Consider the following 144,179-nt stretch of genomic DNA (forward strand, 5'->3'; position numbering starts at 1 on the left):
CAACACTAGCACCACAGCCGCTTCACTTGATCTGTCACAGGAGTTATTGACACATCATTTGGAAGAAATGAGTGATGCGCAACCATCATTGACAGAGGATGTAGATAAAAGTGATCAGTCTCAGTCAGGCAGCATTACCGACATGGAGTTACGGTGTGATGATGATGATGATGTTGTACCCGCTGCTGCTTCCTTTCTTGATGTTTCAGATACAAGTGAAGCGGTTGATGATGATGTGTCGGTGGATGTCACGTGGGTGCCTGCTAGAAGAGAAGAAGAAGAGGGGGAAAGTTCAGATGGGGAGACAGAGAGGAGAAGGAGGAGGAGACGATTTGGAAGCATGGACAGGTCATCTCAAGGAGCTAGTGGCACAGTCAGACAGCATGCATCGTCACCAGGAGTCAGTCAGACAGCACGCCGACGCCCATCAACGCATGCTGTTGCCACCACCAGAATGCCGTCATCGCAGAGCTCAGCAGTGTGGCATTTTTTTTGTGTGTCTGCCTCTGACAACAGCGATGCCATTTGCAACCTGTGCCAAAAGAAACTGAGTCATGGGAAGTCCAACACCCACCTAGGTACAACTGCTTTGCGAAGGCACATGGTCTCCCATCACAAATGCCGATGGGAAGAACACATGAGTAGAAGCAGCACACAAAGTGAAAGCCGCCCTCCTCCTCCTGCTCCAGCATCTTTAGCCACGTCAACCAGTGCTGTCCTCCTTGCCCCCTCTCAACCATCCTCCACTCAGTCTCTCTTATGTAGCAGTTCCTGGTCATCTGCCCACAGTCAGGTGTCTGTCAAGGACATGTTTGAGCGTAAGAAGCTAATTTCTCAAAGTCACCCCCTTGCCCGGCGTCTGACAGCTGGCTTGTCTGAACTCTTAGCCCGCCAGCTTTTACCATACAAGCTGGTGGAGTCTGATGCTTTCAAAAAAATTGTATCTATTGGGACACCGCAGTGGAAGGTACCTGGCAGAAATTTCTTTTCACAAAAGGCAATCCCAAACCTGTACTCTGTTGTGAGAAAGGCATGTCTGGCACACAGCATTGGGGCAAGGGTCCATATGACCACGGATAGCTGGTCTGCAAAGCATGGTCAGGGCAGGTATATCACCTACACTGCGCATTGGGTAAACCTGCTGACTTCTGACAAGCATGGAATGCGTGGCTCTGCAGAAGAGTTGGTGACACCGCCACGACTTGCAGGCAGGCCTGCTGCTACCTCCTCTACTCCTCCTACTCCATCCTCTTCCCTAACCTCTTCCTCGGCTGAGTCCTCTTCAACTTCTGCATCTTGCTCCACATCTATGGCACCCCCCCCCAACTCCCCAGGTACTATGCTACATCTCGGGTACGACAGTGTCACGCCGTCTTGGGGTTGACTTGCCTGAAAGCGGAGAGTCACACCGCACCAGCACTCATGACCGCCCTGAACGCACAGGTGGATCAGTGGCTGACTCCGCACCAACTGGAGATTGGCAAGGTTGTTTCTGACAATGGAAGTAATTTGGTGGCAGCATTGAAATTGGGCAAGTTGGCACATGTGCCGTGCATGGCACATGTGTGTAATCTAATTGTACAATGATTTGTCCATAAGTACCCAGGCTTACAGGACGTCCTGAAGCAGGCCAGGAAAGTGTGTGGCCATTTCAGGCATTTCTACACGGCCATGGCGTACTTGTCCGATATCCAGCGTCGAAACAACCTGCCAGTGAGGCGCTTTATTTGCGACAGCCCGACATGGTGGAATTCAACACTCCTAATGTTTGACCGCCTGCTCCAACAAGAAAAAGCTGTTAATGAGTATTTGTATGACCGGGGTGCTAGGCCAGCCTCTGGGGAGCTGGGGATATTTTTTCCAAATTACTGGACGCTCATGCGCAATGCCTGTAGGCTCATGCGTCCTTTTGAGGAGGTGACAAACCTTGTCAGTCGCACCGAAGGCACCATCAGCGACATCATACCATTTGTTTTCTTCCTGGAGCGTGCCCTGCGAAAAGTGCTGGATCAGGCCGTAGATGAGCGTGAAGAGTAAGCGGAAGAGTTGTGGTGTTCATCACCCCCACAAACAGCCGAATCAGCATCGCTTGCTGGACCTGCGGCAACGCAGGAAGAGGATTGTGAGGAAGAGGAGTCAGAGGAGGAATGTGGCTTTGAGGAGGAGGAGGAGGAGGAGGAGGAGGAGGAAGACCGAGCACAACAGGCATCCCAGGGTGCTCATTGTTGTCACCTCTCTGGTACCCGTGGTGTTGTACGTGGCTGGGGGGAAGAAGATACCATCAGTGAGATCAGTGAGGAGGAGGAACAGGACATGATTAGCTCGGCATCCAACCTTGTTCAAATGGGTTCTTTCATGCTGTCGTGCCTGTTGAGGGACCCTTGTATAAAAAAGCTGAAGGAGAACGACCTGTACTGGGTGTCCACACTCATCGGCCCCCGGTATAAGCATTAAGTGCCTGAAATGTTACCTTATTCCCGCAAGTCGGAAAGGATGGAGCATTTTAAGAATAAATTAAAAACTATGCTTTACACAGCGTATAAGGGTGATGTCACAGCACCACGGGAATGTAACAGGGGAAGAGATGAAATTAATCCTCCTCCTCCCACGACCACGGCTGCAAGGACAGGACATTTTCCTGACGTCTTGTTGATGGAGGACATGCGTACCTTTTTAACTCCCATGCACCATCAGAGCCTTTCGGGATCCAGCCTTAGAGAAAGACTCAACCGACAGGTAGCAGACTACCTAGCTTTAACTGCGGATCTCAACACTCTCAGGAGCGATGGACCCCTTGACTACTGGGTGTGCAGGCTGGACTTGTGGCCTGAGCTATCCCAATTTGCAATGGAACTTCTGGCCTGCCCCGCTTCAAGTGTCCTGTCCGAAAGGACTTTCAGTGTAGCAGGAGGTTTTGTCACTGAGAAGAGAAGTCGCCTAGGTCAAAAAAGCCTTGACTATCTCACTTTTATAAAAATTAATGAGGGCTGGATCCCGAAGGGACTGACATTGGGCGATACATTTGAATAAAAAAGGCCTGATGATGAGATGAGCTGGCTTGGGCTACAACTGGTACACAGGCTGGCCTTTTTTTTTTTGTTATAAAGCCGGAGGACTTGCTTGACTTATCCGCCAACAACTAGTGTTCAAGCCACAAGCTTTTAGGGCACTTTATAAATGTTTTACAAACATCAATTTTTCTGGCCGCTGCTACAGCAGTTGCTACAACAATACCCAAATTTTTCAGTCATTTGTACATTCATAATTTTTCTGACCTCTGCTGCAGCTCTGTGGGTACAAAACTCAAATAAAAAAAATAAGGCAAATAACACTAGTGATTAAAATGTTACGAATTGTACAACTTAGCACACCACTCATATCTGGTGGACCATTAAATTAAACGCAAAATGCCACAAATTTGAAGGAGGAGGACCGACCAAGCATCTTTATCCGTCTCTTGGTTGCTCTAAATTATCTCGGTGTTCCATCTATGCCATACCTTTACTCTATTGTGCAAAAGGGTGGCATATGTGGTGTTTCATGCTGTTGTGCCTGTTGTGGGTCGTGGCCCATGGTATAAAAAGGCTGAAGGAGAACGACCTGTAATGGGTGCCCCATCAAATTTTTAGAAAAATGTTCCTGGTTCCTCTCAATTATCTCTGGGTTTCTAAAATGGATGCCATACCTGTACTCGCTTGTGCAAAAGGATGGCATATGTGGTGGTGTTTCCTGCAGTTGTTTCTGTTGAGGGTGCTGGACCCTCTTATAAAAAGGCCTAAGGAGAAAGAGGTGTACTGGGTGTCCACTCAATTTTTTTTTCTATTTCACATTTGACCAAAATTAACTCTGGGTTTGTAAAATCAATGCTGTACCTGTACTCTATTGTTCAAAAGGATGGCATACGTCCTCTTTCCTGCTGGTGTTTTTTTTTGAGGATCCTGGACCCTCTTATAAAAAGGCTGAAGGAGAAAGAAGTGTACTGGGTGTCCATCGAATCATTTGTTTGATTCAAATTCCCGGTTGCAACAAATTATCTCCGGGTTTCTAAAATCAATGGCTTTCCTGTAATCTAATTTTCAAAAGGATGCCATATGTCCTCTTTCCTGCTGCTGGTTTTGTTGAGGGTCCTGGAGCCTCTGCTAAAAAGGCCTAAGGATAAATAAGTGTACTGGGTGTCTAATCAATGTTTTTTTCTATTTCACGGTTGCAACTAATGATCTGTGGGTTTCTAAAATCAATGCCTTTCCTGTAATCTATTATTCAAAAGGATGACATATGTCCTCTTTCATGCTGTTGTTTCGGTTGAGGCTCCGGGACCCTCTTATTAAAAAGGCCTAAGGATAAATAAGTGTACTGGGTGTCTAATCAATGTTTTTTTCTATTTCCCGGTTGCAAATAATGATCTGTGGGTTTCTAAAATCAATGCCTTTCCTGTAATCTATTATTCAAAAGGATGACATATGTCCTCTTTCATGCTGTTGTTTCGGTTGAGGCTCCGGGACCCTCTTATTAAAAAGGCCTGAGGATAAATAAGTGTACTGGGTGTCTAATCAATGTTTTTTCTATTTCCCGGTTTCAACTAATGATCTCTGGGTTTGTAAAATCAATGCCTTTCCTGTAATCTATTATTCAAAAGGATGACATATGTCCTCTTTCATGCTGTTGTTTTGGTTTAGGCTCCGGGACCCTCTTATTAAAAAGGCCTAAGGATAAATAAGTGTACTGGGTGTCTAATCAATGTTTTTTTTCTATTTCCAGGTTGCAAATAATGATCTGTGGGTTTCTAAAACCAATGCCTTTCCTGTAATCTATTATTCAAAAGGATGACATATGTCCTCTTTCATGCTGTTGTTTCGGTTGAGGCTCCGGGACCCTCTTATTAAAAAGGCCTGAGGATAAATAAGTGTACTGGGTGTCTAATCAATGTTTTTTCTATTTCACGGTTGCAACTAATGATCTGTGGGTTTCTAAAATCAATGCCTTTCCTGTAATCTATTATTCAAAAGGATGACATATGTCCTCTTTCATGCTGTTGTTTCGGTTGAGGCTCCGGGACCCTCTTATTAAAAAGGCCTAAGGATAAATAAGTGTACTGGGTGTCTAATCAATGTTTTTTTCTATTTCCCGGTTGCAAATAATGATCTGTGGGTTTCTAAAATCAATGCCTTTCCTGTAATCTATTATTCAAAAGAATGACATATGTCCTCTTTCATGCTGTTGTTTCGGTTGAGGCTCCGGGACCCTCTTATTAAAAAGGCCTGAGGATAAATAAGTGTACTGGGTGTCTAATCAATGTTTTTTTCTATTTCCCGGTTGCAACTAATGATCTCTGGGTTTCTAAAATCAATGCCTTTCCTGTAATCTATTATTCAAAAGGATGACATATGTCCTCTTTCATGCTGTTGTTTCGTTTGAGGCTCCGGGACCCTCTTATTAAAAAGGCCTGAGGATAAATAAGTGTACTGGGTGTATAAAAAATGTTTTTTTCTATTTCCCGGTTGCAACTAATGATCTGTGGGTTTCTAAAATCAATGCCTTTCCTGTAATCTATTATTCAAAAGGATGACATATGTCCTCTTTCATGCTGTTGTTTTGGTTGAGGCTCCGGGACCCTCTTATTAAAAAGGCCTAAGGATAAATAAGTGTACTGGGTGTCTAATCAATGTTTTTTTCTATTTCCCGGTTGCAACTAATGATCTCTGGGTTTGTAAAATCAATGCCTTTCCTGTAATCTATTATTCAAAAGGATGACATATGTCCTCTTTCATGCTGTTGTTTTGGTTGTGGCTCCGGGACCCTCTTATTAAAAAGGCCTAAGGATAAATAAGTGTACTGGGTGTCTAATCAATGTTTTTTTCTATTTCCAGGTTGCATATAATGATCTGTGGGTTTCTAAAACCAATGCCTTTCCTGTAATCTATTATTCAAAAGGATGACATATGTCCTCTTTCATGCTGTTGTTTCGGTTGAGCCTCCGGGACCCTCTTATTAAAAAGGCTTGAGGATAAATAAGTGTACTGGGTGTCTAATCAATGTTTTTTCTATTTCACGGTTGCAACTAATGATCTGTGGGTTTCTAAAATCAATGCCTTTCCTGTAATCTATTATTCAAAAGGATGACATATGTCCTCTTTCATGCTGTTGTTTCGGTTGAGGCTCCGGGACCCTCTTATTAAAAAGGCCTAAGGATAAATAAGTGTACTGGGTGTCTAATCAATGTTTTTTTCTATTTCCTGGTTGCAAATAATGATCTGTGGGTTTCTAAAATCAATGCCTTTCCTGTAATCTATTATTCAAAAGGATGACATATGTCCTCTTTCATGCTGTTGTTTCAGTTGAGGCTCCGGGACCTTCTTATTAAAAATGCCTGAGGATAAATAAGTGTACTGGGTGTCTAATCAATGTTTTTTTCTATTTCACGGTTGCAACTAATGATCTCTGGGTTTCTAAAATCAATGCCTTTCCTGTAATCTATTATTCAAAAGGATGACATATGTCCTCTTTCATGCTGTTGTTTCGGTTGAGGCTCCGGGACCCTCTTATTAAAAAGGCCTGAGGATAAATAAGTGTACTGGGTGTCTAATCAATGTTTTTTTTTTTATTTCCCGGTTGCAACTAATGATCTGTGGGTTTCTAAAATCAATGCCTTTCCTGTAATCTATTATTCAAAAGGATGACATATGTCCTCTTTCATGCTGTTGTTTCGGTTGAGGCTCCGGGACCCTCTTATTAAAAAGGCCTAAGGATAAATAAGTGTACTGGGTGTCTAATCAATGTTTTTTTCTATTTCCCGGTTGCAACTAATGATCTGTGGGTTTCTAAAAGCAATGCCTTTCCTGTAATCTATTATTCAAAAGGATGACATATGTCCTCTTTCATGCTGTTGTTTCGGTTGAGGCTCCGGGACCCTCTTATTAAAAAGGCCTAAGGATAAATAAGTGTACTGGGTGTCTAATCAATGTTTTTTTCTATTTCCCGGTTGCAACTAATGATCTCTGGGTTTGTAAAATCAATGCCTTTCCTGTAATCTATTATTCAAAAGGATGACATATGTCCTCTTTCATGCTGTTGTTTTGGTTGAGGCTCCGGGACCCTCTTATTAAAAAGGCCTAAGGATAAATAAGTGTACTGGGTGTCTAATCAATGTTTTTTTCTATTTCCAGGTTGCATATAATGATCTGTGGGTTTCTAAAACCAATGCCTTTCCTGTAATCTATTATTCAAAAGGATGACATATGTCCTCTTTCATGCTGTTGTTTCGGTTGAGCCTCCGGGACCCTCTTATTAAAAAGGCTTGAGGATAAATAAGTGTACTGGGTGTCTAATCAATGTTTTTTCTATTTCACGGTTGCAACTAATGATCTGTGGGTTTCTAAAATCAATGCCTTTCCTGTAATCTATTATTCAAAAGGATGACATATGTCCTCTTTCATGCTGTTGTTTCGGTTGAGGCTCCGGGACCCTCTTATTAAAAAGGCCTAAGGATAAATAAGTGTACTGGGTGTCTAATCAATGTTTTTTTCTATTTCCTGGTTGCAAATAATGATCTGTGGGTTTCTAAAATCAATGCCTTTCCTGTAATCTATTATTCAAAAGGATGACATATGTCCTCTTTCATGCTGTTGTTTCAGTTGAGGCTCCGGGACCTTCTTATTAAAAATGCCTGAGGATAAATAAGTGTACTGGGTGTCTAATCAATGTTTTTTTCTATTTCACGGTTGCAACTAATGATCTCTGGGTTTCTAAAATCAATGCCTTTCCTGTAATCTATTATTCAAAAGGATGACATATGTCCTCTTTCATGCTGTTGTTTCGGTTGAGGCTCCGGGACCCTCTTATTAAAAAGGCCTGAGGATAAATAAGTGTACTGGGTGTCTAATCAATGTTTTTTTTTTATTTCCCGGTTGCAACTAATGATCTGTGGGTTTCTAAAATCAATGCCTTTCCTGTAATCTATTATTCAAAAGGATGACATATGTCCTCTTTCATGCTGTTGTTTCGGTTGAGGCTCCGGGACCCTCTTATTAAAAAGGCCTAAGGATAAATAAGTGTACTGGGTGTCTAATCAATGTTTTTTTCTATTTCCCGGTTGCAACTAATGATCTCTGGGTTTCTAAAATCAATGCCTTTCCTGTAATCGATTATTCAAAAGGATGACATATGTCCTCTTTCATGCTGTTTTTTCGGTTGAGGCTCCGGGACCCTCTTATTAAAAAGGCCTAAGGATAAAGAAGTGTACTGGGTGTCCAATAAATGTTTTTTTCTATTTCCCGGGTCATATAAATGATCTCTGGGATTCTAAAATCAATGCCTTAACTGTAATCAATTGTTCACAAGGATGCCATATGTCCTCTTTCATGCTGTTGTTTCTGTTGAGACTCTGGGAGCCTCTTATAAAAAGGCCTAAGGATAAAGAAGTGTGCTGGGTGTCCAATCAATGTTTTTTTTTATTTCACAGTTGCAAAAAAATTATCTATGGCTTTGTAAAATCTATGCCTTACCTGTCATCTATTGTTCAAAAGGATTCCATATGTCCTCTTTCCTGCTGTTGTTTTTGTTGGGGGTCCGGAACACTATTCTAAAAAGGTCGAAGGAGAACGACCTGTACTGTACTGGGTGTCCAATCATGTTTTTGTTTTCAATTTCACGGTTCATAATAAATATCGCTGTGTAACTAAAATCAATGCCATACATGTACTCTGTTGTTCAAAAGGATGGCATATGTGGTGTTTCATTCTGTTGTGGTTGTTGAGGGTCGTGGCTGTGGGACAGCGTATAAAATGGCTGAAGGAGAACAACCTGTACAGACTTGCTCCTCTTTTTAGGCAGGCCAGCTCTTTGCATACACACAGACTCTGTAACGCATGCCTCTTTTAGGGAGAGGTGCAGCCATAATGCAGGGTCAGAACCTCTGCCTGCAACTGTTATACTCGATTTTGCGAAAGGAAGTAACCTTACCATGGTTCCCTGCACGCACGTATTGTTGTTATATTTTGGTGAGGGTAATCATAATGGCCATGTAGACCACCACCACTGAGAGTCCTGGAAGTAACAGGGATGAGATGAAAGAGCTAAGAATAGTAGAACTTGAAACAACAGAGTTAGCCATGGGTGTTAGTGCAAGACCGCTTGGCTTTTTTTTGGCTTTGGGTGCGGCTATTCATGCAGGCCATATAGAGCTGCCACCATTCGGTGTTGTATCAGGTATTAAACTAATAAGAACAGTAATACCAAAATACAGCCAATGAAGGGCCTTATGAAGACTGAACCTAGGTTGGATTGTAGTATTTGGTAAGGCTAATCATGATGGCCATGTAGACCACCACCGAGAGTCCTGGAAGTAACAGGGATGATGAGATGAAAGTGCTAAGAATAGTACTACTTGAAACAACAGAGTTAGCCATGGGTGTTAATCCAAGACCGCTTGGATTTATTTTTGTATTGGGTGCGGCTAATCATGCAGGCCATATAGAGCTGCCACCATTCGGTGTTGTATCAGCTATAAAAATAATAAGAACTGTACTATCAAAATACAGCCAATGAAGGGCCTATGAAGAGTGAGCAAAGGTTGGATTGTAGTATTTTGTTCGGCTAATCATGATGGCCATGTAAACCACCCGTAACAGGGATGAAAGTGCTAAGAATAGTACAAATTGAAACAACCGAGTTAGCCATGGGTGTTAGTCTAAGACCACTCGGCTTTTTTGGGGGTTTGGGTGCAGCTAATCATGAAGGCCAGATAGACCTGCCACCATTTGGTGTTGTAACAGGTATTAAACTGCAAAGAACAGTACTACTTTACACAACCTACTTACCATGGGTCCCAGAGCATATGTTTGGTTATTATATTTTGTAAGGGTAATCATGCAGGCCATATAGACCTCCACCGATAGGGTCAGTATGAGTAACAGCTATTAAAATGCGAAGGACATTACTAATTAACACAACATAGTTACCATGGGTCGCAGACCAAGAGCAGATGTCTTATTATTATATTTTGTATGGGTAATCATCCAGGCCGTATAGACCTCACCAAATAGGGGGAGTTACAGAGATTAAAGTGCTAAGAATGGTAGTACTTAAAACACAACCTAGTTAAAATGGGTACCAGACCGCATGTCTTATTATTATATTTTTTCAGGGTAATCAGGCAGGCCATATAGAACACCCCCGATAGGGGGGGGAACAGGGATTAAAGTGCTAAGAAAAGTAGTAATTAACACAAGCTAGTTATCATGGGTCCAACACCGTGTGTCTTGATGTTATACTTTGTCAGGGTAATCATGCAAGCCATATAGACCTACCTTGATAGGGGGAGTAACAGGGATTACAGTTATAATAATAGTACTACTTAAACACAACCTAATTACCATGGGTTCAAGACCAGATGTTTTATTATTATACTTTGTCAGGCTAATCATGCAGGCCATATAGAGCTCCAACAAAAGGGGGGATAAGAGGGATTCAAGAGATAAGAAAAGTTTTACTTAACACAACAAAATTACCATGGGTCCCAGACCGCGTGTCTTGTTGTTATACTTTGTCAGGGTAATCATAACCGCCATATAGACCTCCACCAATAGGGGGAGTTACAGGGCTGAAAGTTATATCTAACAAATCTATCTATTTCTCTTCTATCGATTCTATCTAACTATCAATCTATGTATATCTATCTATCCTATCTATCAATCTATGTTCTGTCCGGGATGTTTTGAGACAGCCACTTTGGGAATGTTAGTTGATTTAGGCCCATTATGGCTTAAAAGCAGACTCTGCATAAACTATGTAATTTTCCATGGGAGTTTTGCCAGGGATCCCCCTCCAGCATGCCACAGTCCAGGTGTTAGTACCCTTGAAACAACTTTTCCATCACTATTGTGGCCAGAAAGAGTCCTTGTAGGTTTTAAAGTTCGCCTGCCTATTGAATTCAATGGCGGTTCGCGACATCACTATTTATTATTAAAAAAATGTGTAAAAAGCGTTTAAAGAGATAGGGTATATGTCAAGGTATTTGACTTTGAAGGATTCAAAGGGTTAGTATGTGAGCAAAAGCAAGAACAGGGTTTTGTACTGCGCCCATAAAAGTCTATGGGGTGAGGGGCCTCCCAATGTTACTGGGCCTAAGGTTTTCACTTAACAAAATTGTTTTACTTTCAAATTGTAATATGAGCACAATAATAGGAGCACTACTGATTTAACTTGAGTGGTGTTAGCGCTCAATAGAGCTTATATTTTTCAACTCCACTTGTAATCCAGCAGTATATCATTTTTGTGGTTTACTCACTGAAATATGACTTACAATACTGTTAAAATGTAAGCAGCAAAAAAAACTAAATAAAAATAGATCTGCTTAGCACAAGAGTATGAAGAATTCTTAGCAGCAAAGGGGTTGGAAGCATTATAGCAAACCTGCTTCCAGAGTATACTTACCTGATTTTTAACAAAGGATATAAAAAAAAATGAAGTAAATTTGATAGTAGAAATACATTGTATTTTCCCCCTCTCTATCTCAATGATAAGAGAAATGTTTGGGTTTCTGATGTTTTGGCTTGATACTAGATGAAGTTAGGCATTATTAGCAAGACTGCCAATCACAGTGTTAATGGATGTGTACAATATTTTCCGCTTGAACTATATTACTATATTAACTTGCATCCACAGTGATGCTCATAAATTCGAGCAGTACTTGTACCCAATTATGTTAATGTTAGCGTAAATTAACTGGTGAATATGGGTATATATTAGTTACCCTCCGTGAGCAGCTTCAACTTAACTTGTACGTTGGATATTTTAGCTAGTATAGCTAGTATTCTACTAACTAGCATCCACAATAATGTTTCTAAATTCCCAAAGTAAGGATATTAGTGTGAACTAACTATTAAATGCTAATATATATTTATTACCCTGTGTAAACAACTCATATATTAAGGTATCATCAGTCGCATATAGAGTTGTGCTCATAAGTTCACATACCCTGGCAGAATTTATGATTTCTTGGCTATTTTTCAGAGAATATGAATGATAACACAAAAACTTTTCTTTCACTCATGGTTAGTGTTTGGCTGAAGCCATTAGTTAGCAATCAACTGTGTTTACTCTTTTTAAATCATAATGACAACAGAAACTACCCAAATGACCCTGATCAAAATTTTACATACCCTGGTAATTTTGGCCTGATAACATGCACACACGTTGACACAAAGGGGTTTGAATGGCTATTAAAGGTAACCATCCTCACCTGTGATCTGTTTTCTTGTAATCTGTGTGTGTGTTTAAAGGTCAATGAGTTTCTGGACTCCTGACAGACCCTTGCATCTTTCATCCAGTGCTGCACTGACGATTCTGGATTCCGAGTCATGGGGAAAGAAAAAAGAATAATCAAAGGATCTCCGGGAAAAGGTAGTTGAACTGTATAAAACAGGAAAGGGATATAAAAAAAACAAACCACGGTCAGGTAGACCAACTAAAATTTCATCCACAACTGCCAGGAAAATTTTTAGGGATGCAAAGACAAACCCACAAATAATTTCAGGTGAAATACAGGACTCTCTGAAAACATGTGGTGTGGCTGTTTCAAGATGCACAATAAGGAGGCACTTGAAGAAAGATGGGCTGCATGGTCGAGTCACCAGAAGAAAGCCATTACTAAACAAATGCCACAAAGTATGCTGCTTGCAGTACGCCTAACAGCACAGAGACAAGCCTCAAACCTTCTGGCACAAAGTCATTTGGAGTGATGAGACCAAAATGTAGCTTTTTGGCCACAACCATAAACGCTACAATTGGAGAGGAGTCAACAAGGCCTATCAAGAAGGTACACCATTACTGGTGTGAAACACGGAGGGGGATTGCTGATGTTTTGGGGATGTGTGAGCTACAAAGGCACAGAAAAGTTGGTCAGAATTGATGGCAAGATGAATGCAGTATGTTATTAAAAAGAACGCCTCATTTTCCACTTCTTGATTAGAGTTTGAACACTGCTGATTTGCATTCTCAATTCCATGGATATCTTTTTATATCTCTTTCCTGTTTTATACAGTTCAACTACCTTTTTTCCCACAGATCCTTTGACAATTCTTTTTCTTTTCCCATGACTTAGAATCCAGAAATATCAGTGCAGCACTGGATGAAAGATGCAAGGGTCTGTCAGGAGTCCAGAAACTCATTGACCTTTTAGACACACACACTAATTACAAGCAAACAGATCACAGGTGAGGATGGTTACCTTTAATAGACATTCAAACCCCTTTGGGGCATATTTATCAAGGTCTGGCGGACCTGATCCGACACTGTGGATCAGGTCCGCCAGACCTTGCTGAATACGGCGAGCAATAAGCTCACCATATTCAGCATTGCACCAGCAGCTCACAAGAGCTACTGGTGCAACGGCGCCCCCTGCAGACTCGCGGCCAATGGGCCGCCAGGAGGGGGTGTCAATCAACCCGATCGTACTCGATCGGGTTGTATTGTGGCAATGTGTGTCCGCCTGCTCAGAGCAGGCAGACAGGTTATGGAGCAGCGGTCTTTGTGACCGCTGCTTCATAACTGCTGTTTCTGGTGAGCCTGCAGGCTCGCCAGAAACAGGGGCCATCAAGCTCCATATGGAGCTTGTTAAATAGAGCCCTTTGTGTCAACTTGTGTGCATGTTATCAGGCCAAAATCACCAGGGTATGTAAACTTTTTATCAGGGTCATTTGGGAAGTTTATGTTGTCATTATGATTTAAAAAGAGTAAACAAATTTGATTGATAATAAATGGCTTCAGCCAAACACTAACCATGAGTGAAAGAAAAGTTTTTTGTGTTATCATTCATATTCTCTGAAAAATGGCCAAGAAATCATAAATTCTGCCAGGGTATGTGAACTTATGAGCACAACTGTAAACTGAATTAGCATCCCATGTCTGTGACCGTCAAAATTGACAGATGTTACCTCCCTATATAGAAATTTCTATTAATTTGCTAAACAATGCAATAGCACTCGTATTTTCACAACATTGCTCTGATAATATTAAAATTACACAAATTTGGACCCCACAGAACCCCTCTGAAGCATTTTGCCTGAAAAAACTTTATGAAAAAGATTTTGAAAAATGTTGGTAAACCTGTGAGGTTGGGTCTCTATACAGGTATAGATTTATATAATATTGAATAGATACATTGTTCTATTTTGGATCATGATGGTTAACTTGGAAAGCACCACATAGGAAGTTAGTTTAACAAGTACTTTACTGTGACATATCTGTCTCGCAAAGTCTATAATTTTTAGCTATATTAGAAACTCTATCTGAACAACACTATATCCATATATTACAGGATACTGTGCCTTTATGAGATCATCATTATTATTAAACTGTTTGAATGATTATGTTTAACTTGCCATTATAAGACATGGATGTAATTTTCCCTATACCAACATTCTTCTCCAACTAACCTGGTAGCATCGGGCATAGATTGATACTGCAGTATTTCATTTACTTACTCATATTCCATCTGTTATATTATCAAGTTAGCTGGATGACAGCATACACTATGCATGCTCTAAGTAAGTAATCCTTACCCATGATTGGGGTAGTATATTACTTCATTCTAGCTATACTTATATGTATGGACACATTCCAGGGCTTATTTATTAATTATATGGGAACTGCATGGATCATATACTGCCAGTAGTTTCATAGGTAATATCTGATCTAGAGTTTTAATTATTAGCGACCCTATTTACTGACACAGTTATATTGCTGCTCCTTACTTTTCAGCCCTGAACTGATTACTGAAAGTCATTGAACCACAAAGGCCTATTATTTACTACAAACCAGGGTCCATTATCCTACCTCTTTTCTTTTGTTGTTTTTATTTTTATCTTATCATATTTGTATGTGTATATATCAATAAAAGTTATATTTTAACACTTTCGCTTTTTCTTCTGCCTATAAGTAGCTAGGGTAGAGAGTGTTGTTGGGCATTCTAGAGTGGGAATTTTTCTCTCTCTTTTTCCCACATTTGGTATAGTTAATTCTTGCTAAGCACCATTCCCCATATGCAACTAATTTTATACTTTATAGTATTATTCACACAGGGATAAAGGGGAGATTGCCCGCATGTAGTGACATTGCTTACTCTTTAGTGGTATATTACTAATTTTTGTGTATTAGACCTGGTATGCCATTGTGCAAACCTAGGGTATTTAATCCCATTACTTAAAAAAAAAAAAAAAAAAATGAAATAGAAATTTTCTTAGCTGTTTACATTTTTATTTTTTAAGTAGGTAATTACTTGCAGCACAATATCTTCTTAGAACATGAATGAATAATAATTGCAGGAAAACATATTAAATTTAAAACTGTTTTGAAGATTAAAGGGTGTTATCTCAATATAGTAGGTAATTTCATTTATCTTATGTAAGATAAATAAGTCAGTGTAATATTTCTCCTTTGAGATATATTTAACAAAAATAGCACTTTGGCCTTTAACTATGTAACATAAATCTTATTTAATGCATGCAGATGAAAAATAAGATGCGATCTAGCAGAAATAGAACAGTGCCTCAATTTGATTAGAACTACCAGGTAATTTGAGTGATGGAACGTTCAGCACAAGACCTTGAGGGCAGCAATTGGGCAAGGCTTTTAGAACTTCCTAGTTAATGCATAGACATGTCAATCATCAGACTCAAAAAGTTTATTTATATCTTATACAAAATTCCATATACGTATCTTGATCTGTTTTTGTCCCTCATGGAATGCAGCTGGACAATGATGGTCAGAATGGTCAATCAACTCTAATACAATGAGTTGTGTTAAGATGACTTATTATAGATTTGTATACAATGGTATCATCTCAATGTTACTGATGCTAAATAAGATTACAGAAATGGACATTGAAAATAATTCCATTCATAAAGTTAATGAATTAAAATGAAACAACATTGCAGTATACATAAATTACTTATTTGGCCTTCCTTTGCTGCAAAATACCTTGCATTTGCAGAATAAATTGTCTTTTATCTCACATTTCCTAAAGAGTTAAAATCTGTAACTCAAATATGTTTCATAATTGGGCAAATAGCTTGAACAAACTATATATTTTATCTCGTGGCCGGACTGTTATCCGACTGACGCTTGTCCGATGGACATTTGTCCGACGGACAATATTCCGAAAGACATTTATCCGGCTGCTGGGTGGGAATGAAGCTTAAAAATCACGGTTTTATAACATTTTTAATAGTGGACTGACAAAAGACAATTAAATCAACTTATATATAACATTTATAACATTTTTAATAGTGGACTGACAAAAGACAATTAAATCAATTTATATATCATCCCTTTAGCACGACCTATAATCCCTTTAGCACGACCTATAATTTCAAATGATATCACAACCATGCTAAACATTTCTCATATTACAAATTGAAAGTCATGTGTTACATTCGAGTGCAACATACAACAGAATTAAAAATGTTAGAGCTATTTGAGACCTAGGGGTCGCTGCATCGACACCACATCGTTTCTGGTCTGCCAGAAACGGAAGTTAAGAAGCAGCGGTCATAAGACCGATGCTCTTTAACTTCTCTGCCACCTTTTAGGGGGCAGCAGTGCACAAGCATTTCACGGGTGAAACGTGCGTATCTGTTTGCTTGGATTCTCGGAGGGGTTACAGCTGCCCACCTTCTACTAAGTTTTTGAACCCCAGGGTAATCATACCTGACTGTACCCGCAATCGAAGAGTGGAAGAGTGGAAAAGTTGTGGAGTACCACTAAGTGCCTTGAGAGCCTCGTAAAACATACCTGGAAGCTTGTGGATGTCAAAAAATAGGTACCACATTATTTACATTACAAACAGTTTGCTGATGATGCTGGTATAAGGGAGGTCTGCCCGACAAACTGCCTACAGCTAGAGGGATATACGGACCTGTAACAGCCCTAAGCAATTTCTTAGGAGAGCTGTCCCTGTGAATATACAGCCTATAGCTGAACTTTTATATTAAGCGGTGGTGAATACTCCTGTCCGGTTAAACCGGTCTCCTTTCTAAGAATCATGTTCAGTTGAATATCCTCACACAGTTTGCGGACACTTAGCCTATGGTGTTTGTTCGCCCTTACTTTACCTATGAACTTATAACAAATTGAAATATAATTTTGTAACCCACAGTTAGAGCCCTCTAAGGGTATGATTTATAAGATTTAAAACTCACTAATGATCCTTGAACTATTTGGGACTCTCAACTTTGATAGTTTGCCAAGTATTGTATTATTTTGTGTATATTAAATGTTTTCTTTTTTTTTTTATAGCATATCTGTTTTCACATTGCAATTCTTTTGCCCTAAGTGTAACAATGTTTCTTCTATACCCTTGTGCTGGTTAGAATCGCTATTTGGTCTTTTTCTTTATATTTAAACTTTTGGATTCTACATGCACAGGGAGGCGGGGATTATTAGGTTTTCTACACCACTGACTAATGGGCAATTTGACAATTTTTGTGTAGTGCTGGTACTATATACATACAGTATATATATATATATATATATATATATATATATATATAGTATATTTTTTGCCCTTCCCAGTCAAACACATACACCATATATATATATATATATATATATATATATATATATTAAAAAGAACATTTTCTTTTAAGAGAAGAACAAAGGTATTTCAAGTATTCTTAGCGCTCCTTCATCTTTAGCACAGTTGTCCATCGGTAAGTGCGCAAGCCAAAGCCAGAAAAGGTTTTGTAGAGCATCTATGTGGAATGGAAATTTGCCTGGATGTGCTGTCAGATCTCCAGATGTTAGCGCATCTGAGTCTTTCACTCCAGCGCTAACATTTTACCATAATATCAGCGCAAGAATAGGAAAGCTATTGATTTAACTTGAGCCCTTTGTTACAAAATACAATTTTTATAACAATAGCAATAAAAATTAAAATGAATGTGTATATTTAAAGAATATTAAGAATTATACTTTTGAATTTGTCATATTTTGTATATATAACCTATAAACACTGACTTATATTAAAGGACACTTTATATTCTGTTTCAGATTTAGGTAAAATTGTTTGTTACTTGTGTAAAAAAAAAAAAAAAAAAAAAAAAGAAGTTCCGTGGGAGAATATGAGAAAAATAAAAGCAAAGCTAAAGATATGTGATACAAAGAAACCAAAGCCAATAACTGTGATTCACATGTAACCAAGGAAACTCTGTGTGGGAGATAAAATGGTAAACATGTTCCTGGGAATTGTTACAAGAGATACACAAAAGCTTAATATATAGCCTACATCAAGGAAAAACATATCTAAGGAGCTCTCTATTTTTATGTACTATAAAAGTAAATTTGCTACAAATGTAAGCACATAACATGTTCAACATGTGTGAATACAGAGACCATATGTTCAGTATATATACTGTGTGTGTGTGTATATATATATATATATATATATATATATATATATATAAAATTATACTAACATTTATGCATTGTATAGTACTCTCCTTTTTCTATCTAAACATATTTCCTAAAAAAGAATCCATTATTTACGTATGTAGCTGTATATTTCTATGTTTTACTAATTGTTACCTTATTTTACAGTGTACTTCATAATGTTATTTATGATGTTTCTTATTATATTTGGACAAATTTAGAAAAAAATATATGTTGGCAATTCTAGAAGTTCTATGTATTACAGACACTTGAAATAATGTTAGTAGCTATTGCATTCATCATTGATTCTATTAAAGCGACAGTTTACTTAGCGCTGCGGAATCTGTTGGCGCTCTACAAATAACCAATAAGAATAATAATACTCAAAAATGTTCTCCCCTTTAATTTGTTCCCAATGATCCACTTTACCTGCTGAATAGTGATGTCGCGAACCTAAAATTTTCGCGAACCGCCATTGAATTCAATAGGCAGGCGAACTTTAAAACCTACAAGGACTCTTTCTGGCCACAATAGTGATGGAAAAGTTGTTTCAAGGGTACTAACACCTGGACTGTTGCATGCTGGAGGGGGATCCCTGGCAAAACTCCCATGGAGAATTACATAGTTGATGCAGAGTCTGCTTTTAAGCCATAATGGGTCTAAATCAACTAACATTCCCAAAGTGGCTGTCTCAAAACATCCCGGACAGAAGATAGATTGATAGTGATAGATAGGATAGATAGATATACATAGATTGATAGTTAGATAGAATCGATAGAAGAGAAATAGATAGATTTGTTAGATATATAATTACCCTAATAAATTCTAATAATCAAACATGCGTTTTTGGACCCAACTAGCTTGTGTCAATTAGTACTTTTCTTAGCACTTTAATCCCTGTTCCCCCCCCCCCCTATCGGGGGAGTTCTATATGGCCTGCCAGATTACCCTGAAAAATTATAATAATAAGACATGTGGTCTGCTACCTATTTTAACGAGGTTGTGTTTTAAGTTCTACCATTCTTAGCACTTTAATCTCTGTAACTCCCCCTATTTGGTGACGTCTATACGGCCTGGATGATTACCCATACAAAATATAATAATAAGACATCTGCTCTTGGTCTGCGACCCATGGTAACTATGTTGTGTTAATTAGTAATGTCCTTCGCATTTTAATAGCTGTTACTCATACTCACCCTATCGGTGGAGGTCTATATGGCCTGCATGATTACCCTTACAAAATATAACAACCAAACATATGCTCTGGGACCCATGGTAAGTAGGTTGTGTTAAGTAGTACTGTTCTTTGCATTTTCATACCTGTTACAACACCAAATGGTGGCAGGTCTATCTGGCCTTCATGATTAGCTGCACCCAAACCCAAAAAAAAGCTGAGTGGTCTTAGACTAACACCCATGGCTAACTCTGTTGTTTCAATTAGTACTATTCTTAGCACTTTCATCCCTGTTACGGGCGGTCTACATGGCCATCATGATTAGCCGAACAAAATACTACAATCCAACCTTTGCTCAGTCTTCATAGGCCCTTCATTGTCTGTATTTTGATAGTACAGTTCTTATTATTTTTATAGCTGATACAACACCGAATGTTGTCAGCTCTATATGGCCTGCATGATTAGCTGCACCCAATACAAAAATAAATCCAAGCGGTCTTGGATTAACACCCATGGCTAACTCTGTTGTTTCAAGTAGTACTATTCTTAGCACTTTCATCTCATCATCCCTGTTACTTCCAGGACTCTCGGTGGTGGTGGTCTACATGGCCATCATGATTAGCCTAACCAAATACTACAATCCAACCTTGGTTCAGTCTTCCTAAGGCCCTTCATTGGCTGTATTTTGGTAGTACTGTTCTTATTACTACATGGTGGTCTACATGGCCATCATGATTAGCCTAACCAAATACTACAATCCAACCTTGGCTCAGTCTTCCTAAGGCCCTTCATTGGCTGTATTTTGGTAGTACTGTTCTTATTAGTTTAATAGCTGATACGACACCGAATGTTGTCAGCTCTATATGGCCTGCATGAATAGCCGCACCCAAAGCCAAAAAAAAGCCAAGTGGTTTAGCACTAACACCCATGGCTAACTCTGTTGTTTCAAGTTCTAATATTCTTAGCTCTTTCATCTCATCATCCCTGTTACTTCCAGGACTCTCGGTGGTGGTGGTCTACATGGCCATCATGATTAGCCTAACCAAATACTACAATCCAACCTTGGCCCAGGCTTCCTAAGGCCCTTCATTGGCTGTATTTTGGTAGTACTGTTCTTATTAGTTTAATAGCTGATACGACACCGAATGTTTTCAGCTCTATATGGCCTGCATGAATAGCCGCACCCAAAGCCAAAAAAAAGCCAAGCGGTTTTGCACTAACACCCATGGCTAACTCTGTTGTTTCAAGTTCTACTATTCTTAGCTCTTTCATCTCATCATCCCTGTTACTTCCAGGACTCTCGGTGGTGGTGGTCTACATGGCCATCATGATTAGCCTAACCAAATACTACAATCCAACCTTGGCCCAGTCTTCCTAAGGCCCTTCATTGGCTGTATTTTGGTAGTACTGTTCTTATTAGTTTAATAGCTGATACGACACCGAATGTTGTCAGCTCTATATGGCCTGCATGAATAGCCGCACCCAAAGCCAAAAAAAATCCAAGCGGTTTTGCACTAACACCCATGGCTAACTCTGTTGTTTCAAGTTCTACTATTCTTAGCTCTTTCATCTCATCATCCCTGTTACTTCCAGGACTCTCGGTGGTGGTGGTCTACATGGCCATCATGATTAGCCTAACCAAATACTACAATCCAACCTTGGCCCAGTCTTCCTAAGGCCCTTCATTGGCTGTATTTTGGTAGTACTGTTCTTATTAGTTTAATAGCTGATACGACACTGAATGTTGTCAGCTCTATATGGCCTGCATGAATAGCCGCACCCAAAGCCAAAAAAAAGCCAAGCGGTTTTGCACTAACACCCATGGCTAACTCTGTTGTTTCAAGTTCTACTATTCTTAGCTCTTTCATCTCATCATCCCTGTTACTTCCAGGACTCTCGGTGGTGGTGGTCTACATGGCCATCATGATTAGCCTAACCAAATACTACAATCCAACCTTGGCCCAGTCTTCCTAAGGCCCTTCATTGGCTGTATTTTGCTAGTACTGTTCTTATTAGTTTAATAGCTGATACGACACCGAATGTTTTCAGCTCTATATGGCCTGCATGAATAGCCGCACCCAAAGCCAAAAAAAAGCCAAGCGGTTTTGCACTAACACCCATGGCTAACTCTGTTGTTTCAAGTTCTACTATTCTTAGCTCTTTCATCTCATCATCCCTGTTACTTCCAGGACTCTCGGTGGTGGTGGTCTACATGGCCATCATGATTAGCCTAACCAAATACTACAATCCAACCTTGGCCCAGTCTTCCTAAGGCCCTTCATTGGCTGTATTTTGGTAGTACTGTTCTTATTAGTTTAATAGCTGATACAACACCGAATGTTGTCAGCTATATATGGCCTGCATGAATAGCCGCACCCAAAGCCAAAAAAAAGCCAAGGGTTTTGCACTAACACCCATGGCTAACTCTGTTGTTTCAAGTTCTACTATTCTTAGCTCTTTCATCTCATCATCCCTGTTACTTCCAGGACTCTCGGTGGTGGTGGTCTACATGGCCATCATGATTAGCCTAACCAAATACTACAATCCAACCTTGGCTCAGTCTTCCTAAGGCCCTTCATTGGCTGTATTTTGGTAGTACTGTCATCCTTTTGAATAATAGATTACAGGAAAGGCATTGATTTTAGAATCCCAGAGATCATTTATATGACCCGTGAAATAAAAAAAAAAATTCATTAGATACCCGTTACACAATTATTTATCCTCAGGCCTTTTTAATACGAGGGTCCCGGAGCCTCAACCGAAACAACAGCATGAAAGAGGAGATATGTCATCCTTTTGAATAAAAGATTACAGTAAAGGCATTGATTTTAGAAACCCACAGATCATTATTTGCAACCGTGAAATTAGAAAAAAACATTGATTACACAGCCGTGACACTTATTTATGCTCAGGCCTTTTTAATACGAGGGTCCCGGAGCCTCAACCGAAACAACAGCATGAAAGAGGAGATATGTCATCCTTTTGAATAAAAGATTACAGTAAAGGCATTGATTTTAGAAACCCACAGATCATTATTTGCAACCGTGAAATTAGAAAAAAACATTGATTACACAGCCGTGACACTTATTTATGCTCAGGCCTTTTTAATACGAGGGTCCCGGAGCCTCAACCGAAACAACAGCATGAAAGAGGAGATATGTCATCCTTTTGAATAAAAGATTACAGTAAAGGCATTGATTTTAGAATCCCACAGATCATTATTTGCAACCGTGAAATTAGAAAAAAACATTGATTACACAGCCGTGACACTAATTTATGCTCAGGTCTTTTTAATACGAGGGTCCCGGAGCCTCAACCGAGACAACAGCATGAAAGAGGAGATATGTCATCCCTTTGAATAAAAGATTACAGTAAAGGCATTGATTTTAGAAACCCACAGATCATTATTTGCAACCGTGAAATTAGAAAAAAACATTGATTACACAGCCGTGACACTTATTTATGCTCAGGCCTTTTTAATACGAGGTTCCCGGAGCCTCAACCGAAACAACAGCATGAAAGAGGAGATATGTCATCCTTTTGAATAAAAGGTTACAGTAAAGGCATTGATTTTAGAAACCCACAGATCATTATTTGCAACCGTGTAATTAGAAAAAAACATTGATTACACAGCCGTGACACTTATTTATGCTCAGGCCTTTTTAATACGAGGGTCCCGGAGCCTCAACCGAAACAACAGCATGAAAGAGGAGATATGTCATCCTTTTGAATAAAAGATTACAGTAAAGGCATTGATTTTAGAAACCCACAGATCATTATTTGCAACCATGAAATTAGAAAAAAACATTGATTACACAGCCGTGACACTTATTTATGCTCAGGCCTTTTTAATACGAGGGTCCCGGAGCCTCAACCGAAACAACAGCATGAAAGAGGAGATATGTCATCCTTTTGAATAAAAGATTACAGTAAAGGCATTGATTTTAGAAACCCACAGATCATTATTTGCAACCGTGAAATTAGAAAAAAACATTGATTACACAGCCGTGACACTTATTTATGCTCAGGCCTTTTTAATACGAGGGTCCCGGAGCCTCAACCGAAACAACAGCATGAAAGAGGAGATATGTCATCCTTTTGAATAAAAGATTACAGTAAAGGCATTGATGTTAGAAACCCACAGATCATTATTTGCAAACTTGAAATTAGAAAAAAACATTCATTAGACACCGGTTACACTTATTTATCCTCAGGCCTTGTTAATACAAGGGTCCCGGAGCCGCAACTGAAACAACAGCATGAAAGAGGACATATGTCATCCTTTTGAATTATAGATTACAGGAAAGGCATTGTTTTTAGAATCCCACAGATCATTTATATGACCCGTGAAATAGAAAAAAACATTGATTAGACACCCAGTACACTTATTTATCCATAGGCCTTTTTAGCAGAGGCTCCAGGACCCTCAACAAAAACAAGAGCAGGGAGGTGGGCATAGGAGTACAATGGAGTGTGACAATAATAATGTGAAGGGGAAGATTGCAGAGTTGTGTCATTTTAATTTTGTTATTGTGGGAAATACTTGCAATGACCTTGCTCTGGTGAATCCATATTGCAAATGTGTTTTTTAAGGCACTGTTTGTCTATTTTTTGAATATCAGCATTTGGTAATTGAAGCTCAACTTAAGGCTGGTGAGAACCGACCTCTCTTCTGGCTGTTTGCAAATGTTGTTGCTCTGGACAAACATGTGAATAAGGGGCCATCAGCCATATTCTGCACGCAACCCCTTTGATGATTGACGATAAACATGTGTCACCTGCAATCAGAGCCCGTTACTTCTGTCTAAATCATCTTCCTGCTATGGACAGCCCACTGTTTCCCACAGCAAGTCCGAAGCTTGAACTACAAGATTGTCTTGAGTATGGTAGGAAACCAAAGTTTATTTTATTCTGTACTATCACCACAAAAAATGAACTTCTTGAAGCAACGAAAATGCCAGCAATTTCATGTGCTTATGGATGACAAGGACGTCCTGTCCTGTGGTGCACAGAGATGGAGACGATTTTTGCCCTCCCTGTACACTACCCAGATGTCTACAACATCACCGTAAACACAAGACAGCCACTGTTGTGAAGTTCCTGGAGTGTTCCGGTAGCCATCTCTTTGCGCCCCAAAAGGAATTCTTTATTGTTGTTTTTGTATACATCCAACAATAGCTTCGGAGACTGTGGTGATGCACATGTTTGTTACTGTTGTTCCAGCTGTGGCAATATCAATTGGCATTAAAAAGGTAAGATTTGGGTGGGCGGAGCCTATAGCTGTTGCGGTAGGACGTGTGTTTGAGGAGCTCCAGGTCTTACAATTTACTTAGGAGTAAATTTTCAACCTTCATTTAATTTTCTTTTTGGGATTCATACTCACACTTTCTGTGGCTATCCAAGATTAGCCTGGTAAAAGCACTAGTAGTCACCCCTTATATCAACGGGTACTGAGACCTGTTTTTTGCCTTTCCAATATTGCGCCGTACCCCAAACTAATTAGTTGCAACCGTGCAATCTCTAAAAAATTGGATTATACACCAAGTACACTTATTTATCCTTAGGCCTTTTTCGCAGAGGCTCCAGGACCCTCCACAAAACCAGCAGCATGAAAGAGGACATATGGCATCCTTTAGAAAATTATATTACAGGAAAGGCATTGATTTTAGAAACACAGAGATCATTAGTTGCAACCGTGAAATCGCAAAAAACTTCGATTATACACCAAGTACACTTATTTATCCTTAGGCCTTTTTAGCAGAGGCTACAGGACCCTCCACAAAACCAGCAGCATGAAAGAGGACATATGGCATCCTTTAGAAAATTAGATTTCAGGAAAGGCATTGATTTTAGAAACACAGAGATCATTAGTTGCAACCGTGAAATCTAAAAAAACATAGATTATACACCCAGTACACTTCTTTATCCTTAGGCCTTTTTAGAAGAGTGTCCCGGAGCCTCAACAGAAAGAACAGCATGAAAGAGGACATATGGCATCCTTTTGAAAAATAGATTACAGGAAAGGCATTGATTTTAGAAAGACAGAAAAAATTTGTTACAAACGGGAAATCTAAAAAAACATTGAATAGACACCCAGTACACTTCTTTATCCTTCGGCCTTTTTAGCAGAGGCTCCAGGACACTCAACAAAACCAGCAGTAGGAAAGAGGAGATATGGCATCCTTTGTGAAAAAAAGATTATAGGAAAGGCATTGATTTTAGAAACCCGTGGATAATTTGTTGCAACCGTGAATTTGAATAAAAAAAAATTGATTGGATGGACACCCAGTACAATTCTTTCTCCCTAGGCCTTTTTATAAGAGGGTCCAGGACCCTCAAACAAAACACCAGCAGGAAAGGGGACATATGGCATACTTTTGAACAATAGAGTAAGAGTACAGGAAAGGCATTGATTTTAGAAACCCATAGATAATTTTTTGCAAATGTAAATTTGAATCAAAAAAATTATTCGATGGACACCCAGTACACCTCTTTCTCCTTAGGCCTTTTTTAAGAGGGTCCTGGACCCTCAAAAAAAACACCAGCAGGAAAGAGGACATATGGCATACTTTTGAAAATTAGATTACAGGAAAGGCATTGATTTTAGAAACACAGAGATCAGTTATATGACCCGGGAAATAGAAAAAAAAACATTGATTGAACACCCAGTACACTTCTTTATCCTTAGTCCTTTTTATAAGAGTGTCCCGGAGCCTCAACAGAAAGAACAGCATGAAATAGGACATATGGCATCCTTTTGAAAAATAGATTACAGGAAAGGCATTGATTTTTGAAAGACAGAAAAAATTTGTTACAACCGGGAAATCTAAAAAAACATTGAATAGACACCCATTACACTTCTTTATCCTTAGGCCTTTTTAGCAGAGGCTCCAGGACACTCAACACAACCAGCAGTAGGAAAGAGGACATATGGCATCCTTTGTGAAAAAAAGATTATAGGAAAGGCATTGATTTTAGAAACCCGGGGATAATTTTTTGCAACCGTGAATTTTAACTAAAAAAAATGATTGGATGGACACCCAGTACAATTCTTTATCCATAAGGCCTTTTTATAAGAGGGTCCAGGACCCTCAAACAAAAAACCAGCAGGAAAGAGGACATATGGCATACTTTTGAACAATAGAGTACAGGAAAGGCATTGATTTTAGAAACCCATAGAAATTTTTTTTTAAATGGAAATTTGAATAAAAAAAAAGATTTGATGGACAGCCAGTACACTTCTTTCTCCTTAGGCATTTTTATAAGAGGGTACTGGACCCTCAAAAAAAACACCAGCAGGAAAGAGGACATATGGCATACTTTTGAACAATAGAGTACAGGAAGGCATTTATTTTAGAAACCCATAGATAATTTTTTGCAAATGGAAATTTGAATAAAAAAAATGATTCGATAGACACTCAGTACACCTCTTTCTCCTTAGGCCTTTTTATAAGAGGGTCCTGGACCCTCAAAAAAAACACCAGCAGGAAAGAGGACGTATGGCATCCTTTTGAACAATAGAGTACAGGTACAGCATTGATTTTACAAACCCAGAGATCATTTTGGTCAATTGTTAAATAGAAAAATAAAAATGAGTGGCCAACCATTACACCTCTTTCTCCTTAGGCCTTTTTATAAGAGGGTCCTGGACACTCAAAAAAAACACCAGCAGGAAAGAGGACGTATGGCATCCTTTTGAACAATAGAGTACAGGTACGGCATTGATTTTACAAAACCAGAGATAATTTTGGTCAAATGAGAAATAGAAAATAAAAATGAGTGGACACCCAGTACACCTCTTTCACCTTAGGCCTTTTTATAAGAGTGTCCAGGACCCTCAAACAAAATACCAGCAGGAAAGAGAACGTATGGCATACTTTGGAACAATAGAGTACTGGTACGGCATTGATTTGTGAAACCCACAGATAATTGTTTGTAAAAGTGAAATAGCCCCAAAAACCATGCTTGGACTCCCACTCCAGGTCGTTCTCCTTCAGCTTTTTTATAAGAGGGTGCAGCACCCTCAACAGAAACAACTGCAGGAAACCACATATGCCATCCTTTTGCACATCCAATGGCATCCATTTTAGAAACCCAAAGGTAATTGAGAGGAACCAGGAACATTTTTCTAAAAACTGGATGGGGCACCCATTACTACAGGTCATTCTCCTTCAGCCTTTTTATATCATGGGCACGACCCGCAACAGGCACAACAGCATGAAACACAACATATGCCACCCTTTTGCACAATAGAGTACAGGTATGGCATAGATGGAACACAGAGATAATTTAGAGCAACCAAGAGACAGATAAAGATGCTTGGTCGGTCCTACTCTTTCAAATTTGTTGCATTTGTTGCATTTTGCGTTCAATTGAATGGTCCACCGGATATGAGTGGTGTGTAAAGTTGTACAATTTGTAACAGTTTAATCACTAGTGTTATGTGCCTTATTTTTTTTATTTGAGTTTTGTACCCACAGAGATGCAGCAGAGGTCAGAAAAATTAGGAATGTACAAATGACTGAAAAATTGGGGTATTGTTGTAGCAACTGCTGTAGCAGCGGCCAGAAAAATCGATGTTTGTAAAACATTTATAAAGTGCCCTAAAAGCTTGTGGCTTGAACACTAGTTGTTGGCGGATAAGTCAAGCAAGTCCTCCGTCTTTATAACCAAAAAAAAAGGCCAGCCTGTGTACCAGTTGTAGCCCAAGCCAGCTCATATCATCATCAGTAGTTTTTTATTCAAATGTATCGCCCAATGTCAGTCCCTTCGGGATCCAGCCCTCATTCATTTTTATAAAAGTGAGATAGTCAAGGCTTTTTTGACCTAGGCGACTTCTCTTCTCAGTGACAAAACCTCCTGCTACACTAAAAGTCCTTTCGGACAGGACACTTGAAGCGGGGCAGGCCAGAAGTTCCATTGCAAATTGTGATAGCTCAGGCCACAAGTCCCGCCTGCACACCCAGTAGTCAAGGGGTCCATCGCTCCTGAGAGTGTCGAGATCCGCAGTTAAAGCTAGGTAGTCTGCTACCTGTCGGTTGAGTCTTTCTCTAAGGCTGGATCCCGAAAGGCTCTGATGGTGCATGGGAGTTAAAAAGGTACACATGTCCTCCATCAACAAGACGTCAGGAAAGCGCCCGGTCCTTGCCGCCGTGGTCGTGGGAGGAGGAGGATTAATTTCATCTCTTCCCCTGTTACATTCCCGTGGTGCTGTGACATCACCCTTATACGCTGTGTAAAGCATAGTTTTTAATTTATTATGAAAATGCTCCATCCTTTCCGACTTGCGGGAATTTGGTAACATTTCAGGCACTTTATGCTTATACCGGGGGTCGAGGAGCGTGGACACCCAGTACAGGTCGTTCTCCTTCAGCTTTTTTTATACGAGGGTCCCTCAACAGGCACGACAGCATGAAAGAACCCATTTGAACAAGGTTGGATGCTGAGCAAATCATGTCGCGTTCCTCCGCCTCACTGATCTCACTGATGGTATCTTCTTCCCCCAGCCACGTACAACACCACGGGTACCAGAGAGGTGACAACAACGAGCACCCTGGGATGACTGTTGTGCTCGGTCTTCCTCCTCCTCATCCTCCCCAAAGCCACATTCCTCCTCTGACTCCTCTTCCTCACAATCCTCTTCCTGCTTTGTCGCAGGTCCAGCAAGCAATGCAGATTTGGCTGTTTGCGGGGGTGATGGACACCACAACTCTCCCGCTTCCTCTTCACGCTCATCTACTGCCTGATCCAGCACTCTTCGCAGGGCACGCTCCAGGTAGAAAACAAATGGTATGATGTCGCTGATGGTGCCTTCGGTGCGACTGACAAGGTTTGTCACCTCCTTAAAAGGACGCATGAGCCTACAGGCATTGCGCATGAGCGTCCAGTAATTTGGCAAAAATATCCCCAGCTCCCCAGAGGCTTGCCTAGCACCCCGGTCATACAAATACTCATTAACAGCTTTTTCTTGTTGGAGCAGGCGGTCAAACATTAGGAGTGTTGAATTCCACCATGTCGGGCTGTCGCAAATCAAGCGCCTCACTGGCAGGTTGTTTCGACGCTGGATATCAGACAAGTGCGCCATGGCCGTGTAGGAACGCCTGAAATGGCCACACACCTTCCTGGCCTGCTTCAGGACGTCCTGTAAGCCTGGGTACTTATGGACAAATCGTTGTACAATCAGATTACACACATGTGCCATGCACGGCACATGTGTCAACTTGCCCAATTTCAATGCCGCCACCAAATTACTTCCATTGTCAGAAACAACCTTGCCAATCTCCAGTTGGTGCGGAGTCAGCCACTGATCCACCTGTGCATTCAGGGCGGTCAGGAGTGCTGGTGCGGTGTGACTCTCCGCTTTCAGGCAAGTCAACCCCAAGACGGCGTGACACTGCCGTACCCGGGATGTAGCATAGTACCTGGGGAGCTGGGGGGGTGCCATAGATGTGGAGCAAGACGCAGAAGTTGAAGAGGACTCAGCCGAGGAAGAGGTTATGGAAGAGGATGGAGTAGGAGGAGTAGAGGAGGTAGCAGCAGGCCTGCCTGCAAGTCGTGGCGGTGTCACCAACTCTTCTGCAGAGCCACGCATTCCATGCTTGTCAGAAGTCAGCAGGTTTACCCAATGCACAGTGTAGGTGATATACCTGCCCTGACCATGCTTTGCAGACCAGCTATCCGTGGTCATATGGACCCTTGCCCCAACGCTGTGTGCCAGACATGCCATAACTTCCTTTCTCACAACAGAGTACAGGTTTGGGATTGCCTTTTGTGAAAAGAAATTTCTTCCAGGTACCTTCCACTGCGGTGTCCCAATAGATACAAATTTTTTGAAGGCATCAGACTCCACCAGCTTGTATGGTAAAAGCTGGCGGGCTAAGAGTTCAGACAAGCCAGCTGTCAGACGCCGGGCAAGGGGGTGACTTTGAGAAATTGGCTTCTTACACTCAAACATGTCCTTGACAGACACCTGACTGTGGGCAGATGACCAGGAACTGCTACGTAAGAGAGACTGAGTGGAGGATGGTTGAGAGGGGGCAAGGAGGACAGCACTGGTTGACGTGGCTGAAGATGCTGGAGCAGGAGGAGGAGGGCGGCTTTCACTTTGTGTGCTGCTTCTACTCATGTGTTCTTCCCATCGGCCTTTGTGATAGGAGACCATGTGCCTTCGCAAAGCAGTTGTACCTAGGTGGCTGTTGGACTTCCCACGACTCAGTTTCTTTTGGCACTGGTTGCAAATGGCATCGCTGTTGTCAGAGGCAGACACACAAAAAAAATGCCACACTGCTGAGCTCTGCGATGACGGCATTCTGGTGATGGCAACAGCATGCGTTGATTGGCGTCAGCCGGCTGTCTGGCTGACCCCTGGTGACGATGCATGCTGTCTGACTGTGCCACTAGCTCCTTGAGACGACCTCCCTGTGCTTCCAAATCGCCTCCTCCTCTCTGTCTCCCCATCTGAACTTTCCCCCTCTTCTTCTTCTCTTCTAGCAGGCACCCACGTGACATCCAGCGACACATCATCATCACCCGCTTCACTTGTATCTGAAACATCAAGAAAGGAAGCAGCAGCGGGTACAACATCATCATCATCATCACACTGTACCTCCATGTCAGTAATGCTGCCTGACTGAGACTGATCACTATTATCTACATCCTCTGTCAATGATGGTTGCGCATCATTCATTTCTTCAAAATGATGTGTCAATAACTCCTGTGACAGATCAAGTGAAGCGGCTATGGTGCTAGTGTTGGTGGTGGCGACAGGCGGCGGAGTGGCACTGGTCACTTGAGACCTGCCCAAAGCACAGCTGGACTTAGATGGTGCGTCAAGGTTAGGAGGACTAGCAGCGGAAGCTGAAGAAGATTGGGTTTCCTGTGTTAGCCATTCAACTAGGTCCTCCTCAGAAGTTTTTGCATCCCCCCTGGCACCCGGCATCTGAACAATGTGCATATTTGTAGGGTCTAAAGGAATCACAGCACCACGACCACGACCACGGAACCTGCGGGGTGGCCTGCCTCTGCCTGTCATTTTTTTTAAATGTACACTAACAATACTATTACACCAATTGAGTGGTGGCACTGTGAAAGTGGGCACAGTATACGCTGTGAGACTGAAAACAACAAAAAAGACAGATGTTTTAAAAATCACAAATTGTTATTTTTTTTAAATATTACTAGTACTGTGGCAACAAATATGATTGTTTGGCACTATTTGGCAAATGTGCCTGTCTGGCACACACGCTGGGAGAAAGGAAACTGCAATTCAATGGCACTAGGAGACTGAAGAATCACAGTCAAAACAGTTATGATTAACAAAAATTCCAATCCTGTTACAATAAATATGAGTGGTATCACTAATTGGCTAGTTGGGACTGGCACACAGGCAGGCAGGCAGGCAGGAGGAAAATGCAATTCAAGGGCACTAGTAGACTGCAGATTGACAGTCAAAACAGTGTTGATTGACAAATTTTGCAATACTATTAAAAGAAATATGATTGCTAGCACTAATTGGATAGTTGGGCCTGGCACACAGGCTGGCAGGCAGTAGAAAATTGCAATTCAATGGCACAAGCAAAATGAGGATTAAGATCAACAATCAAGATTTTTTTTATTTTAATTAGTAACTATACGGTGACAACAATTAGGATTGGTGTAAATAGTTGGCCAGACGGCCTGGCACAAAAGGATGGCAGGCAGGAGGTAGATGCAATTCAAGGACACTAGGAGACTGATTAATGACAGTCAAAACAGTGATGATTGACAATTTTTGCAATACTGTTAAAAGAAATATGATTGCTGACAACAATTGGCTAGGTGGGCCCAGCTCACAGCAGGCTGCAAGGCAGGAGGAAAGTGCTATTCAATGGCACCAGCAAACTGAGGTTTCAAATCACAGCAACTATTACCAAAAATTTTAATTTTTAATTATTAGAATACTGTCACAACAAATATGATTGGTGTAAATATTTTTTAAGTAGGCCTGGCACACAGGCTTGGAAGGCTGTAGAAAAGTGCTATTCTAGGGCACGAGCAAACTGAGGATTAAGATCATCAACAATAAAGATTTTTTTAATTGTAATTAGTAACTATACTGTGACAAAAAATTAGGATTGGTGTAAATAGTTGGCAAGACGGCCTGGCACAAAAGGATGGCAGGCAGGAGGGAGATGCAATTCAATGACACTAGGAGACTGATTACTGACAGTCTAAACAGTGATGATTGACAATTTTTGCAATACTGTTAACAGAAATATGATTGCTGACAACAATTGGCTAGGTGGGCCTGGCTCACAGCAGGCTGCAAGGCAGGAGGAAAGTGCTATTCAATGGCACCAGCAAACTGATGATTCAAATCACAGCAACTATTACCAAAAATTTTAATTTTTAATTATTAGAATACTGTCACAACAAATATGATTGGTGTAAATATTTTTTAAGTAGGCCTGGCACACAGGCTTGGAAGGCTGTAGAAAAGTGCAATTCAATGGCACAAGCAAAATGAGGATTAAGATCAACAATCAAGATTTTTTTTTATTTTAATTAGTAACTATACGGTGACAACAATTAGGATTGGTGTAAATAGTTGGCCAGACGGCCTGGCACAAAAGGATGGCAGGCAGGAGGTAGATGCAATTCAAGGACACTAGGAGACTGATTAATGACAGTCAAAACAGTGATGATTGACAATTTTTGCAATACTGTTAAAAGAAATATGATTGCTGACAACAATTGGCTAGGTGGGCCCAGCTCACAGCAGGCTGCAAGGCAGGAGGAAAGTGCTATTCTAGGGCACGAGCAAACTGAGGATTAAGATCATCAACAATAAAGATTTTTTTAATTGTAATTAGTAACTATACTGTGACAAAAAATTAGGATTGGTGTAAATAGTTGGCAAGACGGCCTGGCACAAAAGGATGGCAGGCAGGAGGGAGATGCAATTCAATGACACTAGGAGACTGATTACTGACAGTCTAAACAGTGATGATTGACAATTTTTGCAATACTGTTAACAGAAATATGATTGCTGACAACAATTGGCTAGGTGGGCCTGGCTCACAGCAGGCTGCAAGGCAGGAGGAAAGTGCTATTCAATGGCACCAGCAAACTGATGATTCAAATCACAGCAACTATTACCAAAAATTTTAATTTTTAATTATTAGAATACTGTCACAACAAATATGATTGGTGTAAATATTTTTAAGTAGGCCTGGCACACAGGCTTGGAAGGCTGTAGAAAAGTGCAATTCAAAGGCACGAGCAAACTGAGGGTTAAGATCATCAACAATAAAGATTTTTTTAATTGTAATTAGTAACTATACTGTGACAAAAAATTTGGATTGGTGTAAATAGTTGGCAAGACGGCCTGGCACAAAAGGATGGCAGGCAGGAGGGAGATGCAATTCAATGACACTAGGAGACTGATTACTGACAGTCTAAACAGTGATGATTGACAATTTTTGCAATACTGTTAACAGAAATATGATTGCTGACAACAAATGGCTAGGTGGGCCTGGCTCACAGCAGGCTGCAAGGCAGGAGGAAAGTGCTATTCAATGGCACCAGCAAACTGAGGATTCAAATCACAGCAACTATTACCAAAAATTTTAATTTTTAATTATTAGAATACTGTCACAAAAAATATGATTGGTGTAAATATTTTTTAAGTAGGCCTGGCACACAGGCTTGGAAGGCTGTAGAAAAGTGAAATTCAAAGGCACGAGCAAACTGAGGATTAAGATCATCAACAATAAAGATTTTTTTAATTTTAATTAGTAACTATACTGTGACAAAAAATTTGGATTGGTGTAAATAGTTGGCAAGACGGCCTGGCACAAAAGGATGGCAGACAGGAGGGAGATGCAATTCAAGGAAACTAGGAGACTGATTACTGACAGTCTAAACAGTGATGATTGACAATTTTTGCAATACTGTTAACAGAAATATGATTGCTGACAACAATTGGCTAGGTGGGCCTGGCTCACAGCAGGCTGCAAGGCAGGAGGAAAGTGCTATTCAATGGCACCAGCAAACTGAGGATTCAAATCACAGCAACTATTACCAAACATTTTTAATTTTTAATTATTAGAATACTGTCACAACAAATATGATTGGTGTAAATATTTTTTAAGTAGGCCTGGCACACAGGCTTGGAAGCCTGTAGAAAAGTGCAATTCAAAGGCACGGGCAAACTGAGGGTTAAGATCATCAACAATAAAGATTTTTTTTATTTTAATTAGTAACTATACTGTGACAAAAAATTTGGATTGGTTTAAATAGTTGGCAAGACGGCCTGGCACAAAAGGATGGCAGGCAGGAGGGAGATGCAATTCAATTAAACTAGGAGACTGATTACTGACAGTCTAAACAGTGATGATTGACAATTTTTGAAATACTGTTAACAGAAATATGATTGCTGACAACAATTGGCTAGGTGGGCCTGGCTCACAGCAGGCTGCAAGGCAGGAGGAAAGTGCTATTCAATGGCACCAGCAAACTGACGATTCAAATCACAGCAACTATTACCAAAAATTTTAATTTTTAATTATTAGAATACTGTCACAACAAATATGATTGGTGTAAATATTTTTTAAGTAGGCCTGGCACACAGGCTTGGAAGGCTGTAGAAAAGTGCAATTCAAAGGCACGAGCAAGCTGAGGATTAAGATCAACACTAAACATTTTTTTTATTTAAATTAATAACTATACTGTCTGACTGTGACAACAATTATGATTGGTGTAAATAGTTGGCTAGACGGCCTGGCACAAAAGGCTGGCAGTGGCAGGCAGGAGGTAAATTAAATTCAATGGCACTAGGAGACTGAATATTTGCAGTCCAAAAAATTATGTTTTTTTTTATTTTTATTACTGTTACAAGAATTGTGATTGGTGCCACTAATTGGCTACTTGGGCCTGGCAGACAGGCTGGCAGATATGAGTCGTGGATGGTAGGTAGGGCAGCAATTTAACACAGTATGCTGTGTAAGTGACAAAAACACAGGACTGATAGAAAATTAAGTTACATCACACTAGCAAAATATTTTAAAATTTTAGATTTTAATATTAAAATTAAGTTAAGAAATGCAATGCACATATGACTCTATGAGTGGTCGCACTGGCTGGCTGCTACGTAGGGCAGCAATTATAACAACAGTATGCTGTGTAAGTCGGATAGACAGTTAGACACAGGCCTGATAGAAAATACAATTAGATTACACTAGCATAATGATTTAAAGACTTTTTTTTTGGAAATTTTAAGAAAAAGGTTAAGCACATACATATGAGTCGTGGCTGATAGCCTTGGAAGGGCAGCTATTAAAAACAGTAGGCTTTGTATGTCGGATACACACACGCCTGATAGAAAATACTATTAGATTACACTAGAAAAATAATTGAAATTATTTTTTGGGGGGGGAAATTAAAAAAAGGTTAAACACATATGAGTCGTGGCTCATAGACTAGGGAGGGCAGCAAGTAAACACAGTAGGCTCTCTATGTCAGCAAAACACACAGGCCGGATAGAAAATTATATTAGATTACACTAGCAAACAAATTTAAACTTTTTTTATATATATATATTAAAATTAAGGTGAAAGAAAAATAGATATGAGTGCTGGGTGGCTGCCTGGCACAGACCAATTAACTAAAAGACTGAAAAAAAAGAGGTATATTAATGCTGAGTGAGCCTGACAGACACGTAACTGTTGTTGCAAACATGCCTAAGGGGAAGAATGACTTTGTAGTCACACACACAATATAAAGCATTCTAATACCACGTGCACAAAAACAAATGAATCTCAAACAATGACATCCTTTAGAGATTTGGGCTTTTAGCTGATAGGAACAGTAACTCCCCCAAACATAAACACAAAAAAAACCACATGAACATAGGTTTTAAAAAGGTTAAAAAAACAACAACTTGTAGGGAATTTCAAATGTATTTATTGTATACAATAGAGAAACAACAACTTTAATTACCCTTAAAGGTGTATTGTATGATCTTAAAATGTTCATTGATCTTCAGCGTATGGATAAATTAACTGATGTAAGACTTTAGTTTCTTTGTGTGAAGGAGCAGTTGCTGTTGAGGTCAGTTCTAGTGACAAAAAGCTTGTAGACAATAAAGTAAAATGATAGTAAGAAGAAAAAGAATAATTCTTTAATGAGAATATGTTATCTTGTGAATATAATATTTAAAGTAGTGGAATTATTAAGGATATAACAGAAGACACAAAACGTTCTAAAGTAGGGCATCTGTTCCTAGAGGTATCAGATATCAGAATGTATAATTGTCATTGGTTTTGTTATACCGCGTAATATAGTTCGTATAGTTGTTAGGAAACAAGGGCCCCACCAAAGACTTCAAAGTCTACATATTTTTTTCAGGTTTTGCTTCTGACAAAAACTACCATTAGTACATTAGAGATGAAGCCTATAACTGTGGAATTTATACAATTCCATGACCAACACTCTGTACCTACTCTAATTAACAAACACATATCAACATATTTCATGCCAAAAACTGTGGTGACACACATTGTTTAAAGAAATTATACCATTCCAGAAAATGTTCTATACTGTAGTTTTTGATTCTTGATTTACATATTAAAATTTGAAATATAATAAATATGGTTTCAGAAAAATAAAATATGGTTGATGGATGATTTAATGTAATTTATAATCTGGTGTGTTTGAATGTCGTTTTGTTCCACTTTAATAATATCAAATTATTATTGGTTTTTAATCATTTTTTTTTCCTACTACTTAATGGCAATTATAAATGATTGTGTAAAAGTCTAATAATTTAAGTGTGAGCATTTAATTAAACCAAGCATCTGTCATATTTATTGACATGAGTGGAGCATGCAAGTATAATAAACATAAAAAATATGTGCAGTCTAGATATACTATGCAACCATAGTATATCTTGATAGAACCACTTTGAACAGATTGGAATAGATCCAAATATTAGAATGCTTTTCTAGCCAAATGTCACTTGGCTTCCCAGCAATAACATATATTGTCATATGAAGTGATCATATTATTTCACACTGCACACTGAAACAACTAGAAATGTGGAAAACAAAAAGATTAAAACCACAACACATAGAAGAAATCTGGCTCTTGAAAAGTGTATACTTATTAAATAGTCATGTCTTTTTGATAAGTTACTGTTATATATATAACCCAGGGTGCACACCAATCCCACACCCTAATGCTACATGCTGTGCACACACATAAACACACATTTTCTGATGTAACACATTAAGAAAGGAAATGTGCATTGGGTTTGTTTTCTCAGCAAGATCCTGTTTATGAAAACTCCAACTTTTTGGCAGCATATTTCAATAGAATTCAATAGAGTGAGCCAGAAGATAAAATTGGATGCATTTTTCGAAAAAGCATTATATCTGAAAACATTGTCAAAATATGTATATAGTCATATTACATTTCAGTTTGCAAGCAAGTTAAATTTAAATAGATTTTGCTTTTCAGAAATGCAGTATTTTGTTTTCTGTGTTATTTGATTGGTAAGAAAAACGATCTACAACCTGGCACTGCTGAAAAAAATAATTTATTTCTATTTGAACATTTGATTAAAATAAATTATTTCACTCTCTAAATACATGAAAAAAATGTACTGTTTCACATAACTATATAATTTATGAAAGTTACTGAGAGAAAAATTGAGGCAGGAAACATCATGAGACATTTTTCTTTGCAGTTTCCTTTGTATGACAAATACAGCCGTCAAAATATGCTTCTTGTAATACAAACAAGATATACATAGACTACTAGAAAAAGCTAGCAGTCTAGTAAACATTAAAATATACTTATTTTTTTCACAAACATTTGATATGTAATATCATTGATTTATTCAGTGCAAGTGCCTTTGCGGTATAATTTGGCTGTGGTATGTATGCAATAATTGCCCACTGCAATGAATGGGTTGGTAGCACACAGTTAATGAATGAATGATCGATCTTTTTATAAAAATAGAAACATAAAATTAGGCTTTGAATATGGACGACTTGGTCGATTCATTTTGTCCTTTTCATCTGTTCTCATGCTTTGCTCTTGCATCTTAAATATCTTTGCTAATGTAAATTCATTATTGCATAGCTAAAATTGGATGTCTGTGAAAATATCCAACATAAATGGTAATTATAAGTGATATTAATGAATTTCAATCTACCATGCAATATTAATTCTAAGAATGCAAAATAGTATAATTCTATGGAGGGTTGTTTGCTGATATGGTTCATGCAGTGAAGTACTTAATTGATCCACACGTGTATTCCAGTGAATGACATTGATGTACATAAAAGCCCCAGCTAAAAGAGCTAATATATAAACTCTAGCTAAATAAATTACTGTTGGAGTGCAGACCGTGTAGCTAAGCTGATTCAAAATGAGGTGTAAACTTTATTAATCCAGTAAAAAAACAAACATTTTTTTTTAAATGAATGCTACTAGTTAAAGAGAATAAAATGTAATTTTTGTGTTATCTTTTTAAAAGCCTAATAAAATACATTATACCAATTCACAGTTTGTATACATAGCACAGCACTAGCAGGTAAAATTTACTAAGATCTAGAACTTGAATGATATTATACACATGACATGACTAAAAATTTCAAATAATACACTCAACCCAGACTGGTAGAAGTTTGCAGAGGTCTAGTAAGAGTTTTATGTACATTTAATGCTGATTGGAATAGTACATTTTTATATCTAATAAAAAATAATTCCACACTTGTTTAACCATTGCACTATAGGAAAACAATTACAATCTGCATATTTTATTTGCTTCAGGTACTAAAGCCAAACACAAATTGTAATAATAATGCCTGATCCAATGTTGTCAGTGGCAGTGTGCTACTAAGTGCAGCTTGACTATAGCACCAGCAACCTATTCTTGAAACAAACAATGACTAGTCTTTGGTAGCCTAGAACTTTCAGGACCAGGATGTATGTTTCATTTTAGTAAGAGATATACATCCTTACCAGTACTGCATACCTCCTAGGGAATTTGAAGTGATGCATTACATTTAATGCACCACTTTAATATCCCTTTAATGATTTCTCAAATTATTCAAAGTTCCAAGGCAGTGATACAGAGAGGGTAGTTGGTGTGTTATTTGATGTGATTTTCTGAAAGGCTATGCATTTTCAAAGAGCATACAGATATGTGAGTCTGCCAAATGAGGCAGAATGCAGAATAGATGCTACATTTCAGAAGCTGTTTAGGGATTTCAGCATAAAAAAATGTTAATGGTTAACAGTGTGGTGTGTATGAGTATATATAAAAATAGTTTACACTAATCAACATTTTAATGTCAATATAAATATTTGAATATAATAATTGAACACTGAATGTAACTGCACTGCTATAGGGATATTTAACTTAAATTTGCAAAAAAATAATTTTTCTGGGCACAACTACAATAACACATTAAATCATTACTACTCAGAACACTAGTGTTTTTCCTCCTGTTCCTGCAACACTTTTCAAAACTTTTTTGTTATTTAAACCCCTTGTAGTTATTGGTTTTTAAAGTTCCACATATTGGGTGCCACCATCCTGCAACTTCCATATTCTTGCACCATGTAACAAAAGTGGTGAGCATTCATAGGTTAATTATGTTGCAGATATCTTGATAGCTGTATCATGTGCTTTGGGTTATTTTGGGAGCTTAATATTTTAGCAGTTTTTTAATATAATTAGTTAAATACCATAGAAAAAACTTCAGGAATAATAAAGAACAATAGTGCTCCCTCTAAGGCCAGTTTTGTATGCGGCCCAGCAGTGAAACAGTTAATTAGGTAAGCGCACCCTGCAATTAACAAACAATGAACAGTGCAGACTGCAATGTATGGTTCTCTTATTAACTGTTTCAATGCTGGGCTGCAAACAAAACTAGAGGGAAAACTAGTCATAAGATCAGTGCAGGATAAAATTGCTTTTCAAGGGGGTTTTAAAAAAAATGAGAAGAATGGGCAGGTAAATGTAAAATGAGATTTAATACTTAAAAATGTAAAGTTCTCCATTTGGGAAGTAATAATAAGCAGACAACCTAATATTTAAATGGGACTAGATTGAGAAAAACAGATAAGGAAAGGGATTTGGGATTTGGGGGTACTTATACATATAAGCTAAATGTGGTGCACAATGCAGGGTAATGATTTCTAAGGCTAATAAGATACTAGCATGTATTAAAAGAGGCATTGATGCAAGGGAGGAAAGCATAATTCAGTCACTTTATAAATTCCTGGTAAGACCTCACATTTAGTTTGGAGTGCAGTGATGGGGACCAATATCAAAAAAAGACATTGCAGAGTAAGAAAAAGTTCAGAGAAGGGCGACAAATCTAATAAGGGGAATGGAGAATTTAAGCTATGAGGAGAGGTAGGCCAAACTGGATCTGTTTTCGCTAGAGAAAGGGCATTTCAGAGGCCATATGATTACTTTATATGAGTATATTCAAGGCCCATATAGAGAGATGGCAGAAGCTCTATTTATTCCAATAAAATTGTTTGACAAGTGGTCACAATTTAAGGTTGGATGGAAGGAGATTTAATCTCCATCAAGAAATGTTTTTTCACTATAAGAGCAATCAAATTGTGGAACTCATTGCCTAAGGAGGTAGTAAATGTCAATACCTTTGATACATTTAAACATGAATTAGATACATTTCTGGCTAAAAACTGATTTGAGGGATATGATTGCTTGTGCTAAATGGGTCACTTTTTAATGGGATTAATTTAAGATCAATTGGAGCTTTATTGTAAATAAATAAGATTTGTATAGGTTGATGGACTTCTGTCTTCTTTCAACCTCATCTACTATGTAATTATGTAAAAATACCCACTGGCACTTATTATGGTTAATGAAGTTTGGTTATATGTATTTGAGGTACATAGTTTCATGTTTTGCTTAGAAAAATAATGTTTTAAAAAATGTGCTGACTGGCTGTGGAAAAAAAATTCCAATTAGCGCTGCGGAACCTGTTGGCGCTCTACAAATAACCAATAATAATGATAATAATGTCCCATTCAAATTAGACGATAGGACTTTTTTAGTAAAAAAACTTCCAGCCTCTTACTTTCAATTATGTTTCATGATCCTAATAACATAGGGCTAGATTTAGAGTTTTGTCAGTAAAGACCCGCGTAGCTAACGCTCCTTTTTTTTCCCCCGCACCTTTTAAACAACGCTGGTATTGAGAGTTCTCTAAAGGGCTGCATTAGGCTGCAAAAAGGGAGTGTAAAGGCATATTTACCGCCACTTCAACTCTCAATACCAGCATTGCTTACGGTAGCGGCTAGCTGGAAAAACGTGCTCGCGCACGATTCCCCCATAGGAAACAATGGGGCAGTTTGGGCTGAAAAAAACCTAACACCTGCAAAAAAGCAGCGTTCAGCTCCTAACGAAGCCCCATTGTTTCCTATGGGGAAAATACATTTATGTCTACACCTAACACCCTAACATGAATCCCGAGTCTAAACACCCCTAACCTTATACTTATTAACCCCAAATCTGCCGCCTCCGCTATCGCTGACACCTGCATTACACAATTAACCCCAATCTTCCGCTCCGTACACCGCCGCAACCTACATTATCCCTATGTATCCCTAATCTGCTGCCCCTAACATCGCCGACACCTATATTATATTTATTAACCCCTAATCTGCCCCCCCCCACGTCACTGCTCCCTACCTACACTTATTAACCCCTAATCTTCTGACTGGAGCTCGCCGCTACTCTAATAAATGTATTAACCCCTAAACCACCTCACTCGCAAACCCTAGAATAAATAGTATTAACCCCTAATATGCCCTCCCTAACATTGCCGACACCTAACTTCAAGTATTAACCCCTAATCTGCTGACCGGACCTCGCCGCTACTCTAATAAATGTATTAACCCCTAAAGCTATGTCTAACCCTAACACCCCCCTAAGTTAAATATAATTTTATTCTAACAAAATAAATTAACTCTTATTAAATAAATTAATCCTATTTAAAGCTGAATACTTACCTGTAAAATAAACCCTAATATAGCTACAATATAACGAATAATTATATTGTAGCTATTTTAGAATTTATATTTATTTTACAGGCAACTTTGTATTTATTTTAACTAGGTATAATAGCTATTAAATAGTTATTTACTATTTAATAGCTACCTAGTTAAAATAATTACAAAATTACCTGTAAAATAAATCCTAACCTAAGTTACAATTAAATCTAACACTACACTATCAATAAATACATTAAATCAATTAACTACAAGTACCTACAATTAAATAAACTAAACTAAATTACAAAAAAAAACACTAAATTACAAAAAATAAAAAAGATTACAAGAATTTTAAGCTAATTACACCTACTCTAAACCCCCTAATAAAATTACAAAGCCCCCCAAAATAAAAAAAATCCCTACCCTAATCTAAATTAAAAAAGTTAACAGCTCCATTCCCCAAAGAAATCAGCTCTTTTGCCTGTAAAAAAAAACACAATACCACCCCCCAGCTTTACAACCCACCACCCACATACCCCTGCTCTAACCCAAACCCCCCTTAAATAAAACTAACACTACCCCCCTGAAGATCTCTCTACCTTGTGTCGTCTTCACCCAACCGGGCACCGATGGACCAAAAGAAGACATCTAGAGCGGCAGAAGTCTTCATCCTATCCGGGCAGAAGAGGACATCCGGTCCGGTAGACATCTTCATCCAAGCGGCATCTTCTATCTTCATCCATCTGGAGCGGAGCCATCTTCTTCCAGCCGACACGGATCCATCCTCTTCTACCGACGCCTACTCGCCGAATGAAGGTTCCTTTAAATGACGCCATCCAAGATGGCGTCCCTCGAATTCCGATTGGCTGATAGGATTCTATCAGCCAATTGGAATTAAGGTAGGAAAAATCTGATTGGCTGATTGAATCAGCCAATCAGATTCAAGTTCAATTGGATTGGCTGATCCAATCAGCCAATCAGATTGAGCTCGCATTCTATTGGCTGATCGGAACAGCCAATAGAATGCAAGCTCAATCTGATTGGCTGATTGGATCAGCCAATCCGATTGAACTTGAGTCTGATTGGCTGATTCAATCAGCCAATCAGATTTTTCCTACCTTAATTACGATTGGCTGATAGAATCCTATCAGCCAATCAGAATTCGAGGGACGCCATCTTGGATGACGTCATTTAAAGGAACCTTCATTCGGCGAGTAGGCGTCGGTAGAAGAGGATGGATCCACGTCGGCTGGAAGAAGATGGCTCCGCTCCGCTCCGGATGGATGAAGATAGAAGATGCTGCTTGGATGAAGATGTCTACCGGTCCAGATGTCCTCTTCTGCCCGGATAGGATGAAGACTTCTGCCGCTCTGGATGTCTTCTTTTGGTCCATCGGTGCCCGGTTGGGTGAAGACGACACAAGGTAGGGAGCTTTATAAACCGGCGTTAGCCCTGAAAGCTCTTAACTACTGACTTTTTCCTGCGGGTGGAGTCTTGTCGGTAGAGGCTCTACCGCTCACTTCAGCCAAGACTCTAAATACCAGCGTTAGGAATATCCCATTGAAAAGATAGGATATGCAATTGGCGTAAAGGGATCTGCGGTATGGAAAAGTCGCGGCTTGGAAGTGAGCGTTAGACCCTTTCCTGACTGACTCTAAATACAAGCGGGTGGTAAAAAGCAGCGTTAGGACCCCTTAACGCTGCTTTTGACAGCTAACACAGAACTCTAAATTTAGGCGTTAATATATTTGAGTGTTTTATATAAATGCATATTTCAATATATTAAAATTATTTGTTTTATATGTTTTCCTTTTATTACATAATATATTGTTCTGCATAAAGAGACAAACTGTTCTTTTACAGTAAAATAGGTGTAGGACAAATTATTCACACACTATTTAGGGCCCGATTATAAGTGGAGTGCAAAATATCGGTTTTGATAAAGCGATATTTGCACTCCACTTTGTAATACCAGCGCACGCAAATGTAAAATGTAAATATATATGAATTTATACATATATATATTTATGTGTTAATATGTATATATACACACCATTAAATTGGGTAATAATAACAACTATTACTATTCAGCTGCCGATTTGGTTAATTCCGAGAGCGAGCGCTGAAAAAGCGCTTTGAGTCCCACTGGGAGAAAGGCGCTATATAAATACTAATTATTATTATTATTATTATTATTATTATTAACACTTAAATATATATGTATATAAGCATATACATACAGGGCCGGCCCTAGCCATTGTGGGGCCCAAGGCTGGATGACAAAATGGGACCCCTTTTCCCCCCAGCCCCAAACCCCGCCCAATCTCCGCCCAAACCGCCAAATCTCCTCCCCCAAACCCCGCCCCAATTCCTGCCTCCAACCCCCGCACAATCTCTGCCCCCACAATTTTTAAAATTAAAAAAAAAATGGGAGAAAAATCATTTAAGGTAATGCACAACATTTTATATAAACAAAAACCTATAAATCCAATAATGTGGAGCACTATAACATTGTATATATTGCAATATATCATTTGTACTATTGGAACAACTGTTTATGTATATAATAAGGAATTATGCAGACAGTCCCCCCCCACACACACTCACACACACATCTCACACACACATTCCCCCCCACACACACAGCCCCCCCCACACACACAGCCCCCACACATACACACAGCCCTCACACACACACAGCCCACACACATACACACGGCCCACACACACAGCCCACACATACACACACAGCCCACACACACACACAAAAACACACAGCCCACAAACACACACACACAGCCCACACACACACACACGTCCCCCCCACACACACAGCAGACACACAGACAGCACACCCCCACACACACACAGTGCGCACACACACAGCCCCCACACATACACACACATCCCCCCATACACACACACATCCCCCACACACACACAGCCCCCCACACACACACACAGCCCCCACACACACAGCCCCCCACACACAGCCCCCACACACACAGCTCCCCCAACACACACAGCCCCCCACACACACAGCCCCCCCCACACACACAGCCCCCTCACACACACACACAGCCCCCCCCTACACACACACAGCTCACACACCCACACACACAGCCCCCCCACACAGCCCCCCCACACACACACAGCCCCCCCCACACACACACAGCCCACACACACACACAGCCCACACAAGCAGAATAAATCCTCTGTAAATGTGGTAAAGAATCTGTCACACATTTAGTTAATAGACCCCACACACACACTACACAGTACACAAGGGTAATGTAAATACTTGTAAACATTAAGATGTTAATGCTTTATTTTGAATACCAAGGTACGGCAGTTACCTGTTGTAATAAGGTTTGATTCATAGCCCCAGCCATTATAGAAAGCAGTTAGGTAGTTTGCATTGGCATGCCTTCTCATAAGTGTGCACACTGTAAAAAATGTCTGTGAAATTAAAGGGACAGTAAAGTCAAAACTAAAGTTTCATGATTCAGATAGGGCATGCAATTTTAAACAACTTTCCAATTTACTTTTATCATCAAATTTGCTTTGTTCCCTTGGTGATATTTTTGAAAAGCTAAACCTAGCTAGGCTCAAACTGATTTCTAAACAGTTGAAAACCGCCTCCTAGCTCAGAGCATTTTGAAAGTTTTTCACAGTTAGACTGTGCTAGTTCACATGTGTCATATAGATAACATTGTGCTCACTCCCGTGAAGTTATTTAGGAGTCTTCACTGATTGACTACACTGAATGCCTGTCAAAGGCACTTAGATAAGGAGGCTGTCTGCAGAGGCTTAGATACAAGGTAATCACAGAGGTAAAAAATATATTAATATAACTGTGTTGGTTATGCAAAAATGGGGAATGGGTAATAAAGGGATTATCTATCTTTTTAAAAAAGAAAAATTTTGGTGTAGACTGTCCCTTTAACTGTAAAATGCTGTAAAATCATCAAAACTGTGTAAATTGAAAAACAATAAAACAGTGTTAAATTTACAGAAATATTCTGAAAACACTAAAAAATACAATTGTAAATCCAGAACCAAACACAACTGTTAATTTTACAGTAAGAATATGTTAAAACAATCATATTTATTTGTAGAATTTACAGAATACAGTAGTTTAAACAGAAAACAATGTAATACCTAAAGCAAAACAATACAGTTAAAATTACAAGCTGACAGTGTTAAAATAATGTTTTTGTTAGGCAGATGTTCATATATATACAGAAAGAAATTGTATTACATTTAACAAATATATATGTTATATTTTACAGAAAAGAATGTGTAAAAGTACAGTAAAATGATGTTAATATGAAGGGTTTCAAAATCCAGTCATGTCTGTATAGAATTGAGAAGGTCTAACAATATATTAGTAAACTATAGTAAAACTATAATAGAAGTAGGTCACTTTTAAAAAAAAATACATTTCATATGAACTATTTAAAAGATTTAGAGGCCTATTTATCAAGCCGTCTACCGCAAATACGCTGGAATTCCGCAGCGTAATCCCTGGAGGTGGCAGATGCCATAGGAATCAATGGGAGTCTGAAAGCAGCAAAAGCTTATGTTCAATGCTGCCTGATATCCCATTGATTCCTATGGGAGAATAAAAGTTATGCTTAGGGGGATGCTTCCGGACGGCGGCCATGATGGTCGCTTATTTTAGAGGCTGAGGAGTTGGGCTTATATTTCTGCTGCATATAACTCGACCATAGCACAATATAAGATCGTGTGTGATATAATTTGCAACTACAGATTCTACTGAACACTTTGACCTAATTTGATATGCCAACTTTAGTCCTAAAGTACCGGAATGAGGAGGTACGCAGTAGTGGCCTAAAAAGAGCCAGACCTTCATCTAACCCCCCCGGGTGACTCCGGGTATAGCAGCTTATAAAGCTGTCTTCTTGTACCTATACCAACATTGAAATCATGGCACTCAAATGTCAACCCCTTTAAGAAGCAATTTGCAACCTACTGGAAGAGCATTACCAGAAACTATCCCGCCTGATACCTAACAGCTTTAACATGCAATTGCACTACAATGCAGCTGATGAAGAAGATCAACAGCTTATGGAGTCCCAGTACGTATGTACAGCTATCGATAAGGACTTGTTCAGCCCTAAATCTTCACTGATAGCAGGGGAAAACCATTCCACAGATCCGGTCGGCACTAAAGGAGAGAACCCCCGATCACTTCAAACACCTAACTCCACAGTGGAGAATGACAAGAAACTTAGAATTGGGGCTGATCAGACAGATAATCCTGACAGAAAACTGCTATCTCCAAAAGACCGATCTATACCGACTAAAGTGAAGTGGTCTGGCGACAAACTTACACTCCTGGAGACGGAGCATTATGGTATAAGACAGAAACAACCAACGAGTCCTAAATGTTTTCTTTGTGGATAGGAGCTGGTCTTCTGAACTGTTGGTGTTGCGAGTTACTCTGTCCGGTGGAACGGCGGATCATCATGTTTATCCTTCTATTGGTGTCTTTCACGGCATATGGGAACTGGCTAATATTTCTCAAGTGAGTCACTGCGATAAGACCGGTATCGGTTGAAGTCCCAACACTGCATAGACACCGGCAATTTGTACAATCAAAATACCTTGCCAAAAACTCACACAGCTAACAGTTTCTCTGTGACTATGTAGGCTTATATTTTTATGTTAATAACGTTTAAAACCTATACTGTTCATGACTTCCACTATAAGGTTCTCTTTTTTTACTCTTTTTTGACTCTTCTGTTATATCCAACAGTTCTATTGCTCAATGCAGTAGCAGAGGCAATACAGCGTCAGATATCTACAGAGTAGGACTATATACGCTCATATAGACTTCCCTGGTTTGTACATAGCAGTTTAACATTCTACTATAAAGATGTTTAGATTTGAGACATTATACAGTATGCAGGGTTTTCATATATCACATAGGTTGCGTTTTTGAGTTGGATTCATAATTGAGTGTAATTCACATTTTCACCACTAGCTATAATGGCATAACAGATAAAACTAGGATAATTATAATGCAACTATTTATTTGTGCATTGAGAACATATTTTTCTTTTAGCCACCATAAAATACTTACCATCTAGGCTCAGCACTTGTAAGTATGCCCTTACATCTTAAAGGTCTCTTTTTATTTATGCTGGAAAAGGATATTTCTCTGATGTAGTCCTCACATGCTAGTTTAATAGCCAGCTCTAGATCTTGTTTTTCTTTGCTATTTTTATTTTATATATTAACATAGCTTTTAACTTATCTTAACAACATTTTTGAATATAGATAGCATATGATTCATAAGTGTACAGGGACATAGGAGGGGCATCTTTTGGAGTCCCTGCTCCAAATATATTCATGTATTAAGCTATTATTTGGGTAACCCTGCACGGTATATAAAATGTTTTCTAATGTTTGAATTTGCACTGTTCATACAGTTTGGTTCTTTAATATGTACTAAAAGTTTTTATATGATGTATAATGTTTCGTCTTCAAAACTGGTATAATCGGCTGCTGTATTGAATGTGTTAGAATAGATTGTGCTAATAACTTCAGACCTGCTTTATCCCTGATAGATAATAATATTTAGTTTGAACCCTATGGGAAGGGGCAAGACAGAAACCTAACAAGTAAGATGTTTGACACTCAGCCTGCTGATAAATCTCACTTGTTATTATTGCCACACTCATAAGCGTAAACTGTGGGTCCTGGTTGTTTGAGCATTAAGTTTAGGACCCATGATATCTCATACCCTAGCATACTGCGAAATTTATCACGCCGGTTATTATGGGGTAGCTACTAGGTATATGGGAGGCAACTAGAACATGCAAGATGTAGTTAACTGTTCTCTTCTTATAGCAATAAGAGATTAGGGATTTGCTGTTTGCGGCCGAAACGGCACAGCCCATTTGCTATACAAGGACAGTAGAGTAATACTTCCTTTGTCTATATTGTAATTTTCTATTATTTGCAAGCAACTAGCAGAATATTGCTTCCTACTCACAGGTTCTTGTTTTAAAGTCCTGTGATGGTTTCTCCCTTTCCTTTTAGGGTGTTTGTGTTTCAGTCTTACATACCAAGTGTTACATGGGTCTTAACATTTGCCCACCTTTTTGAATATTTTAGTATCTCCAGCCAACCTAATTTAAGCTTGTGGTATAGACTTTATCTACCCCTCCAAAACTACCCAGTAATATTTAGTTTTAGAGCTAATTTCATACAACAGGGATATTATACCCAGAGAGGCGCTAGCTATTTTCTGTTATCATTCTTGATCACATACTTCCTAATATTCAATGCCATCTCTCACCTAATATGATATTCTATCTTGAAAAGATACTCAGTATTCGCTAGATAATGTTTAATTTCCAAAGATAGTCCTTTCCTACATAGCTATAATCTATATTATATTATTGAACCGTAGATAGGTTACATAAAAATAACCTTATCTGAGATTACCCACTATTATTTTGCATTCACCGCAATATTGAGAGGTCCAAGAATGACCTCATCTGTCACCTAGAGGGTATATAGTCTATTAGGCAACTATCTAGTATAGTACATGTGTAATTTGTCATATGAATATATTATGCATTTTCTGTTTATCCTGGTTGTATACAGTGAATTTATGTTTCTGTCTTTATCACTTATTGACAAATACTGCTTGTATGCCTTGATTTGAACCTCAATAAAAATTATTATTAAAAAAAAAAGTTATGTTTACACCTTACACCCTAACATAAACCCTGTGTCTAAACACCCCTAATCTGCCGCACCGACACCACTGCCACCTACATTATACTTTTTAACCCCTAATCTGCAGCCCCGACACCGACACCACCTACATTATACATATTAACCCCTAATCTGCCGCCCCAACACCACCGCCACCTTCATAAAGTTGTTAACCCCTATTCTGCTGCTCCCGGAACCCGCCGCCACCTACATAATGTTATTAACCCCTATTCCCTCCGCTCCCGGAGCCCACTGCAACTAACTAAATGTATTAACCCCTAAAACCCTGGCCTCCCACATCACTACCAGTTACTAAACCTATTAACCCCTAAACCGCCAGCCCCCCACATCGCCATAAACTAAATTAACCTATTAGCCCCTAAACAACCCGCTAACTTTATATGAAATATGAACTCAACCATATCTTATAATAAATTTAAACTTACCTGTAGAATTAAATTAAACTATATTAAACTAATAATTAATCTACTCTAACTATTAGACTAAAATTACATTAAACTATATTAAACTAATAATTAATCTACTCTAACTATTAGACTCAAATTACATTAAACTATATTAAACTAATAATTAATCTACCCTAACTGTTATACTAAAATTACATTAAACTACAAATTAGATTAGCTATATTATATAGTTAAAAACCTAACCATACTCAAATAATTTAAATCTACTATTAAAAATTACAAAGTTACAAAAAACTAACAACTAAGTTACACAAAATAACAAAAACTAAGTTACAAAAAAACCCCACTTAGTTACACAAAATAAAAATGTTTTTTCAAATATTTAAACTAATTATTCCTACTCTATGAGCCCTATGAAAATAGAAAAGCCCCCCAAAAATAAAAAAAAACCCTAGCCTACAATAAACTACCAATGGTCCTTAAAAGGGCCTTTTGCGGGGCATTGCGCCAAATAAATCAGCTCTTTTTACCCCCCCCCAACAGTAAAACCCACCACCCACACAACCACCCCCCCAAATAAAAACCTAATCTAAAAAACCTAAGCTCCCCATTGCCCTGAAAAGGGCACTTGTATGGGCATTGCCCTTAAGAGAGCATTCTATCAGCCAATCGGAATTAAGGTTGAAAAAATACTATTGGCTGTTGCAATCAGCCAATAGGATTGAGCTTTACTCCTATTGGCTGATCCAATCAGCCAATAGGATTGAGCTTGCATTCTATTGGCTGATTGGAATAGCCAATAGAATGCAAGCTCAATCCTATTGGCTGATTGCAACAGCCAATAGGATTTTTTCAACCTTAATTCCGATTGGCTGATAGAATTCTATCAGCCTATCGGAATCTAAGGGACGCCATCTTGGATGTAGTCATTTAAAGGCAAACCTCATTGTAAAGAGGACATCAAATTAGAGAATGCTCCGCGTCGGATGTCTTGAAGATGGAGCCGCTCCGCGCCGGATGGATGAAGATAGAAGATGTCGTCTGGATGAAGACTTCTGCCCAGTTGGATAAAGACGTCGGCCTGCTTGGATGAAGACTTCTGCTGGCTTCGATGAGGACTTCTGTTGCTTCATTGAGGATGGATGTCGGCTCTTCAGAAACTGTAAGTGGATCTTCGGGGGTTAGTGTTAGGCTTTTTTAAGGGTTTATTGGGTGGGTTTTAACCCCTTAAGGACCAGCGACGTACCCTGTATGTCGCTGGCCTTTTTTTGGGACTTGATTGTTTTAAAGCGCGGTTTTGCCACCAGCGTTGCGACTGCTCTATTCCACAAAGCCTTCTGGAGGGAGGGCATTAATAGCATGTTCTTGCTAGACTTGTGCTATTATGTCCTGAAAAAACCCTTAACAACCAGTGACATACAGGGTACATTGTGGTCATTAAGGGGTTCATTTTAGATTAGGGTTTCGGTTATGAAAAGAGCTAAATGCCCTTTTAAGGGCAATGCACATACAAATGCCCTTTTCAGGGCAATGGGGAACATAGGTTTTTTAGATTAGGTTTTTATTTGGGGAGTTTATTGTGTGGGTGGTGGGTTTTACTGTTGGGGGGTATTTGTATTTTTTTACAGGTAAAAGAGCTGGTTTCTTTGGGGCAATGCCTTGTAGGCTAGGTTTTTTTTTTATTTTGGAGGGGGGGCTTTTTTATTTTCATAGGGCTCTTAGATTAGGTATAATTAGTTTAAAGATTATTCAGTCAAGATGGATGCTAAAGACAAAATAGCGCTAGTCATGTTAACAATAATCCCTAACATACCATCCTTTTATTCTAACAGAATAACATAAAAATAGAAAGGCGCAGAAAATGAGGAAAGCCTTTAACAACAGTCTGAGCCTAATACTACGGTGACAGAACTCTACGTGAGAATACTATAGAGAAAAATATTCCCATGTCGTGGTATAATTTTATAGGCTAATAGGGCACAATTTGTCACTGCACATAGGTGCGGCCTCTCCAAGACGCTCCTTCTACCTTCCAGCATCCCCAAAACTACTATCTGCACAAAAACCCAACCAGCCTCCCATCTACTCCAAACAACGCTGCATCTTTTATTTCTCCACCTGCATTGCTAGCACACACACCCCCCCAATATGTCCAACAGTTCTTTGCTCTGTACACTCTCCACAGTGAAGCATGACATGGGAACAGCACAAATGTCTCTAGGTGGCCACTGATCACTTTAAGAACAGTTTTTGTCCTCTTAGAGCGCTCCACCTTCCTCAGACACTTTGCCTTAATACAGTACTATACCACCAGGAGTAATTATAGTTCCAGCACCTCTCACCCAGACTTAGTATTACCCGACTGAGATGTTTGTGCCTGGGCTATGAATTTGATTACCCAACTGGAGGGATCATTTTAATCCATTTTGCTGTTTTATCTTCTAAACGTTTGTGAGTATGTATTGTATACCTGCACTTATGTCTCAATAAATTACCCTGCACTTGAATTGGGCTGCGCCTGTCTTCTACTTTGTCCTACTCACAGTGGGGTGCAGGCTAGTTAAAGGGACATTTTGCCCAAATTAAAAAATTATCTTTAATTTAAACTGCTGACACAGTTAAATATACTAGTGTTAGGCTCACAGTAAACCTCATTGCCTTCTCTGTAAATATTTCCTTAAAATCTCAGATTTTATATCAGTTTGCCTGTATCCCTTATATTAATATTTTCTCTCCTCTTTTTTTTCCTCCGCTAGTCTCACAGATTGCAACACCAAGATTGTAGACAATTTATCAGTTCAGTTTGCATTACAGAAAGAATTAAGTTACACTGCATAAATATCTGCTATCTAAATGTCAGATTTAAAAAGAATAATACAAGGAAAGGTCTCAAAAATATATTTTGCAAACTGCTAATACAGTGTTATTGCTGCTCATGAACTCCTTTCACATGAGTGAACTGGTCCTTTAAGTAATGAAATGACAATTTTCCATTGCTCTGTCTAAGCCTTAAGCTTCGGTTTTACAGACAAATATAAGATAAGGAACATAATAAAATATACTTATTATCCGAAATTCAACCCATTGCAATTTACTTCATATATACAAATAAACTCACAAATGCAACTTCTCCTACATTTTAAACTATTCAGCTTGTATAACAAGCCATGGACAATACATTAATATCAAAACTATGTTACAGTGTACTGTCCCTTTAAGGACTAACCATTTATCACATAAATTACATATGTATACCCTAACCATTATTTAGGCTGCTTGTATTATTTCCCACACAAATTCTACTGCTTTACTGTATCATGACCTGCATAGTAATTATAGGAATGGATATGGACAACTTCAATACAAGTGGGACTCAAACTCACTTATCACAAAGTTATGCCAACTTGCCCGGGGGACTGATAACCTCCGTCAACTGCATGCTAATTTTTTATCTTGCACGCTTCAACAGACAGGACTACAATACCTGTCTTAAGCTAGCACAGGACTATTAACCTGTCTAGAGGGATTATCACAAGTGCCGACAGAACTCAGAACCTTCGCACAAACCCTGCTTCTTTCTTTACTGCAGGAATCCCTTTTAACCCTTTATCATATATTACCAACACCTATTACAAAAAATAAAACCAACTAAATTTAGGTTCATATTCACAGAGGGAAAGTAGAGTAAAAAACACTCATCCACTTACCCCAGGCAAATCCCACTTCTGACACCAGAAACTGTAAGGTGTCGGTTTCATAGGGGGAGAGTCAGTCAGGCCTTGGGCCCACCGTACCACCTGGAAATGAAGATTATTTGATAAGGACGTCCAGAGAACAGTAATTCAGACCACGCAGCAATGATCTAAACCTGCTCTGTTTATTGAAAGATACAAAGCATGTCTTATAGATGACAGATACAGCATATAGAGTTAACTTGATGACACGTTATGGCCGCGTCATTTTACACAGTTTCACAGTGTTTGTCAGGAAAAATACTAGCTCATAAACAATATTTCTATAGTCATATTAAGGAGTGCATCTAGGATGAAGACAAGGTTATTTGAACATCTTATAGAGATAGCATTCTCCAGGAGTTGTGCCAGGACATTTACAAGGTTAACTAGCTTTGCAGAGAATAATAACAAGCATGTATTTCTTACTACAGAATAACTGCTATAATAAAAGATTATTCAGACAAGATGGATGCTAAAGACAAAATGGCACTAGTCATGTAACAATAATCCCTAACACTTGATGTGTGTGATTTTGTGTAACTTAGTAGTTAGTTTTTTGTAACTTTGCAATTTTTAATAGTAGATTTAAATTATTTGAGTAGGGTTAGGTTTTTAACTATATAATATAGTTAATTTAATTTGTAGTTTAATGTAATTTTAGTATAGCAGTTAGGGTAGATTAATTATTAGTTTAATATAGTTTAATGTAATTTTAGTCTAATAGTTAGGGTAGATTAATTATTAGTTTAATATAGTTTAATGTAATTTTAGTCTAATAGTTAGGTTAGATTAATTATTAGTTTAATATAGTTTAATTTAATTCTACAGGTAAGTTTAAATTTATTATAAGATAGGGATAGGTTAATATTTCATCTAAAATTATCGGGTTGTTAGGTTTAGAAGTTAATAGGTTAATTTAGTTTATGGCGATGTGGGGGGCTTGCAGTTTAGGGGTTAATAGGTTTAGTAAGTGGTAGTAATGTGGGAGGCCAGATTACATTTAGTTAGTTGAGGCGGTGTCCGGGAGCGGCGGAATAGGGGTTAAATAAGTTTATTAGAGTTGCGGCAGTGTCAGGGAGCAGCAGGATAGGGGTTAATAACTTTATTTAGTTGCGGCGGGGTCTAGGAGCAGAGGAATAGGGGTTAATAAATGTATTTAGTTGTGACGGGGTCCGGGAGTGTCGGGATAGGGGTTAATACCTTTATTAAAGTTGCAGCGGGGCCAGGGAGCGGCGGGATAGGGGTTAAACATTTTTGTACAGTGTTTTTTTGTTATAAATGCAGCCTCCCATAAACAGACATCCAAACCTGCAAAAACTCATTTCAGAGAGGTGGCTTTACTCGTTACTACACCACCCCCCCTCCCTCCCAGTTATATATTGGACACCTTGAAACACTAAATAAGATAGAGACTTATCATTAAAGTAGCTTCCCAGTAGCTCTATTGCATAACCACATACAACAAACCTATTTTTCAGTGATCATACGCTTGTTGAATGCTTAAATATTTTAGAATACAAAGTTTAATTACATGCAGTAAATAAGGTGGTATTTGTGTTTTTATTTTATTAACATCAGTGGGGGCTTTTTGGTTACTGATGCAGGCTTTGAGTGTTATTTAATGTCCCAGCAACTAAAGGCATTCCTTAAAAAAACACTTTTCCGGATTTGGGCCACATTGGATCATGGTACTTGGAGTTTCAGGGAGATTGCATTCCATTTGCTGGCATCAGGGAGTCGCTATTACAATCAGGAAGACTCCCTGAACTTCAGGGAGAGTTGGGATGTCTGCTTAAAGGAAGTGACAGAGCAGGAAGTACAATCAGCTTCCTGAAGGGCTCAAGTCAGTGAGTGTTTCTTATCATCCATCTTGTTCATAGCTCTTCAGCTCCTGCTCTTTGCATAACCTAATAACTCTCACTCCATTCCACTCTCACTCCACTCCACTCTCACTCCACCTCAGCCTTTCACTTAGGCGCTCACTTCATCTAAACATAACCTAATAACTGTAAGCAGTAGATTACTTGCTACATTCTATTTACATTGATTATCCTGCATTCCTGACTATTTTTTTGGTAGCATAAAGTTGCTGCACCATACTGCACATGTGCTTATTGTAATGCCATTCTATTCTTTAAGTATTTACAGTATTTACAGTTTCTACACAAGCTATCACAGCAATAAATGCAGTCTTTTAGAAGACAAAACCACTATTTCTGTCTGCCTTGTTTATAGCTGTATAGTTCCACAGTTACTGGAGTGAGGACATATTTTGTAGTCATAATAATAATGCTGACTGACTAAGGGTTAATTCATTAGTCTGGTAGGTTTCATGCTTACTTCTTAAATTTTTCAGCATTTGTGGAGCAGTGGATTTTGCGATCATCCATGTAAGGTAAAACTTATAAAACAGGCAATTTTGTTAGTTTGCTAAAAATAATTACCTTTTATTTTTCCCATGCAAAACACTTGAGACGTTGAGGGGTCATGTGTTGCACTGTAGGGTTCATAGGAATGAATCCCATTGCTTTTTCAAAAGTGTTAGCGTTGGCTGCAAGATGACATTTTGTACGTATTCAGCTTTTAAAGCTTGTTTCTATTGTGTTCTCAATGTGCATGAACCCTTTGTTACTGTTAGAGACTTTGTTACAGATTCTAAATGTGTCATTTTGCTGTGTCAGTGCCAATTTCATACATTTCCTACATTGCTCTTTTTTTAACTTTCTCTTGTATTTTCTTCCTTTCTCTATTTTTTGTCCATTTGGACACAGATTCATGTTGCACAATGTTGTTGTTTTTATTTTGTTTTTTTGTGTAATGTATGTTTTTATACAATTTTTTTTTTAGGTTGATCCTGCTATTCTTTAAGATGGTTTATGTTGTGTGTGGATCGAAACATTATACTCGACAACATGGCGTGTTCACCCCCTGGGAATTCCCCCGGATTGGCTAGACACTCCGTCGGCTATTCCAGGGTGGAAGAAGTGGCTGATCTTGGTGTCATTAGCAGAACAATGAGTATACTGGATGACGTATGGAGGACGTCGTCTGCACGGAATGGGGAAACCCGCCGACATTCTCCACATTTCCTCTACAGCAAAAGGGTTAATAATATTTAATTATTAATTTTAATTATTATTTAAATAACACTTTAAATATTTAATTAATAATAGCTTGAAAAAATGTTTTAGGATTGATATGAAGTTTTGAGTTGTTGTTAATGAAGCTATTTTATTATTAATACAGTCACCTGTTTTTCATCTATTTCCCAAGGTGTTTTTTTTCCCATAAACTCAGAGAAGGGCACAAAAGTAGAGAAGACAAACAAATCCTGTCATCATGTGAACTCTAGAGTTCTTACCTTGATTCAGGAACTTTCAGATCATAAGTGGCGTGATGTCTAACTATGAACTTAATAGCAAAATAGAATGATCCAGGCACACTATGTAGATAAGATAGGCAGATTTATTTTGACAAACACGCAGCAATGTTTTGATTCTCAATGGAGTCTTTTTCCATTGTGAGTCAAAACGTTGCTCCGTGTTTGTCCAAATAAACATGCCTATCTTACCTACACCTTTCTAGTTTGCTATTGATATTTGGGGACCCTGCCAGTCCTGGACTTGGATGCACCTATGAGGGTAGTGGCAGAGTGTGGTTCTTCCCTTGCTTTACTGTGAATATCGACTTAAAGGGACCCTGAACCCAAATTTTTACTTTTGTGATTCAGATAGAGCATGCAATTTTAAGCAACTTTCTAATTTACTCCTATTATGAAATTTTCTTCATTCTCTTGGTATCTTTATTTGAAATGCAAGAATGTAAGTTTAGATGCCGGCCCATTTTGGTGAACAACCTGGGTTGTTCTTGCTGATTGGTTGATAAATTCATCCACCAATTAACAAGTGTTTTCTAGGGATCTGAACCAAACAAATAGCTTAGATGCCTTCTTTTTCAAATAAAGATAGCAAGAGAACGAAGAAAAATTGATAATAGGAGTAAATTAGAAAGTTGCTTAAAATTGCATGCTCTATCTGAATCAAGAAAAAAATTGGGTTCAGTGTCCCTTTAAGTCAGTAAGATTTGACATGTGCCACACTCATAGCTTGAAGATTTGTTTCCGCTCATTAGCTGCCTACTTTTTCAAACTGAAGAACCAATAAAAGTTTTAGACAAAACCTCTTATATTGCATTCCTGTACACCAATTTGAAGAGCTTGTTTTAAGATACATTTGTTCAATTTATTCTAATAAGGAAATGCAGTATTCCTTTAAGAGTGTTAAAAATTCTTTCAGTCATAAAAATAAAACCTCTTAATTGTTCTCTGACAACTTTTAGAGAAAAGTCTTTTCCTCTTTCTTGCCCTTTCTTTCTCTATTTTCCTTTAAAGAGACATGCATCACTTAAAACACCTATTGAGACAACTGTCTCATTTAGTAGTTTAATAACTGAATGAGACATCTGATTATTAAAACGAAAAAAAAAAAAAAAAAAATTTAACCCCTTAAGGACAAGGCCATTTTTCAATTTCTTTCCCTTAAGGACCAGGGCTATTTTTACATTTCTGCGGTGTTTGTGTTTAGCTGTAATTTTCCTCTTACTCATTTACTTTACCCACACATATTATATACCGTTTTTCTTGCCATTAAATGGACTTTCTAAATATACCATTATTTTCATCATTTCTTATAATTTACTAAAAAAAAAAAAAAAATGAGGAAAAAATGGAAAAAAACACACTTTTTCTAACTTTGACCCCCAAAATATGTTATACATCTACAACCACCAAAAAACACCCATGCTAAATAGTTTCTAAATGTTGTCCTGAGTTTAGAAGTACCCAATGTTTACATGTTCTTTGCTTTTTTTGAAAGTTATACGGCAATAAATACAATCTTTCAGGAATCCCTAAATATCCCTTGACATGTATATATATATTTTTTTAGAAGACATCCCAAAGTATTGATCAAGGCCCATTTTGGTATATTTCATGCCACCATTTCACCGCCAAATGCGATCAAATAAAAAAAATCGTTCATTTTTTCACAAATTTTTTCACAAACTTTAGGTTTCTCACTGAAATTATTTACAAACAACTTGTGCAATTATGGCATAAATTGTTGTAAATGCTTCTCTAGGATCCCCTTTGTTCAGAAATAGCAGACATATATGGCTTTGGCATTGCTTTTTGGTAATTAGAAGGCTGCTAAATGTCACTGCGCATCACACGTGTATTATGCCCAGCAGTGAAGGGGTTAATTAGGGAGCATGTAGGGAGCTTCTAGGGTTAATTTTAGCTTTAGTGTAGTGTAGTAGACAACCCAAAGTTTAGGCCCATCTTGGTATATTTAATGCCACCATTTCACCGCCAAATGCGATCAAATAAAAAATAAATCTTACATTTTTCACTATTTTAGGTTTCTCACTGAAATTATTTACAAACAACTTGTGCAATTATGGCATACATTGTTGTAAATGCTTCTCTGGGATCCCCTTTGTTCAGAAATAGCAAACATATATGGCTTTGGCGTTGCTTTTTGGTAATTAGAAGGCCTATAAATGCTGCTGCCCATCACACATGTATTATGCACAGCAGTGCAGGCGTTAATTAGGTAGCTTGTAGGGAGCTTGCAGGGTTAATTTTAGCTTTAGTGTAGAGATCAGCCTCCCACCTGACACATCAAACCCCCTGATCCCTCCCAAGCAGCTCTCGTACCTCCCCTACCCCACAATTGTCCCCACCATCTTAAATACTGACAGAAAGTCTGCCAGTACTAAAATAAAAAGGTATCTTTTATATATATATATATATATATATATATATATATATATATATATAGCATATTTACATATGCTGCTGTGTAGGGTTCCCCCTTAGCCCCCAACCTACCTTATTTGGTGCCATATTGGGTACTGGCAGTACCCAGTTTATACAAATATATATATATATATATATTTTTCTTCTGTAGCGTAGCTTCCCCCCCAAAGACCATCCTCCCAGATCCCTTAGCTATTTTTAACCCATTCCCTCCCCCCCTTTCTCCCACTTAGATGTATTTTTTTTTTCTGTAGTGCAGCGGTTCCCACCCGTTCCCTCCCCGTGTACGCGCCCGCCACCCCCTCGTTCATGCACACGCGCACCCCCGGTGACCATGCCCCTGATCCCGCCCCCCTCTAAATCATAAAAGCCATTGATGGCCGCCCACCCGTCTCCCACTTTGGCTCCCACCCACCAACGATTTTCGGCCATCGATGTCCAGACGCATTGAAGTGCTTGCTTACCTTGTTGAGCTGGGACAGTCCACTGCAGGCTTAGAAGGAATCAGATACACATCTCAGTATAAAAGTTCAGAATCACTCCAGCGTAGGCTAAACTGGAGAACTTTATCCCAGCAGCAAATAAGCCTGCACTAACATGGATATACATACTTTCCAGATGGAATATCTTTGTTTATTTGATCGTCAGAGACAAGTCCCGTACAGTAACTGTGTTTGCCACATTTGTCTTGTTTTTCCATTAACATTTATTATCATGCTTAAAGTAAAATAACAATTTACACCCAATTTGTAGCCTGTTATATGTGCTATTAGCAATTCTATAGATATTTGAGTTATCCCAGAGGCCAAACCTGTACAAGGTGCTTCAGAGATCACCATACTTACTCTGATGGAAAGACTAATCATGTTAATATATATATATATAGCATTCTGTTTAGCTAATATGCTATGAGGCATAGGTCCCATTAGTCTGACAAAATGATCTCAGATGTTCTGCCCTAGGGATTTTTATTTTATAAGATCACACAAGAATTCTTGTCAATTTAACACATAGAAATGCCTATTCTCCCTAATATGTTATATGAGATACCCGTCTATACTTTTACAGAAGGCTTGTTTGTATACAGTGTTCAGCTCGGTTATTTTAGAGGCAGATTTAGTTTACATTGGACCCCCTCACATGCTAAGGTTAACCATATTTAGTTTCTTGTTATTGAGCATCCTGGGTTGCCTTCATTTATATTCACTAGGTTCCTACTCCCTAGGTGCTATATGTTTCCAATACCATTTTACCTTATATAATGTCAGGGTTCCTTATTCAATGCCTAATTAGGCATTTTAAAAATAAGATAAAGGATGTATAATATCAAGAGTGCCTATTGATCTACACCCCAAACATTATAAACCTGATGTGTTGGTATATACTTTTATTCTCCTACTCCTAATCAATAAATGGATCCCATTATTACAAGAGGGATCTTCAATACCGTTTGTGCTAAAGCCATGCCTACTCTTGACTGCAATGGTTTACCCTTTCTGTCTTAATCAACTTAGTAATCAAAATACTGCTGTCTGGATACCTTATATAATCACTAATTTTACTCATTGGTATTGCTATTTAAAATTTGCAATTTACTTAAACTTTATATGCCTTTCTCTGAAACTACTGTAATTTACCAGTGTACCATTTATTAAATTGCTCACTATTTTTGATGCTGTCTAAAGGTCCAAGAGTGACCGTCTGTTTCATACTACTTCATTTAAGGGCCATTACAATTATTTAGGGTTCATGAGAGACCCAGTATATAACGAGAGGAATTAATAATGATTAAAATAGAGGTTCCATTATATAATGCTCAGTTCTATGATCTAATAACAGTTTGTGGAATTTATATTTATGCTGTTATTATGATGTAATAATGGTGACTATATCTTTCATTATTATTGTAAAATGTTTGCTGGAATGCTGTTTTCTCTAACAACCTCAATAAATTTAAAAAAATCAATTCTGGAGTAGACTGTCCCTTTAATAGAAAATATTTATGGGGAACCTTACATAATCTATCCTTGAAACACTAAAAACTGGTGCTAAGTATAACATAAGCTCTGGTATTTAGTCTGTCATAAACCTAAAAATTAAATAAGAGAAATTAGCAATTATAGATTATTAGTAACAGAATATGCAATTTCCAGAAACACACTAGTACCAAAAGAATGATACATAGATTTCTAGCTTATTTTTAACTGTTGGCTGTGTGCCCAACTGAGGCTTTTTAATGTCAAGGACATTCTAGATACCAAAGTATTAACATCTTCCTTGCAAAACACATCTTTTGAACTTTGTTAGCTAAACATTATATCTCAATGAATATATGAACAATTTATATCCATTAATGTACTAGGGAAACATAAAAACAGGTGGGAAAATAATGTTTCATTTACCTCACAAATCAGTGTAGAATATTACATACATATTTTATTTAATTGCACAGAGATTTACATAAACTCAAAAGAGCAAATGCTCAAAATTAAGTCGTATTTAAAGGGATATAATAGCCAAATGCTGAAACAATTGAAAGTGAAGCAGCATAGCAGTAAAAGGCTGACTAGAAAATATCACGTGAACATCTCTATGTAAAAAAGAAAGATATTTTACCTCAAAATGTCCTAGGTATTCATACTCCATTGTAAAAGACTTTAAGTAGCACATCAGTATGCCTCTCCTGGGACTTGCAAAGGAGTGTGCCTCATGCACACATGTTATTTCCCTATTCAGTTTAAGATAGTTTACTATGAAATTTTATGAGATTACCGTAAAACAATTCATAACCTCAGCACTGTTGATGCTAATTGCCTCAGTTCATTTCTTCCTTCATTTACTGCAGCTGGACAGTAACAGAAAGATAACTTTCAACAGAGCACATACTCTGGTGACCTGAGGAAATAGGTAAAATATCTTCTTTTTTTACATAGAGATGTTCAGGTGATATTTTCCTGTCACCTTATTACAGTTAAGCTGCATAACTTTCATGTGATTTAGCATTTGAGTATGATGTCCCTTTAATTTGTTTGTTCATAGGGCCATATTACGAGTGGAGAGCATACAATTTCTCGCAAGCGATAAGGGGTTTATCGTGGATTTTTGTGCTCGTAAGGCTTATCGCTAGTATTATGACTTGAAAGTAAATGCAATCGCTTGAGTGCAATCACGATTAACGCTAGAATGATTACTGCGTCCTCAGAGCTCTGGTTAACTGTTTTGCAAACAAAGTTGCACAAAACACATCAAAAATGCATTACAAAGTATAGTTACACTCATAATAACACCATCTAATAACAATTATTTAAAAATGAAAATAATTGCACAAAAAAATTATATAAAAAATAAGAGGTGCTTTCGAGATCACCATATTAACTCTGATGGAAAGACTAATCATGCTTATTGATAAGATTTGCCCTAGAAATGATAATCTCCCTGCATTAACAATATAGCATAACTATGTAATCTCTTTAAAAGCGTTATATATATATAGCATTCTGTTTAGCTAATATACTAGGATGCATAGGTTCCATTAGTCTGACAACATGATCTCAGATGTTCTGCCCTGGGGATTTTTATTTTATAAGATCACTCAAGCATTCTTGTCAATTTAACACATAGAAATGCCTATTCTCCCTAATATGTTATATAAGATACCCGTCTATACTTTTTCAGAAGGCTTGTTTGTATACAGTGTTCAGCTCGGTTATTTTACAGGCAGATTTAGTTTACATTGGACCCTCTCACATGCTAAGGTTAACCATATTTAGTTTCTTGTTATTCAGCATCCCGGGTTGCCTTCTGTCAGGGTATAAGAATACCATCAAATAATATACATATGTATACTTATAAATAATAATATGTCTGTGTAAACCAAATCATTTATTTTTGTTTATGGAACCAAAAAGGGACACTGTATGTAAACCAGTCCCCTCTCTCACTCATCAAATAAATTACTTGCATAACTCTTCCAGAGGATGTTTGACTGTATAAACAAAACCCCTTTGTTCCCATTTCATCAAAATAAATTGCTTTCAAAAGTTATCTTGGAGGAAGAGCAGAGTTTTATAGCTTGAGATAGGATAGGACCATTGAGTCACTTCAAAACATCCCTTACCCCATACAGTGAATAGAGATGTAAATGTCTAAAACTGTTGATTTAAGGCCTAATGAGATGCTCACAATTTCAAGGAAGTGGAAATTAGCATGCTGGAGCCTCAAAAATACATGCCCATATATGGGTTTCCTGCAAGGTAAGGAGCCGATCAGTCTGGAGAAGGTTTGAAAACACAAACATTCTCAGGGACTGTAATCTTAACAACCATGTGTAAATGATCTCCTATGGAGTCTTCCATGTGCAGAGAACAGACAAATTAACATTTAAAATCCCTGTATGGCATAAATAAGAATAAATAAATCTTGCAAAATAAATAATATCTTCATGCAGTCAAGGTAATCAAATGAATATATATATATATATATATATATATATATATATATATATATTCAAAAAACATATTATATATGAATATAGAAATTTGAGAGATTGTCTAATTTTCTAATGTTACATGAAGATTTGCTAAGCTTGATAGGTGACTATTTTAATCGGTCTAAAATGTTTAACTGTGTCAGAATAATAACCTCTGTATCTCTTTATTTTTCAGACATATAATAAGAAGATGTCCTATGAATATTGACCATAGACAAGATTCAGGCATTCAAGATGTATTAGAAATATGAAATGTATTGTATTCATGTCGGGATACAGTGCAGTACTGAATATAAAACATGCTGTATTTGTATGAATATATATATCAGGATTTTAAATGCTATTAATTTTGGAATAGTTAGCAATATAAATTACTTTAATGTAATATGATATTACTGTTTCATATTAAAATAATCAAGAAATTGACATGATGCTACCCTGTCTGGAATTTAGGTTGTAAGTGATTGATGCAAAAAGTTATGGTCTGATATTTGATCACTTTATAAAAATGTATTAAATTGTTAAAAATGTTAGAAATGGTTAAATGAATCTGTTTGTTTGTCTGCTGCCCGCGATGGTCAAAATCCAGTATTACAGACAAAAAAAACTTGATTGTTAAAAAATACTTCCCAGATGAACCAATCCATGTTCAGTTTCAAAGGTCCAATCCGAGACAAGCTTCCGTTGGGCATTTCCAATCTCACCAATGATTGTACTGATCAAAAAAGGGGAGGGGTGAGATCAGATGATTTAACCCCAAGCATAGAGAGAGAAAGGAGGCTGCTGGCTAACTCTTGCTAACTTTGGCTGGTAAACTGTTTTGTAAAACCCTGCTGCAGTTATTATAAGTAAACAGCTACTTTTATTCTACATATGCGACAATACTCCAATTTTTGGTATTCTGAGGTGAGATTGAACCTGTTGAGAAATATTGGATATTGATTTGTTTTATCTGGATAAAGTATACAAATATTATTGGTAAGATCATAGTCAAATTGTAAGTAATAGATTTAAGAGAGCAATTTATATTTTAGCTTGTATTCATAGCTAGTGATGTCACGAACTGTTTGCCCACGAACAGTTCACCCCAAACTTAGCTTGTTCGCGTTCGCCGCTACGGGCAAACATATGCGATGTTCGATCCGCCCCTATGTGTCATCATTGAGGAAACTTTGACCCTGTATGTCACAGCCCTCTGACATATTAGAGCCAATCAGCATCAGACACTCCCTCACAGACCCTACCAGCTTCTTGGCAGCAGACATTTTAGACTCATTACGACCTTGCTTTGTTAGTGAGAGGACCTTTTGTGTTGCTGCTGCTGACATTATAGGGAAATAGATAGCTAGGCTAGTGTAGTTAGTGTCCACTACAGTCCAGAAGAACTCATATAATTTCTGCTGCAAGGACAGCACCCCAAAAAGCCCTTTTTAGGGCTATAACCTCAGTCGTTTTTTTGGGGGTTTTTTCTTTGTATTTTTATTTTTATTTGCCTGGCTTTCTGCCTGTGTGTGAGGCTCACAGCATATGCTGTGATTAGTGCCACCACTGATATCTGCTTAACATTAGTTTAAATTTAACCAACAAAAATTTGAAATTATTTTGCTAGTGTAATTTATTTTCATTTTCTATCAGGCCTGTGTCTCTCAGGCTCACACAGCATATACTTCAGTTATACTGTGTGTTTCTGACTTACTCAGCAGCATACTGTGTTTAATTGCTGCCTTATCTAAGGCTAGCAGCCACGAATCATATGTGCTTAACATTTTTTTAAATTTAATAAAAAACCTTTAAATCATTTTGCTAGTGTAATCCAATTTTATTTTCTATCATGCCTGTGTGTTTCTGAGTTACAGAGCATACTGTGTTTAATTGCTGCCCTCCCTAGGCTAGCAGCCACGACTCATATGTGCCCAACCTTTTTTTCAATTAAAAAAAAAACTTTAAATCATTTTGCTAGTGTAATCTAATTTTATTTTCAAACAGGCCTGTGTGTTTCTGACTTACAGAGCATACTGTGTTTATTTTCTGCCCTACCTAGGCTAGCAGCCACGACTCATATGTGCTTAACCTTTTTTTTTCAATTAAAAAAAACAACCTTTAAATCATTTTGCTAGTGTAATCTAATTTTATTTTCTATCAGGCCTATGTGTTTATCTGACTTACAGAGCCTACTGTGGTTAATTGATGCCCTACCAAGGCTAGCAGCCACAACTCATATGTGCTTAACCTTTTTCTTTAAATTAAAAAAAAAAAAACTTCAAATCATTTTGCTAGTGTAATCTATTTTTATTTTCTATCAGGCCTGTGTGTTTTGCTGACTTACAGAGCATACTGTGTTTAATTGCTGCCCTCCCTAGTCTATCAGCCATGACTCATATGTGCTTAACCTTTTTTTAAATTAAAAAAAAACTTTAAATTATTTTGCTAGTGTAATCTAATTTAATTTTCTATCAGGCCTGTGTCTTTCTCACTTACACAGCATACTGTGGTAAATTGCTGCCCTACCTACCAGCCACGACTCATATCTGCTTTACATTATTTTAAAGTTAAAAAAAAAAAAAATCATTTTGCTAGTGTAATTTAATTTCTTTTTCCATCAGGCCTGTGTGTTTCTGAAAAAAGAAAAGTATGATATTAAATCATACAATAGGGTGCGCAAAATTATGGAACACAAATAGTGCGTATTTTTTTTTTTATATACTTGTGTATATGTGAAATGGATAGAAGTAGTGAATCTTCTAGTGATCATATAATATTCATATTGTGACAGAAAAATAAATAAAATAAAACCAATGTGATAAAATGGGATGTAACCTTGCCAAACAGTGCTTTTGTACAAAAATAATAATATGTTAAAAAACACAATGTATTGTGTATTCAAAAAAAAATACAAGAGTTTATATTCACTGTAAAGTCCAGAATATAAAGGCAATAAGTGAAATAGACGCTGTCAGAATCTGTAGTTCTGGAAGGCTGCTCCACTCCAAACCAGTGGTAAGTCGGGTAATCTGTAAAATTCAGAGCACAAAAAGAGAGAGCGCCTAATAGTGTAATATCGTCAGGGACCAAATAGATACAATCAGAAACAGTATCAGCCAAAAGGATACTCACAAAGAGATTGGCACTCACAAGTAGTGCATACAGGCGGGCTGACCTTTGTACAGCAGTCAGTACGCTGAATGTATGGAAATTATGTGTTTTTGTCTATCATAACAGATCTCCGATACGATTTCCATACATTCAGCGTACTGACTGCTGTACAAAGGTCAGCCCGCCTGTATGCACTACTTGTGAGTGCCAATCTCTTTGTGAGTATCCTTTTGGCTGATACTGTTTCTGATTGTATCTATTTGGTCCCTGACGATATTACACCATTAGGCACTCTCTCCTTTTGTGCTCTGTGTGTTTCTGGCCCACATCATATAGTGTGACACAGATTAATTTTTTTTTCCACCACTTATATCTGGTGTAACAACATTAGTGTAAATTTTATGTAAAACATTTTTTTACATCAGTCCTTTTCTAGTGTTATTTAATTTTAGTTGCCAGGCCAGCCAGGCTGCCATTAGTGCCAGCCTGTGTGTCAGGCTGCCATCATATACTGTGCCTACTTCCATCCTCAGTGCCAGTCCACGACTCCTATCTGGTGTAACATAATATTAAATTTTGCAAAAAAAAACTTTGAGTGTTATTTAATCTTAGTTCACAGGCCAGCCTGCCACCACTAGTGCCAGCCTGTGTGTCAGGCTGCCAGCACATATTGTGCCTAGTTCTATCCTGAGTGCCATTACTCCTACCTGTCGTAACATTTTTGTAACTTTTGTAAAAACAAACTGTTACATCACTCAGCTATTGTTATTTAATTGCAGTTGCCTGCCTGCCTGCCAGCATGTGTGCCAGGCCCACTTGCCAACTAGTTACACCAATCATATTTGTTATAACAGTAGTGTAAATATTTAAATTAAAATATTTTTTGACTGTGAATCATCGGCCTGCTAGTGCAATTGAATTGCAGTTGCCTGCCAGCCAGCGTGTGTGCCAGGCCCACTTGCCAACTGGTGCCACCAATCATATTTGTTATAACAGTAGTTTAAATATTAAAAATAATAAATTTTTGACTCTGAAAGATCAGTGTGCTAGTGAAATCCAATTGCAGTTGCCTGCCTGCCAGCGTGTGTGCCAGGCCCACTTGCTGCCAACTATTCCCACCAATCATATTTGTTATAACAGTATAGTAAATATTTAGAAAAAATAATTTTTTGCCTGTGATTCATCAGTCTGCTAGTGCCTTTGAATTGCAGTTGCCTGCCTGCCAGCATGTGTGCCAGGCCACTTGCCAACTAGTTACACCAATCATATTTGTTCTAACAGTATTATAAATATTTAAAATAAAAAATTCTTAGATTGTGAATCATCAGTCTGCTAGTGCCATTGAATTGCAGTTTCCTGCCTGCCAGCGTGTGTGCCAGGCCCACTAGCCAACTAGTGCCACCAATCATATTTGTTGTAACAGTCTTGAAATTTTTTTAAATCATAACTTTTTTGACTGTGAATCTTCAGTCTCCTAGTGCCATTGAATTGCAGTTGCCTGCCTGCCAGCCTATGTGCCAGGCCCACTTGCCAACTAGTTACACCAATCATATTTGTTGTAACAGTATTGTTAATATTTAAAATAAAAAAATTGTTAGATTGTGAATCATCAGTTGACCGCATGTTTTGTTATTATACTTTGTCAGGGTAATCATGCAGGCCATATAGACCTCCCTTGATAGGGGGAGTAACAGGGATTTCAGTTCTAAGAATAGTACTACTTAACACAACCTAGTTACCATGGGTCCCAGACCAGATGTTTTGTTGTTATACTTTGTCAGGGTAATCATACATGCCATATAGACCTCCACCGATAGGAGGAGTTACAGGGCTGAAAGTGCTAAGAATAGTACTAATTAACACAACCTAGTTACCATGGGTCCCAGACCGCGTGTCTTGTTGTTATACTTTGTCATGGTAATCATGCAGGCCATATAGAACTCCACCGAAAGGGGGAGTAAGAGGGATTAAAGTGCTAAGAAAAGTTTTACTTAACACAACCTAATTACCATTGGTCCCAGACCGCGTGTCTTGTTGTTATACTTTGTCAGGGTAATCATACATGCCATATAGACCTCCAACGATAGGAGGAGTTACAGGGCTGAAAGTGCTAAGAATAGTACTAATTAACACAACCTAGTTACCATGGGTCCCAGACCGCGTGTCTTGTTGTTATACTTTGTCATGGTAATCATGCAGGCCATATAGACCTCCACTGATAGGAGGAGTTACAGGGATGAAAGTGCTAAGAATAGTACTACTTAACACAACCTAGTTACCATGGATCCCTGACCGCATGTTTAATTATTATACTTTGTCAGGGTAATTATATATCTAACAAATCTATCTATTTCTCTTCTATCGATTCTATCTAACTATCAATCTATGTATATCTATCTATCCTATCTATCTATCTTGTGTCCGGACTGTTTTGAGACAGCCACTTGTGTCTTGGACAAATTTGAAGTAGGAGGACAGACCAATCATCTTCTTCCATCTCCCGGTTCCAAAAATGCAGGCCATATATACAGGTTGTAGTAAACTGCTAAGAATAGTACTACTTAACACACCACGGGTCACAGACTGCATGTCTTATTGTTATACTCTGTCAAGGAAATTATATATATTTCAAATCTATCTATTTATCTATCATATCGATCGAACTATCAAACGTATCTATCAAATGTATATTGCATCTATTGATCTATGTAATTCGTAGCTATAGAATGTATATTGCATCTTTTGGTTGATGTAATTCGTATCTATCAAATGTATATTGCATCTTTGGATCGATAACATTCGTATCTATCAAATGGATATTGCATCTATTGATCGATGTAATTCGTATCTATCAAATGTATATTGCATCTATTGATCTATGTAATTTGTATCGATCATATGTATATTGCATCGATTGAGCTATTTAATCTATGTATCTATCTATCAAATCTATCTATCTCGTGGTTGTGCAAATGGATTGTTTGCGGTTGTTTGCTGTGCGTTACACTTGGAGTTTGCTCTGTCACTGTGAAGCGGCCATAACACTTACACTACCTGATAGATACGACATCATAACTGATGTTTTAAAGTACGTTATTGCAAACAATTTGGGAATGTTAGGTGATTTAGGCCCTTTATGGGTTAAAAGCAGACTCTGCATCAACTATGTAATTTTCCATGGGAGTTTTGACATGGATCCCCCTCCAGCATGCCACAGTCCTGGTGTTAGTCACCTTGAAACAACTTTTCCATCACTATTGTGGCCAGAAAGAGTCCTTGTAGGTTTTAAGTTCGCCTGCCTATTGAAGTCAATGGCGGTTCGCGAACAATACCGGAAGTTCGAGTCCGCCATTCGAACCGAAATTTTTAAGTTCGCGACATCACTATTCATAGCATGTGTATTTTAAACTAATCCTAAATTTTAAGTTGTTTATCTGTGCAAATATATAGTTATAACTCAGAATTGGGTTTTTGCATGAATAATATATACAATTTCTAATGTTTTAAATTGCAATAATATAGGATAAATTGTGGTTAAATAGCTAATTGTATTGCTTGAATGTTAGCAGCTAAATATCTTGGAATCTCATGGTGTTAATTGAATGAAATTCAATTGTGAATAAGGCTAGTTTTAAAGGTAAACTTTTATGAACTTTGCATAGCATACTTTAATAGTTTTAAACGTGTATAATATTGACTCATACTCTGGTTCCTACAAATATATTTCAATGTGTTTATAGATATCAACTAATAAAAAGAATTCAGAAATTTATATTAATTTTATTGTCTTAGTATATGCATATTTGATTGTGGGTTTATTTTAAAGAATAATTATTAAATATATTGTGTTATAACCCTGCCAAATACTGACACTTCATTTATAATCACTAGGTTCCTACTCCCTCCTATGGTTAAGCACTAGGTGCTATATGTGTCCAATACCATTTTACCTTATATAATGTCAGGGTTCCTTATTCAATGCCTAATTAGGCATTTTATGAATAAGATAAAGCATGTATAATATCAAGAGTGCCTATTGATCTACACCCCCACCATTATAAACCTGACTTGTTGGCATATACTTCTATTCTCCTACTCCCAATCAATAAATGGATCCCATTATTACAAGAGGGATCTTCAAAACTGTTTGTCCTAAAGCCATGCCTACTCTTGGCTGCAATGTTTTACCCTTTCTGTCTTATTCAACTTAGTAATCAAAATACTGCTGTTTTAAACATAAAAAAATGCATTACAAGGTATAGGTTCACTCATAATTACACGATCTAATAACAATTATTTAAAAATAAAATAATTGCACAAAAAATGATATCAAAGATATGAGGTCTTATGTGTTTGAAAAAAAAGGCAGGCAAAGGGCTTTACCATAGAGATACATACTTATAAATGCCTAAATATGGATAAATATGTCTGTATTTACAGACATATATACAAATATAAAGACATATGTAAATATATATACATATATACAGGGAGTGCAGACTTATTAGGCAAGTTGTATTTTTGAGGATTAATTTTATTATTGAACAACAACCATGTTCTCAATGAACCCAAAAAACTCATTAATATCAAAGCTGAATATTTTTGGAAGTAGTTTTTAGTTTGTTTTTAGTTATAGCTATTTTAGGGGGATATCTGTGTGTGCAGGTGACTATTACTGTGCATAATTATTAGGCAACTTAACAAAAAACAAATATATACCCATTTCAATTATTTATTTTTACCAGTGAAACCAATATAACATCTCAACATTCACAAATATACATTTCTGACATTCAAAAACAAAACAAAAACAAATCAGTGACCAATATAGCCACCTTTCTTTGCAAGGACACTCAAAAGCCTGCCATCCATGGATTCTGTCAGTGTTTTGATCTGTTCACCATCAATATTGCGTGCAGCAGCAACCACAGCCTCCCAGACACTGTTCAGAGAGGTGTACTGTTTTCCCTCCTTGTAAATCTCACATTTGATGATGGACCACAGGTTCTCAATGGGGTTCAGATCAGGTGAACAAGGAGGCCATGTCATTAGATTTTCTTCTTTTATACCCTTTCTTGCCAGCCACGCTGTGGAGTACTTGGACGCGTGTGATGGAGCATTGTCCTGCATGAAAATCATGTTTTTCTTGAAGGATGCAGACTTCTTCCTGTACCACTGCTTGAAGAAGGTGTCTTCCAGAAACTGGCAGTAGGACTGGGAGTTGAGCTTGACTCCATCCTCAACCCGAAAAGGCCCCACAAGCTCATCTTTGATGATACCAGCCCAAACCAGTACTCCACCTCCACCTTGCTGGCGTCTGAGTCGGACTGGAGCTCTCTGCCATTTACCAATCCAGCCACGGGCCCATCCATCTGGCCCATCAAGACTCACTCTCATTTCATCAGTCCATAAAACCTTAGAAAAATCAGTCTTGAGATATTTCTTGGCCCAGTCTTGATGTTTCAGCTTGTGTGTCTTGTTCAGTGGTGGTCGTCTTTCAGCCTTTCTTACCTTGGCCATGTCTCTGAGTATTGCACACCTTGTGCTTTTGGGCACTCCAGTGATGTTGCAGCTCTGAAATATGGCCAAACTGGTGGCAAGTGGCATCTTGGCAGCTGCACGCTTGACTTTTCTCAGTTTATGGGCAGTTATTTTGCGCCTTGGTTTTTCCACACGCTTCTTGCGACCCTGTTGACTATTTTTTTTTTTTAAATATATTTTTATTGAGGCAATAACAAAGTCAGATTTACAAACATTGCAATAAAGACAGTGTCATAGGCAATAATACAAGTCATTAACTTCCCGTAATTACAAACATTCTCTAACTAGCGATAAGGTCGGGAGGTTGACCCTAATGCTGCCTCGTTTAGAACATTAAGTAACAAAACATACAAATGTCAACGATACCAAACAGATCCACTCATGGGATCTGTAGACTGGTTCCAGCAGGAGACTTAATTCTTACAATCATAAATGCTCATTGGGCTTCACATAGAATAGGGAGTGGTTATTGTGCATATAAAGACGTATATCGGGGTTGAGTTTATGAACTACTGAGTGTAGACCACCCAATGGACACAGCTTGTGGATGGGGGAAAGTTAGGTGGCCCGAAGAACTAATGGCAGAGATGAGAATGAGAGAAAAGTAAAAGGAAGGAAGAGGAAGGTAGAGAGAGGGGAAGAAAAAAAAAAAAAAAAAAAGGGGGGGGGAGGAAGGAAGGGGAGAGGCTTAGCCGCGTCGGCAGAGCAGCCAAATCGCCAATAATTGAGACTCACCATACTTTTCTCCAATCTGGTGGTTAACCTAATCATTAGGGTCGTTTGTCCTCCTGTATTCTTCCCAAGGGAGCCAGATTGAGCAGTAAAGATCATAGCGGCCTTCAACCCTAAGCGCATACTCTTCCATTTTCTGGATGTAGTCGAGGGACTCCAGGACCGGGTTTAGCAGGACAGGGGTTTGTTTTGCCCACTGTCTAGCGATAGTGAGCTTCGCCGCCAACAGGATAGTAGCTCCAAGTAGACGGGATGGTTTTGGGAGATTCTGTAGTCCAAGGTGAAAAAGTGCCGTTTCGCTAGTAAGAGTATCAAGGAGATCAAGCCTCTGTAACAGGGCCGTCACCTGAGCCCAGAAATGCCCCAGTTTGGGGCATTCCCACCAGATGTGCAGATGGGTGCCACGTCGCGCGCAACCCCTCCAGCAGTCTATCGACCGAGTGGGGTACATTTTGTGTAACCTGGTCGGGACCCAATGCCACCGAAGCAGAAGCTTGAGGTAGAGTTCAAACAGATTTGAGCAACGAACTGCTGCAATAACATCTTGGAGGGCGCGTTGCCATCTCCCATCTAGGGCTACTACCCCCAAGTCCCTCTCCCAAGCCACCACCGACCGAGGTTTCGCGAAATGAGGAGAGTTAAGGAGAGTTCTATAGTGGAATGACAGAGTGCCTCGCAGGGATTTACCCCCCAACCATCTCCTTTCCCATTTGGTAAGGGTTCTCAAGTTTGATCTCCGGAATCCCCAGGACAGAAGAAGTGATACCAAACGGAGGTATTCGAAGCATAATTCTCGAGGGAAATTCTCCAACGGGTAAGTGTGAGGAGGAATAGCCAATGCGTCCCCTCGGTATAAATCTGAGAGTAATCTGATCTCCAAGGCCTCCCATCTGCCGGGATGGGAATCCGGGAGGCAGTGTAAAAGGGCTCGGATAGAGTGTATTGGGGAGGGATGCGGAGCAACCTGCTCAGAGGACCTCAGTTCTCTCCAGAGTTTCAGACAGGTCTTAATTATGCGGTTATGGATTCCTCTCAACACTTCAGCGTGGTCCGGTATCCAGATAAGTTCGGCTAGGGCCACGCCCGCTGGTAATGATCCTTGTTCTAGTTGAAACCACCTTGAGGAGCACTCTTTGACTCCCCAGGCCGTGATATGCGAGAGCATGGCAGCTTTGTAATATAGTGAGACATTGGGGACTGACATGCCCCCGCACCTCTTAGGTTTCTGTAGCTGAGCCAATGGGAGTCTCACATGGCCTCCTTTCCATATGTACTTTGTAAAAATGGACTGAAAATGATTAAGTAGATAGGCCGGGACAGGAACCGGAAGACACCTGAAGAAGTAGACCAGTTTGGGTAACAAGAGCATTTTCACAGCCGCGACCCTGCCTGTCCAGGAAACCTCCGCGACCCTCCAACCAGCGATCGTCTGCTGGAATTCCGTGAGGAGAGACCCATAATTAGCGGATACAATTCGTTTGGGGTTATGGGAAAGGACAACCCCCAAGTGCTTCAAATCCTCCCTAGACCACTTGAATGGGTATGTCCCTTTCAAAGTGTCAAATGTAGAGTCAGATAGGCCAAGGGCATAAGCCTCAGTTTTAGTATAATTAAGTTTGTAATATGTCAGGTTGGCAAACTGTGACAGAATTTTAAATAGTTCAGGGAGTGATTCCTCCGGCTCAGCCAGAAAGACCGTCAAATCGTCCGGAAACAATGCCAGGACTTGCGGAACATCATGCAATACCAGGGGTTGAATAGCAGGGGTCGCCCGAAGTTTGGTGGCCAGAGGTTCCATCATCAGAGCGAATAGAAGTGGGGACAGGGGACACCCCTGTCTCGTGCCATTCTTAATCGCAAGAGATCTGGATACAAATCCCAGTCCTCTCACCCTAGCAGATGGGTCTGAATAAAGAGCCATAACCGCCTTTGTGAAGGCGTAAGGAAAACCAAAGGATCGCAAGACCTCCACTATGTACTCCCACCGGACCCTGTCGAATGCTTTTTCAGCATCGAGCGACAGGGTAACCAGTGGGATCCCGAGTGCAGCAGACTCAAAGAGAATGTTCAGTAGACGTCTGGTGTTGTCCGAGCCCTGACGACCCGGGGTGAACCCCACCTGATCCGGGTGGACCAGAACCGGAAGAATTTTGTTTAATCTGGATGCCAAGATTTTTGCATAAAGCTTCACATCTCCATTGATGAGAGATATGGGGCGATAACTCTCACAAAACTCAGGATTCTTCCCTGGTTTAGGAATGGTTATAATTGACGCCTCTAAAAACTCTCGAGGAAACTTGCCAGCAGCCATTGCCTCCCCAAACACCCGGGTAAGAAGGGGACTGAGCAGACCCATACATTTTTTGTAGAACATGGCATCAAACCCGTCGGGCCCTGGAGATTTATGTGCCTTAAGATTCTTTATCGTCGTTGCGATCTCCTCCACTGTAATGGGAGCGGTAAGAGAGTCTATCATGTCCTCAGGGACCTTCGGCAGCTGAAGTTCATTATGGAACTCAGACATGGCCGACACCGGTGCGAAATTCGCACAGGGGTCATTGGAGATCTGATAGAGATCACTGTAGTAGTCAGCGAAGGCTTCTCCAATGTCAGTGGGAGAGTAGAATTTTCTATTATTTTTCGTGTATGCTATTTTACTCAGTAAAGTTCTTTGTCGAAGTTTATGGGCCAGGAGCTTATCTGCCCTGTCGCCTTTGTGGTAATACCTCTGCTTCAGAAAGTAGAGCCCTCTCTGGACCCTCTCCAGTTCCCGGGCCTCAATCTGTTTTTTAAGAGTCTGAACTTTCCTTATCAGAGAGTCCGATCTAGACCCTCTAAGCCGATTTCTGGAGATAGTGTAATCATGATAGAGTTGAGCCAAGCTAGCTCCTTTGAGCCGTTTGGCTTCCGACGCCTTTTGCATAAAGAGTCCGCGGAGATAGGCCTTAAGCGTCGCCCACAAAGTTAATGCAGATATGGATTCAGTGTCATTTACACAGAGGAACTCCTCAATTTCCCGCTGCCAGAGAGGGATCTGTGGATCCGTAAGAAGATATTCCGGTAGACGCCAGGAGCATCCGCCACTCCCGGAGGAAGACAAAGTAATGTTCACAACCACTGCGTCGTGGTCGGACCATGCGCAAGGCACAATCCTCGCCTCCGCCACTGCTTGAAGCGTCCGCGAGTGACAAAAGACGTAATCGAGCCTCGAGAAAGACCGGGAAGGGGACGAATAGAAAGTATAATCATCCACGTCAGGGTGCAAAGCTCTCTAGACGTCCCTGTTGACTATTTTGAATGAAACCCTTGATTGTTCGATGATCACGCTTCAGAAGCTTTGCAATTTTAAGAGTGCTGCATCCCTCTGCAAGATATCTCACTATTTTTGACTTTTCTGAGCCTGTCAAGTCCTTCTTTTGACCCATTTTGCCAAAGGAAAGGAAGTTGCCTAATAATTATGCACACCTGATATAGGGTGTTGATGTCATTAGACCACACCCCTTCTCATTACAGAGATGCACATCACCTAATATGCTTAATTGGTAGTAGGCTTTCGAGCCTATACAGCTTGGAGTAAGACAACATGCATAAAGAGGATGATGTGGTCAAAATACTCATTTGCCTAATAATTCTGCACTCTCTGTATATATATATAGACATTTATATAAGTGCATTGAAACTCATTGCAGTTAACTACATGAAAACATGTAAAAACATAATCATGCAATATTCATATTTAATAAAGTGTTATAGTGTATATTATATACCTATAACTACATTTCAGTGTTCTTCAAATGGCAGAATATGTTCTTTGTATTTATAAATAGATATTCCTATGTATATCTCTATTAGTGATGTCGCGAACAGTTCGCCGGAGAACAGTTCCCGGCGAACATAGCTTGTTTGCGTTTGCCGCTGCGGGTGAACATATGCGATGTTCGATCCGCCCCCTATTCGTCATCATTGAGGAAACTTTGACCCTGTATCTCACAGCCTTCAGACACATTTGAGCCAAGCAATCAGCAGCAGACACTCCCTCACAGACCCTCCGCTCCCAGCTCCTGGGAAGCAGCCATTTTAGATTCATTACGATCCTGCTTTCTTAGTGAGAGGAGGTTTAGTGTTGCTGCTGCTGACATTATAGGGAAATAGATAGCTAGGCTAGTGTATTTAGTGTACACTACAGTCCTGAAGGACTCATCTAATCTCTGCTGTAAGGACAGCACCCCAAAAAGCCCTTTTTAGGGCTAGAACTTCAGTCTTTTTTTTTTATTTTTTGTAATTTTATTTGCATTTGCCTGGTTTTCAGCCTTTGTGTCAGGCTTACACAGCATATACTGTGGTTAATTGCTATGCCAGCCACCACTCATATTGTAAATTTAAAAAAAAAAAACTTTTAAATCATTTAGCTAGTGTAATCTAATTTCATTTTCTATCAGGCCTGTGTCTCAGGCTCACACAGCATATACTGTGGTTAATTGCTCTGTGCCAGCCACCACTCATATCTGCTTAAAATTAGTGTAAATTTAAACAAAAAAACTTTTAAATAATTTTGCTAGTGTAATCTAATTTCATTTTCTATCAGGCCTGTGTGTCAGGCTTACACAGCATATACTGTGGTTAATTGCTCTGTGCCAGCCACCACTCATATCTGCTTAACATTATTGTAAATTTAAAAAAAAAAAAAACTTTTAAATCATTTTGCTAGTGTAATCTAATTTCATTTTCTATCAGGCCTGTGTCTCAGGCTCACACAGCATATACTGTGGTTAATTGCTCTGTGCCAGCCACCACTCATATCTGCTTAACATTATTGTAAATTTAAACAAAAACACTTTTAAATCATTTTGCTAGTGTAATCTAATTTTATTTTTTATCAGGCATGTGTGTCAGGCTCACACAGCATAGACTGTGGTTAATTGCTCTGTGCCACCACTGATATCTGCTTAACAATCATTAGTGTAAATTTTTTTAAAAAAAACTTTAAAATCATTTTGCTAGTGTAATCTAATTTCATTTTCTATCAGGCCTGTGTGTCAGTCTCACACAGCATATACTGTGGTTAATTGCTGTGCCAGCCACCACTCATATCTACTTAACATTAGTGTAAATTTAAAAAAAAACAACTTTTAAATCATTTTGCTAGTGTAATCTAATTTCATTTTCCATCAGGCCTGTGTGTCAGCCCCACATCATATAGTGTGATTAATAGCTCTTTTTTCCACCACTTATATCTGGTGTAACATTAGTGTAATTTTTTTTTAATTTTTTTTTTACATCAGTCCTCTTCTAGTGTTTTTTAATTTTAGTTGCCAGGCCAGCCTGGTTGCCATTAGTGCCAGCCTGTGTGTCAGGCTGCCAGCATATACTGTGCCTACTTCCATCCTCAGTGCCAGTCCACCACTCCTATCTGGTGTAACATTAGTTTAAATTTTGTAAAAAAAAAAAACGTTTACATCAGTCTTCTAGTGTTATTTAATTTTAGTTGCCAGGCCAGGCTGCCAGCACCTACTGTGCCTACTTCTATCCTGAGTGCCATCACTCCTATCTGTTGTAACATTAGTGTAACTTTTTTTTAAAAAAAACTTTTACATCAGTCTGCTATTGTTATTTAATTGCAGTTGCCTGTCTGCCAGCGTGTGTGCCAGGCCCACTTTCCAACTAGTGCCACGAATCATATTTGTTATAACAATAGTGTAAATATTTGAAATAAAAACTTTTTTGACTGTGATTCATCAGTCTGCTAGTGCAATTGAATTGCAGTTGCCTGCCTGCCTGCCTGCCAGCGTGTGTGCCAGGCCCACTATACTCCACAATACCCCATGAATGGGGCATAAAAGCAGTGACATATTTTCTGAAAGAGAAAACAACCCACAGCGACTCGTTCATTACCTTCGTAGTAGATGTCACCCATTTCCTGTTGACCCACAACTATTTTTGGTTTGAGGGGGAGTTCTACCTGCAGAGACGTGGGACTGCTATGGGAGCAAAGTTCGCTCCCACCTACGCCAACCTATTTATGGGTTGGTGGGAGCGGTCCCACGTCTATGCGGCCGGTAACCCCTTCAGACCGAAAATCAGATTGTATATCCGCTACATAGATGATCTTCTATTTATATGGAGGGGAGACATGGAACAGGCACGCAAATTTGTAGACTACTTGGGACAAAACGAAGTGAATCTAAAATTCACATCTGAGTATAATAAGGATCAGGTACATTATCTGGACCTTGAGTTAAGAGGCTGTTCTTCGGGTAAGATTTCCTCACAAGTGTATAGGAAGCCTATCTCAGGGAATAGCCTATTGCATGCAAGGAGTTGCCATCCCAAACATATGCCTTACTCTGTGGCAAAGGGCCAATTTGTGCGTATTAAACGCAACTGTACTTTACCCCAAACCTATGTCACTCATGCAGATGATCTGGAAGAACGTCTGCAACAAAGGGGATACAGCAGAAAAATCATTAAGAGAGCCAGAAATGAAGTAAATAATATGCCACGGGAAACCCTCTTTAAGGACAAACCCACTCCAAAAAAGAGTACAGATAACACATTAACCTTCGTGACAGATTACTCAGCCCAGTATACACAGATTTGTGGTATAATCCGCAATCACTTTCAACTACTGGTGGCTGATGATGCTCTCACAGAAACGGTTAAAAGAGGTTGCAGGTTTTCCTATAGGAGGAATAAGACTATAGGTAACCTTGTGTCCCCTTCTCAATTGAAAAGACCTAGACTTGAGATGGGAGCTGCTTCCTCTTGGTTAAGTCATAGAGGAACATACAGGTGTGGATATTCACAATGCAAGGCATGTGAGCATGTACAGGTTGGTACCTCTTTCACTTCAGCAGTGACTGGGGAAACTTTTGATATCTCCTCTTGTGTCAACTGCAGATCTACATATTGCATCTATCTCCTGTGGTGCACGTTGTGCAATTTGCAATATGTAGGCTTGACCACTAGGGATGTCCGCTCTAGAATACGCGAACATTTGTCCACGATTCGAGTAGGTAAGAGTAGTACCACATTGGTAACCCACTTTGTACAACAGCATGACAAAGATTGTCATTCCCTTAAATGGATGATAATTGAAAAGGTACAGCACCAAAAGAGAGGAGGGAACCGTTTTGATGTCCTGTCAAGACAAGAGATGTATTGGATATTTAGGCTCCAAACTAAGAGACCTTGGGGCCTAAATTCAGAATACGATTTCATTAATTATTGGACGTGAGGGACTAATCTAGTACAACATATTACCCGTGGGTCTTAGACTCATTTACAGCCATGACAATGACACTGTATTCTGGTTATATTCTGTAAATATGTAACACACTAGTTAGTAGGGACCAATTAAGCAGGTATTAGTTTTACTAGACTATGTATTTAACTAATTATATCCAGTTCTTACACTGTCCTCTAGTCATAGGCTCATTTATAAATAATGAAGACAACACTAGTGCATAGGGACTAAGGAAACAGTTATTAGTCTAACTAGACTGTGCATTTGATTAATTATATCCAGTTTTTACACTGTCCTCTAGTCATAGACTCATTTATAAATATAGAAGATAACCTCTTTTACTTTAGGGATCAAGTTTAAAGGTCTCAGGGTTTTTTGAGGTTATTCTATTTGTATTTATTTGTATCGGTTTATTTTAATATATCTAGATTGGTATATTGTCCTCTAGTCATAGGCTCATTTACATTTATCAATAGGCCCGGTTGGTGTTGTTATCCTCCAAAAGATATATTATCAATCTGTGAGACTCAAATAGGATTACTATCTATCTAAGTGGTTGATATCGCCTTTACACTAATCTGAGGTTATGAGTATAAAACAAGCGCTTTTAGTCATGGGCTCACTTTGACTTTTTCGTCATTTTTTGCTATCTTAGGTTGAATATGTTAATATACCTCCTTTCACCTATTACTGTGTAAAACGGGAACGAAGAATTATATATCAGTATCACCTTTAGACAATTTAATTTAACTTGGCTATAACTTTGAACTGTGTACTGCAATATGTATTTCCCATGAGCACTTAGAGTTGTGTCAGTCCTGTGACAATATCATGTTTGTAATTGTATTTATGCTATTTAACATTTCTCACCCCCATTTGGCCATTTAATGAAATTATAAAGGTGATTTAGTTATAAATTATGTAAAACTAAATATAAAGGTGCTTTAAATGTTTGGGGCGCTGTACCTTTAAATTTCAATTAGATGGCCAACCAATAGTAATAGAACACTGGGTATTTAAATTAGTGTACTTTTAGTGGTTTTATGGACTATGAGTACGGCTCTCCTAGCCGAAACGCGTTAGTCTGTTTTGTTTGGGGGTCCCCCCACATTCTCTCTTTTTGTAATAATATATTTTTAATGGAATACTAATAAAGTGCGATTTTTATTTATTTTTTGGTGCTTGGCATGCTTTCCTGTTTTTTCTGATTGCCAGGCCCACTTGCCAACTAGTGCCACCAATCATATTTGTTATAACAGTATTTATTTTTTGGTGCTTGGCATGCTTTCCTGTTTTTTCTGATTGCAGGCCCACTTGCCAACTAGTGCCACCAATCATATTTGTTATAACAGTATTGTAAATATTTAAAAAAAAAAATTTGACTGTGAAAGATCAGTCTGCTAGTGTAATCTAATTGAAGTTGCCTGCCTGCCAGCGTGTGTACCAGGCCCACTTGCTGCCAACTATTGCCACCAATCATATTTGTTATAACAGTTTTGAAAATATTTAAAATCAAAATGTTTTTGACTGTGAATCATCAGTCTGCTAGTGCAATTGAATTGCAGTTGTCTGCCTGGCAGCGTGTGTGCCAGGCCCTCTTGCCAACTAGTGCCACCAATCATATTTGTTGTAACAGTATTGTAAATATTTTAAAAAAAAATTTTACTGTGAAAGATCAGTCTGCTAGTGTAATCTAATTGAAGTTGCCTGCCTGCCAGTGTGTGTGCCAGGCCCACTTGCTAACTAGTGCCACCAATCATATTTGTTATTACAGTAGTGTTAATATTTAAAATCAAAACGTTTTTGACTGTGAATCATCAGTCTGCTAGTGCAATTGAATTGCAGTTGCCTGCCTGCCTGCCAGCGTGTGTGCCAGGCCCACTAGCCAACTAGTGCCACCAATCAAATTTGTTATAACAGTATTGTAAATATTTAAATTAAAACCTTTTTTGAATGTGAATCATCAATCTGCTAGTGCAATTGAATTGCAGTTGCTTGCCTGCCAGCGTGTGTGCCAGGCACACTTGCCAACTAGTGCCACCAATCATATTTGTTATAACAGTATTGTAAATATTTAAAATAAAAACTTTTTTGACTGAGAAACATCAGTCATCTAGTGTAATCTAATTGCAGTTGCCTTCCTCCCAGCGTGTGTGCCAGGCCCACTTGCCAAATAGTGCCACCAATCATATTTGTTATAGCAGTTTTGAAAATATTTAAAATAAAAACTTTTTTTACTGTGAATCATCAGTCTGCTAGTGAAATTGAATTGCAGTTGCCTGCCTGCCAGCGTGTGTGCCAGCCCCCTTGCCCACTAGTGCCACCAATTATATTTGTTATAACAGTATTTTAAATATTTAAAAAAAAAACTTTTTTGACTTTGAAGCATCAGTTAGCTAGTGTAATCTAATTGCAGTTGCCTTCCTCCCAGCGTGTGTGCCAGGGCCACTTGCCAACTAGTGCCACCAATCATATTTGTTATAACAGTAATTAAAATATTTACAATAAAAACTTTTTTGACTGTGAATCATCAGTCTGCTAGTGAAATTGAATTGCAGTTGCCTGCCTGCCTGCCAGCGTGTGTGCCAGGCCCACTTGCCAACTAGTGCCACCAATCATATTTGTTATTACAGTAGTGTTAATATTTAAAATTAAAACTTTTTTGACTGTGAATCATCAGTCTACTAGTGCAATTGAATTGCAGTTTCCTGCCTGCCAGCGTGTGTGCCAGGCCCACTAGCCAACTAGTGCCACCAATCATATTTGTTGTCACAGTACTTTTAATATTTAATAAATATACATTTTTGACTTTGAAACATCAGTCTGCTTTTTTTGTGTCAGGCTCACAGCGTATACTGTGCCAACTTGCCCAGTGCCACCACTCATAATTTGTTTAATAGTATTGTAAATGTACATTTTAAAAAAAATGACAGGCAGAGGCAGGCCACCCCGCAGGTGCCGTCGTGGTGCTGTGATTCCTTTAGACCCTACAAATATGCACATTGTTCAGAGGCCAGGTGCCAGGGATGTGAAAAGTTCTGAGGAGGACCTAGTTGAATGGCTAACACAGGACACCCAATCTTCTACAGCTTCCGCTCCTAGTCCTAACTTTGACGCACCATCTACCTCCAGCTGTGCTTTGGGCACCTCTCAAGTGACCAGTGCCACTCGCCCGCCTGTCGCCACCACCAACACTAGCACCACAGTCACTTCACTTGATCTGTCAGAGGAGTTATTGACACATCAGTTGGAAGAAATGAGTGATGCGCAACCATTATTGACAGAGGATGTAGATAACAGTGATATGTCTCAGTCAGGCAGCATTACAGACATAGAGGTACGGTGTGATGATGACGATGATGATGTTGTACCCGCTGCTGCTTCTTTTGTTGATGTGTCAGATACAAGTGAAGCGGTTGATGATGATGTGTCCGTGGATGTCACATGGGTGCCCGCTAGATGAGAAGAAGAAGAGGGGGAAAGTTCAGATGGGGAGACAGAGAGGAGGAGGAGGAGACGAGTTGGAAGCAGGGGGAGGTCGTTGCAAGGAGCTAGTGGCACAGTCAGACAGCATGCATCAGCACCCGGGGTCAGCCAGACAGCACGCCGATGCCAATCAACGCATGCTGTTGACACCACCAGAATGCCGTCATCACAGAGCTCAGCAGTGTGGCATTTTTTGTGTGTGTCTGCCTCTGACAACAGCGATGCCATTTGCAACCTGTGCCAAAAGAAACTGAGTCGTGGGAAGTCTAACACCCACCTAGGTACAACTACTTTGCGAAGGCACATGGTCTCACATCACAAACGCCCATTGGAAGAACACATGAGTAGAAGCAGCACACAAACTCAAAGCCGCCCTCCTCCTCCTGGTCCAGCATCTTCAGCCACGTCAACCACTGCTGTCCTCTTTGCCCCCTCTCAACCATCCCCCACTCAGTCTCTCTTACGTAGCAGTTCCTGGTCATCTGCCCACGTCATCTGCATGTCATGTTATATTTTGTCAGGTTAATCAGGAAGGCCATATAGACCTCACCCGATCGGGGGAGTTACAGGGATTAAAGTGCTAAGAATAGTACTACTTAACACAACATAGTTACCATGGCTCCCAGACCGCATGTTTTATTATTATACTTTGTCAGGGTAATCATGCAGCCCATATAGACCTCCAATGATATCGGGACTAACAGGTATTAAAGTGCTAAGAACAGTACTACTTAACACAACCTAGTTACCATGGGTCCCAGACCACATGTTTTGTTGTTATACTTTGTCAGGGTAATCATGCAGGCCATATAGACCTGCCCCGATAGGGGGAGTAACAGGTATTAAAGTGCTTAGAACAGTACTACTTAACACAACCTAGTTACCATGGGTCCCAGACCACATGTTTTGTTGTTATACTTTGTCAGGGTAATCATGCAGGCCATATAGACCTCCCCCAATAGGGGGAGTAAAAGGGATTAAAGTGCTAAGAATAGTACTACTAAACACAACCTAATTACCATGGGTCTCAGACCGCATGTCTTGTTGTTATACTTTCTCAGGGTAATCATGCAGGCCATATAGACCTACACAGATAGGGGGAGTAACAGGTATTAAAGTGCTAAGAATAGTACTACTTAACACAACCTAGTTACCATGGGTCCCAGACTGCATGTTTTATTATTATACTTTGCAAGGGTAATTATATATCTATCAAATCGATCTATTTATATTCAATTGATTCTATCTAACTATCAATCTATGTATATCTATCTATCAAATCTATCTATCTCGTGGCCGGACTGATTTGAGACAGCCACTTGTGTTTAGGCCAAATTTGAAGTAGGAGGACAGACCAATCATCTTCTTCCATCTCCCGGTTCCAAAAATGCAGGCCATATAGACCTCCCCCGATAGGTGGAGTAACAGGTAGTAAACTGCTAAGAATAATACTACTTAACACACCACGGGTCCCAGTCCCAGACCGCATGTCTTATTGTTATACTCTGTCAGGGAAATCATATATCTATCAAATCTATCTATTTCTCTATCAAATCTATATAACTATCAATCGTATCTATCAAATATAAATTGCATCTATTGATCAATGTAATTCGTATCTATCAAATGTATATTGCATCTTTTGATCTATGTAATTCGTATCTATCAAATGTATAATTGCATCGATTGATCTATATAATTCGTATCTATCATCAAATGTATATTGCATCTATTGATCTATGTAATTTGTATCTATCATATGTATATTGCATCTATTGATCTATGTAATGTATGTATCTAACTATCAAAACTATTTAACTCGTGGTTGTGCAAATGGACTGTTTGCAGTTGTTTGCGGGAGTTTTCTCTGTCACTGTGAAGTGGGCATAACCCTTACACTACCTGATCAATACTACATCATACCTAATGTTTTAAAGCACGTTATTCAAAAAAATTTTAGGAATGTTAGGTGATTAAGGCACTTTATGGCTTAAAACCAGACTCTGCATCAACTATGTAATTTTCCGTGGGAGTTTTGCCATGGATCCCCATCCGGCATGCCACAGTCCAGGTGTTAGTCCCCTTGAAACAACTTTTCCATCACTATTGTGTCCAGAAAGAGTCCTTGTGGGTTTTAAAGTTCGCCTGCCTATTGAAGTCAATGGCTGTTCACGCGGTTCGCCGGTTCGCAAACAGTAGCGGAAGTTTGAGTCCGCCGTTCGCAAACCGAAATTTTTAGGTTCGCGACATCACTAATCTTTATATATCTATACCTATATATAATGATGTATAAATATATATATATATATATATATATATATATACATTGTACCTAAATACAATCAGATATATGTAGAAATATGTATTTATAAATAAATAGAACATATTCTTATATGTGAAGAACATTGGAATGAGAATATGCAATCAGGTTTTTACCAGAGAGTATGTTTTTTTTGCACTTTTTTTCTACATTGGCTTCTATGGGGAAATACCTGAACATGCACGTGATATTCTAACTTTAGCTTTTTTTGCTCGTCGGGTTAGCCCAAGAGAAAAAATGTTTAGTTTTAACACATAATACAAGTGCAATCCAACGAGTCCAAAAAGCTTACTTCTAGCGTAATTAACGCTCAAACGGGAGAGCTCCACTTGTAAACTGGCACATAATGTTTTAGCTATTGATTAGCTGTTGAAACATAATTAAAATAATAGCAATTAAGGAAATGGCTATGCAGCATTAACCTTCTAGGTACAACTGCTGTAGAATGTTGCCTCACACCACTCTATTGTTTTTCCTCCTATACTCTTCAAGGACATTCTCTTATTTTAACCATTTACAAGAGCTGGTTAGTGAAGCTTTGCATGCCGCCATCTCAGAGTTTAAACATTCTCATATCCTGTCACAGAAGCACTGCACATTGGCAGATCAGTGATATTCTTGTATTATTGATAAGTCAACTGGCTTCCGTAAAAGGTAAAAACTGAAATAATTGCAGGTACAGGAGGAAAAACAATAACAATTTGAATAGTAACCATGGGCGTGATCCGATATACGGCGCAGGCTTCGGCGCAAGCGTGGAAACCTGCTCCGCCCGTAGTTTCAGCTCGCAACTCGAGCTATCCCATATACGGCGCCGTCAGATGCTAAAGTGCCGTAAGTCGGATAAACCAGCAATGTCCAGAAATCTGCGTAAGCACAAATTTCTGGAGTCGCCAGTGACTTACGGCACTTTAGAAACTGCCGCCGCATAAAAAAACGTAATAAGTTATTAAATCACCCGTACTGTCTAACACGCCTCCTAAACATAGCCCGACATGTCTACCCCTCTATCCGCTATCCCCCCTCACTCTCCTAATAATAATAAATGTATTAACCCCTAAACCGCCGCTCCCAGAACCCCGCCGCACCTAATAAAGTTATTAACCCCTAAACCACCGCTCCCGGACCCCGCCGCCACCTACATTATCTATATTACCCCCTAATGTGAGCCCCCTACACCGCCGCTACCTATTTTATCTATATTACCCCCTAATGTGAGCCCCTTACACCGCCACCATCTATATTACATACCCCCTAATGTGAGCCCCTTACACCACCGCCATCTATATTACCTACCCCCTAATGTGAGCCCCTTACACCGCCACAATCTATATTACCTACCCCCTAATGTGAGCCCCTTACACCGCCATTTATATTAACTACCCCCTAATGTGAGCTCCTACCCCGCCGCCAGCTATATTAAAATTATTAACCCCTAATCTAATCCCCCTACACCGCCGCCAGCTATATTAAATACATTAACCCCTAATCTAATCCCCCTAAAGTAATCACCTATATTACCAGCCCTTAAAAGGGCATTTTGCGTGACATTGCCCCAAAGTAACAGCTCTATTGCCAGCCCTTAAAAGGGCTTTTTGCGGGGCATTTCCCCAAAGAAAACAGCTCTTTTACCAGCCCTTAAAAGGGCTTTTTGCGGGGCATTGTCACAAAGTAATCAGCTCTTTTGCATCTAATCTAAATCCCCCTACACCGCCGCCACCTATAATAAATGTATTACCCCCTAATCTAATCCCCCTACACCGCCGCCACCTATATTAAATAGATTAACCCCTAATCTAATCCCCCTACACCGCCGCCAGCTATATTAACTATATTAACCCTAATTATATTAGGGTTAATATAGTTAATATCGTTATTATAATATATATATATATTAAGTATAATAACCCTATCTAACTCTAACATCCCTAACTAAATTCTTATTAAAATAAATCTAATTAATATTAATATTATTAATTAAAATATTCCTATTTAAATCTAAATACTTACCTATAAAATAAACCCTAAGATATCTACAATGTAATTAATAATTACATTGTAGCTATTTTAAGGTTTATATTTATTTTACAGGTAACTTGGTATTTATTTCAACTAGGTACAATAGCTATTAAATAGTTAATAACTATTTAAAAGCTACCTAGTTAAAATAATTACCAATTTACCTGTAAAATAAATCCTAACCTAAGTTACAAATACACCTACACTATCAATAAATTAAATAAACTACAAATATCTAAACTAAAATACAATTAAATAAACTAAACTAAATTACAAAAAAACAAACACTAAATTACAAAAAATAAAAAAAGATTACCAGAATTTTAAGCTAATTACACCTATTCTAAGCCCCCTAATAAAATAACAAAGCCCCCCAAAATAAAAAAAATTCCCTACCCTAATCTAAATTAAAAAAAGTTAATGTCGCTGGTCGTTAAGGGATTGTATGATTATAATAGTGCAGGTGTTGCAGTGAGCAAGACCCTCCCTCCCTCCTGCTGGCTTCAAAGAAATAGCAAACCCATATAAAGACCAGTGATGTACAAGGAAGTGGCTGGTGGTAGATAGGTTCATCGACTCTGATGAGTGTTTAATGCCCGAGAGCAAGCAAGCTCAGAGTGTAAGAAGGAACAAGGAACGTTGCTGGTCATTTAGGCGGTTAACTATAGTGTCTTGTGGTAGACAACCTATAGTTAACATGAGAATTTAACTAATTGGCAACAAAGAGCCTAACTAATTAAAATCACCATTAGCTAACTGCAGATAATGTTGCTTAACCCTTTAAAGTCAAAGGGCTCCATGTACGAAGCAGTGTAAGCTGCTCAGAAGCCCTTATGGGGCAGGTTCGCACATATGAGTCTGCTTCCTGCAATGTAAGACTGCTGCTTTTTACACTCTGAGCTTGCTCGCTCTCGGGCATTACACACTCATCGAGTAGATAAACAGATCCGCTGCCCATATGATTCTTCAAAGTCAAATCAGCCAAAAGGATGTAAGCAGCTCTTATCCTATTGGCTGATTTTAATTTGTCAGCCAATAGGAATGCAAGGATACCCCCCATATAAAAGGGGTTCCTTGCATTCAATCTTCAGTGTGCTGCTAGAGACCGCATGAAGAGTACCTCCGTGTAATCTGGATGTTGCAGATGACCTCTCCGCCTCCGAGCCTCTGCCATCCGGATGAAGTTAGAATATGGACCCGAGGCCCGAATGAAGATTGAAGAAGATTGTCCCACGATGGATAAAGATGTTTCACCACCTGGATGAAGGTCTTTCGCCACTGGGATCAGGATGGATCGCCGCACTTCATCAATGATGAGTACCAATTTTGGGGTTGGCTTAACGTATGCACAATCTCAACCAGCATTACCTTTAATTGCGCTCAAGCAATTGCATTTACTTTCAACTTGTAATACGAGCGAAAAACAAGAGGTGCACAAACACCAGCAATAAACCCCTTTCTGCTTGCGCATAACTGTTAGTGCTCCACTCGTAACCTGGCCGAGAATGTGATCAAGGCCATTGCGTTTTACATTCTTTCTCACATATAAGCAGAACCATTATAACTAAGCTATTAATGTTATTTTTTTTAAATATCAAACTTTTGACATCACAAGTTTTTATTATTTTGCATTTATATGTGTATTTTTAAATACGTCTTTATTCTCAGATAATATTTTACCAATATTGTAATAATTACAGGAGGTTAAATGCTATATAAAAATATTATTACAGATTTTATTAACACACCAGGTGATAAAAAATAAAGGATTTAGATAAGGATGCAAGGCATAGCAGAGGGTCAACAAGATGAATGGTTTAGCTATGAATATATGTTTTTCAGGACAGGACAAAATAGTGTAGAATATAAAAAAAATCAATTGTGTGCAGAGGAACAAAAAGAGTAATACTAACTGCTAACGTGTTTGGGCACTGCAGGTGAACTGCACAATACCACGAGAATCAGCAGTGGATATAGAAAGAAAGTCATAACTTGAAAGTAAAAATAGATTTTTGCTTTTTTTTTTAATTAAAGGCCTGGAGAAAGCGTAACATGTATAGACACTCTCATACATTCTTCAACAAGAAAAAATTAAAAAAGAGACAATAATATTAAAAAAAAACTGTAACCCCCAAATATTAAAAATAACTTGACAAACTAACAAACAACAAACATAACAAAACATAGACAAAACATACATTTAAAAAATGTAGCACACTTTTATCTTATCTCAGCTTATTGAACTCATTTTTAGTGTGCTTTCAGTATAGGAGAAATGATGGGATCTTTTAGTTACTGATGCTGTTAGGGCATCAATCATGTCACATTGTGCTGCTAGCAATAATTGTACTATATTACCTGCTCTAAAATATTTTTTTTTCTCGACTCAAAATCTCAGATGACATAGCATTTTTTTAAACTTTTTTTTTTACCAAAAATAATTTTAACCACTAAAGTGCAAAGGGCAACAAATTCCCTGTGCGGTGTGACTAACAATAACTACAATGGCCTGGCTAAATCCTTTTACAAATACTAGAAAATGTCAGAAAGCAGCACAGTTTTGTTCTGTTTGTTCTTTTTTTCAGTTACAAACCTATTCCAGTCATTCAGTGAAAAAGCCAAATCGATAAAAAAAAATACTCTTTCTGTTTCAATACTTCTAAGTTTCCGTTATTTTTTATTTATTTATGTTTTGTTTCCCAAGTATGTAAGCATAAAAAACAATTAAAAACAGAGGTATTGTATGATTTTCAATAGGGTTATTTTATTAGATCTTCGGAAAAAAAAACCTATGCAGACTAAATCAAAGAAAATTAATTAAATATTGATGATTACTGCTTTATTTATTTGAAAGCAATTTGATAAGAGAACAAATACTACTAATTAATGCTATTAAATATTTTATATTATTTAGATTAATTGTATACAAGGTTAAAATCTTAAAAAATTTCAATGAAATTAACATTTAAGTTTTTTGTACAATTTGTTATGTTTTAAAAAAAATTTTTTTACATTTTTATTAAATTAAACATGTATGTCCATTATCTGATGAACTGAGCATGCGCATAACTTTACATTTACAAATATTATATGTAAAGAGTTTTTAGACCATTGAAAATTAGGAAAGTTAGATTTTAGCAAGGCCACATAGTAGAATTAGAAAAAGTAACCTTTGAAAAATGACTAATTATTTTACTTACTTACTGGAATACCAGTATTTAAATGTTTCAGGTTGATAAATATAAAAGTGTCAACTACCTGCAGAACCAGCCAAAAAGCAGAGGGAGTGGGAGAGTCTTAACTTAGCCCCTATTTCAATCCTGAAAACTTTTCCACTGCCACAAGAGATTTTTTTTTCATACCTAGCAATTTTTTTTTTTTGAGTGATGTGCATATGTCCCTTTATTTTATGCACATTTAACATAATGATAATAATCAACTGCACCAACAGGTGATTGATTTTATTATAAAAGGTGGTGACTTTTCAGAGAAACCCGTAAATCACTGTGGGACATGAGACTCTTGTTTAATAAAAGAGGAAATCACTTTTGACAATATAATAGTAATCACTTAATATATCCACTGTATGGGGAATAGTAGTCTAACACAGACCCTATTCCCTAAAGACAACATACACCACATTTTCCCTAAGATGAAAGTTTGGATTATGCTCTTTTAAGTGAGAAGGTCTCATGTTTTTAAAGGTTACTTGTGGTCTACTAGGGTGGTCTCGGATTGAAAATGAACCTTAATGCTAAAAGTAAGCAATAAAATGGGGCAGAGTTAAAATTCTTTTGAAAAAGGGTTTATGTGCTTGGGTGGCTCTTAGGTGATCACAATGGCAATAAGTGATCATCTTAAAAATCCGGGAGGTGGGGAAGCCCATCTGGTTCCCCCACAATACATAAAGGAACATGGTATCCTTTATTTAAAATCAGCAACCCTCTTCTTTTAAAATACATTATCCATGCAAGTGTTTGCCATACGAATAACACATGCTTTACAGCATCAGTCATATTTTGGAAAGTCCAATGACTCTAATGAAGCATTTGTGACTCACTAACCATATAAATATATCATACCCCTTATTTGAAAGAGGGGGTTCCCCTATTCAAAATAGTAATTTCATATGATCATCAGGTGTAATAATGAAAACCTGGCAGTGACTACTACCCTCATTTGTGTGTGTAAGTGTGTTACCAAAGTAATAGCATCTAGACCCTAATAATCTCTCTGATCTAATGCAAATATGGATGTATGCAAATAAAAAGAATTGTGTGAGGATAAAACAAGATTTTTTCCCATATAGTATGTGCACTAACATCAAGGGTTTTACCTGTTTGTATAGAAGACTATCACTATATTCTTCAAAATCACAATAATTTATTATACTAATTTACTACTTTAACAAAATATATATATAAATATATGATTTTATTTAGGTATAGATATTTACAAATATATAAATAGCGCAGGGAATGAATATTCAGGAAAACTAATTTCCTAGAATATTTATTAGGAATATGAATATATATATATATATATATATATATATACATACACTTAAATATATGATTTTAATTAGGTATAAATGTTTACAAATATATATATATATATATATATATATATATATATATATATATATATATATATATATATATATGAATATCTATTTAAAAATACATAGAACATATTCCCCAATGTGAAGAACATTGGAAGGTTAAATATTTACAGTAAATACACAGTTAAAACCATTATACAATATTACAATTAAATAAATATGCTTTTTCATTTTTTCAGGTATTTGACTGTAAAGGGCACCAATGCACATATAAAGTATATAAATAGTACTGTGCTAAAGTCTCAGGCCACCATTAGATTTGTTGTTTCAGCAATAGTATAATGACCATATATAATTATTTCTCAGTCTCTTTATTAGAATACAACCAGAAAATAAAGGATATTTGTATGCAGTATTAAAAAACAATTTTTTTTTTTTGAAAAAACAGCTTCTATAGGCTAAAGTGGCAAGTATTTAGTGTGACCTCCCTTTACACTTGAGCAATTGCAGGAACCTGACTCATTACATGCACATGTGGTAGGAGTTTAATTCAGTGGAAGCTTGCTAATAAGAGCAACTTTCAATCGCATTCAATTCAAAAAGATCACAGAATTTGAGAGACATAAAATCATACCTTCGCATCAGCAAGGCCACTCTCAAAGAGAAAGCAGCAAACAAACTGGATACTCAAGATGTGCTATTTAAGCTGTTATAAAGAAATTTGAAGAATCAAGAGAGTTCAAGGACAAAAAAAGATGGAAGGCTAAGAAAACTTTAAATATCTAATGAGAAGTTTCTCAGAGTTTCTTCATTGAGAGTCCGAAAGAAGTCCAGCAAGGACCTGGCTCAGCATCTGGCAGCTTCATCGGGATGCCAAGTTGACCCTTCTACAGTCCGAAGAAGCTTGGTTTTTGTGGAAAGGTAGCAGCCAAGAAACTGACAAATCCAAGTTTGAAATTTTTGGGTTGTAGACAATATGTTAGATGAAGAGTTGGAGAGAGATGGAAAAATGAATGTTTGCGGCCTTCAGTGAAACATGGTGGAGGGTCTGTCCTGATTTGGGGCTCCATTTCTGCCAGTGGTGTTGGTGATGTTGTCTGAATTTATGGGATCATGAAAGCTGAAAAGTACAGACAGGTTTTAATTCATCATGCCATTACTTCTCGAAAGTTCCTGATTGGGAATGGTTTTATTTTTCAGCATGATAAAGATCCCAAGCACTAACATAAACATGGAGTAAGTGAGGGTGCTAGACAGCTTAAGATATCAATAGTATATTTATTAAAACAATTTCATATATAAAAAATAATAGTAATATTACATAGGGACGTCTCCCTTAAAAACACTCGGCTAGATTTAGAGTTCGGCGGTAGCCGTGAAAACCAGCGTTAGAGGCTCCTAACGCTGGTTTTAGGCTACCGCCGGTATTTGGAGTCAGTGATTAAAGGGTCTAACGCTCACTTTTCAGCCGCGACTTTTCTATACCGCAGATCCCCTTACGTCAATTGCGTATCCTATCTTTTCAATGGGATCTTTCTAACGCTGGTATTTAGAGTCGTTTCTGAAGTGAGCGTTAGAGCTCTAACGACAAAACTCCAGCCGCAGGAAAATAGCAGGAGTTAAGAGCTTTCTGGGCTAACGCCGGTTCATAAAGCTCTTAACTACTGTACCCTAAAGTACACTAACACCCATAAACTACCTATGTACCCCTAAACCGAGGTCCCCCCACATCGCCGCCACTCGATTAAAATTTTTTAACCCCTAATCTGCCGACCGCCAACTACGTTATACTTATGTACCCCTAATCTGCTGCCCCTAACCCCGCCGACCCCTGTATTATATTTATTAACCCCTAACCTGCCCCCCACAACGTCGCCGCCAGCTACTTACAATAATTAACCCCTAATCTGCCGACCGCAAAGCGCCGCCACCTACGTTATCCTTATGTACCCCTATTCTGCTGCCCCTAACACCGCCGACCCCTATATTATATTTATTAACCCCTAATCTGCCCCCCTCAACGTCGCCGACACCTGCCTACACTTATTAACCCCTAATCTGCCGACCGGACCTGAGCGCTACTATAATAAATGTATTAACCCCTAACCCGCCTCACTAACCCTATCAAAAATAGTATTAACCCCTAATCTGCCCTCCCTAACATCGCCGACACCTACCTTCAATTATTAACCCCTAATCTGACAACCGGAGCTCATCGCTACTATAATAAATGGATTAACCCCTAAAGCTAAGTCTAACCCTAACACTAACACCCCCCTAACTTAAATATAATTTAAATCTAACGAAATTAATTAACTCTTATTAAATAAATTATTCCTATTTAAAGCTAAATACTTACCTATAAAATAAACCCTAATATAGCTACAATATAAATTATAATTATATTGTAGCTATTTTAGGATTAATATTTATTTTACAGGTAACTTTGTAATTATTTTAACCAGGTACAATAGCTATTAAATAGTTAAGAACTATTTAATAGTTACCTAGTTAAAATAATAACAAATTTACCTGTAAAATAAATCCTAACCTAAGTTATAATTAAACCTAACACTACCCTATCAATAAATTAATTAAATAAACTACCTACAATTACCTACAATTAACCTAACACTACACTATCAATAAATAAATTAAATACAATTGCTACAAATAACTACAATTACATAAACTAACTAAAGTACAAAAAATAAAAAAGAACTAAGTTACAAAAAATAAAAAAATATTTACCAACATTAAAAAAATATTACAACAATTTTAAACTAATTACACCTACTCTAAGCCCCCTAATAAAATAACAAAGACCCCCAAAATAAAAAATTCCCTACCCTATTCTAAATTAATAAATGTAAAAGCTCTTTTACCTTACCAGCCCTGAACAGGGCCCTTTGCGGGGCATGCCCCAAGAAAATCAGCTCTTTTGCCTGTAAAAAAAAACATACAATACCCCCCCCCCAACATTACAACCCACCACCCACATACCCCTAATCTAACCCAAACCCCCTTAAATAAACCTAACACTAAGCCCCTGAAGATCTTCCTACCTTGTCTTCACCATCCAGGTATCACCGATCCGTCCTGGCATCCGGTGCTGAAGAGGTCCAGAAGAGGCTCCAAAGTCTTCCTCCTATCCGGCAAGAAGAGGACATCCGGACCGGCAAACATCTTCTCCAAGCGGCATCTTCGATCTTCTTCCATCCGGTGCGGAGCGGGTCCATCTTGAAGCAGCCGACGCGGATCCATCCTCTTCTTCCGTTGTCTCCCGACGAATGACGGTTCCTTTAAGGGACGTCATCCAAGATGGCGTCCCTCGAATTCCGATTGGCTGATAGGATTCTATCAGCCAATCGGAATTAAGGTAGGAATATTCTGATTGGCTGATGGAATCAGCCAATCAGAATCAAGTTCAATCCGATTGGCTGATCCAATCAGCCAATCAGATTGAGCTCGCATTCTATTGGCTGATCGGAACAGGTAAGTATTTAGCTTTAAATAGGAATAATTTATTTAATAAGAGTTAATTAATTTCGTTAGATTTAAATTATATTTAAGTTAGGGGGGTGTTAGTGTTAGGGTTAGACTTAGCTTTAGGGGTTAATCCATTTATTATAGTAGCGATGAGCTCCGGTCGTCAGATTAGGGGTTAATAATTGAAGGTAGGTGTCGGCGATGTTAGGGAGGGCAGATTAGGGGTTAATACTATTTATGATAGGGTTAGTGAGGCGGATTAGGGGTTAATAACTTTATTATAATAGCGCTCAGGTCCGGTCGGCAGATTAGGGGTTAATAAGTGTAGGCAGGTGTCGGCGACGTTGAGGGGGGCAGATTAGGGGTTAATAAATATAATATAGGGGTCGGCGGTGTTAGGGGCAGCAGATTAGGGGTACATAGGGATAATGTAAATTGCGGCGGTTTACGGAGCGGCAGATTAGGGGTTAATAATATAATGCAGGTGTCAGCGATAGCGGGGGCGGCAGATTAGGGGTTAATAAGTGTAAGGTTAGGGGTGTTTAGACTCGGGGTACATGTTAGAGTGTTAGGTGCAGACGTAGGAAGTGTTTCCCCATAGGAAACAATGGGGCTGCGTTGAACGCTGCTTTTTTGCAGGTGTTAGGTTTTTTTTCAGCTCAAACAGCCCCATTGTTTCCTATGGGAGAATCGTGCACGAGCACGTTTTTGAGGCTGGCCGCGTCCGTAAGCAACTCTGGTATAGAGAGTTGCATTTGTGGTAAAAATGCTCTACGCTCCTTTTTTGGAGCCTAACGCAGCATTTTTTTGAACTCTCGATACCAGAGTTAATTTTATGGTGCGGCCAGAAAAAAGCCTGCGGAGCGTTAACAGCCCTTCTACCGCCAAACTCCAAATCTAGGCCACTGTTACAAATAAGTATAAAAAGTCTAATGGCAAGCTGTTAACTTAAAAGCACATAATGTAACACATTAACTGCAAAAATATCAAAGTCCAAATTGCTATTGGTGTTAGGATATCTGGCTTCCGATAAACGTACCACCGTGGGCCCTGCCTCCTTAAAATTTAAAGTGCAAATGTCCAATAGTCCATCTAATATCGATATAATAAGAGGGATATATTATCCGTGTACATAAGACAGTTAAATACCTTAGGGACCCTGCATCAGAGTTTCGTCTTGGAGATGCAGCAAACTTGTTACTGCTTAGGAGTTTAACTCCGACTGCGATCTTACCCCAGGTGACCGATGGCGCCTGACATCATGGGTAAACTTCGCTCCTGGATGTTTTCCTCTATAAGGAATCGCCACTGTCAATAGCGGTTAATTCAAACTCACAGCAGCAATATTCCTTCTTAGTAATTTGTATTGTCGGAAAAATTCCTGCCCTTAGTGCATAGCACGCAGGAAACTGAGATATCTGTATTATCTGTAGTAGTAAAGTTCAGCAGAAGTTGGAATTTCCACAATTAAATAACTCGGGTTGTATTATACAATGTTCTAGTGTAGTCCAGAGTTTTAACATTAATAGTATAGGCCTTAACCTTGACACATTTCACCCTTTAGGAGGGCTTTATCAAGATAAGTTAGGCATATGTGTTCTTGACTTTTAACTGTCCTTTCAGCCTCTTATTGGTCAATGTTTAATTGCATTTATTAAAGGTGGAATCAGCTTATTTTTGTGTGTCCACTTCTCTTTAAGGTGGTGTATTTTTCTCCAGTAGTGTAATTGACTTTCAAATACATAATTAACAAACATTTTAAAAAGACATTGTGAAAATATAAAACAGCATTAATAATCATACTCAACTTATCATTTGTTACACTAGAAAACCTGAAAGTAGTATTTCAACCCCTAATGTAGGGAATATTAAGGGGCTTATGGTAGACCAATAACTAATATGATATATAAAGATAGACAATCTTATTTACTCAAAAAAATGGTGTTAAGTCCAACTCTGAGTTTAGACCTTTAGGGAATAGTGTAACAAACTTATAATCCGTTCTGCTTCTTTAATAAGCAACCTGTTTTCAATAACCCCTCCCCTCTAGTGCCCGTGTACCCTATGTATACCCCAATATGACAAATCCTTTATTTTTCCTTTGTGTACCTCTTTAAAGTGCTTATACAAGTGTGTGTCTTCTATATTGTTTTCAATATTGCATAAGTGCTCTCATTATCTGTCTCTGAGACATCTTTTTGTCTCACCCAAATAAAATAAATTACATGTGCATTTTAATACATTAATTATATTTTTTGTGTATGCATCTAATTATCTCTTTTATTCTATATTCCACATCTATGTTTGGACTCACTGGCCCATATTTTTTAAAGGTCTTGCGGACCTGATCCGACAGTGCGGATCAGGTCTGCAAGACCTCGCTAATGCGGAGAGCAATACGCTCTCCGCATTTAACATTGCACCAGCAGCTCACAAGAGCTGCTGGTGCAACGCCGCCCCCTGCTGACTCGTGGCCAATTGGCCGCCAGCAGGGAGCTGTCAATAAACCCGATCGTACTCGATCGGGTTGATTTCCATCGATTCCTGTCCGTCTGCTCAGAGCAGGTGGACAGGGTTATGGAGCAGCGGTCTTTAGACCGCTGCTTCATAACTTGTGTTTCTGGTGAGTCTGAAGACTCGCCAGAAACACAGCCCTTCAAGCTCCGTGCGGAGCTTGATAAATATGGGTCATTATCTTTTTTTATTTTTTTGCTATGCTGACAAGCTCTGTAGGAATAACATGGGGAAAAAAAAGGCTATTTGGTGTCCTTCCAGGTCTCTTTGTGTCATTTTATTCTTTTTTTGTGTTAACTCACTAGGGGCAAGAATGGATTTTATTTTATTTTTATTTTTTAAAAACAAAACTAGGGGCAGCTGTTAATTTATCTCCTATTATTAAATCCTCTTTCAAGAGATACCAATGTTTCAATATGATCTTCTTGATCAGACCATGATCTTCATGATAATCAGTTATGAAAGGGACTTTGATAATGTCTGTAGTTTCTTTGGTTTTATTTTTATAATTTAACAATGGTTTTCTATCTGTTTTTAGCTTTTGTAATGGCCTCATTATTTTTTTCTTCTTTATACCCTCTTGCATTGAATTTCTCTGCTAGTAACGCCACCTATCCTTCAAAATCATCTATTCTAGAGCAGTTTTTTCTGATACGGAGAAGGTACAGTGATGGGTACGAGGTTTGCACCTAGCTATGCCAACCTATTTATGGGCATTTGGGAAGAAAATTTCTTCAGAGATAATAGCTATGGTGCAAGAGATATGTAGATTACCTTATAATTATCTGGAGAGGATCAGAATGAGATGATTTTGAAGGATAGGAGGCGTTACTAGCTGAGAAATTCAACGCAAGATGGTATAAAAAAGAAAAAATAATAAGGCCATTACAAAAGCTAAAAACACAGATAGAAAATCATTGTTAAATTATAAAAATAAAAATAAAGAAACCACAGACATTATAAAAGTCCCTTTCATAACTGATTATCATGCAGATCATGATCTGATCAAGAAGATCATAAAGAAACATTGGTATCTCTTGAAAGAGGATTCAATAATAGGAGATAAATTAACAGCTGCCCCTAATTTTGTTTTAAAAAAAGCAAAAAAAATAAAATCCATTCTTGCCCCTAGTGAGTTAACACAAAAAAATTATAAAATGACACAAGGAGACCTGGAAGTACACCCAATAGTCACTTTTTTCCATGTTATTCCTGCAGAGCTTGTCAGCATAGCACACAAATAAAAAAGCCAATAATGATTCCAAACATAGATATTGAATATAGAATATAAGAGATAATTAGATGTCGACACAAAAATATTATTTATTTATTGAAATGCAAATGTAATTTATTTTATTTGGGTGAGAGAAAAAGATGTCTCAGAGACAGAATACGAGAGCACTTATGCAATATTGAAAACAATATAGAAGACACACACCTGTATAACTAATTCAAAGAGGTACACAAAGGAAAAAATAAAGGATTTGTCATATTGGGGTATACATAGGGTACACGGGCACTGGAAGGAAGGGGATATTGAAAAAAGGTTGCTTATTAAAGAAGCAGAGCTTATTTATAAGTTCTATACACTATTCCCTAAAGGTCTAAACTCAGAGTTGGACTTAACACCATTTCTTTTTGAGTAAATAAGGTTATCTATCTTCATATATAAAATTAGTTATTGGTCTACCACAAGCCCCTTAATATGCCCTACATTAGGAGTTAACATACTATTCTGAGGTTTTCTAGTGTAGCAAATGATAAGTTAAGTATGGTTATTAATGCTGTTTTATATTCTCACAATGTCTTTTTAAAATGATTCAACTAGATTATGAGTTTTGCGCTATACCGGGTGCTTAAAGAATGCAAAAAAATGAGCGGTATCACACTTTCCATAGCGCTGCCATTACAAGTTACTGAAAAACCTCCTTGTGCTGTGCGTTATGGTGCGTTTAGATCCATACCACACAAAAGCCAAGGGCTGAGTTTCTGTGCTCTTACACACTTTCCCCCATAGACATCAATGGAAAGAAAGTGTTAGAAAAAGACTTACAACTGCGATCCCGGAACGCAAACCCATTGATGTCTATGGGGAAAAGAAAGTTACGTTTAAACACCCTAACATAAACCCCTAGTCTAAACACCACTAATCCGCCACTCCCTGACATCGCCAACGCTAAATAAAGTGATTAACCCCTAATCCGCCGATCCCTGACATTGCCGACACTAAATAAACCTATTAACCGCTAAACCACCAGCTCTCTACATCACAACTAATAAATAAACCTATTAACCCCTAATCTGCCACCCACCCACATTGCTACTACTATAATAAACCTGTTAACCTCTAAACCGCTGTCCCCCCACATCGCCAACACTATAATAAAGTATTAACCCCTAAAACGTGCAGCCCCCACATTGCAAATAATATACTAAACCTATTAACCCCTATAAACCGCCAGCCTCCCACATCGCTACTAATAAACTTAACCCCTAAACTTCCAGCCCCCCACATCACAAAACACTAAATTAAACTATTAACCCCTAAACCCCCCGTAACTTGAAATTAAAAGTTACAATATAACTATCTTAAAATAAATAAAAACTTACCTAAACTAATAAACTATAAATTAACCTAACATAACTATTCTAATAAAATAAAATAATCTACCAATTAAAATCCTAAATTACAAATTTAGATAAACCTAATACTACGAAAAAAATGAAAAATCGAACATTACAAAAAAAATGTTTAAATTACAAAAAATAAAAAATAAAAAACAAAATTATCCAAAATAATAAAATTACACCTAATCTAATAGCCCTATAAAATAAAAAAGCCCCCCAAAATAAAAACACCCCCTAACCTAAGAATAAACTACCAATAGCCCTTAAAAGGGCCTTTTGTAGGGCATTGCCCTAAGTTAAACAGCTCTTTTACATTAAAAAATTACAAATTCCCCCCAAAAAGTCAAACCCCCACCCAATTAACCCCCCAAAATAAAAAATCATTCAGCTATTTTACTTTCAGCTATCTAAAAAAAAACACCACCCCAATAAATAAAAAAAAAGACTAACCCCAGAAAATCTACTCACGGTTCCTGAAGTCCAGACATCCATCTTCATCCAGGCAGCGAGAAGTCTTCATCCAAGCGGCGACACCTTTTTCTTTTTTTAAAATAAATTTTTATTGAGGTTTTGCGAAAGACAAGAACAAAAAAAACATACAATAAATGTCCTATAATATAAATGACAAGATTTCAGTTAAACACTGTACTATGATATATATGTAAGAAGGAAGATAATTTACCAAACATGCAGCTAGATTACGAGTTTTGCGTTAAGATGAAAAAGCAGCATTGACAGGTCCTAACAAACGTATTACGAGTCTTGCAGGTTTAGGGGCACCGCACACTTCTTTGGCCTTACCGCAAAATAAGACTTACGGAAACTTTGTAAACCCTTTTTTCTATTGGACTTCCATAGCGCCGGTATTGCGAGTCTGTCCAGGGAGGCCAAAAAGTGAGCGGTACAGCCTCTACCTCCAAGATTCCTAACGCCTTCTAAAGTCAGTAGTTATGAGTTTTACACTACAACGCCATAGCATAAAACTCATAACTAAAGTGCTAAAAAGTACACTAACACCCATAAACTACCTATTAACCCCTAAACCGAGGCCCTCCCGCATCGCAAACACTATAATAAAATTTTAAACCCCCTAATCTGCCGCTCCAGACATCGCTGCCACTATATAAAACATATTAACCCCTAAACCGCCGCACTCCTGCCTCGCAAACAGTAATTAAATATTATTAACCCCTAATCTACTGCCCCTAACATCGCCACCACCTACATTATACTTATTAACCTCTAATCTGCCGTCCCCAACGTCGCCACCACTATATTAAATGTTTTAACCCCTAAATCTAAGTCTAACCCTAACACCACCTAACTTAAATCTAATTTAAATAAATTTAAAGAAAATTACTATAATTAAGTAAATTATTCCTATTTAAAACTAAATACTTACCTATAAAATAAACCCTAAGCTAGCTACAATATAACTAATAGTTACATTGTAGCTAGCTTAGGGTTTATTTTTATTTTATAGGCAATTTTGTATTTATTTTAACTAGGTAGAATAGTTATTAAATAGTTATTAATAGTTAACTATTTAATAACTACCTAGCTAAAATAAATACAAATTGACCTGTAAAATAAAACCTAACCTAAGTTACACTAACACCTAACACTACACTACAATTAAATAAATAAACTAAAATAAATATAATTAAATAAATTAAATACAATTAAATTAATTAACTAAATTATATACAATTAAATAAATTAAATTAAATTAGCTAAATCACAAAAAAGAAAACACTAAATTTCAGAAAATAAAAACAAATTACAGATCTTTAAATTAATTACACCTAATCTAATAGCCCTATCAAAATAACCCCCACCCCCAAAATAAAAAAAAAAACCTAGCCTAAATTGCCCCAAAGTAATCAGCTCTTTAACCTGTAAAAAAAAATAGAAACAACCCCCCAACAGTAAAACCCACCACCCACACAACCAACCCCCCAAATAGAATACTAACTAAAAAAAACTAAGCTCCCCATTGCCCTGAAAAGGGCATTTGGATGTGCATTGCCCTTAAAAGGGCATTTAGCTCTTTTGTAGGCCCAAAGCCCTAACCTAAAAAATAAACCCACTCAATACACCCTTAAAAAATCCTAACACTAACCCCTTAAGATTCACTTACCGGGAGAAGTCTTCATCCAAGCGGAAAGATGTCCTCAACGAAGCCATCAGAAGTGGTCCTCCAGATGGGCTGAAGTGGTCCTCCAGACGGGCAGAAGTCTTCATCCAGACGGCATCTTCTATCTTCATTCTTCCGGCACGGAGCGGGTCCATCTTCAAAACATCCGACGCAGAGCATCCTCTTCAAACGACGGCTTCTTCGTAATGAATATCTCTTTAACTGACATCATCCAAGATGGCGTCCCTTAGATTCCGATTGGCTGATAGAATTCTATCAGCCAATCGGAATAAAGGTATAAAAGAATCCTATTGGCTGATGCCAATTAGGGGTGTTTAGAGATCAATGAGCTGCGTTACTGAGATTTACGCTGCTTTTTTGCAGGTGTTAGACTTTTTCTCAGCCGGCTCTCCCCATTGATGTCTATGGGGAAATCGTGCACGAGCACGTACTACCAGCTCACCGCTCACTTAAGCAGCGCTGGTATTGAAGTGCGGTATGGAGCACAATTTTGCTCTAGGCTCACTTCTTGCCTTTTAACGCCGGGTTTGAAAAAACCTGTAATACCAGCACTGCAGGTAAGTGAGAGGTGAGAAAAAACTGCTCATTAGCACCGCATAGCTCCTAACGCAAAACTCATAATCTGGCTAATGGACTTCTGAAACCTCCATTTTGTGGCTTTTAAAGCGTTAATGCAGGACTAATTATCTGACCACTTATGGGCCCTATGATGTAGGTAGCACTTGTGGGGCATGATAGTCCTATCTGTAACCCTTATGGGTTCAATGACACAGCATAAATGAAAAAACAATAACAATAATAAGAATAGAATATAAACTTGCATGCAAGAGAGTTTGTCAGCGGGTAAGCACCGCTTGTGGTAATATACTATAGGAGAAACTCATAGGTTAGCTGATGATATAAATGGTCCCTGTTAGACCTGACCAAACTTGTACATGTTGGTGATATTTGATACACTAGCAAGTAGATTGGTGGTGAATTAATAAAACACAACTGGGGATAGCCATATGTAAAAAAAAAAAAGAAATAGACTGATGGCATATATGGTTATGTCATAAAACAAAACTAGTACAGAATTAGACATTCAACGCAATTTAAGAAAACCATAGGATCAGTGCTCTAAATACAAATTTGACCTTTAAGATTGGAATCTCTTTTTCTAAATTAGGGGGCTCCCGCTAGAATTAAGGGGCCACTCTTTGACCCTACCTTACTCAGTTATGCTATAATGAGGAGTCTAGCAATGATATAGGCCACTTTTGAACCATAAGAGTATATATAAGGTAGAATGTTTCTCAAAGACCTAGGTTACAACAGTTTAGGTTGGTAAATATGGGTCTAAAAGCCTGGTCAAGAAGGATGTAATCTTTAAGTGTACGGTTAGTCTGAGACTGCTTCTTTTGGGATATTTTGTAGTAGATCCTTTGCTGGCTAAGATATGGAGATACAGAGATATGAAAAGAGAAGATAGTTATAATGGGCTTAATAATAATAGGTATCTGAGCAGGTGCTGTGAAGAAATAATGTTTTAGTTTCCACTGTTACGTGCAAATAGACTTCGCAATATGGGCATGGGCCCTATACCCAATGGCAAGCAGGCAAGTAGAAGTAGGAGAAGTTAATTAAAGTTAATTATACGCAACTATTTAACATTCTGGTAGGAATATTAACTAAACTATGCTACATTCCAATCTCCCCCTGAACTAACATAATTATCAAGGTGTATGACAGAAAAGAGTGCAAGTACTCATTTGGCCATGTTAGATATATAACTCGGAGAGCAGTATTCTAGAAGCAGTTCTGCTGCAATGTGTATTATATGACATTAACTACCTACAGGGAATTATTAGGCAAATGAGTATTTTGACCACATCATCCTCTTTATGCATGTTGTCTTACTCCAAGCTGTATAGGCTCGAAAGCCTACTACCAATTAAGCATATTAGGTGATGTGCATCTCTGTAATGAGAAGGGGTGTGGTCTAATGACATCAACACCCTATATCAGGTGTGCATAATTATTAGGCAACTTCCTTTCCTTTGGCAAAATGGGTCAAAAGAAGGACTTGACAGGCTCAGAAAAGTCAAAAATAGTGAGATATCTTGCAGAGGGATGCAGCACTCTTAAAATTGCAAAGCTTCTAAAGCATGATCATCGAACAATCAAGCGTTTCATTCAAAATAGTCAACAGGGTCGCAAGAAGCGTGTGGAAAAACCAAGGCGCAAAATAACTGCCCATGAACTGAGAAAAGTCAAGCATGCAGCTGCCAAGATGCCACTTGCCACCAGTTTGGCCATATTTCAGAGCTGCAACATCACTGGAGTGCCCAAAAGCACAAGGTGTGCAATACTCAGAGACATGGCCAAGGTAAGAAAGGCTGAAAGACGGCCACCACTGAACAAGACACACAAGCTGAAACGTCAAGACTGGGCCAAGAAATATCTCAAGACTGATTTTTCTAAGGTTTTATGGACTGATGAAATGAGAGTGAGTCTTGATGGGCCAGATGGATGGGCCCGTGGCTGGATTGGTAAAGGGCAGAGAGCTCCAGTCCGACTCAGACGCCAGCAAGGTGGAGGTGGAGTACTGGTTTGGGCTGGTATCATCAAAGATGAGCTTGTGGGGCCTTTTCGGGTTGAGGATGGAGTCAAGCTCAACTCCCAGTCCTACTGCCAGTTTCTGGAAGACACCTTCTTCAAGCAGTGGTACAGGAAGAAGTCTGCATCCTTCAAGAAAAACATGATTTTCATGCAGGACAATGCTCCATCACACGCGTCCAAGTACTCCACAGTGCGGCTGGCAAGAAAGGGTATAAAAGAAGAAAATCTAATGACATGGCCTCCTTGTTCACCTGATCTGAACCCCATTGAGAACCTGTGGTCCATCATCAAATGTGAGATTTACAAGGAGGGAAAACAGTACACCTCTCTGAACAGTGTCTGGGAGGCTGTGGTTGCTGCTGCACGCAATGTTGATGGTGAACAGATCAAAACACTGGCAGAATCCATGGATGGCAGGCTTTTGAGTGTCCTTGCAAAGAAAGGTGGCTATATTGGTCATTGATTTGTTTTTGTTTTGTTTTTGAATGTCAGAAATGTATATTTGTGAATGTTGAGATGTTATATTGGTTTCACTGGTAAAAATAAATAATTGAAATGGGTATATATTTGTTTTTTGTTACGTTGCCTAATAATTATGCACAGTAATAGTCACCTGCACACACAGATATCCCCCTAAAATAGCTAAAACTAAAAACAAACTAAAAACTACTTCCAAAAATATTCAGCTTTGATATTAATGAGTTTTTTGGGTTCATTGAGAACATGGTTGTTGTTCAATAATAAAATTAATCCTCAAAAATACAACTTGCCTAATAATTCTGCACTCCCTGTAGACTTAAGGCAAGTCTGTAATATATTACCCCTATGATTAAGACGGGGAGCAAGATGTAATATTTTACAGTGCCTTGATTATATCAACAAAGAATATTAGGCCATTCTAACCTAAGACTGCATATGTTGACTGCAAGTTTCTGAGAAAAGAAAAATTTACATTGTTGTACTATATCCCAAATTCACCTTACTCTACAAGAAACAGGGTACATAACATAAAGAACAAAGGCTTCTATAATCATGCAATTAATATATTTAAGGGCAGTATCTAATAGTAGTACTGCTGTAATATGTATTGCACATTACTAGCCTTTTTATATTTAGTATAAACCTGGATTAAGTTGTACCTATAACAAGGAAACATAACATAGAGTTGAACTGCAATTTGTCAGTCTCAGTAAGGAGTATATAGAAAAAACAGATATGTTCATCAACTCACACTGGTATTATGGAACTTAACAGAGTTTAATACTTCAAGTTCATCCACTTGAATAAGGGGAATCCCATACAGCGATCTAATGATGCTAGTGGAGCAGAGCGCATTGAGGTGGGATATAGTAGAGATTTTTCAACCTACTCCTGATCTCTGCATTAAGTAATGAACAAGGAGAGATTCCAAAGACAAAGATTTGCCAGACCAAAGGGTCTTCAGCTGTCTGTAGCTTACTGTTGGGCAACCTTCTCTACCATTAGAATAGTGACCATAAAAAGTCCTGCAAATTCTAAATCCGAAATCCTGAACCTTAATCTCCCAAAAATAAAATTGTCATCCCTAATAGAGGCAAGTCCATATAGGTTACAAACAAAAGCCCTAACATACCTTGGCATACGCCTTACCTGTAAACACAAACAACTATTTGCCCTTAACTATAATTCACTATTTTCAGACATCCAAAAAGATCTAACTAATAAATAATTGTAAATAGGCTTACAAGTAGAAGTAGGTAACTTAAATCTGTGAGGGAAATTTCCACCATTGCCCTAACTAAATCAAGGCTAAGTCGTTTTAATTGGGAAAAAAATGTTTTTTCATTCACACACTAAAGTTTATTAAATCAAAATTTAACCACACATACACTTAGCAGAAGCTAAAGATTAAAAACACTACACCTAAGTTGAACTAAGATTTTGGATTAATCTGAAATCAGTATCACTGGTATCAAGCAGCAAAGATTATAGTTGTAAGCTAAGCCCTTACAATCCGAGGGCTATTTTAAATTTAACTTTTTACAAATTATTAAAGCTGCATTTTTACCAGATCAACTAAGGTGAGCAAATTAAAAGGAAGGGGAAAGACAAAGCTTATCCCCAGGACCCCTGACGTACGTTTCACAAAAAACGCTTCCTCAGAGGGGTCTAGCAATATAGTCTAAATGACCCTTCTCATGGTGGGGAAGGATCCAGACACTAAAAATGATAACCCTTCCCAGAATCCTATATATCCTACAAGCAATCCCCCTACCCATCCCACACCCTCATATCAGAAGGTGGCAAATGATACTAAATACCTATGTGTGGTGAACCACTAAACCACGAGTGAATAAAAACACCCTATATAGAATATAAAGAAATGGAGGCCTATAGAGATATACTTTGAATCAACTTGCCTGCAAAGAGTCCTGGACTGGCACAGAAATGCTCAAACTAAAGCCTGGGTAGTAATAGACTTGCACATACTCAAAACACCTAACGTAGGAGCACTGGCTGTATTCCCAAGACTATCAGACCTGCGGTTACGACAACTCTTTATCCATTATACATAAGCGTTTTCCGATATGGAAAAAAATTCTACAAAATTCTCCACAGATTACCACAGTTAAATCCCCACTATCCCCAATTTCCCCAAATGCAGAATTCCTAGGCGGGTTAGATTACAACCACAGCCCTGCAACAAAACATGAGTTAGGCTACACAATACCCATATGTAAATTACTTAAAGGGACAGTCTAGGCTAAAATAAATTTTCATAATTCAGATAGGGCATATAATTTTAAAAAAAATTACAATTTACTTTTATCACCAATTTTGCTTTGTTCTCTTGGTATTCTTAGTTGAAAGCTTAACCTAGGAGGTTCAAATACAAATTTCTTAGACCATGAAGGCCACCTCTTTTCAGAATGCATTTTAACAGTTTTTCACCACTAGAGGGCGTTATTTCATGTGTTTCATATAGATAACACTATAATCGTGCACGTGAAGTTATCTGGGAGCAGGCACTGATTGACTAAACTGCAAGTCTGTCAAAAGTACTGAAATAAAGGGGCAGTTTGCAGAGGTTTAGATACAAGATAATAACAGAGGTTAAAAGTATATTAATATAACTGTGTTGGTTATGCAAAACTGGGGAATGGGTAATAAAGGGATTATCTATCTTTTAAAACAATAAAAATTCTGGTGTAGACTGCCCCTTTAACAGCCCCTCATTAAAAACAAGAGCAGAATTAACAGATTTCTTTAATGGAGCATTTACTCAATGGCTCAAATATAACCAACTACAACACCTCCTACAGACCTCAGACCACAAACAGGACTGGACTAGACAATTGATGCTTTTTGAATCTATGTGTATAGCAGAAGGCCAGCTTAAACACTTATTATCAATAGCAAAAATGTTTTAACCATGGACCAGTCAACACAATTACCAGCATTTACAAATAAATGGAACTCCTAATTAGACAAAGAGATAGACACACAAACCTGGAAACGAATATTTGATTTTACTAGAAAATCGTCAACATCAACTAAGTTCCTAGAATTAAATTATAAGGTCATGACAAGATGGTACCTAACACGACACGCCTGAAAAGTATATATACTTCTTCCTCTGACAAATGCTAAAGGGGATGCGATAATAGGGGCACTATGCTCCATATGTGGTGGTCTTGTCCCTGACTCCACTCCTTCTGGAGGAATATAGAAAACTTCTTACAAACACTGTTAGGGCCTGACTTCTGCCTAACCTTTTTGAATCTATGTGTATAGCAGAAGGCCGGCTTAAACATTTATTATCAATAGCAACAATGTTTTAACCATGGACCAGTCAACACAATTACCATAATTTACAAATAAATGGCACTCCTAATTAGACAAAGAGATAGACACACAAACCTGGAAACGAATATTTGATTTTACTAGAAAATCGTCAACATCAACTAAGTTCCTAGAATTAAATTATAGGGTCATGACGAGATGGTACCTAACATGACATGCCTGAAAGTATATATCCTTCTTCCTCTGACAAATGCTAAAGGGATGCGATAATAGGGGCACTATGCTCCATATGTGGTGGTCTTGTCCCTGACTCCACTCCTTCTGGAGGAATATAGAAAACATCTTACAAACACTGTTAGGGCCTGACTTCTCCCTGACCCCTCTAAGAGCACTCTTAAACCTGCTGCCACAAAAAATATGTAAACTTCACCATTGCCTGCTACAGTTCTCGCTGAATTTAGCCAAAATGTTAAATGCCAAAAAAATGAAATATCCCTCCACCCCCTCATTTGGAGAGTGGATATCCCACATGAATCAGACTCTAGCATTGGAAGATTATGGGTACTTTAAGAACCAAAACTTAAACACTTGTTTAGACATTAAATTCTATAAACCATACTCCATGAATACCAAAATAACCAAGGGACCCCCGTCAGCACTAACACTTGACACCCAGAAGGTCGGATGTATGGGCCATCACCCTTTACTTAATGTGGAATACCGTACTATCCCCGCTATGCCCCAGATGGTGGCCTTTATCATTGATTCTGTATTATCCTATGGCTTAGTATGTATAACAACTAAAAATGATACTAGTCAATGTATAAAACTTGAATGTTAACGATTGTCTAGAAATAATTTATCAACAGTGTACTGGAAAGCATTGTTTTAATGTTTATTTATGTTTTAATGTATACTTAAAACTCAATAAAGATAATTTTGAAGGAAAAAAAAAAAAGAGTCCCGCAAGTTGCTGAGCATGCATGAGCTGTATGGTATAGGGAAACAGCTTGGAGGGCTCTGTAAAATAACGCTATTTATTGGTTATACAGAGCAAGGCTTCTTTACATTAAGGACTCGAGGATCACTTGGTAGGTTGTTTGGAAATTCCTTTTGAGAGTAGTCTATAGCATCATATTCCTTTGAATCCTGCAATTGATGATGAGAGAGTGTGGCCAGCTTATTGAATATGTCACTCAGGCTCTTCTTTAGTTCCAGAAAATGGTCTTGAATGAGTTGTGTCATCACAGACTCCCATATGCTTAGGTACTCCATTGTGTTAATAGTGCTAATAGCAAGCTTTTCCTAGGTCTCTGGTCTGAATGAATATGTATTAGATAGAGAACACCATCCCTATGAGTTCACTTCTGGTTACTCCAGTGTACCGGAGGGGGGTAAACCTTAGTAGGAGTCATGATGCTTAAGACGGTAGACTTTAAGGTATATGAAGAGTGGTTCACAGTGATTGAGGGGGAGCGTCCTTGATCCAAGATGGTGATTTGCGCACTGTTGTGAACTATTCAGTGAGTTATATCTAGCTCTCTATTCTTCCATCTGCAATGACCTCTGTCTTTAATTATGTGCTATAGCGTATGTGTCAATATTGTCTAAAATAGCATAATAGATTTCTTCCTTGCAAATAGTGTTGTTTTATGAGGTTGAGGATCAGGAGCTCTAACGATATGCGTCCGACCTCTTCGGCAGTTGGCTCCGCCTCCAAGGTGGCAACATCTTGACCCATCGTGGGGGCATCTTCTTTCTTCGTCCCAGGGTCATGGAACTGTAGAGGCATGGAGCTGTGGAGGCGCAGAGCATCTTTGCGAGCAGCATTGACATCCAGCGCAGGGGATCCTCTTCATACGGTCACCGCATACATTGAAGCTTGAATGCAAGGTAACCGTTTAAATATGGGGTACCTTGCATTCCTATTGGCTGACATTTTCAAATCAGTCAATAGGATGAGAGCTTTTGAAATCCTATTGGCTTATTTTAGTGTCTGCGATGTGGGTGGACGGCAGATTAAGGGTTAATAGGTTTAATATAGTATTTGAGATGTGTGAGGGTGGCGGTTTAGGGGTTAATAGGTAGTTTATGGGTGTTAGTGTACTTTGTAACATTTTTGTTTCATAAAATCCAAAACTACTGGTCTCAGATCACGGAATGGATTGTGTCGGTATAGGCTGTAATGCAAGTATTTTAGCCGGACTGCACAACCCGTAATATGGTGCTATGGAAAATCCTGCACTATTTTGAGTGCGGAATGGAGAGTTGCGTTAAGGCTAAAATGCTTGGGGTATAGCTATACCGCCGCAACTTGTAATATGCGTTCCCTGCTATTCCATGCGCAATGGCCAATTTTTCAGAGGTATAGCTGTACCGCACCATAACGCAAAACTTGTAATCTAGCAGTTTGTTAGTTATGTATTTAAAAGTCAATTACACTACTGCAGAAAAAAACACCACCTTAAAGAGAACTGGACACACAAACATAAGCTGATTCGACTTTTAATAAATGCAATTAAACATTGACCAGTAAGAGGCTGGAATGACATTTAAAATTCAAGAACACATATGCCTAACTTATCTTGATAAAGTCCTCTTGAGGGCAAAACGCGTTGAAGTTAAGGCATATACTATTAGTGTTATTTTAGTGTTAAAACACAGGACTACACGGGAACATTTAATAATATAACCCAGGTTATTTAATTATGGAGATTCCAACTTCTGCTGAACTTTACTACTACAGATGATACAGATATCTCAGTTTCCTGCGTGCTATGCACTAAGGGCAGGTATTTGTCCGACAATAAGAATTACTAAGAAGAAATATTGCTGCTGTGAGTTTGAATTAACCGCTATTGGCAGCGACGATTCCTCACAGAGGAAAACATCCAGGAGCGAAGTTTACCCGTGATGTCAGACGCCATCGGTCACATGGGATAAGATCGCATTTGGAGTAAAACTCCTAAGCAGTAACAAGTTTGCTTCATCTCCAAGATTAAACTCTGATGCAGGGTTCCTAAGGTATTTAACTGTCTTATGCACACAGATAATATATCCCTCTTATCATATCGATATTAGATGGACATTTCCACTTTAATTTTAAGGTGGCAGGGACCTCGGTGGTATGCTTCATGGAGGCTAGATATCCTAACACCAATAGCAATTTGAACTTTGATATTTTTGTAGCTAATGTGCTTTTAAGTTAACAGCTTGCCATTAGACTTTTTAAGTTAACAGCTTGCCATTAGACTTTTTAGACTTATTTGTAACAGTGTTTTTAAGGGAGAGGTCCCTATGTGATTTTACTATTATTTTTTATATTGTTTTAATAAATATACCATTGATATCTTAAACTCTCTAGCGCCCCTTACTTACTCCCTGTTTATGTTAATACCTACATCGTTTGAAAACAATAGAAGGATTGTTTTCTTTAGTGAGGAGTGTGATATCCATTTATCTAGCACATTACTATACATCCTTGTAACTATCTGCAAAGATCCCAAACACACTGATAATGCAGTGAAATCATATTTGAAAAGAAAAACAACTGATAAAACACTTACAGTCATAGAAAGAAATGAAAGGCAACCTAAATCTAGAAGAACTCTGGAGAGTGCTAAAACAAAGCCTGGTATAATATACTAGAAGTTTACTTCAGAAATCTTCATGACAGTCTCCCCAAAAGAGTTAAAGATGGGCTTAGTGCTAAGGGAGGTCACACTAAATATGGACTTTTGCCTGAAGAAGCCATTTTGTTATGAAAATTGTGTTTGTTTTGTATTTTGTGTACATATTTCCTGAATTTTCTGTTTGTAACTTAATAAAGAGACCCAAAAATATATATGGATGGTCATTAAAATTTTGCTAAAACAACAAATCTAATGATGGCCTAAGACTTTTTCACAGTACTGTATATATATATATATATATATATATATATATATATATATATACAACCCTGATTATGAAAAAGTTGTGACAGTATGGAATTAAACAAAAACAAAAAAAGAGTCATTTGAAAATTCTGTTCACCCTGTACCATATTGAAAACACATTATTAACACATTATTTGATATTTTACTTGGTGAAATTAATGTATTTTTGAAAATATACACTCATTTCAAATCTGATGAATGCAAAACACTCCAAAAAAGTTGGGACAGTCGACTGTTTACTACTGTGTAACATCCCCTTTTCTAATAACACTTATTAAGCCTTTGGGCACTGAAGACACCAGTTGATTAAGTTTAGCAAGTGGAATTTTCTCCCATTCATCCATTATGCATGTCTTCAGCTGCTCAACAGTACGGGGGCCTTTGTTGCCTTATTTTGTGCTTCATAATGCGCACCACTCTCTGCTTATGCAACCATGGGCTTGTAATTTGGGCAGAATGTAGTTTGGTGTTGTCCTGCTGGAAAATGCAGGGACTACCCTGAAAAAGACGACGTCTGGATGGTATCATATGTTGTTTCAAAACAGATTCCTTAAATCTTTTAATTATATTGTGTACTGTAGAAGGTGAAATGAGAAGGTTGTTCTCAAAATGTTGGATTATTTGCTGACACATTTGTTGACATAATGGCGAGCCTCAACCCATCCTTATTCTTGAAGGACTAGGTTTACTTGTTTTGTTATACTTTATTCTAGCCCTAACACTCTCACAGGTCTCAAGTCATGCTAACTTACATAGCTTTCAAATTGTAATATAAGCGATGTTTACCACAGCGCCACTATTCAATAATAGTATAGGGCAAGCATAAAGGATGTTGTTCATGCTAAACTTCTCATACTACATTTTTTGCTAACCTTAGTGGGGTCCTGCAATATTGAGAGCACACCCTGCACTATCATTACTGCTCTACTTGTAATCTAGGACAAAGTATTTTAATTACTCTCACACTGTTATAGAACCATATTCAGTATTGGTGGTATTTTCCTTGCAACCAGGAGAAGGTTTAAAATGTTCTTTCCTTTATCACCCCTCATCCTCCTGCGAGCAAGTGTTCAGTTTCTATCTAGATCTATTCACGCTGAGCTTTAGAATTCCCCATTTCAAAGAGATGGAGTCCTGTGGCACATATGGACTGAAGATGACAACGTGCCATCCTCTACACTGAGCCCTAAGTATAAAGGACAACATCATGTTGTCCTACTGGAGGGGTCCAACTTTTAATCTGGTCTCCTACATCAAAGCCAGCTGTGTGGGGAGCTTACTGTTACATCACCATGTGTATTAGTCAATAAGCTGTTAGTGATTATGTCATGGGGTGGGGATTAAAAGCCCATGTCACAGACCCCAGACCATTTACAGGGACAAAAAAACTCTCATTTAAAAACATTTGCCTGTAAAATGCAGATGCTAAAATAAACTGCAATAACCGACAGCAAAATTTAAAGTGCTATTTACTCTGAAAGGAGTGGGCCTCTAACAAAGTCCCTATCTTCCATATTTGAAAGGCAAGAACAGCTGAATCAGCTATATTGGATAGAGTCAATAAAGTCAAACAGTTGTATTAAAAATCCAATTTATTGGTACATACAAAAATAAAACATACATAATACAAAACAATACAAACTAAAGTCATTTAGGGCTTATGACAAAATCAGTCTGTTTGAACTATGCATATTGACTCCAATATGCAGATAATAGTGGAGTGAAAAATTGGTTTCACAGCTACTTTGATATTATATATTGTATTAAATGTATAATTTGTATGTCAGTACTCTTTGTGACCTGCATGTAGTCAAAACAATTATGCATTTATAGTATTTGCTGTCATCAGCAAGTTGTAATTGGAATATTAGCTTAAAACCACTAGGAGAGCACACAAGTATTTAGTATTGTATATAGACTCCTTCAATTTCAGCTTCATACATTTTTGGGAACAAAAATGCCCCTTAAAACATTAGCATTATATATATGGGTGACACATCGCTTCAAAACAGTGCTATCTTCAAGCAAGAGATAAAAATAATTAATTTACCGAACTTTTCAGAGCATATTGAATGAATATGTTTAATAAGCATTTCTTAATACATAAGAATTACATAACACTGATTTTGCATACAGTTTTGCTAGTTAGAGACTTCTACCCTGGGTTTGAATAGTCATAGCAAAGCATTTTTCTTACTGATAATGCTGTTTAGAAACTTAGTGTTTCTCCCCATGGGAGATGTTTGCATCTTGTTTTCTAAATTATATTTTCATGTATATCAAGTTCAATCCTCATGGTTTTTGTTTCTTGCTTAGTTTTGCATTCTGAATGTGTATTTTTGACAAGGAAGCTGAACACTTAGCCACGTGAAAAACCAAATTGATTGCCGAAAGCTTCTTGTACTGATGAACATTATGTATCTGTAGAGCAATAATTGCTTGCAAAAAAGACTTTTTTTCAGAACTATCAGCTAACATGGCACATACCTAACGATTACCATATACAACATTGCTAAATTATCTTTACAAGAGCCAAATGTTTCACTATAGCACTCAGTATAGTCATTTTTCTGTGCATTTTGTATTGAATGGCCTCTGATAGAAGATGCAGTTTAGAGGGTTTAAGATAAATTTCAATGAGGGGTAACAATTGCTATGTTAAAAGACATTTAAAAGCACTGGAGATTTCATCCACGAAAATCAGATTCTCTGAAGTTTTCTTTGTCTATATTAATGCCTTTGTCAGTTCAAACCTTTTCATCTTTTCCCAGTCGAGATTATAGAGTTTGTTCTTACAACAATATAAATCAGGGTTTAAAATGACTTTACTGTAGAGGAATGAGATTGCAGTTATATTATTAGAGTATTGTGTTTAGTCTTCAAGTTCTTATGAGAATAGTTTATTCTATAGCATTTTTAAGTCCTTTCTCACAAAGGAATGTGAGTTTTTCTAAAGAAAAAAACATACACAACACTTCCATTACACAAAGTTAAACATATTAATATATTTACTAAACTGTGCAGAAAAATCTAATTTTGTAAATGTCCTCAGTAGAACAAAATAGGAATTTGTTTTGATTTTCTTTCTTCAGAAACCTGTCTATCTATAGTGAAACTGACATAATTTCTAACACATGCATACATCCAATAGGACAGTATACCAATTACACTGGGGCCTGAATATAACTGAGACATATGGGAATAGATTAATGTGATTTATCTTTATTTTTATAACTTTGAATAATGAAAAATTTAATTTTTATGTACTTTTATTAAAAGGTGTATATTGGTATCTTGAATAGGGAAAAAAAAAACAGGTAAAAGTCTCACCCTGGAATTTTTATTAAATAAATAATTAATGCCTAGATTACGAGTTTTGCACTATAGAGGGTGCGAAACGAACGCAACAAAAGTTGCGTTATTTCACCCTCCATAACGCTGCCATTACAAGTTTCTAAAAAGCCTCCTTGTGCGTACAATATGGTGGTGATAAGCTCCATACCGCACAAAAGCCAAGGGCTGAGAATACGTGCTTGTGCATGCTTTCCCCCATAGACATCAATGGGGAGAAGGTGTTAGAAAAAAACTAACATCTGAAATGCGGAATGGCGATCACCGTAACGCAACCTTATTATGTCTATGGAAAAAAAAGTTATGTTTAAACCTAACAACCTAACATAAACCCCAAGTCTAAACACCCCTAATCTGCTTCCCCCAACATCACCGACACCTACATAAAGTCATTAACCCCTATTCCGCTGCTCCCCGACATCGATGCCACTAATAAAAGTTATTAACCCCTATTCCGCCACTCCCCGACATCACCGCCACTAATAAAAGTTATTAACCACTCCCAGACAACGCTGCCACTATAATAAATTTATTAACCCCTAAACCTCTGGCCTCCCACATCACTGCCACTAAATAAACTTATTAACCCCTAAACCGCCAGCCTCCCACATCGCAAAAAACTAAATTGAACTTTTAACCTGTAAACCTAACAACCCCCTTACTTTATATTAAAATTACAATATCCCTATCTTAAAATAAATTAAAACTTACCTTTGAAATTAAAAAAAAACCTAAGTTTAAACTTTAAATTAACCTAACATAACTATTATACTAAAATTAAAATAACTACCATTTAAAAAAAAAACTAACACTACTAAAAAAATGTAAGTCCAAAATAAAAAATACTACATTATAAAAAATAACAAACAAATTATCAAAAATAAAAACAATTACACCTAATCTAATAGCCTTATAAAAATAAAAAGCCCCATCCACCAAAAAAACATAGCCTACAATAAACTACCAATAGCCCTTAAAAAAAAAATACAAAGATCCACCAACAGTAAAACCCACCACCCAACCAACCCCCCAAAATAAAAACCTAACTCTAATAAAAACCTAAGCTACCCATTTCCCTGAAAAGGGCATTTGTATTGGCGTTGCCCTTAAAAGGGCATTCAGCTCTTTTACACTGCCCTGAAAAGGGCCTTCAGCTTTTTTACCTAAAGCCCAAAACCCTAATCTAAAAAAAACCCATCCAAAAAGATTTAAAAGAAAAACTAACACTAAACCTTGAAGATCCACTCATAGCCAATAGAATTTCATTAGCTTTCATCCTATTGGCTGTTTTGAACAGCCAACAGGATTTCAGTAGCTCTCATCCTATTGGCTGATTTGAATTTCAAGAATCAAATCAGCCAATAGGAATGCAAGGGACTCCATTTTGAAAACGCTTCCTTGCATTGAAGATCCAGTGTACGGCAGTGACTGTATGAAGAAGATGCTCTGTGACGAATGTCTTCAAGGATGGATCCGCTCCGCGCCCCTGAAATGAAGAAAGAATATGCCACCTGGATGAAGACTTCTCGCCACCTGGATGAAGACTTCTCGCCACCTGTCCGGACTTCAGAAACTGTGAGTGGATTTTCGGGGGTAGGTTTTTAAAAAATCTATTTGGGTGTTTTTTTTTTTTAAGATTAGGGTTTTAGGCTTTAGGTAAAAGAGCTGAAAGCCCTTTTCAGGGCAATGTAAAAGAGCTGAATACCCTTTTCAGGGCAATGGGTAGCTTAGGTTTTTGTTAGGTGTTTTATTTTGGGGGGTTAGTTGGGTGGTGGGTTTTACTGTTGGCGGGTCTTTGTATTTTTTTCCAGGTAAAAGAGCTGATTTCTTTAGGCGCTTAGAGCTGTAGGATATATAGATATGTATGTCCACCTTAATAACTATAAAACATTATTAAAACAATGTGGCAAGGTAAAAATAATAACAATTGTTTTATTTCATAAACTTTAAAAAACACTCCTCAAAAAATCAAATCTGTTACAAACATAACACAAATACCATTCACACTTCAATATAAACTTCACTCTTTCAATCTTATATCATTCCCAAACATTCTCTGAAACATTGTTTTAAAAGATAAGCTTTTTACCAAGCATAATCTTAAATAGCCCGTTGAATACCTCCAAAAAAATAATCATTAATTAATACATTTTTAGTTAATACATTTTTTTTAAAAACTCATGTTAAAAACGAACTATACAATTGAATATTAAAATATATTATATCACTAACTTCTAAAAAATATCTAAAAAAAAAATTTGTAATCAATTTAAAATACATTTAAAATACATTACTCCCTATTCATACCTACTCTTTTAAGAGGGCATTATAGTTCATATTCTGGCTTACAGATAGGGAATACATTACGATATCTACAAAAATGGATAAAATTAGAAAAAGGGGAAAAAATACTACTGTTTGAAAAAAGTTAACACAAACATATAGATAAATTGATAAATAAATTTTGACATATAAATGAATGGATAATGAAATTATCAGATTCTAAGTCTAAAACAAGATTCTTTTCTATATTAAAAAGGGGGCTAGTTCTAACTCTGAATTATGGCCATGTGGATAGAGGGTATTAAAATCATAAATCAACTCAACTTCCCTCCTAACAAGTTTATTTTCAAAATCACCTCCCCTCCAATCTTTTCGTACTGAGCACAATCCCCAATATTTAAGATCTTTTATGTTGTTCTTATGTATATCCCTAAAACTAACAACTAACAATATTAGAGGATAGGTTCAAAGAAAGAGGCTATAGGGAGAATAATATAAAAAGTGCTATAATGAGAGCGAAGAACACTGATAGAAACTCCCTTTTGGAATATAAAAGGAAGGAAAATAAAGTGAATGATTTATTAGATATTCCCTTTGTCACCACATATAGTGATGATCATGTTGGGATGAAAAGGATTTTAAGGAAGCACTGGCATCTTTTAAAGAATGATCCAGTGATTGGAGATAAGTTACCCCCATACCCCAGGATAGTATATAAAAGAAGTAATAATTTTAAATCCATGTTAGCTCCTAGTGAGTTTAAAAAGAAAAAGGAAAAAGGATCCAGGGAAATGGATTTAAGGGGGGAGAAATTGAAGGGTTTCTTCCCTTGTGCCACCTGCAAAGCCTGCAGATGTGGATTAAAAAAGAAAAATGTATTGATCCCTGGTACGAATAGAGAATATGTTATTAAGGACACCATAAGATGTAGCAATAAGGGGGTTGTCTATATGTTACAATGTTCTTGCAATTTGTTATATATAGGAGAGACTACTAGAATGCTTAGAGACCGGATAAGGGAACACCTTTTGAATATAGAAAAGGGGAAACAGGAGACTCATTTATATTCACATTTTAGGGATATACATAAGAACAACATAAAAGATCTTAAATATTGGGGATTGTGCTCAGTACGAAAAGATTGGAGGGGAGGTGATTTTGAAAATAAACTTGTTAGGAGGGAAGCTGAGTTGATTTATGATTTTAATACCCTCTATCCACATGGCCTTAATTCAGAGTTAGAACTAGCCCCCTTTTTAATATAGAAAGGAATCTTGTTTTAGACTTAGAATCTGATCATTTCATTATCCATTCATTTATATGTCAAAATGTATTTATCAATTTATTTATATGTTTGTGTTAACTTTTTTCAAACAGTAGTATTTTTCTTGATAAAGGCCCAGTTCTTAGTGCCGAAACGCGTTGACATATATGGTAAGCTTCTTTTCAATTACTGACTAAGTTTGAATAACAGTTTTGCACTATGTTATATTTGTTTTATTACAGGTATATCTTTGAATGAATTGATCCCTGAGACATAGGATCCATTTCTGTATTTTTTCATCGTTTACACACAGGAATAACTTTTTAGGAGCATCTCTTCACATCTTGTATTCACATAAGGGTCACTTTATAAGTGTGTTATTCACTTTAACACATCCTAAATATTCATTTGGATTATTTTTTCACATTTTTTCCTTTTTCTTTTTTCATTTTTGTGTACACACATTTTTGATTATACACGCCCACTTCATCACATCATCTTTTCAGGATTTTTTGGATATTCACAATAATTTTTGAAATTTGATTTGAAAACCACTACGTTTTTCTTTTTTACACACTTCATCATTTCACCGTTTATCGAGGGATATATAAGGATAACTGTTTTAAAATAGAATCTTCCTATTGGACATTCACTCTCTGGAAAGAATTTAAAGTTTGGGACCTACATATTTATGGACACCTACTCAGTAAATTGATGTTTTTATATTTATTTTTTATCCAACCATCAACAGCTGTTTTATTGTAATTTATTTTGTGATTAAGATTGTATATTGTTGTGGTTTTTAACCACAATTGTATTGTTTTTTATATAGATATATGCATATTTTATTGTTAATTTTAAGTGGATCCACTTTTGTATCTTGTTTGTATATTTTAGCTATAAGTAGCTTATAAAATATTTTATATACCCCTATAGAATTTCAATATATTTTTTATTTAAATAATCTTGTCACTACTAGTGTCTTAGCCTTTTAGGAGGTGCTCTGTGTATTTATTTGTAGCAGTAGTATTTTTCCCCCTTTTTTTCAAATTTTTTCTAATTTTATCCATTTTTGTAGATATCGTAATTTATTCCCTATCTGTAAGCCAGAATATGAACTATTATGCCCTCTTAAAAGAGTAGGTATGAATAGGGAGTAATGTATTTTAAATGTATTTTAAATTGATTCCAAAAAATTTTTTAGATATTTTTTAGAAGTTAGTGATATAATCATTTTTAATATTCAATTGTATAGTTCGTTTTTAACATGAGTTTTTAAAAAAAATGTATTAACTAAAAATGTATTAATTAATGATTATTTTGTTGGAGGTATCCAACAGGCTATTTAAGATTATGCTTGATAAAAAGCTTATCTTTTAAAACAATGTTTCAGATAATGTTTGGGAATGATGGCTGACAAATAAAGAATTACATGTGCGGCAATTTTCCCTCCAGGATGTGTACCTGTAAGGGGAAGTAGAAAGCTGACGAATCCCCTGTGATAACAGGATATTTAAGGAGCAACAATTGCAGGGAATAGTATCTTGAAAAAGACCCTGTAAAGGGGTTGAAACGCGTAGAGGACTATCCTGCTATTGGAAACCACTTGCTAAACTGTCTGCAAAAGGATCTTGACAGAGAGGACCGCTGAACTCTGCGTACCGAGTGTACTTAAGAGCAGAGAACCATCTGGACGTATCCGTTAAAAAATACTTGCGCAAGTAAGTCACCTTGGGATCCGGAAACCGGGTGACGTCATTAACGGGAATCAGAGGAGAAGCCGCAGTGTTGAGTCAGGTGAGAGAGCCGACAGAGAGACACGCAGAGGAGGTAAGAAAGCCTCACAGCTTCAACTAGTGTTTGAGACTTTTTGTTATTGCTAACACGGAAATAAGAGAGAAGGTGAGAGAACCTCTCTATACCACAGTTGTTATCGAAGGTCAGGTGAGAATACTGACAGCCGGAGACATACAATTCTTGTTGGGGAATACAGTCCTTTGTTGAAACAAACAGCTCCAATTAACAGAGACTATTTTTAGGGGATCCCCGAAATATATAATTTTATTGCCAAGCACATGTAATTGGGAACTTTGTTTTAAAATTCCAAGCATTGAACATTATTGCTGATATATCGATTTTGATACCATTTAACTAATTTTGAGCTTTTGGAGTCTTATAGGCTCACAGTTGTTTGCCCAAAGATGTAACATTGGGCAAATGAAGTTTATATTGAAGTGTGAATGGTATTTTTGTTATGTTTGTAACAGATGTGATTTTTTGAGGAGTGTTTTTTAAAGTTTATGAAATAAAACAATTGTTATTATTTTTACCTTGCCACATCGTTTTAATAATGTTTTATAGTTATTAAGGTGGACATACATATCTATATATCCTACAGCTCTAAGTGCCTATCACACCCATTGTTTTATTTATTCGATAAATTTTACTATCTAGGGAGGAGATAGTTATTTAAGTTAGGCTTAGTAGGATCGGTTTAGCGCTTTACCCTACCCCCTTTTTTAAAACTGATTTCTTTAGGGCAATGCCCTACAAAAGGCCCTTTTAAGGGCTATTGGTAGTTAATTGTAGGTTAGGGGGTTGTTTTAATTTTGGGAGGCTTTTTATTTTTAGAGGGCTATTAGATTAGGTGTAATTGTTTTTATTTTTGATTGTTATTTTTCGTAATTTAGTATTTTTTGTTTTTTGTAATTTTAGACTTAATTTTTTAGTAGTGTTTTTTTAATGTGTAATTTAGTTTTTTTAATTGGTAGTTATTTTAATTTTAGTATGATAGTTTAGTATAATAGTTATGTTAGGTTAATTGTTAGTTTAAACTTAGGTCTTTTTTAATTTCACAGGTAAGTTTTGATTTTGTTAAGATAGGAATATTGTAATTTTAATTTAACGTTAGGGAGTGTTAGGTTTAGGGGTAATAGTTTAATTTAGTGTTTTGTGATATTTGGGGTGGCAGTTTAGGGGTTAATAAGTTTAATATAGTATTTGCAATGCTGGAGGGTGGCAGTTTAGGGCTTAATAGGTAGTTTATGGATGTTAGTGTACTTTGTAACACTTTAGTAATGAGTTTTGTGAAACATTTTTGTTACACAAAATCAATAACTACTGGTCTCAGATGGCGGTATGGATCATGTTGGTATGGGCTGTAATGCAAGTATTTTAGCCTCACACACAACCTGTAATACCAGCGCTATTGAAATCCCACACAAAAACATCATTTTTTTAAGTGCGGGATTGACGTTGAGTTACAGGCTAAAATACTTGCAGTATAGCTATACCGACACAACTCATAATGGCTGCAGTACTGCTTTTACACTGAAATTGACATTTCTTCAGCGTTAAAACCACAACGCAAAACTTGTAATCTAGGTGTAAGATTTCTAAGAAACAAATTGGTAGCCACTGCTAAGAGTTGCACTGTTGTAGATTACCTTACATGAAGGTGATCTACAGGACAGCTGAGGGGTTCAGGGGATGACAAAAGAGACAAGGAACTGAGGTAAGAAAGGTTAGTATACAATGCATGTATTCCTAAACAGTAGAGTTTTTAAGGAACATTTTAAACTTAAAAAATTAGGAGGGAGTTTTGTGGAGCAAGTCAGAGAGTTATAAAAGTGAGGGGCCATTCTAGAAAAGTCCTTTAGATGGGAATGTGAGGAGATAAGAAGAGAGGAGGCGCGAAGGTGGTCATGTGCAGAGCAAAGGGACTGGAGGGAGTGTATCTTGAGACAAAAGTCAGAGATATAGAGGGGAGCAGTGCTATTGAGAACTTGGAATATTAGGGTCAGGATTTTGTGTTTTATTCTGGAGGTTAGAGGAAGCTAGTGAAGGGATTGGTAGAGAGGTGCAGCATATGAGTGATATCAGTGTATGTATGGAAGATCACCCTGACATAGGCATTTATTAGGGATTGCAAAAGAAATAGGGCAATATTACATATGTGGCATAGGTTTCAGCCTAACTGCTGAAACCTGCACCACCCATAAGTTCACCTCGCACATCGGGTGAATTACATATACGGCGGCGGCAGATCAGATACTGCCGTAAGTCGGATAAACTGGCTATGTTCAGAAATGTGTAGAAATACACATTTCTGGAGTCACCAGTGATGGTGGTGCTGCTTAGCATCTCTGTATCTTAGCAACAGGGCCATGTCAGGTATATTCATCAGGGGAATTGAAAAAACACAGAGGGGAAGAGAGAGTGTTACACACAGAGAGATGATAACAACATATCCTTATTGGATACATATCCATATTGGATACTTTGCACACTATCTTTACTACACTGAAAAAAATCTGCTTCCATAACACCCGGCAATCCGCTGCAGTCATTGGTTCTTCAAGGTCCTGTGATTTGGACACGTGACCTGGAACAATCTACCCGTAGGGGAGAGTGGTGGAGCCTCAGGAGGTATTACAACCAGACGCCATAATTCAGCAGAACTTTGAACTTTATTTTACCAAGGAGAATATTCTTTAATTATTAGATAGGACAGCCTAATTGTCTATTGTTTAAATTTATTAGCCTTTGTTTTAAACATAATAGGAATCATTGAATCTCCATATATTTTAGCAATTATAAATAGTTTTTTTGTGCAATATATACCACCAGTGGTTTGTTATGTAGAACTATTTTAATCATTTTATATTAAATTACTGATTTTAATTTTGTAACATTGTTGAAGCACTATTATTTATTTGATCTCTTCATAGCTGCTTGTGTATAGCGCTCCTTTGAATTGTTTATCTGTACTTGGTATTTTTAAAGTGATTGGGATTTCACTTTATCAGAGGTAGCTTAGCTATTTTTAGGTTATCTGTTTTTTTGTTTTTGTTTATACTGCAGTATATGATCTGCCGACGCATAAGAAAAAAACCCATAAAAATGTTGTATCACATGTAACAGTCTAACCCGCCTCCAAAAAATAAACCTATATAGTACAGATGAGAAACACATCACTCTTTATTATAATATTAATGCAAATTGAGATTGGGATCTGGTACACAAAAGTAAGAGATCAGGGGTCTTTTTTCATTACAATGAAATAGGAGACATTAACGGTAACATGATATTTACATCAAGGTATTTATGATTGTTACACAATGTGGATATGTTATGTGCCTATTACTAACTGTTATCTATAATATGTAATATAGCAGGAGTATATAACTCCATTGTAACAAAATAAGTGCTAATTAGAACAACTGTGTTTACACACACCAGAGAGGAGGTGTGTTTTTTTAGAAGATTAGGGATTGGTCACTTGTTGTATATAAGCCAGTATTCTCATTTAGTTAACAGAAGCCTGAGGAAACAGACAGAGATCTGAGAAACACGTTGCTTTCTGTATTTTAATACCAGGGTTATTATTTGACCTCTGTTTTTATATGTATTTTATTAAATTTGGATAACCACATTTTCATTTGAGAGTCTGAGCTTATTTCCCCCACTGGGAACACCTGGGATACCGGTAATCACGTTGGGCCAGTGAGCTGGCACACTGCAAGTTCCCAGTCTGCCTTACTCAGCATAATTGGTTACTGCTTTACTTGTGAGTATTCACTTGTATTTTCTTATCCTACATTGTCATAACCTTACTACACTAGGAAGCGCCCTTGTCTTGTGACAATCTTCACAGAATAAGTCTGCAATAAAATAAAAAAGACTACCTTACTAATAAATTAATAAAATATTACAAAAATAAAACAAAATCGTAATTTAAAATTAAAATAAAAAATACTAACATTACATATTAAAAAAACTAAGATTAAATTAAAATAAAACATCTAAAATTACAGAAAAAAAAATGAAATTATCCAAAATATTTTTTTTTTAAAACCTAATTTAATACCCCTATAAAAATAAAAAGCCACCCCAAAATAAAAACACCCCCTAATCTAAGAATAAACTACTAATATCCCTTAAAAGTGCCTTTGTAGGGCATTGCCCTAAAGTGATCAGCTCAAGAGTCAAATTAGCGGCCTACAGGGGAAATATAGGAGCTGCATTTATATGCGGCGCCATATATGTGATAGCAATATCCGACTAAAAACAGCCAATGCCAGGTTTTGCGAGTGACACCGCATATGTAATCTTGCCCATAGATGGCAGCTAGGGAGACCAGAGAGAATACAGTTGCAAAAGTCAATGTGGGAAATTATGAGATATTTAGAACCATATTTTAATGCACTGCTTAGCAAACAGTCGGCTAGATTCCGAGTTTTTGTCGGTAACGACAAAACAAGCTTTTTTTTCTTACCGCTCACTTAAGCCAACGCTGGTATTACGAGTTTTCTGCAAGCCGGCGTTAGCCTCAGAAAAGTGAGCGTTGAGCAAAATTTAGCTCTCTAATTCTGCATCTCACTGCTTACGGTAGCGGTAAGCTGGCAAAACGTGCTCATGCACAATTTCCCCATAGGAAACAATGGGGCTGAGCTGGCTTAAAAAAACCTAACACCTGCAAAAAAGCAGCATTCAGATCCTAAAGCAGCCCCATTGTTTCATATGGGGAAATTAATTTTATGTCTGCACCAGTGTTCCCTCTAAGGACAGTTTTGTGTGCAGCCCAGCAGTGAAACAGTTAACAAGAGAACCATACCTTGTCATCTGCATTGGGCAGTGTTTGCTAATTGCAGGGTGTGGTTACCTAATTAACTGTTTCACTACTGGGCTGCACACAAAACTTGCCTTAGAGGGAGCACTGGTCTGCACCTAACACCCTAACATGAACCCCGAGTCTAAACACCCCTAATCTTACACTTATCAACCCCTAATCTGCTGTCCCCGACATCATCGCCACCTACATTATATTTATTATCCCCTAATCTGCCCCCCAAAGTCGCCGCAACTATATAAAATTTATTAACCCCTAATCTTCTGCAGCCAACGTCGCCGCCACTATAATAAATTTATAAACCCCTAAACTTAAGTCTAACCCTAACACCCCCCTAACTTAAATATAATTTAAATACATCTAAATTAATTTACTACTATTAAATAAATTAATCCTATTTAAAACTAAATACTTACCGATAAACTAAACCCTAAGCTAGCTACAATATAACTAATAGTTACATTGTAGCCATCTTAGGGTTTATTATTATTTTACAGGCAACTTTGTATTTATTTTAACTAGGTAGAATAGTTATTAAATAGTTATTAACTATTTAATAACTTCCTAGTTAAAATAAGTACAAATTTACCTGTAAAATAAATCTTAACCTAAGTTATAATTACACCTAACACTACACTATCATTAAATGAATTAAATAAATTACCTACAATTAACTACAATTAAATACAATTAAATTAAATAAACTAAAGTACAAAAAAACCCCACTAAATTAGAGAAAATATAAAAGCATTACATTTTTTTAAACTAATAACACCTAATCTAATCCCCCTAATAAAATAAAAAAGCCCACCAAAATAATAAAATTCCCTACCCTATACTAAAATACAAATAGCCCTAGTGCCTTTTGTGGGGCTTTGCCCCAAAGTAATCAGCTCTTTTACCTGTAAAAAAAATACAATACCCCCCCCCAACATTAAAACTCACCAACCAACCCTACTCTAAACCCCCCCCAATCCCCCCTTAAAAAAACCTAACACTAACCCCTTGAAGATCACCCAACCTTGAGCCGTCTTCACCCAGCCGGACACAAGTGGACGTCCAGAGGGGCAGAAGTCTTCATCCTATCCGGCCAAAAGAGGACCTTGTTCCAATCAGCCAATAGAATGCGAGCTCAATCCTATTGGCTGATTGGATCAGCCAATAGGATTTTTCCTACCTTAATTCCGATTGGCTGATAGGATTCTTTCAGCCAATCGGAATTGAAGGGACGCCATCTTGGATGACGTCACTTAAAGGAACCTTCATTCTTCAGTCGCTGTCGGATGGAAGAGGATGCTCCGCGTCGGATGTTTTCAAGATGGAACCGCTCCGCTCCGGATGGAAGAATATAGAAGATGCCGCCTGGATGAAGCCTTCTGCCTGTCTGGATGTCCTCTTCTGGCCGGATCGGATGAAGACTTCTGCCCCTCAGGACGTCCACTTGTGCCTGGCTGGGTGAAGACGGCTCAAGGTAGGGTGATCTTCAAGGGGGTAGTGTTAGGTTTTTTTAAGGGGGGATTGGGTGGGTTTTAGAGTAGGGTTGGGTGTGTGGGTGGTGGGTTTTAATGTTGGGGGGTATTGTTTTTTTTTTTTTACAGGTAAAAGAGCTGATTACTTTGGGGGAATGCCCCGCAAAGGCCCTTTTAAGGGCTATTTGTAATTTAGTATAGGGTAGGGAATTTTATTATTGTGGGGGGCTTTTTATTTTATTAGGGGGATTAGATTAGGTGTAATTAGTTTAAAAAAATAATACTTTTTTATTTTCTGTAATTTAGTGGGGGGTTTTTGTACTTTAGTTTATTTAATTTAATTGTATTTAATTGTAGTTAATTGTAGGTAATTTATTTAATTAATTTAATGATAGTGTAGTGTTAGGTGTAATTGTAACTTAGGTTAGGATTTACTTTACAGGTAAATTTGTACTTATTTTAACTAGGAAGTTATTAAATAGTTAATAACTATTTAATAACAATTCTACCTAGTTAAAATAAATACAAAGTTGCCTGTAAAATAAATATAAACCCTAAGATAGATACAAATGTAACTATTAGCTATATTGTAGCTAGCTTAGGGTTTATTTTATCGGTAAGTATTTTGTTTTAAATAGGATTAGTTTATTTAATGGGATGTTAGGGTTAGACTTAGGTTTAGGGGTTAATACATTTAATATAGTAGCGGCGATGTTGGGGGCGGCAGATTAGGGGTTAATAAATGTAGGTAGGTGTCGGCGATGTTAGGGATGGCAGATTAGGGGTTAATAAAATTTAACTAGTGTTTGCGAGGTGGGAGTGCAGCGGTTTAGGGGATAATAAATTTATTAAAGTGGCGGCGATTTCAGGTCGGCAGATTAGGGGTTAAACATTTTAGTTAAGTGTTTTCCGATGTGGGGGGGGCTCAGTTTAGGGGTTAATAGGTAGTTTATGGGTGTTAGTGTACTTTTTAGCACTTTAGTTAAGAGCTTTATGTTACGGCGTTAGCCCATAAAACTCTTAACTACTGACTTTTAAATGTGGTAGGAGTCCTGCCAGGAGAGGGTCTACCGCTCACTTTTTCAGGCGATCGTAATACCGGCGTTAGGAAAATCCCATTAAAAACATAGGATACGCAATTGATGTAAGAGGATTTGCGGTATGCTAAAACCGCGGAAAAAAAGTGAGCAGTAGACCCTCTCCTGCCAGACTCATAATAATAGTAATACCAGCGGGCGTTAAAAAGCAGCGTTGGGACCCCTCAACGCTGCTTTTTAAGGCTAACGCAATACTCGTAATCTAGCCGAGTATTTTTACAATGGCTTTAAGCTGCTGTCCATCTCCTCCTCTGCTGTCTTGAAGATATTCCCCATAGGAAATATCAGACAAATAGATTTTATTATAAAACAAATTACAAAAGACAATATGAACAAATTTACAACTAAATAAAATAAAAATATGTATTAAATAATTTGTCAGAATAAAAAAAATGATCCTTTATCTACTTTTTTTTTTCAAAATAAATAATGAATATATAAAGCAATTTTGTTTTACTATACATAACTAAATACTTTATTTTAAAATCTCATGGTGTTTACTGTCACCTTAATTTATAAGGCAGTCTTTGTTATACAAAAAAAACTGAAACAAAAAACAGGTTCTTCTCTGCAAGAAGATTGAAACAAGGTAAATAAACAGTACCTTTAAGACATTCGTACAGATCCTTAGCAAGCTGTGCTGAAGAAACTTCCCTAAGTCTCAAAGGGAGGAATGTAGCCTCCAAGCTATCAGGTCCTAGTGTAAAAAAAAATAATTATCAGCTAGCTAGAAATACACACATCTGCCTGTCTTCTGATAGCTTCACTGTTTGTCTAGTAGATTCTTTTTGTAGAGCTTAAATAATCAGCACCTGTTATTATCCTGGTAATTTACTGTTGACCTGCTTACCATACATATTTAACCAGTAATTAGCTATAAGTTATGCAATTCTCTATGTTACAAAATCTCTATCCTTTTGTTCTTATGGATTTATTTTTTAACATGGAACACACAGTCTAGTCAAAGTAAAATTTTCATGATTGGGCATCCAATTTACTTTTATCATCAAATTAGCTTTGTCTCTTGGTTTTCTTTATTAAAAGCCTAGGTAGTTTCATATGCTAATTAAATTCTAAGCCCTTGAAGGCTTCCCTTTTCACAGCTAGGGAGCGCCAGTTCATGTTTGCCATATAGATAACATTGTGCTCAATTCCATGGAGATATTTTTGAGTCAGTACTGATTGGCTAAAATGCAAGTCTGTCAAATAACTGAAATAAGAGGCAGTCTGCAGAGGTTTAGATACAAGGCAATCACAAAGGTAAAATGTATATTAATATAACCATGTTGGTTATACAAAACTGGGGAATAGGAAATAATGGAGTAGGGGATTTGAAGGTGTGGGAAGCTATTTGACATAAATATTTTCTGATTTTATTTCCACTTATTTATCATTACTTGGTGTCTAATGGTTGATATCTAACCACACGATAGCCAGAGGCTCAGGTAAAAAATATAAAAAGACCTAGATTACCAGTGGAGGGCAAAAATATTAGCACTATTGAGCGCTAACACAGTTCAAGTTAAATCAATAGCGCTCCTATACTTGCGCTCATAATACAAGTTGAAAGAAAAAAAAATTGCTTAATTGAAAGCTTCAGGCGTGCGAACATCTGGAGGACCCTCTCTCCATAGACTTCTATTGGGCAAGCTAAAAAACCCTGTTCTGGCTTTCACTTGAGTGCGGCCGTTTCTAGAGAATCTGGCTCCCAGGGCAATATCCAAAATGCGTCCCCCTCACAGATTCTAAAGTCCCCCTCCTAGACCTTGCATGTCACTCTTTCATTTAGGAATCAGCTCCAAAGCAGCAGTGCACTACTGGGACCTAGTTGAACACATCTAGTTAGCAAATTACAAGAGACAAATGTGTGTTGCGGCCAACCACCAGTTTGCTCCTAGTAGTGCATTGCTGCTAAGGATATGTACATATGCTTTTCAACAATGGATACCAAGAGAACAAGAATAATAGAATTATCTTAAATGTTTTTGGTGTATCCTGAATTATGAAAGTTTAATTTTGACTTTCCTATCCCTTTAAATATGTCCTTTTTCTACTACAATGTTTTTTCAAAATATATTGATATTATCTAAATATATCTTTATATATTTTACTAATTGCCATTATATTTATACTTTTCTCATAGCTATGCATATTTATTTGTTTAATGCATATCAATCCCTTTAAATTCTTATCCAAAATGTATCTACAAATCTTCCAATAGACTTTAAAGTTGAACTTTGCAAAAAAGTCATAAGGTAAGATTTTCTAAAGTATTGCAATATGTCACTGGCTGTATTTGTAACATATTTAGGGATCTATTACAATTATTTAGAAAAGTTATAACAATTTTTTTTTTACAAAATGTTTTTTGCACATAAATAATTTGATTAAGAACTGTAATAGCTGTTTATTTTTCTAATATATTATACACATAGGCAGTAATAGACAGAGACATGCACTCACAGACAGTAATATACAGAGATATGCACTTACAGACAGTAACAGACAGAGACATGCAAACACAGACATTAATAGCCAGATATGCACTCACAGACAGTAATAGACAGAGACGTGTGCACACAGACAGTAATAGACAGAGATATGCACTCACAGGCAGTAATAGACAGAGACATGCACACACAGGCAGTAATAGACAGAGACGTGCGCACACAGACAGTAATAGACAGAGATATGCACTCACAGGCAGTAATAGACAGAGACATGCACACACAGGCAGTAATAGACAGAGACGTGCGCACACAGACAGTAATAGACAGAGACATGCACACACAGGCAGTAATAGACAGAGAAGTGCGCACACAGACAGTAATATACAGAGATATGCACTCACAGGCAGTAATAGACAGAGACATGCACACACAGGCAGTAATAAACACAGACATGCACACACAGGCAGGAATAGACAGATACATGCACACACAGGCAGGAATAGGCAGATACATGCACACACAGATAGTAATAGACAGAGACATGCATTCACAGGCAGTAATAAACAGAGACATACACACACAGGCAGTAATAGACAGAGACATGCACACACAGACAGTTATAGACAGAGATATGCACTCACAGGCAGTAATAGACAGAGACGTGCACACACAGGCAGTAATAAACACAGACATGCACACACAGGCAGGAATAGACAGAGACATGCACTCAGACAGTAATAGACAGAGACATGCACACAGAGGCAGTAATAAACAGAGACATGCACACACAGGCAGGAATAGGCAGATACATGCACACACAGATAGTAATAGACAGATACATGCATTCACAGGCAGTAATAAACAGATACATGCGCACACAGGCAGTAAAAGACAGAGACAGAGAGGGAAAATGGCTGATTAGACCCAATTTGGACATTTCCACTTAGGGGTGTACTCACTTTTGTTGCCAACAGTTTAGACATTAATGGCTGTGTGTTATACAGGGTGTACACTCACTACTTTACATTGTAGCAAAGTGTCATTTCTTCAGTGTGTGTGTACTCACTTTTGTGGTATAATATATATATATATATATATATATATATATATATATATATATATATATATATATATATATATACAGGGAGTGCAGAATTATTAGGCAAGTTGTATTTTTGAGGATTAATTTTATTATTGAACAACAACCATGTTCTCAATGAACCCAAAAAACTCATTAATATCAAAGCTGAATAGTTTTGGAAGTAGTTTTTAGTTTGTTTTTAGTTATAGCTATTTTAGGGGGATATCTGTGTGTGCAGGTGACTATTACTGTGCATAATTATTAGGCAACTTAACAAAAAACAAATATATACCCATTTCAATTATTTATTTTTACCAGTGAAACCAATATAACATCTCAACATTCACAAATATACATTTTTGACATTCAAAAACAAAACAAAAACAAATCAGTGACCAATATAGCCACCTTTCTTTGCAAGGACACTCAAAAGCCTGCCATCCATGGATTCTGTCAGTGTTTTGATCTGTTCACCATCAACATTGCGTGCAGCAGCAACCACAGCCTCCCAGACACTGTTCAGAGAGGTGTACTGTTTTCCCTCCTTGTAAATCTCACATTTGATGATGGACCACAGGTTCTCAATGGGGTTCAGATCAGGTGAACAAGGAGGCCATGTCATTAGATTTTCTTCTTTTATACCCTTTCTTGCCAGCCACGCTGTGGAGTACTTGGACGCGTGTGATGGAGCATTGTCCTGCATGAAAATCATGTTTTTCTTGAAGGATGCAGACTTCTTCCTGTACCACTGCTTGAAGAAGGTGTCTTCCAGAAACTGGCAGTAGGACTGGGAGTTGAGCTTGACTCTATCCTCAACCCGAAAAGGCCCCACAAGCTCATCTTTGATGATACCAGCCCAAAACAGTACTCCACCTCCACCTTGCTGGCGTCTGAGTCGGACTGGAGCTCTCTGCCCTTAACCAATCCAGCCACGGGCCCATCCATCTTGCCCATCAAGACTCACTCTCATTTCATTAGTCCATAAAACCTTAGAAAAATCAGTCTTGAGATATTTCTTGGCCCAGTCTTGACGTTTCAGCTTGTGTGTCTTGTTCAGTGGTGGTCGTCTTTCAGCCTTTCTTACCTTGGCCATGTCTCTGAGTATTGCACACCTTGGGCTTTTGGGCACTCCAGTGATGTTGCAGCTCTGAAATATGGCCAAACTGGTGGCAAGTGGCATCTTGGCAGCTGCACGCTTGATTTTTCTCAGTTCATGGGCAGTTATTTTGCGCCTTGGTTTTTCCACACGCTTCTTGCGACCCTGTTGACTATTTTGAATGAAACGCTTGATTGTTTGATGATCACGCTTCAGAAGCTTTGCAATTTTAAGAGTGCTGCATCCCTCTGCAAGATATCTCACTATTTTTGACTTTTCTGAGCCTGTCAAGTCCTTCTTTTGACCCATTTTGCCAAAGGAAAGGAAGTTGCCTAATAATTATGCACACCTGATATAGGGTGTTGATGTCATTAGACCACACCCCTTCTCATTACAGAGATTCACATCACCTAATATGCTTAATTGGTAGTAGGCTTTTGAGACTATACAGCTTGGAGTAAGACAACATGCATAAAGAGGATGATGTGGTCAAAATACTTATTTGCCTAATAATTCTGCACTCCCTGTATATATATATATATATATATATATATATATATATATATATATATGTGTGTGTAGAAAAACGAGAAAAGCACAAAACACCAGATCTCTGTGCAGCATTAAAAACACCTTTTTTTTTTTATTTAAATTTTTTATTGAGGTTATAACAAAAGTTACATAACATATTCATCCATTAACAATGATAGCTTACTTCTGAAAGATATATCCCTGTAATATAAACATATTCATAAAGCAAAGAAATAGCGAGTCTTGGGTTATATGCCATATGCCTTTGGAGGTAGACTTAAAGAATTGCCATGGAAAGTACATCCATGTCTCACATTCATAACTCCCTTATGGAAAGGTAGATAGCAACAACGTACAAAGGTATATGAGATCGCTAGAATTAGCCGAATAAAACAGGGATGTCAGTAATAGAATATGTGTCTATGCAAAAAATAATGGAACCTCAGTTTTATAGTTTATATCTGATAGATAGGACCCACACCTTGCTGTGTAGAGAATTTATAGGTTTATCTGTTCAAATAGGGTAGAAGCAGGTGTGGGATAGTATTTATTTGGACTTTCTCAGACCAGAGTGGTCTAGATAAGGGAGGAAAGAGTTCAGCGGACAAGAGCCGCTCAAATTAGAAAAGAAGGGGGATAGAAGGGGATGGAATGAGAAGGAATGAGGGGCGGAGCTAACTAGAATGCCAATTTAGTAATGGGAACTGGGCTATTGGGGGGCTCATTATCCAATTACAAATTTACCGGTGAAGCTATGTATAGTGAATAATATTAGTAAATATATAGTGCAGGGAATTACTGCATGAGCCCCTCTCCTGGGGTAAGTGCCAGCTTTAGGCGATGTGGGTAAAAGGGAAGTGCGTATGACCCGCAGATCACAGGTACCTGCGGGAAAGGGAGAAGAGGGGCTCAGCGGGGACCGGTATTTGAACTACATTAAAGTTCCCGCATAGGGAGTGTATTTAATCAAAGGTCTAAGTATCATACGTCCTTCAATGAGTTCCCTGCAAGTAAAAATAAATGTTCACAGAGCAGGGAAGTTTTAGCTCAGAAAAGGTCACTAAAATTTAAGGCTCTTATTAATGCTGAGAGAAAGAGGGGAAGTAAGTCAGGGCCTGATGGACGGTTAGGTAAATATTCACTAGAATATGACTCAGTTATTATGGGTTAAGCTAGTGACTGCTAGGCAGTCAGGGTCTCTATGTCTACTAAACTGTTAATATGAGGGACAGGAGAAATAAGTAAGAGCTAAACACATATTCAGATGCCCAGAAGTGATGATAAAGAGAACAATAACTTATAGTAAATATAAACTGTGATATAACAAGAGCTTAATATTAATAGCACTGCATATCCTCCAAAACTATGATTAATCTTTATGCGGGCAACTGTGCCTATGGTTCTGAACCATCCTGCCTCTAGACTCTTGGAACCTATGAGTGCAAAACTGGAGTGACTCAACATTATAAATTATCAACATTATTGGATGTTGTGCTTCATTACAGTTCCCTAATACAGATATGTAGATACAGATTTACTATCTAAGAAAGTTACATACAACCCAGGGTAATATTTAGCTGCAACCAACTGTTCGTAATGTTAAGCAGTGATATATATCTAAACCAGTTATTATCTGGTCTGTCCAGAACATCCACATAAGTATAAGCAAGTGGTATATAAAAGTCTTGACGATGTGGACTATGTACTATGTTTCAGAGAAACGATTGGGTGGCATGCGACACAAAATGGTTCCTGATATATCCCAGGAGTATACCCTAGAGTGTATAAAATTTGCATAACAGAAACCATAAGAGCTGATAAACAGTAAGGTGGTATGGTAATCTATATCTATATTGCTAAAATACACTAATGGTACAGTTGTATACGATATAGGGGTGCCTAATGAGTAACAAGGATCTACAAAAAGGGAAAAAATAAAGTCCAAACTGTAGCAAAAATTAGATGGAGTACACCCTTATATGATGGTCACGATAGGGGTTCAAATAGACCACTTCATTGTAGCAAGCACCAGCCTCATAATGTCCTAAATCGACCCAGTCACAATAGAATTAAGCATTTCTCTGTGGTACATAAAAGGGGTTCCAGACTAACCCACACCGCATTTAACAGGCTGGCTTTGTAGCTCCGGTGCGAGTCTTCTATTAGGGACACATACCGCGTGGTCTGCTGGGCAAGGGAAACCGCCTGTATCCGTGGAAAACAGCTGGGCTCCTGGCAGGAGAAATTGAACCTTCTCCACATGGTAAGAGACACCGGACTGCAGTATCCGTCTCTCCGGAGGGAGCTGGGAGCCATTTGTGCGTTCATGTGCTCCGCCCGGTCACTTGCTTCAGCCACTATTTCCCGGACCCGAGGGCCGGCCGCATCCCCAGGGCCCGGACAAATGAAATGCCCATGAGATCGGCAGGTGACAGGAGCTCTGGTAGGTGCGTGATAGCTTTGCCCTCTAGTAGCAAGGGAGCCGGTCTCGGCCGGGTCTCCAATCTCCACACAGCTGGGCTCTCTGCAGCATCATAAGTCTCACTAGGCAGCCTTATGTCAGCACTCCCGGTCCTCTGCTTTTGCGGCTCAGATATGAGATCTATCAGTGATTCTATATCCTTAGCTAGGCTCTGGTAATGTCGCTCTAGAAGATGCTGAGTTTTCTGTTCCCAAGCTTTTAACACTTCCATGTTAAATAGTAGATGAGACTCCACGTGGCAGATTTAGGTGAGGTGTTATGGAGAGAGGATATAATTAAAGCAAACTACAAATTATTTGTGGTCTGGAGTAGTCGGTGGTTATATTCTGATGAGCAGTAGAGTAGTTTCAGGTTTTCAAATAGGAATTATTTCTTAGTATTATAGTTGAAAGTCTGGAGCTGTACTGAAACACGTCTAACTGCTTTAGCAGCTGGCTCCGCCCCCCCTAAAAACACCTTTAATCAAAACCTAACATAAAGTATTGCACTCACAAGATAAAAAAAAAAACATATATGTGCATTTAGTGCTTATATGAGCACAAGCATATATCACTGTGTATCCTGTTCACACGAGTTCTTTTTTTTTTCCTTTTCCTTCCTTATTATTTAGGGATTCTCTTGAAAGTCCCAAAGTATCCATGAGCAAGATGACAGGTGAAGAAATAAGTCCAAAAGTCACATATATAAAACGTACTATTAACTTTTTAGAGGACCGGTAACCCTCGGCTTTCTCGTGCTCTGACTGTTCAAATGGCAAAGTATGGAAGCCTCACAGGGATCTGTTTCCTCCTAGAGAGGGTATTCCGCCTGACAGCTGATGCACAGCTGATTCCAAACTCGATGCCGGTTTCGTTCCATAATCGGCTAAACTTTTTCAAGAGTCTAAAGCTTGTGGCCTGTATCGTCTTTTTATACCCAATGCTTCTCTTAAGCACTCCCATGAAAGGAGCGGTGAAAATCACAAAATTAAAGGGGCCAACAGTTTCAATATTATAACAAATAGTCAGCAAATTATTTTTCAAGGCTTATATGTATCTAAAACTTTCCACGACTATACAATTATAGAAAGTATCTATTCACTAAATAAATTACATTAAAAATAGCTTTAACAACATACTGAGATCTTTAACTGCTTAGTGACATAATGATAACTATGACGCTAAACCCTTCTTATAATCATATTAAAAATTATAAAATTACATAGATCATGAAAAAATCATTATATATTCATATAAAAAATAAATTAATAATGATAATGATATAATATATCAATAATTCATATTGTTAAAAATTCATAATGTTAAAAAATTCTAGAATGGTTTCAAAATACACTGCATATGGTATAAAGATACCTAGACAGATCAATTGTAGCATCTTCAACCTATATGTCCCTGTGTACTTCTACTTATAAAATTTAATTTATTTATTTGATCATAATTAAAAATATTAACTAAAAACTACCTAAAAAATGTGTCTCTAAAACACGTTAAAAATATATGAAGATTAGGTTAATATTAATATCTTGTAGTTATGTACACTAATGATAGTCTAGATTACTCAAAGATAACTACCCCAAAAAAATCTTGTATATCTATATCAACATTTAGTGATAGTGAATCTAATTTTTTATTCCAAAAAGTCTCCTGTTGTCTTAATTTTAATAACCTATTAGTATCCCACTTGTTACTGAGTATCTGTTCTATAATTCTGATCTCTAAACTTTTTGGATCTTAATTATGAACTTTTTTAAATGTGCTGATACACTGTGGTTCTCCATACCTGTGGTAATGTTTGTAAGATGTTCCCTCAATCTATATTTTATTTTAGGTTTCGTCCTGCCTATATAAATTAGATTGCACAAACAATTTAACTGATATACCACATATGTAGATATGCAGGTACATCTGTTTTTGCATTGGAAACTTTTGGATCTATCTGAATTATTAAAAACTTTATGATCTTTACTAATATGAGGACACATCACACCGCTCTTATCCTTACATTTGTAAAGGCCTGCTGATGTACATAACCATTGTATTGGTTCTTTACCCTTTTTAGGGCCCCTCAATTTCGTGGGTGCTACATAATTTTTAATATCCTTGTTCTTTCTAAATCTAATTTCTGGTTGGGGTCCTAGAGTTTTTTTAAGAATAGGGTCTAAACCCAAAACCTGCCAGCATTATATTTTGTTACGAATTTAGGTAAATCTTTATTTTCCAGGGTTTTGTTTTTCTTCCTTTCTGAACTTTTGATGAGGTTTGTTCTCACCATATTGTCTACTTGTTCTTTCGCATTCTTCAATAGTTCATTGTTATATCCCTTTTCTTTAAATTTACTTGTCAAAATTCCTGCCTCCTTCTCAAAATCATCTTTTTCAGTGGGTATTGGCCTAGGGGTATATTACTCTTCCATTGCTTAAGATGTCCGCTATTAGCATTCAATAGGCCATTGCGATCAGTTTTTTTCTTAAAGTTCTTTACTGCTATTTTATCAATATTATCTAAATACTTGTTCTTAAATAAATTTAGATCTAAAAGTTAATTGAAGTTTTAGAGCAGTTGTAAGTAAATTTCAAATTATAATCATTATTATTTAGATGACTTATTAAATTCTCAATCTCATCAAATGGCCCATACCATACCATTATAATGTCATCAATATATCTATAATATTTATCAATGTTCTTATTATAAGGATTTCAGACCAAATATATTCCTCCTCAAATTGTGACATGTATATATTTGCGTATGATGGGGCAAAGGTGGTCCCCATCGCTGTTCCCTGTATCAGTTTGTAGTATACATCCTCAAAAAGAAAATATTATGATTTAAGATAAATATAATACTATCCACAATAAATTTAATTTGGTTTAAGGGAGGTTTACCTTTTAAACATTCTAATTCAATTTTAGCTGGACCTTTATCATGGGGAATGCTCGTATAAAGAGCTGAGACATCACATGTCACCCAGGCGTAGTTTTCTTCCCATTGTATCCCTTCAAGTTTATTAATAGTGTCTATAGTGTCTTTTAGGAAGGATTTAGTTTCCTTAACCAAAGATTGTAGAAAATAATCAATATATTTTGAAAGATTATCACAAAGTGAACCAATTCCGGAAACTATTGGTCTTCCCGGAGGGTGAGTAGGGTTCTTGTGTACTTTTGGCAGGTGATAAAAGCACACCATTTTTGGATATACTGTATATATATAGTTAAATTCATTCATATTTAGTATTCCCTGGTCCTTTGCATCCATAAGTAGGTCCCATAGTTCCTTTTTGTATTGTATAGTGGGGTCTGATTGTAATGGCAGGTACGTTGGACTGATTGTAATGGCAGGTACGTTGTGATGGCACGTAATTTTGTGATTTTTACTGCTCCTTTCATGGGAGTGCTAAAGAGAAGCATTGGGTATAAAAAGACGATACAGGCCACAAGCTTTAGACTCTTGAAAAAGTTCCGCCGATTACGGAACGAAACGCGCGTCAAGTTTGGAATCAGCTGTGCATCAGCTGTCAGGCAGAATACCCTCTCTAGGAGGAAACAGGTCCCTGTGAGGCTTCCGTACTTTGCCATTTGAACAGTCAGAGCGTGAGAAAGCCGAGGGTTACCGGTCCTTTAAAAAGTTAATAGTACGTTTTATATATGTGACTTTTGAACTTCACCTGTCATCTTGCTCATGGATACTTTGGGACTTTCATGAGAATCCCTAAACAATAAGGAAGGAAAAGTAAAAAGAAAAGAACTCATGTGAACAGGATACATGGTGATATATGCTTGTGCTCATATAAGCACTAAATGCACATATATGTTTTTTATCTTGTGAGTGCAATACTTTATGTTAGGTTTTGATTAAAGGTGTTTTTACTGCTGCACAGAGATCTGGTGTTTTGCACTTTTCTCTTTTTTCTACAGTTTTACATTTCTTGGTGGATCTTTTTTTTAAAAGCTTTCCTTAGAAGAGCTGCATTACACACTCTCTCTACTATACCCTTGGAGAACGTTTTGCTCTACATCAAGCAGGCCCTGTTTTGTGGACTCACACAGATCGTTACAAACAGGACAGTACTTTTTTGCACCTATTTTTTATATATATATATATCTATATATATATGTTGTGTTAGGAGAGAAAAAGAGATGATTCGGCGCTGGGTGTCCCCCCCGAGAAGTGTTTTATTTGTAACGTGAATTAATGAACTGGCTGCCCTTATACCTGAAATGAGGGCAATTGCAGGGTCCCCACCTCGCACTGTCCTATTTCAATTTATAGAGAGAACTATTGGTGTGAAGAGCGGTATTAAGGCGCACTGTTCATAAGAATAATAACCAATATATTAATAATAATGGTGTCAGAGTAGTAGGTATAGTGCAAAAATCGGAATATTTTTATGTAGATTGTTCTATATGATATATATAGTACAAATATTTGTACCAGCGGCGTCTGGATGAGTTATACCCAAAAAAGTTTGCAAATTATATAATGTAAAGGTATAGGATGGGGTACCAGTCAGGTCAATATGACATCCTAAAAAATTATTTCCTTCATGGTTAGAAATATGGATAAACACTTAGTATAACATAATAAAGTTCACAAAATTCACAGGTGTTCTTAGTCCCAAAGGTCAAGTAGATTATGTAGAGTTAATAAATAAAAGTTCTCTGTCTAATCCTTATGTTGTAAATAAATGCCCACTTACTAGATGAAACCTCAATCCTATGAGGTAAGTGGGAAGCGTCTTTATTAGATATAGTTGTCCCCCAGCAATCTGGAAACACTGCTTCTCTGTCTCTTTGGTGTGGTTAGAAACACTGCTTTCCTGCTTCCTTAGTATGGTAGAGATTTCTTTCTCCCTCCTTCTAGTTGGCTTGGATATTCACTCAGCTCCCAGTAATCCGTGATGTGGAATACATAGATAAGGGAACACAAATATGGAAAAGATAGTGCAACACTGTTGTACAAGTTTAAAACATATATTTATTTCATATGTAAATCCAGTATGAGGTATCAGTTAGGCATAGTAGTGCAATATAACAGGTGCAAAATTCCAAAAAATGAATAATCAGAAATGCAGGAAAAACGGCATACAAGCAGTTAATAAGATACAGTTCAGTATATCTTTGTTCAAATCTCTCCTTACGCGTTTCAAAGGTTTCAAATAACTTTTTTTAAAATCAATTATTCCTAAAGAACCTAAATTGATTTTTCGCAAAAATAAAAATTTGAAAAATACTCTTGCACCAAGCAAATTGAAACAGCCAAAAAAACAAAATTGGCTGGGTAAATTGTCTATAGGCTTCTTTAAATGCAACCGCCTAAATTGTGTTGCATGTGAGCATCACTATAGCGGACAAAAATCCACCAAAGAAGTTAGATTTAGTAGCAATGGTAAATTATGTAAAATCAATGCTGCTTGCAATTGCAAAACGGATCATGTTGTCTACTTGATCGAATGCACATGCGGTCTTCAATACATAGGACGCACTACACAACCCTTTA

This window comes from Bombina bombina, chromosome 3, assembly GCF_027579735.1.
Source record: "Bombina bombina isolate aBomBom1 chromosome 3, aBomBom1.pri, whole genome shotgun sequence".
Taxonomy (NCBI): Eukaryota; Metazoa; Chordata; class Amphibia; order Anura; family Bombinatoridae; genus Bombina; species Bombina bombina.